The 136562-nt window shown below is 56.9% G+C and overlaps 4 protein-coding genes and 1 non-coding gene across 9 annotated transcripts; 4 read left to right on the top strand and 1 right to left on the bottom strand.

Moving 5' to 3' along the window:
* Positions 1 to 1377: 1377 nt before the first annotated feature.
* On the top strand, positions 1378 to 4054 carry CIAO2A (cytosolic iron-sulfur assembly component 2A). Its single transcript, XM_068203459.1, has 5 exons — positions 1378 to 1537; positions 1817 to 1981; positions 2499 to 2548; positions 2867 to 2912; positions 3613 to 4054. Exons 1-5 carry the CDS (start codon positions 1414 to 1416, stop codon positions 3708 to 3710), a joined length of 483 nt encoding a protein of 160 aa, XP_068059560.1. The 5' UTR covers positions 1378 to 1413; the 3' UTR covers positions 3711 to 4054.
* A 5760-nt stretch (positions 4055 to 9814) lies between these two features.
* ADAMTS7 (ADAM metallopeptidase with thrombospondin type 1 motif 7) lies at positions 9815 to 43960 on the bottom strand. Its single transcript, XM_068203461.1, has 24 exons — positions 43839 to 43960; positions 42447 to 42790; positions 41425 to 41596; positions 39196 to 39392; positions 37834 to 37917; positions 37141 to 37265; positions 35993 to 36142; positions 35250 to 35393; positions 31742 to 31886; positions 30897 to 30989; positions 30202 to 30347; positions 28696 to 28865; positions 28398 to 28531; positions 27855 to 27975; positions 27321 to 27565; positions 25992 to 26133; positions 24521 to 24647; positions 23945 to 24158; positions 20012 to 21955; positions 18684 to 18836; positions 17119 to 17292; positions 16226 to 16372; positions 15993 to 16152; positions 9815 to 9987 (listed from the first exon to the last, which is right to left on the bottom strand). Exons 1-24 carry the CDS (start codon positions 43930 to 43932, stop codon positions 9815 to 9817), a joined length of 5598 nt encoding a protein of 1865 aa, XP_068059562.1. The 5' UTR covers positions 43933 to 43960.
* A 1136-nt stretch (positions 43961 to 45096) lies between these two features.
* Positions 45097 to 45169, top strand: TRNAK-CUU (transfer RNA lysine (anticodon CUU)). Its single transcript has one exon. It is a non-coding gene; the product is annotated as a tRNA-Lys (tRNA).
* A 180-nt stretch (positions 45170 to 45349) lies between these two features.
* Positions 45350 to 60778, top strand: MORF4L1 (mortality factor 4 like 1). The gene is made up of 13 exons (XM_068203462.1): positions 45350 to 45488; positions 47284 to 47330; positions 49325 to 49392; positions 51513 to 51599; positions 51752 to 51832; positions 53513 to 53575; positions 56091 to 56116; positions 56685 to 56773; positions 56878 to 56979; positions 57217 to 57305; positions 58393 to 58565; positions 58864 to 58948; positions 60105 to 60778. The coding sequence occupies exons 1-13, from the start codon at positions 45449 to 45451 to the stop codon at positions 60187 to 60189; spliced, it is 1035 nt and encodes a 344-aa protein (XP_068059563.1). The 5' UTR covers positions 45350 to 45448; the 3' UTR covers positions 60190 to 60778.
* Positions 60779 to 62482: 1704 nt separating this feature from the next.
* UACA (uveal autoantigen with coiled-coil domains and ankyrin repeats) lies at positions 62483 to 105416 on the top strand. Of its 5 annotated transcripts, none has more exons than XM_068203465.1 (19): positions 62483 to 62512; positions 87186 to 87319; positions 87824 to 87912; positions 88715 to 88779; positions 89498 to 89555; positions 90681 to 90751; positions 90858 to 90964; positions 91837 to 92018; positions 92455 to 92492; positions 92641 to 92724; positions 93291 to 93398; positions 94386 to 94418; positions 94924 to 95022; positions 95222 to 95258; positions 96119 to 96171; positions 97806 to 100466; positions 101029 to 101181; positions 103534 to 103599; positions 103683 to 105416. In XM_068203465.1, exons 1-19 carry the CDS (start codon positions 62498 to 62500, stop codon positions 103752 to 103754), a joined length of 4125 nt encoding a protein of 1374 aa, XP_068059566.1. In that variant the 5' UTR covers positions 62483 to 62497; the 3' UTR covers positions 103755 to 105416. The 5 variants fall into 5 exon arrangements, with proteins under 5 accessions (XP_068059566.1, XP_068059564.1, XP_068059565.1 ...); XM_068203463.1 differs by lacking the exon at positions 62483 to 62512 and adding an exon at positions 75894 to 76099; XM_068203464.1 differs by lacking the exons at positions 62483 to 62512; positions 94386 to 94418 and adding an exon at positions 75894 to 76099.
* The last annotated feature ends 31146 nt before the right edge of the window (positions 105417 to 136562 follow it).

Raw genomic sequence — 136562 nt, forward strand, 5'->3', positions numbered from 1 at the left:
TCAGCCTCTCCCGAGGCTGTCCCGGGGGTCTCTGTGTCCCCTCTCCGTGTCCCGGTGTCTGTCTCTCCGTGTCCCAGTGTCCTGGTGTCTCTCCGTGTCCCGGTGTCTGTCCGTGTCCCGGGGTCTGTCTCTCCGTGTCCCGGGGTCTGTCTCTCCGTGTCCCGGGGTCTGTCTCCCCGTGTCTCCCCGTGTCCCGGTGTCTGTCCGTGTCCCGGTGTCTGTCTCTCCGTGGCCGGTGTCTCTCCGTGTCCCGGTGTCTCTCCGTGTCCCAGTGTCCCGGTGTCTGTCCGTGTCCCGGTGTCTCTCCGTATCCGTGTCCCGGTGTCTGTCCGTGTCCCGGTGTCTGTCCGTGTCCCGGTGTCTGTCTCCCCGTGTCCCGGTGTCTGTCTCCTCGTGTCCCGGTGTCTGTCTCCCCGTGTCCCGGTGTCTGTCTCCCCGTGTCCCGGTGTCTGTCTCCCCGTGTCCCGGTGTCTCCCCGTGTCTCCCCGTGTCCCGCTGTCTGTCTCCCCGTGTCCCGGTGTCTCTCCGTGTCCCGGTGTCTGTCTCCCCGTGTCCCGGTGTCTCCCCGTGTCCCGGTGTCTCTCCGTGTCCCGGTGTCTCTCCGTGTCCCGGTGTCTCCCGGTGTTTCCCCGTGTCCCGCTGTCTGTCTCCCCGTGTCCCGGTGTCTCCTCGTGTCCCGGTGTCTGTCTCTCCGTGTCCCGGTGTCTGTCTCCCCGTGTCCCGGTGTCTCCTCGTGTCCCGGTGTCTCCTCGTGTCCCGGTGTCTGTCTGTCCGTGTCCCGGTGTCTCCTCGTGTCCCGGTGTCTGTCCGTGTCCGTGTCCCGGTGTCTGTCTCTCCGTATCCCGGTGTCTCTCCGTGTCCCGGTGTCTCTCCGTGTCCCGGTGTCTCTCCGTGTCCCAGTGTCCCGGTGTCTGTCCGTGTCCCGGTGTCTCTCCGTATCCGTGTCCCGGTGTCTGTCCGTGTCCCGGTGTCTGTCCGTGTCCCGGTGTCTGTCTCTCCGTGTCCCGGTGTCTGTCTGTCCGTGTCCCGCTGTCTCTCCGTGTCCCGGTGTCTGTCCGTGTCCGTGTCCCGGTGTCTGTCTCCCCGTGTCCCGGTGTCTGTCTCCCCGTGTCCCGGTGTCTCTCCGTATCCCGGTGTCTGTCTGTCCGTGTCCCGGTGTCTGTCTCTCCGTCTCCGTGTCCCGGTGTCTGTCTCTCCGTATCCCGGTGTCTGTCCGTCTCCGTGTCCCGGTGTCCCCGCCCCGGCCCCGCCCCGCGGAGGGCCGGAGCCACGCCCCCAGGGGTTGGTGGGCGTCGTTCCCGTTCCTCCCCGCCCATTGGCCGGGCCGGGCCCCGCCCCCGGCCGCCATTGGCCGCCGGCTGCCCCGCGCAGGCGGAAGCGGCGCGGCGCGCGGGCCGATGGCGGAGCGCGGCCATGGCGCTGGCGCTGGCGCTGCTGTGGCAGGCGCTGGGCCGGGCGTGGCGGAGCCCCGCCGGTAGCGCCCGCCATGCGCCCCCGAGCCGCGCCATGGAGCACGACAGGGCCATCGAGGTCTACGGTGACTGCCGGAGGGCGCGGGGGCCGCGGGGGGAGCCCCGGGCGTGGTGCCGGTTCGCCCTCGGCGGGCTGAGGGGCGAACGCGCCGGGTCCTGAGCGGCTCAGAGCGGGGAGGGGGCCCCGAGGGGCTGGGCAGGGACACAGGGCCGTGCTTGGCTCGCTGGGCTCGCTTGTGTGGCTTCCAAAGAGCGGCAACACCAGCAGTGGCGGGAGGGGGGTGCTGGTGAAAATCCCTTTTGTGAAATCCAGGAGGATTCCTGATTGTGCCCGCTTGTCGCAGATATAATCCGGACTATCCGGGACCCGGAGAAGCCCAACACCTTGGAAGAACTGGAAGTGGTGACAGAAAACTGCGTGGAAGTGCAGGAGATAGGGGAGGATGAATATCTGGTCATCATCAGGTTTACACCAACAGTACCTCATTGCTCCTTGGCCACTCTCATCGGTGAGATCCCTTTGACAGATCACAAACAAAGAGCACGGGGCTCCTTCGAGGCTGGCTGGATGCCATCAGTCCCGGTGCAGATTCACTCTTGCCTGGCTGCCTTGGTTTGACCAGGAATTGCAGCTTGAGAACCCAACCACCAACGCAGCCGAACCAAAAACCAAACCGAGCGAAACAGCCCCCAAATCCAGAGAAATGGGGACACCCGTGTGTTTGTGTCTTGTTAGGGAATCCCTTCAAAGAGAACCTCTCAAAACTCTGCTGGGAAGTGCTACAGAATCCCTTCTTTGCATTCTCCAAGTTACTCCACTAATGTTATTCATTGACAACTTGTTGGTTCTTAAATTTAAAAAAAAAAAGACAACTTTCTGCTTGTCCCCTTTCCCTCTGTGGCTTGTGCTGCTCAGAGTACAAAAGGGCATTGTCAGTTACACTGACTGTTAAACATGGATTCTCTGAAAATGCTCCTCAGACCTTGACTTTTACAGAAAATCTCTTTTGTGTTCTCTTTCAACAGGCCTTTGTTTAAGAATCAAACTTCAGAGATGTTTGCCTTTTAGACACAAGGTAAAGTGCCTGGTTCAAAGCCTATTTTAAATTCCATGAATGAATGGCAGCCTCCCTAAATTAAACACAGACCTTTAGAGACTTGACCAATTTAAAGAACGCATGAATTACCTGAGGATCCCTGCAGCTGATTTTTGGGTGGCTGTTCTGGTTTTGTAGCTGCTGGCTGCTCGCTCCCAGCAAAGGCAGCTCTGGGCAGCAGTCCCCTCCCGTGGCAGCAGGGCTGACAGCCCTGTGTGTGTGGGGGACAGGGTTTTCCTCCAGGGGGAAAGTGTTCCACTGCTGTGGTGCCCCTAACACTGCTGATCTCTCCTCCAGCTGGAAATCTACATTTCTGAGGGCACACATTCCACGGAGGAGGACAGTGAGTAGAGCCTGTGCATGCTGCTGCTTCAGCCTCTTGTGCTCTGTCCTCTGCTCCCCTGCCTTCCCAGAAATGAATCCCCTGTCAGAGCCTGGAAACCCAGTGGCACCGAGGTGTTCCCAAGGCTGTGGTGACGCTGTGACCACCTGCTGCTTGCTGGTTTGGTTTTATAACAAACCCCCCCAGTTCTGGCAGGTGTTGGTAACAAAAGTTGGGTAATGGACACGAGGAGCTGCCTCAGCTGTTGGTCCCGCTGTCCTGAGCTCCCCACTCCAGAATTGGACGTTTCTCAGGCAGGTTTTCAGTAAAGCTGCCAGGACCTGGATGTTCTGCCCAGCCAGAGCCAGGCCCTGCCTCAGCAGCCGTGGATTCCCAGCAGTGCCCTGGGCCTGAGCGTTCAGTGCCTGCCAAAAATGGGACATTGTGGTTAAAGAGCTGCAAACTGAGCCTGGGGAACCTGGGCTACTCATTTACCCCGAACTGCACTCTTGATTTTGGGACACGCCACCGGAACACCTTCCATCCTCTTCCTGAGCTAGAAAAGTGACAGAAATTACTGTTTGTTGTGACTGCACTTGCATCTGCCTCGTTCCCCCTTTCCCAGTAATGCCCCTCGAAATGTCCTTTCCTGCTGAGCCCCCTGGTGTCCCTGGCAGCTCCTGAGCCCTGTCCTGGGTGTTTTTCCCGGGGTGTTTTGCAGTCAACAAGCAGATCAACGACAAGGAGAGGGTGGCAGCAGCCATGGAGAACCCCAACCTGCGGGAGATCGTGGAGCAGTGCGTGACTGAGCCCGACTAGGGACCCCAGCCCGGGGACAGCCCTGCTGCAAGCTGAGGAAATAATAGTAACCAAGGCCTTGGGGTTAATACTTGAGTTGTTTTTATCTGCCATGTGTTTTTTTTTAAGAGAAATTGTTTATAAGATAGATTTAAATTATAGGGAATCAGTCTCTAAAGAAAGCCCGGTGTATAGTGCTGGAAGTTTGTCATTTTTGGTGTCCAGAGGAATATTTTGTGATTCAAAGCAGCGCATCTGCATTGCCTTCTGAGAGGCGTTGTGATACAAATTCAGTTTTGCAAGTTGAATTTCTACATTGTTTCAATCACTGCACTGTAAAAATGAAACAGATTCTTGTACTGAAATGCTGCTTTCTGGGTCCTGAATTTGATTTGGTTTTTTTCCTAAGGATCAAGTTTAGATTTCTATTACAGAAATTAATTTCATTCAGCCTCTTCGGTGTTGATAAACATTAAAGCTGAAATTAATTCAGAAAAAGAATTTGGAGCTGAGGGAACGGACTAGAACAAGGAGATTTTTACTGGGACACAATTCCTGCTAAACCCTCGTGCTCCTTTCCCTGTTAATGTCACACATTTCTGATTCTGGAGGCTTTGCTTTATAACCACCCTGAGGGTGAAGTTTCCCTGTGGACCAGAACTTGATCCTGGCTTTTTCTTCCGACTTTCCTGCAGTGTGGGAGGTGACAGCATCCCCCAGCCCCTCCTTCTGCTGGCTGCCACTGTCCTGCTCCTTGTCACTGCTCCCTCACTGACCTACCTGGAGCATCCAGAACATTTCCAGCTGCCTCACCTTTCCCACTGGGGATGTTCCCCAGGGCTCTTCCCAGCAGCTCTGGATCTGAGCATGGATTTACCTTTCCCTGGGAATCAGGCAGTTCCTCCTGCTCCTCCCAGGGCAGGTGTCCGGGATCTGCTGCCGTGGCTCCTGAGGGCTTTGGGGAGCTGCTCCTCCCTGGAGTGCTCCCTGGCTGGTGGCTGGTTCCACGGTGAGAGATCCTTGGGGCACAGTGCAAACATCTGTGGGGATTTCAGGGATTTGTGGCCGCTTTAATAAACCCCATAGAGCTTGCCTGAGGGCATGGAAGCATGGAATGGACTCAGCATCATGAGCAGGGAATGTTCCCTTGGCACACTGCTCCATGGCACCGCAAGGCCCCTCCCCTCAAGTGCCAAATCAGCTGAAAAATTAATTAAAGGGGGAGGAGAACGATCCCCTTTTTTCCACAGGTTGGTGCAGCTGTGAGAAAACACTTCTCAACTCCAGTTACTCAGCTTCAGTTAAATTTCAAAGTCCTCTGTAGCCCCATGGACACAGCACGGGGGACACGTCCTGCGTCCCACCCCACTGCTGGCAGGTCACATCCAGGCAGGTCACCCTGCAGGGATGGACCAAATGCTCCAGGCAGCCCGAGCTGCCATTATCTGCTGGCTTCTTTCCTGGAATTTGCTTTTTTTTTTTTTGCCCTCCAGCAAGGGGTTGGTATTTTCTTTTCAGAATGCAGCTATCTCTGCCAGCAAGGAGGTTCTGTGGGTCCTGGGGCCACGAGATAGCTGCTCCTCTGCCTGGGTGGGCTCCTGGGGCTCTCTGTGCCTGCTGCCCTGCACAGCTCGGTGCCACCACCCAAAGTGCATTCCCAGCTCTGACAAAAGCTTGGAGGACAGGGAATGGTGACCCTAAGGGGACTCTCCTGGCTCCTGCAGTGCCCTGGGGTCCTGAGCCCTGAGGGCTTTGTGCTGGGGCACAGAGGGTGACAGTTCTCCGGAGCAGCAATTCGGGAAAAGGGGCCAGATCCCAAAAGCAGGCCTCTGGAGCAGGAGTGTTCCCAGTTCCTCGGGCAGTGGCTCATTGCTGGGGCACTGGGGGGTGACTCCCAGGAGCTGCTGCACTTCCCAGGCTTTCCATTTTAACTGGGCTTGGGATCTTTGTCCATCCCCACCGCTGCTGCCCCAGGGACCGGGGTGGGCAGAGGCTTTGCTGCCATCGGCCTTTGGGGACACTGAGGTGACAGAGGAACAGCCGGGGAGCAGGAGACACCGGGGAGGGAACGGGGAGTGGGGACAGCTCCAGGGGGATCCCATCGGGCAGGATTTGGGATGCTGGAGCAACACGGGATGTTCCCGGAGGAACTCGGGATGCTCCTCCAAGCCCGGGAAGAAACACACGGGCCACCGCCCTCACCTGGAGCAAGAAGTCCTCAAATTGTTCCTTCGGATTACGAATCCTTCGCATCTACAGCGGGGAGGGACAACTGCAGAGGGCACCAGCGACCCGCGGCACGGCTGTAGCGGGAGGAGCCTCCCGGGGCCCCCGCCCGGCTCCGGGGCAGCCCCGGGGACCCCCCGGCTGCCCCGTGCCCGTCACCAGCTGCACCCCTGCGGCTGCAGAGCCCGCCGGGGCTTTGCTGGAGGAGCGGACAGGGCAGGGGCTGAGCTGAGCAGGGCGGGTTCTGCCCTTTCGGTGCTGTTTTCTGGTCCTGGGCTTACACCTCTGCAGGGGCTCGGAGCAGCCCGGGAGGGACGCGGAGGAGCAGAGAGCTCAGCAAAGCCCCAGACCTCGGAGCTGGGGGGATTCAGCCAGGGCAGCTGCTGGCGGGCACCTTCCCTCCCGTCGGCTCGCTCTCCAAGCTGGAGGGAGCAGCCCGAGCCCCGGCTGAGCCCTGCCTTGGCTCAAACACAGCACAGCAGAGACCCCTCCCCACCTCCGCTGCCCCCAGGCCGAGCCAGCGCCGTCCTGCCGCCCCCTTGCAGGGCCCGACTCGCCGAGCGATTTCCAGCAGCCTCGGGATTCCGGCTGGCCTTTCCAGGTCTGAGATCCCGTTTCCATCCCGGACCTCCAGGCCGGAGGAGGAAGAGGGCCGGGGGCTGCTCCCCTGCCCCAGGGCCGCGCAAAGGGCTCGAGTTTGCACGCGCTTTACTCGGGGTGTAACTTACTCACCGCCGATGGCAGCGGAGCAGTCGCGTGTAGAGACAGAGCTATTTGTATCACACGGGTATTTCTAAATGTTTGACCCGGCTGAGCCTCCCCTCGCTGCGGGCCCGGGGCTGTGTTGGTGGCAGCCCTGCCCTCCCACAGCCCATGTGGAAGAGCTTTACTGAATTTCCAAACCCGGCTGCTCCGGGTGAGCAAACACACCGTGCTTGGGACCAGCTGGGGAGCGGGGCAGCTCCTTTCCCTCCCCTCCTGCCCTTTTCTGAGCCTTATTCCCACCGGGAATGTCCCTCTGCAACGGGCAGTCCCGGATGAGCTGCTGGAGCAGTGGCCGGGGTGCAGCACCCCGAGGTGGGTGGGTGGGTGAGGGCTGTTCCCTCCCGGAGCAGCTGGCAGGGATCAGCTGCCAATTAAAATCCAATCAAAATGATAAACCAGTCACATTTTTCAAATCCTTCCCTTGCTGTCCCGGCTTTGCTGCCCCTCTGTGCTGTGCCTGTGAAGCCTTTCTGTGCAGCACAAGGAGGTTTTAAGAACAAGAGGAAATAAACTCATTTCTTATCATTATCCGGGAAGGACAGGCGGGAACTGAGTCGCTCCTGGTCCCTCCGGCTTCGCTGCCTCCTCACCCTCCCGGGCTGGGACCGTGTCCCTCCCCAGTCCATGGTGAAGGACTGGTGACCCCTCTGGCCCCTTGGGAACGAAAACCCTCCAGCTGAGGTCATCTGGGCTGGACAGAAGCTCTTGGGTGAGGTCTGAGCTGTGACCACAGGTGGTCTGCCAGGACAGCCGGCGCTCCCGGGGCTGCGGAAGCGCTTGGAGCATTCCCGAGGGTCTGAGACACAAACAAGCTCCTCCACCAGCAGCTGCTGCTGCTTCCCAACCAACGAGCTCCTCTTCCTTCCTGTCTCCAGCGTGGAAATGTCGGGAGGTGACCAAGGCAGGCACAAAGGTCTGACTTCTGATCTGAAGCCAAGAGGCTCTCCCGGAGTCTTCCAGGAGATCACAGAATCATGGAGTGCTCTGGGGGGGAAGGGACCTTAAAGCCCATCCAGCTGCTGCCCATGGTGGGGGGTGGGACTGGATGGGCTTTAAGGTCCCTTCCCACCCAAACCATTCCACAACCCTATCCCAAACATCTTTTGATCCACGAGCCCTTTCCTCCTTTCACCCCACTGCAGCAGCTCTGTCTGAATAACATCCTGCTTGTGTTGAGACAATAAAAGCGTCCTTAGAAGAAGAAAGGCATTTCTATATCCCATCCAAGCCTGCCCTCTGTCTGTGGGAAGCCATTCCCCCTTGTGCTGTCACGCCAGGCCCTTGTGAAGAGCCTTCTTCCAGAGACACTCACTGGAGGTGTCTCACTGAAAGGAACTATTGCAGATATTTAAGCCAGATGTGGTTTATTGTCACTGATAATGCAGTTTCTGTGCTGGTGGGAGGCCTGGCTTGTTATGTGGCTAAAAATGGCCTGGTGTCCCACAGGAGGGATGATCCTGTGCCCTCAGCCAGCCACAGCTGGGACCCTGCATGTGGAAAGGCACTGCAGGAGGGGCTCGCCAGATCCTGTACCACAAATAAATTGATTTGCAGAACTGATTTACCCCATCAACCCGGCTCACATTTTAATCAACAAATCCCAGTTGCAAAGGGCAGCTGTGAATGATTTTCAGATGCAAACTGATCGTTCCTTCCTGCTGCCAGTGTCTGAACCATCTCCAATTAACTGAAAACCTTTGGAATTCCCAACGGGGAGGAGAAAATGTGAAAGCCACCTGCTTCCTTCAGTAATTGTTTAATTTAACACTCTTTGTGAGCTGCGGCCATGAGAGCCCAACACAAGGGTCGTCCCTTTGCAGTCTTGGGAGGGTGACAGGGTGTGGGACAGATGGTGCTGGGGACAAGGAAACCAGGACTGGACACAGGTTCTTGGACCATAAAAACTTTACACCACCTTGGAACGGAATAAAGCACAAACGGTGAGGTCATGGCTGGTGTTTTACATACAAATCACACACAGGAATTTCCCCGTTTGGGCTGAGTGCTGCTCCCCGGCAGCTGCACCTGGAGCTCTGCAGCCTGGGCTGGGCTCCAGCCTGACTGCCCAGTGCAGGGAGGATTGCCCTTCGAGGTCTCCCGGTTTTTGGGCATCCTCCACAGCCAGAAGAGTAATAGGGAAAGGAATTCCTACCTAAACGCTCCTGCCCTCCTCCGGAGACCAACCTGGCAGGAATGCTTCCCGAGACAGGGAGGGATATGTTCCCACACTGCTCTGGGAGCAGGCGGTAGGGGCTGTGCCTCAGAGTAAATGGGATATTCTAGTTAAAAATCAGCTAACCTTAACAGAGGAGAATCTAGATAAGCAGGGGGAAAAAAGGGTTCAGCCTGTCAGGCCTCAGAAAAACACCTTAATCAAGCATTACACTGCTACACATACAGAAATGTGGGGACTGAGCACTTGGCTGCCCATGAGGGAGGGGATGTGCCACTCACTGCCAGGGCAGCTTCCCTCTCCTGCCCAAAGGCACACAGAGGAATGGGAATGCCCTGGTGGACTGCGAACCTCGGTGTTTGCTCGGTGTGCCCTCTGCTCCAGAGGGACACAGCAATGGGGAGACAGAGCCCTGCACAGCCCCAGCTGAAGCTGAAACTTTATTCCTCTGCCCTGCCTCCGCTTCTTAAATTAAATCTATTTAGCTTCAGCGCGTAAACATTTTAATGAAAATTACAGGAATGGGTTGCCAGCTTCAAGTCCCTTAAAGGAAAAAAAAAAAAATTAAAATCCCTACCCCAAAGGGTCAGCAGAGCCGGTGGAATGCTGGATGCTCACCTCAGAGATATAAAAATAATAATAAAAGTCAAGGTTTGTGCTGGCCAGCCAACACCTTCGAGAGGCTGCAAATGCCAAACGATAGCACCATAAGCATTTCTGAGAGGTCTTCCCCAAATTATTGCTGCTTTCAGTCCCCCTTGCCCTCTGCTTCCCCGCTGGTGCGGCCGGGCAGGGCAGCATTCCCCGCAGTGTCCGCGGGGAGCAGCGGGAGCCCGGCCCCAGCAGCCCCAGCGATGCTCTGAGCACCGTTCGAGAGCAGCAGGAGTTACAGCGCCCGGGCACCGCCGGCCGGGGCAGAGCCACCGCTCCTGCAGGGCCGGCAGCCTCGGGGACAGCGCTGTCACCTCCGGGACAGCCGCTGGTGGCCGCGGGCGCGGCCGGCCGCTGGCAGCAGCCCGGGCTGGCGGCAGCTGCGGCAGCACTGGCCGCGCACGGTGGCCAGGTGGCACCGGCCCAGCAGCCGCAGCGTCTGGCAGAAGGCGAAGGTCAGGCGGTCGCGCTCGCAGGGGACACCTGGAGGGGAGGCAGGAGCACAGGAGGGTGTCAGTGCCGCTGTCGCCACGGGCACCGCGGGTCCGGTGTGAAAACGAGACGATCGTTAGGGTCCCTCCCAGCCCAAACCGCTGCAGGGTCCGGTGGGAGCCGGCAGCGGCTGGGGAGACGCGGACAGGGCTCCCCCAGGGCACAGCCCCCCGCACCTGGGCACTGGCACCCGGGGCATTGCCCAGCCCCAGCAGAAAGCACAGCTGTGCTGCTGCCGGCAGCTCCAAAGCACCTGCCCAGGGCAGCGAGCCGCCCAGGGCACAGAGCTGAGGTGCAGGGACAAACCCCCCTGGACTGTCACCTCCTGCCAGGCCCCAGCCCCCAGTGCCAGCAGAGCGGCGGAAAGGCCAGAATTCCTATTTCTCTGAATTGTTTCAGTTATTTTGAGAACCTGCATCATCTGGTTTGCTTCCTGCAGGTGTCCTGCAGCCCTCAAACAACTCTGGTGCTGCTCTGAGGATGGGCTTTGTTTTGGGAACGGCTGCTCCAGTGGCAGCCCAGGCCCCACCGGGGCTCAGTCCAGCAGCACAGACCCATCCCCAAATAAACACGATTTGTATGAATACAGAGCTGGTTTGTTTGCATTTTTGATTTCCTCCTTCTCTACCTTATCTCAGAGAAGGGCATGACTCGCTGAGCCTGCAGCTTCTCACCCAGTGGTGTCAGACTCACTTAAATTACAGCAGTTCAAAAACGAGCCTAAGCTTAAAATCTATGAGTGTGTGATTCCAATTTTCCCTCCTGTACAAGGAATCAAAACAGCTGACAGCTTTTCTCTGGAAAAGGGCAGAGCTGATGCACTCTGGGGCCAACCCCCCCATTGCTTCTCCCTGGGCACCCTCCCCAGGACCGTGCAGAGCAGGGACAGAAAAGGGGCAGGGAAATGGGATTTTCTCTTTCTCAGGACACTTCTCTGCAGGGGCAACGCCGTGACCGAGCCAGGGGAGCTCTCGCTGACCACTGCCCCTCGCCCTGTCCCCTCTGGGAACAAAGGCTGTGCCGAGGGAACGGCTGCTGCCCCCATTCCCACGGGAGGAGCCGAGCCCGGCCGAAGCAAGGGACGCGGCAGCTGCAGAGCACAGACTTCTCCCCTGGTTTGGGATTTCAGCCACAGCCCCCTCCCCCAGCCCAGCAGCGAGGAGGTCACTACACTGCTCTAAAATTTCTTTTCTGTTTCTGTTTCAGCTGCCTCCCGACCTGCAGCTCTTTGTGCCCGGCCAGAGTGCTCCTGTGCCCCCAAAAAGCAATTTATCACTGCACTGCTGGACCAACGGCACTGCCAGAGCGGGATGGAGGGGATCCCAGCTTCACGCCACACCTCGGGCTGGGGGCTCGCTCCAGCCCTGCCTGCTGGGACACCAGCAGTGGGTTTTCCCTGCTAAGCGAGCAGAGCAGATGAGAAATCTCTGCAGAGCCCAGGCCAGGAGTGCAGCACATCCCAGAGCTGCTGTGGGAGCACCGGAGCCACTGGAAAAAGGGAAGTGCTTGTTGGTGCTGTGCTCCACGGGGCTGTCAGGATAATATTCCCTGGGAGCATCCCTGTGGCCCCACAAGGCACCCCCTGAACCCCAGCCCTGCCGCACTGGGACATCGGAGCACAGGAATACAGGTACTGGCATTTGCTGCAGGACAGGCATGGCTCAGCAGGGCTCCTAAAACACCTCAGGGGTGTCCCATGAGAGTGGCAGTCAGCCTGGATGCCCACAGATGGGTGGGAATGTCCAGGGCACTGCTGGGGGATGCTCTGCCCCCTCAGGACATTCAGCACTCGCAGCTTCCTAGAAAGTTGTTCGTGGATCATGACCAAGCTGCCTCCTGCCTTCCTTGGAAAGAGCTGTGAAGGCTCACACTGGGACGCTGCTTTCCAGCTTGGAGTGATGGCTCAGCTCTTTCCTGCTCCCTCTCCAGCGGGTCAGCACCCTGGGCCCATCAGGAAATTCCTGTCCCTGCACCGTGCCCAGGCAGCGCTGAGCCCACCCTGCCAGGGCTTACTGCTCTCTGAGCACCTCCTCAGCCACGCAGGGTGGGATCACTGTGCAAAACAGCAGGGATGGGCTTGGGATGGGGGAGAAGAGCCACCACCCTTAGCTGCAGGCTCTGCTGACCTCACAGGAGGCCCCTGCAGCACCCCGGGGGTCCAGAGCCAAATGACCTCACGGATCAGAAAATATCCAGCTTGGAAGAGACCCACAGGGATCATCCAGTCCAAGTCCTGGCCCTGCACAGGACACCCCCACAGTCCCACCCCACGCCTGAGAGCGTTCCCAACGCTCCCTGAACTCCGTGAAGTCACTGGGAGTCGTTGAGGGGTTGAGTTCCCATCGCTTTCCCAGATCCTGCCGCAGTCTCAGGGCGGATGATGCGGGGTCGGGCTCAGGTCTGAAAATCTTGGCTCAGCTTGTGATTCCTCCCTGGAATTTGGTCTTGGGCAAGGGAAGCTGTAATAAGCACTTAATTTGTCAGCTCTTCAGAGAGGGACCTACAGAACCCACCCCATTTTCATTGAATCCTTTTACTGCCATTTCTTTCTATTAACAATTTTTTATATAACCCTTGCACTTCATTTGGAAACATGTTCCATAAGTCCATGCCAAATTTTAGGCTAAAGAAATAGCTTCAAGCAGGGCTTTAAAAATCCAGGCTAAGTCAGCACATTAGAGACTGAAAACCTCCACTTTTTTGGGGGCTGTTTTTTTTAGGTCGGTGTGGAAGTCGCTTTAAATTTCATTTAAGCTTCTGCCAGCCAGACCTAAGCTTTTACTTTTATTCCTGGGAAAAACAAACTTCCTGGAACACGTTTTGTAAAAACAAGGAAAGGTTGAGCTTGGAGCTGAGCTAGCAAATCCAGGGAATTAGGCTGCTGACCTCTGGCCCTCGGGATGCTCTCAGAGCCAGGGCCGAATTTAACAAGTAAATTATCCCAGGCTCCTGCTCTGGGGCTGAGGTGCCTCTCTGTGGTGTCTGGTCAGCATGATGGGGTGCATGGGGTGCATCCCCAGCTGCCAGCCTGGCCTGCACGGGCTGGCACTGAAACTGGGAGGAACCCACAAACCCCACAGTTTTCAGGTGTCAGCCCTGCTGCAGGCAACATTTCTCTCCTACATTTTATCAAAACAGCGAGTCCTTTCTGGAGTATCCCTTTCCCACTGACTCCTGCTGTTAATTAGCAGTTAATTAATTGCTCTCCATGCCTCACTCAGCAGCACCTCCTGGCCTCACCACTTGGTTAGGGACTTACACGCTCAAATGACGGAGAAAATTGGGATTTGCTGCAATTATTTCCCACATGGATCCCTTGTGGACGAACTCCGTGACTTGCAGAACCATGACCAATTTCATTTCCTTGCTCAGAGCAAGCAGGAGCACCGCGTTTAATTGCCAATTAATCGAAATACAGCCAGCCCTGGATGAGCAGCCAGCAGACAGGAGCAGTGGGACAGGGATGGTGTCTGGCCCTGCCCCCGTGTGAGCAGAGCCTTCGCTCCGTGGCCCAGGCACTGCTGCTCCCACAGCCCCAGCACGGTCCCCTGTGCTGGCTGCTCCTGGGACAGGGGCTGGGCTCCATGCTGCTCCCAGAGGAGCTGCACCACCTCATACACACCTGTCCTTCAGCCACTGGAGCCTGCACCTCATCCCTTTGGAATTCCAAGCTGGGACACCTGTGCAACAGCTGTGTTTGCTGCTGGAGCCAAGAACTGGCCCCATCACCTGCCTGGGGCAGATCTGGGGGCTCAGAGACCTCCCTGCTATCGGATCTGGAGGAACGGGCACGAGAGAACTGATTCACTCCATGGCATGGCCGTGATGAGCACCCGGGGCTGCCCTGCTCTGTCCTGGGCAGGGATGTGTCACCCCCACCAGGGTCTGCCGTGTCCAGCACAGCCACCACCCTGCAGTGACCAGCTGAGGGACCAGCTCCATTCACCCCCTGATTCCTCCTCCAGCACACAGCAATTCCCACTCCTCTGGATTAAATCTGTCTGATCTGCTGGATAAACTGCTGCAGGCTTCTCCAGGCTCTCATACAGACCTGGGGCTCAGCTCCTTTCCATGGCACCATAAACAATTCCCAGATAAATGTCCCCAGCCTCTGGAGCATCACACGGAGGCACTGGGGTGCCCACGGCTCTGAAGCTCCCAGGAGCCATCTAAGGACACCCTCACAGCTGGCTGCAGCTGTAAGGCAACAGCCACATTCAAAACTAACCTTGGTGGAATCTTCAATTAATTTATAACCTGGCAACAGCTCAGGATTCTGGTTCTAATTAGTCCCGACCTCCATTAATTGAGGAGCTGATTGCTGTGAGATGTTTGTTTGTGCTTCATCTGTTCCATCTCTGCTCCAAATCCATCTGACAATGGTTTGAACATTTAAACCCTGCTGGGGTTATTGGCACTTTTGTGTCCAGTGAGGACATGACCACTCACAGAGCCAGCCCTGGTTCTGCTGGTGCAGGAGCAGCTAGTGCCAGAGAGAGAGAGGCTCCTGTGCTCCTCACAAAAACATGGATCGCTCCAGCCTGAGCCCATCCTGTGCAGTAAAGATCCCCTGAAGCACAGGAAAGGGCTGGAGTTACATTTATGTCTTTCTGGGAGCCTTTGCCTGTGCATTTACACATCTGGGATTTCCTGCCATGTGAAAGATTTGTTCGCCTTCATGCTTTGGCTGGAAACGTTTGTATTTCCAAAAGGCGTTTCCTGCCCTGGGCTGCAGCCAGAGCATTTATGTCATTTTTGATCCAGGATTCTACCATTTATTTGTGTGCTTCCTACACATCTCAGTGGTTACTCTGGCCCAGCCTTGGCTCCACAGCTCTCATCACCAAGCCTGGCACGGAAATTTTCCCCTGACCAAAACAGCCGGAACCGCACATCGTGTCTTGAGCAGGGCTGACTCATCATTTCCTCAGTGCTGGAGTGCCCCGTGGCCCTGCAAATGCTCCAAAAAAGGAGCAGATTAATGGCTAAAAACATCCCGATGGCCAACAGTGCCGGTGCCCAAATCCCAGTTAACCAAAGCCAACGCTCCTGCCTGCTCTGGAATTGGCGTTGGGAGGAATACGCTGGGCACGGGATAAACAAAAAGGGCTGGAATGGGTGTCCCAGGCTGCAGAGGGCACCTCAGGGATGTGTGGAGCAGCCACGGATCCAGATCCTCCACCCCAGGCACTAGCTACTGCTGCCCCCCTGCCCCATCTCTCAGCCCTCCCTTTGTCCAGTAAACCTCCTGGAGGTCCAACAATACTTTCTGGGCAGCCAAAGAGCTTCTCTTTTGCACAGACACATTAAAGAGATAAAGCTGATAAGGGAGTGACGTGCCTGATATCAGTGACATCTAATCTCTCATTATACTGCTTTCCTGTAAGGGCTGTTAACTCTTGCAGTCCCCACATTTCTGTCTCCCAGGGAACTGCCTGGTGCGTGGGATGTATCCCTGTGAGTGGAAGAGGGAGAAGAAGCCGAGTGCCCGTGGTGTGGCCAAGCACTGTGGCTGCAGCTGGGGCAGGTAAATGACAAACAGGTTGACATGAGGCTGGCTCCCTGGAGCACCTGCTCAGACACACCTGAAGATGCTGGAGAACTGCTCATTTATTCCATCTTCTGATGCTGGGCCCAGCTTGGTTCACAAGTCTCGTGTTCCGGGACTTTACCACTAAGCAGCTTCCCGAGAGCTCCATCACTGGGTATTCCCCTGTGCCCTCCTTTTCCTGACTGCCCTGCTGCCTCTGGATGGGGTCCCTCGGGTGTCCCTGTGCTGGGTGACACTGCTGACCCCAACAAGCACATCCCAGCTCACGTCTGTGCCAGCACAACCCTGCTTGGCCCCTGAGGGACGGACTCTCTGGACATTTGCAGACAGTTACAACATTCCCACTTAATCACCAAGTAGCCAAGTCAGCCTTACACAACCCACGCAGGAAACGCTCGCTCCACCTCCCACACCATCCTCCAGGCTGGCTTTGCCTGCTGCTCACCTGGCTCGGAGCTGTCGCACTCCTGGGGGTTGCACTTCTGGGTGCTCTCTGGCCACGGCTCGTGGTCACACAGGCTGCTGTCCTCCTCGGCCACCCCCGTCCTGGTGTCGATGCACTTCACCTGGCGCCGCTGGATGCCCCCTCCGCAGGGAGCCGAGCACTGCGGGGAGCCGGGGCTCAGGCCGGGGACGGCTCCGGGCGCAGGTCCCCATCCCCTGCGGGTCCCCGCTCACCTGTCCCCAGGAGCCCACCACCCAGGTGGTGCAGGGCTGGCTGTTGCAGGGCCGGGTGCTGTTGGGCCTCAGGGTCTCCTCGCAGCGCCCCGGCTCCGGGCACGTCACCAGCCGGGCCTGCTCGCCGCCGCCACACGGCTCCGAGCACTGCGCGACAAACCCGACGCGGGCTGAGCGCTGCGCAGAGCTGGGCCAGGAGAAGGCTCCAGGCAGAGCTCAGAGCCCTTGCAGGGCCTGAAGGGGCTCCAGGAGAGCTGGAGAGGGACTGGGGACAAGGCACGGAGGGACAGGACCCAGGGAATGGCTCCCACTGCCAGAGGGAAGGGATGGGTGGGATACTGGGAATTAGGAATTGCTCCCTGGCAGGGTGGGGAGGAGCTGGGATGGCGTTCCCAGCAGAGCTATGGCTGCCCCTGGATCCCTGGCAGTGTCCCAGGCCAGCTTGGACACTGGGACTTGGAGCCACCTGGGAGAGCAGCAGCTGTCCCTGCCCTGGCAGGGGACAGGCAGTACCTTGTGGCAGGCACATTCTTCTCTCTCTCAGGATTTTTCATAGAGGAGCACAGAGAGAAGAAAGAGAAAACAATTTCTGTTTCTGCTCCTTGTTTTTCCCATGTGGAATGTGTTTGGAGAATTGTTCACCTGGGGTGATTGCTTGATTGGGTTCTGGTGAGGATGGTTTGAGCTGATGGCCAATCCAACCCACCTGTGGCTGCACTCAGAGAGGGCCACGAGTTGTGAGGAGTTAGATATGGGAGTTAGAACAAGTAGGTTTGCAGTTTTAGTATCTCCTTTAAATGGTGTACTAATGTATTATAGCATAGTTAAAATAAAGAAATCATTCAGCCACCAGCACTTCTTCCCACCGGGTTCACCTGCATTTACAAGAGTACCTCTCTCCAGGAGGACGTGTACCAGGCCAGGCAGGGCGCGCTGTGGCACGGCAGCTGTGCTGGGGGCTGGGGCAGCCCGGCCTGGCAGTGGAACGGCCGCAGCAGCCGCTGGTCCCTGGTGTCAACGCAGTGAACGTCCCGGACCTTCGTGCCCCCGCCGCAGCTCCTGGAGCACTGGGGAGGGACACAGAGACACGGTGGGGACAGACACAGAGACACAGTGGGGACGGACACAGAGACATGGTGGGGAGGGACACAGAGACACGGTGGGGACAGACACAGAGACACAGTGGGGACGGACACAGAGACACGGTGGGGACAGACACAGAGACACGGTGGGGACGGACACAGAGACACGGTGGGGACAGACACAGAGACACGGTGGGGACAGACACAGAGACACAGTGGGGACAGACACAGAGACACGGTGGGGACAGACACAGAGACACAGTGGGGAGGGACACAGAGAAACAGTGGGGACAGACACAGAGACACGGTGGGGACAGACACAGAGACACGGTGGGGACAGACACAGAGACACGGTGGGGACGGACACAGAGACACGGTGGGGAGGGACACAGAGACACGGTGGGGACGGACACAGAGACACGGTGGGGACGGACACAGAGACACGGTGGGGACGGACACAGAGACACGGTGGGGACAGACACAGAGACACAGTGGGGAGGGACACAGAGACACGGTGGGGAGGGACACAGAGAAACGGTGGGGACGGACACAGAGACACAGTGGGGAGGGACACAGAGACACAGTGGGGACAGACACAGAGACACAGTGGGGAGGGACACAGAGACACGGTGGGGATGGCACAGAGACACAGTGGGGACAGACACACAGCCACAGAGGGGAAGGACACACAGCCACAGAGGGGAAGGACACACAGCCCGGCAGGGGGATCCCTGTGGAGATGGGAGGTGACCCCAGGGACACCTCTGCCCTGGGCTGGGTTCAGCTGACACCCCGCCTCCTGTCCCCTCTTGCTCTAGGCCAAGCCAGAGCGCAGTCTGTGCAGCTCATCTGTCACTAGCACCCCTCTGAAACCAGCTGCTTTCCAGCTGGAACGAGAGCAGTCTTTGTGCCTTAAAGAACTGACGATCCCAAGGAACAGCGACCACCCAGAGCCAGGAGTGCTCCCCACCACCAACCGTTCTGAATTCACGCAGCCCAGCTGCAAACAGCCCCTGGCAGGGCAGAGTGGCCAGAACACATGACAAATCATAGAACCACAGAATCTTTGCAGTGGACCTTAAAGACCACCTTGTTCCAAGCCCCTGCCGTGGGATGGCACCCGCTAGACCAGGCTGTCCAGCCCCACCCAACCCGGCCTTCCATCAAATCACTTTGTTTAGCTTCTACAAATCCCTGACTTTTCTACCAGCCCAAGAGCAGGAAAAATGAAAATACTGTGGGATGAGCCGTTTAAACCCTGTGGCAAAGTGTTACCTATGTGAGCCACGGGACAAGAGCCCTCCCCAAGAGCAGGCGTGACCCCGCGCCTTGCCCCGTGGGTTTTGGGGACCCTCCCTCCCCGCATGGCCACGTACCTTGCTCCAGTTGCCCACACGCCAGGCCGAGCAGGGTCTCAGGGAGCACCTCCGGGCGGGCACGGGCCTGTCGGCCGCGGGACAGCCGCCGTCACTGCCGCTGCTGCAGCGCACCGGCCTCCACACCGCGCCCAGGCCGCACGTGGCCGAGCACTGCAACACAGGGAGCGGCTGCAGGGCACCCCAAAAACCCCACAACCTGCCCCCGGCTCTGCAACACAGGGAGCGGCTGCAGGGCACCCCAAAAACCCCACAACCGGCCCCCGGCACTGCAGCAGGGAGAGGCTGCAGGGCACCCCAAAAACCCCACAACCGGCCCCCGGCTCTGTAACACAGGGAGCGGCTGCAGGGCACCCCAAAACCTGCCCCCGGCTCTGTAACACAGGGAGCGGCTGCAGGGCACCCCAAAACCTGCCCCCAGCTCTGTAACACAGGGAGCGGCTGCAGGGCACCCCAAAAACCCCACAACCTGCCCCCGGCGCTGCAACACAGGGAGCGGCTGCAGGGCACCCCAAAAACCCCACAACCTGCCCCCGGCGCTGCAACACAGGGAGCGGCTGCAGGGCACCCCAAAAACCCCACAACCGGCCCCCGGCGCTGCAACACAGGGAGCGGCTGCAGGGCACCCCAAAAAACCCAAAACCTGCCGCCAGCTCTGTAACACAGGGAGCGGCTGCAGGGCACCCCAAAAACCCCAAAACCTGCCCCCGGCTCTGTAACACAGGGAGCGGCTGCAGGGCACCCCAATAACCCCAAAACCTGCCCCCGGCTCTGTAACACAGGGAGCGGCTGCAGGGCACCCCAAAACCTGCCCCGGCTGTGCCGCAGGCAGCTGCAGGTGCCCATGCCCACACCCCGAGCCCAGCCCTGCAGCCTGGCCCAGCAGAGTGCCCCTGGGCACTCAGCTCCTGCCCCGTGCTCGGGCACTGGGCGGTGCTGGGTGAACTGGGGCTGTGGGGTGATGCGGGCACAGCACCTTTCCCCTCTGAGCAATCCCACCTCAGGCAGCGCTCAGGGACGGAAGGAGGAGGAACACGCTCCTCCACAGCCCGTTCCAGGGTTTCTGCTCTGGGTGGGACCAACCCTTACTCGGGGTTTGCTCCCAGGAGGATCCTCACGGCCACGGCTGCCCCCAGCAAGGGGGGAAATGGGGCAGCACCCTGGGGCTGGGGGTGCCTTTAGCTTTTGCTTGCTAGTTGTTTGCTAATTAGCACTAATGACCCCAGTCCCTGACTGCTGCCAAGAGAAACGTCCCAGAGCCAGCCAGGACAGGGACAGGTGTCACATCCATACTGGCCACGTCACTTCGAACGGGATTCGCCACGTACCTCGCTCCAGTTCCCGACCTCCCAGCTGGGCTTGGCAGTGGCCGCTGCGGTGGGCGACGGTGGAGGCAGAGCCTCCTCCTCGTCCTCCTCCAGCCTCTTCTCCCAGAGCGGGGGGGGCAAAGGGGTGGGCTGGGACAATTCCTGCTCCCCGTCACTGGAGGCAGGTGTCCCTGGGGGTGCCCACGGTGAGGGGTCCCTCGTTGGTGTCCCTGGGGGTGCCCACGGTGAGGGGTCCCTCGTTGGTGTCCCTGGGGGTGCCCACGGTGAGGGGTCCCTCGTTGGTGTCCCTGGGGGTGCCCACGGTGAGGGGTCCCTCGTTGATGTCCCTGGGGGTGCCCACGGTGAGGGGTCCCTCGTTGATGTCCCTGGGGGTGCCCACGGTGAGGGGTCCCTCGTTGATGTCCCTGGGGGTGCCCACGGTGAGGGGTCCCTCGGTGCAGGGACGCTGAGTGGGGTCCCATGGGAGGTCAGCTCGGTGTGGGGCGATGCCAGATCCGGGTGCTGGGCCACCCCCTCTGTCCCCCATTCCAGGAGGGACCCTGCTGTTTGGGCAGGTGGGCCAAGAGCTGGGGCTGTGGGCATGGCTGGGGCCAGGGCATCCTGCTGGCTGAGGCCCCTGGAGGCGAGCTGGGCGGCTGGCCCGGGCACGGCAGGGGACAAGGACACTGGAGGGGCCGTTGTGGCCACCCAGGGGGTGGAGGTGGGGGCTGTGGGGGTGTGGAGCTCTGGCTGGTGCCCTCCCTGTCCCACAGGAGCCCCATCAGCACCTGCAGGAGGGGGACTCACGGCAGGATGGGGGCTGCCAGCACTCCCTGCCGCCTCCCAGCCCGGGGCCTGCAGGGTGGGCAAGGCAAGATCTGCCCTCTCCATCCCACGGGATTGCCCTCCTGCCCGCGTGCCCAGCATGCCCTCCGGCATTCCTGCCCACCCGTGCTGCTCGCTGGGCTGTGGGGCTGCACCATTAGTGTCACTGGTGGTGGCCAGAGCCATTTCCCTGGAGTCCCCGTGGCCTCTCCCTGCAGACCGGGCCGGGCCGTGGCCCTGTGTGCCCCCGCTGCCCCGTGCTGCTGGCCCATGGGACACATCCACCCCGGCACTGCCCCAGCCCACCTCGGCTGGCTGGGCAGCCCCGGGAGCAGGGGCACCCTGCCCAAGGCTGCTGCCGCTGGGCACAGCTCCGTGGGGCTCAGCCCAGGGCGGGTGGCCGTGGTTTGCAGAGCTGTGGCTCACGGAGCTCTGGGTGGGCGGGAGGTGCTCCGAGTGGGGCACGGGCACTGCATCCTCCTCCTCCTCACCCAAAAAGCCAGGGGTGGTGTAGCTGGGAGTGGCCGATCCCCCATCCTCGGGGACCATGCTCAGGAGGTCACTCGTGGCTAAATCCCCGGGCTCTGTGTCTCGCCCATGCACAGGGGCAGAAGTGTGTTCCTCCTCGGTGCCTGGCTGCTCCTGGCTCTCTCCTCCCAGCTCGGTGGTGAGCAGGGCCTCAGTGGGCAGCTCCCAGGGCCCCTCCGTGCCATCAGGGCTCAGCTCTGGCTTTGGCTCCTCGCCTTTGGTCTCCTTCTCCGTGAAGGGATAGTAAGACAGATCCTCGTGGAAGTTGATAAAGTTATAATCGTAGTAAAAATCATCAACAAAGACATTTCCTTTCCTGGCTGAGAAGTCCTCCTCGGTGATGACATTGACATCGTTGGACTCCGGGATGTTTGGGACTAAGGGGTTAAATTTAGGAATGTGGTTGCTGGGGATGTAATGGATTTCATTAAATATCTCCCTGCTGGAGGAGCCGCTGCCAGACCAGTCGGTGGTGTCCCATTTCTGGTGGCACTGTGGCAAGGAGCAAACCCTCTCGGGGCTGGGTCTCTGGGCAGGGTCGCACGGGGCGCCGCTGCTGCTGCTGCAGTGGACCGGGCGCCGCTGGGTCCCGTTCCCACAGGTCACGGAGCACTGGGAAGGGAAGAGAGAGGGACAGGTCCGTGGGGCAAGGCCAGGGGTGGTGCCAGTGCTCCCTCCGTGAGGGCTCCACAGGGCTTTGGGCACAGGGCTCCGTGTCACTCTGCCAGCTCCCACCACCCCGGACAGCTCCTGTGCCAGTCCCACCCGCGGGGTACTGCCCGCCCCGGAAAGCAGAGCATCACTGCCCAAATCCCCTCTGGGGCTGCCCCCGTTGGAGACCGTGCCAGAGCAGCGCTGGAGCTGTGGGGACTTTGCTCACGGTGATCCTTGACCTGCTCTCCAGCCAGAAACAGTTGTCCCGGGAGATGGAGGCTGGGAAGGGCAGGGGTGAGATGAGCTAATAGGCCTTTCCTGTGACCTATTGCCATGAATTGCATCTCTTCTTCTAGAAGAGCATTCTTTGAAGCAGGGAATAACAACATGGGTGTTGTCCGAGTAGGGGAAAAGCAAAGGTCAGGAAGGAGCTTTGCTGGGGACACACCATCCCCCCATAATGGGCTCTTTGAGATGGGTCAGTACAAAAGAAGCTGAGAAGCTGGAAAGGAGAACAGCAGCATTTTCTGCTGCATTTGGGGCTTGGAGCAACTTGTGAAAGGTGTCCCTGCCCATGGCAGGGGGTAGAACCAGATGAGCTTTAAGGTCCCTTCCACGCCAGAGCATTCCAGGATTCTCTGGTAACACCACGTGGCCACCACCAGGCGTTTCTGGAGCTGGAATCAAACATTAGCACACACCAACACCTGCGAGAGGGCTGCAAGGAGCCCTGAGGAGCAGCAAACCAGCCTTCTGACTGCACCAGCTCCTTTGGGAACCCCACAAAGCTGGATGTGCAGTGCTTTGGGGCTCTCCTGAGGTACCGAGTCGCGGTGCTGAAGCAGTCGTGGGCCACCCAGACCCCAGAGAGCCCCTGTGGCAGGGCCAGGTGCTCCCGTGCCAGATGGACACACTGCTCCTGCCTGGCCCTGCAGACAGAGCTGCCCCACCCTGCTGGTACTGCTGACAGAAGGACCACGGCTCTGGGAAGCTTCCAAGCCCCTCCGATCCCTCTAATTATAGTGGTGGTGGAAATGGAAAAGAAAGAGGGCTCTCCCTTTAAATTAAAGGACAGAAAAATCGCAGAACCTCAAAATCCCAAACACATTTCTCCAGGGCTCACACACCCACTGGTGCCAACACCACAGAGGCCAGCTGTGAGGGCTGGGGCTGCCCTGCCCAGCACTGACCCACCAACAAGCTGTAATTTTGCCTTTAAATCATTGTATCCATCTTTCTCAGCCCTTAATTGTGGCTTTTGTGGGCCCCTAGAAAAATATTTCCAACTCGCTCTCATCTAGCCTTCAAATCCTCTGTTCACATTTGATTCCATTTGTTCCCTAGCAACAAGCTCTGTTCCCAGGCTCTCTCCTTTCTCTCCTGATATTTGTCTTCACTCTGAACACTTTTGGAATGGCTGTTTAAATTAGGAGTTATCATTTCCTGGTTGAAACCCTCAGCCTGTGGTTAAGTGATTCACAAAAACACAAAAATAAATCAAGCCTACAGAGAGTGTCACCATTAATCACCCCATGGAATCATTTGGGTTGGAAGGGACCTTGAAGATCATCCAGTTCCACCCCCTGCCGTGGCAGGGACACCTTTCACTACACCAGGCTGCTCCAAGCCATGTCCAGATGAAAACCTCATTTCTGCCCTGCCTGTGCCAAGCACGGAGCGTGGCACTCGCCCTGTGTGAGGGAGCTGCAAAACCCAGGGCTGGGGCAGACTTAAACTGCCCAACCCTTCCTCACCCTGAGACCGCCCCAAGCAATGGAATTCCCATCCCAAGCAGGAATTCCCATTCCTGCTGAGCCCACGGGGACACAGCCCATGGATTTCTGGAGCGAGAGCACACCCATTGCTCTGGGGCAGGCTGAGGTGTCCGGGGACCCCTGTCCCCACCCCTTTGCAAGACACTGGGACATCCCCAGTGTGCCCTCTCACCTCAGACCAGTTCCCCACAGCCCACGGGGAGGGACAGGGGACCTCTGGGTGGCAGGGCGCGGTGGCATCCGGCTTGGCGAGGTGCTGGCAGTCTGCTGGCTGCAGGGCCCTCTGCTCGTCCAGCCCCACGCTCTGGATGCACAGCACCGTCCTCTTCATCAGCCCCGCCCGGCCACACGAGGACGAGCACTTCTGCCACTCACCCACCCACCACCTGTGCAGGGGAAAGGGAAAAGGGGGAAAGATCTCAGCCAGAGCAAGCAGCCGTGGCCCAGGATCCATCCCCTTGCCCAGCACGTGAGGCCATGGGGAAAGGACGCTCCCAAATGTGCCAGCCCAAGGCCCGGGAGCTCGGACAGAGGGTCAGGGATGGGACAGTCCCCGAGCTGTGCCGGGGTTGTGTGCACAGAGGCAGAGAGGAGCATCCTGCCAGGATGGGACCTCCCGCGAGGCTCTGCCGGTGGACAGGCAATGCCCTGTGGCGATCAGACAACCCCAGGGACGCTGTCATGGACCAACCCAGGGCCTGGGACCCGTCCCCAGGGCGAGGGAGCGGGGCAGCAGGGCGGCTGGCACCTGGCCGGGCAGGGCTCCTCGCTGCAGGTGCGCTGCTGGTCGTCGGGGCGCGTGAGCGCGTCGCAGAACCGCTCCTCCACGAGGCCCGCCAGCCTCTCCACGCAGTGCACGACCTGCCGCTGCACCCCTGCGGGCGGATGGGCACTGAGGGCACCCCCAGGGCACTGGCAGGCACCCTGGGGGCGCCGGCGCCACACGGGCACCAGCACGGCTTTGGAAAGCGAACCCAGCAGGTGACAGGAGGCCCTTGGTGAGCCTGAGCCACCAGGACAGCAGGGAGAAAATGAAAAGCGCCCCTTGAAGCTGCGAGTTCATTTGTGCTGAGGCTGGGATGCCCTAGCAGAGCCCCCGGCGGCGGGGCAGCTGGGGCAGGGTGGCAGCTGGGGCCGTGCAGCCACAGAGCTGCACTGCCCGGAGCTCGTCCAGCCACCGTGGGCGCTGCGAGGTCTGGGGGCCAAGGGGCAGCACTCGGCTCTTTCGGCAGCCCTGCCCCAGCCCAACCCAGGGACAAAACACTGCCCAAGGCCTCGCGTCCCCAGTCTGCTCACAGGGCTTGTAAGGGTGACCTCAGCACACTGCCTCGCTCCGGCTGCTGTCCCCGCTTCTGTCACACGTACTTGACCTGTGACATGGAGAGCTGTCACCACAGGCTCAGCTGAGACTGACAGAGCCCTGCTGAAGCTGCTGAGCTGGGCTCTGGCTCAAGCACTTGGGAGCTTACAGGGCCTTGGGACTCACCAGAGGCTCACTGTGAGCTCTCCCAAATGCACATCTCATCTCACATCATCACTCAGTGCAGGAAGAGGGGCTCAGCCCTCCTCCAGCTGCTCACCCTCACCCGACTCCTGCCTGATTCACTCCTCTATTTCCCTTCTGTTCTGGAAGCCAAGCACTCGAATCACACAAAGAAAAGCTGGTTTTAAACAAAGCCCATGTGCTGGCACTCTGTGCTACCTAGAAAGCACAAGTGTCCTTGAATTCCCCTTTTTTCCAGTGCCAGCTGCTCTTGAGGAAGTGCTGGCTGCTCGAAGCCTCCCCCAGCAGCGTTCCAGAAATGTCCCTCTGCACCAGCTGCCCCAAAAGCTGCCCTGGGGACCCTGGGGTACCCAGCCAGTGGTGCGGGATGGGGGAAGCAAGTGTCCACACACGGACACTGTGGGACCCCAGTGTAAAACCCTGGATATCCTCCCCCCGTGGGGAGGCCCAGCCAGGCAGGAGACCAGCCCTTCCACACTCCCTGATTTCTCTAAAGCTCTTTTGTCTCCATCCCGTGCCGGGTAACAGGACACCGAGCCGGGAGCACAGCGCTGATAAAGCCCTGGGGTTCCTGCTGAGCACCGCGGGCCGTGACCTCAGCAGATGTCCCTTTCTTCTTCCCCTAAGACCTCGTGAAACCCAAGACCCAGGAATTTTAAAGGCTCCCCAGGGACGCTCCACTGCTCGAAGAGGGTGTCCCGGGGGCTGCACTCACCTGTCCCACAGGTGGCCGTGCAGGTGGTCCAGGAGCCAAAGCGCCACAGGAACTCGGGCTGCTCGATCTCGTTCTCGCTGTCGGCCGGGCGCTGGATCGTGTACTGGTACCTCACGCCGGGGTTGGTCTCCTGGAACAGCAGCTGGGGGACACAGGGGACACAGAGGGGGTGAACAGCAGCTGGGGGACACAGGGGCAGGGCAGGGCAGTGGGGTGGCGTGGCGTGGCACCAGGGGCTTCTCAGGGTGAAGGAGCTGCCCAGCAGGGCCAGGGGACGTGACCCTGTGCCCAGCTCCCCAGCAGAGCTGGATGGGATTTGGAGTAACCCGGTTTGTGGAAGGTGCCCCTGCCCACGGGTGGAATTTCCTAAACTGCCTCCCACTCCAGAGGGGCTCCTGCTGCTCCTGTGGTTGACACAAGCCCTGCTGGAAGCGCCTCCCGCGCCCGCGCTCGCGAGGGCCAGGAGTTCATCCCTGTTTTTCTTAGCCTAAGCACTCCCATTATTGCCAAAGCTTTGTTGTTCTTGGAGCTTTGGCGGGAGCCAGGGCGCCTTTCCAAAACCTCTCCATGAACATCAAAACGTCGTTGTCCGCAGGTTTTAATTAGGTTATGAATCCCAGAAAGTGATTTGTGGGTGCCAGCATTCCCATTAACAGCAGCCCTTGGCAGCAGCAGGATCCTGCTCACATCCCACCCTGAGCTGCTGCTGAAGGAAAGGCAGAAGGAGGTTGTGGAGCTCTGGGCAAGCCCGTGCAAATTCGGGGATGTTCTGGGGAGTGCGTGGGGCTGAGCCACCACTGCCAGGGCAGGGGGATCCTGGGGGTCCATGGGATGCAGCTCCGTGGCCACCACACCTGGCACCACGGGGGATTTCAGCCTGGTGCCAGCTGTGCCATCATGTGTGGGACGATTCCCACTGGTTTCTGCAGAGGAAGGCTTGACCTCACGGTCGCAAGGATATTGACTCCAACAGCTTTGCATGAGCTGGCAGCTCCCTCACTCCTGACTGTCCAGCCCAGCCAGAAGCAGCGGGGGCTCTCTCCCTGCCCGTGATAAGATACGGGAAAGGCCTCAGGAAAGGGCTCTTTCTCCTCACGCTCCCTCTCCTGTGTAAATATTCTGCGGAATGCTGCAAAGGGGATGAGGCTCAGCTGCAAGCGGTGTGGGCTGGAAACACTCCCCGGGCTGGCAGGGTGTGCTTGGCTGCTCCAGCGTTGGCTCCCAGAGAAACACACCCCGAGGAGGGGCAGAGCCCATCCCCTGGGTGCAGGGAGGGCAGTGAGGGACCACGGCAGCTCAGCCCCACAAGGAGGGCGGGATCCATCCTACCTGGATCCACACGGGCTCCACGGTCGGCCCCGGAGAGGTGAGGTTCTCCCAGTTCCCTGTCCTCTTGTAGGTGAAGGTGGTCCCTGCCACCCTGTAGTCCCCGTTCCACTGGATGGTCCAGCCACCATTCAGGAAATACTTCTCCGGGTCCTCGCTCCGCAGCGCCAGGAAATTCCCGGCTTCGGCCACTTCTTCAATCCGGATCTCCCGCGCTCCCACGGGGATAATCCCAATGTCCACGTAGCCTGGGAATGGAACCAAGCGCTGGTCTTGGTGGAGTCAGAGGTGTCCGAGATGATTTGGGTGGGTGCTGTGTCCCCTGGGTGCCAGCACTGTGCCAATCCTTACACCTCTGTAAGGCACCAGTGGGCACCAAGCCCTACCCTGCCTGGAGCCCACCTGAGTTCCCTGCTGTCTTATCCCCAAAAAAAATCAACAAGTTGGAATTAAACTCCCCTTCCAAAGGAGCAGCAGCAGCCCAGCCGTGCTGGAGCAGGCATGGGGTGCCCTGGGGACAGCAGGAGGTGCCCTTACCCAGCCCCTCGCTGTCCTCGAAGGTCTTGTGGACGGTGTGGCAGGTGGAGCCGTCCCCGTGGCAGACCCCGCAGCGATCCTCCACGGCGTGCGAGTCGATCTCGTAGTCACAGCCCACGTTCTGCAAGGGAGCCCCGTCAGCCCCACGCCAGCATCTCCCAGTCCCTCCCAGCACCGCCTGCATCGTCCCCGAGGGATTCACAGCACCCTGGGATGGCTTGGCTTGGAAGGGACGTTAAAGACAATCCAGTTCCAGCCCCCTGCCATGGGCAGGGACACCTTCCCTGACACCAGGTTGCTCCAAGGTTGCCCCAGGTTGCATCCATCCTGGCCTGGGCTGTGCTCTGGCTCCCTGAGGCCAGCACAGAGGCTGACACAGCCCGTACCACTCACCCCACGGGAGCCAGCAACGCTCTCCAAGTGGGGAATGGCAAAAGGAGCCAGCTCAGCATGAGAGGGAGGGGATGCTGAGCGCCCAAGGGTGGGTGCTGCGCCTCGGCTGCTTCCCAGGCCCGGGGTGTCCCTGGGTGCCCCCAGCCCCACCTTGCAGATGCCGTTGATGCAGACGTCGCGGCTGGCGTCGCTGTCGTAGCAGGGCGTCCCGTCCACCACCGCGTCCCGCAGCTTCTCCGCAAAGAACTCGTGCTCGGGCCGGCAGTGCAGCTCGCAGGGGTTAACTGGGAACAGGCACAGACTCAACCCCGGCAGCCCAGGGCGGCGTCAAATACAAAACACAGCACGAGCGGGCTGCAGGCAAGGCTGGGACACCGGCGGCCGGCTCCGGCCGCTCCGGGGCCCTGCCCGAGCCTCTCCAGGTTTGAGGTCTCTGCCCTCCACTCACTGTTGTTGGGCACCGGCGTCCACTTGTAGAGCTTCCCTTTGTAGAGCATGGGGTTGAAGCGGCTGCACTGGACCTGGCGGAAGGAGGGCTTGTCCGCGGGGCAGCGCCGCACGTTGCAGATCCGGAACCGCTTCCGCTCGCCCAGGCAGTACCGGCCCCCGTACTTGGGCCTGGGGAGGGAAACACGAGTCACACGGGCTGAGAGGGCACAGACCTCAGAGTCACAGAGCTGGGCAATGGTTTGGGTCGGAAGGGACCCTTAAGTCCACCCCTGTTCCGCCCCCTGCCATGGGCAGGGACACCTTGCACAGACCAGGCTGCTCCAAGCCCCGTCCAGCCTGGTGCCCCTCCTGCAGCTGCTCTGGAGGAGCTGCTCTCCATCCCACCCAGGGAGTCCTCCTGACTCTGCTCCTCTGCTGCCCCAGGGAATGGCAAAGCGGACACCGGACTTTTCAAAGCAAGAGAGACTTGGCAAGCACAACAGTGCTTTTCTCAGATGCCAGCAGAGCCTCACAACACGGCCACCAGCTCCTGCCACGCTGCCTTTTCCTTTGGTCACACCACTGTCCATGGCCCATGGCACAGTGACCTCACGAGAATTCCTTCTCCTGGGCACACTCTGCTGAAGAGAATGAAGCTCATGATTATTTTAGGGCTGTGTTTACACCCTCTGCCCTGAGGAATGGCTGTGGGAGGGGGGGATGCCCAGAACACATTTTCTCACTTCATCCCAAGGGCAAAGCTGAAGATTTACCTCCAGTGGCCAAAGCAAACAACTGCCCGGGAAATTCCCAGTGTTTGCTCTCCTGCCTGTCCACAGCTGTGTTTGGAACACTCCACAAACCAGCACAGCACCTCTGCCACAGAGTTTATGTCAAACATAAATCCAGGTGCTGATCAGACAGAGCACTTCCCTCAAGAACCCAGCAGCAGGTACCAAAGTCAGCCGAGGAAGAGGACGGGCAGAACACGTCTGGAAGGGTCAGGAGCTCACTCCTGGGGCTGCCAGAGTGCCCCATGCCAAGGAAAAGCAACTCCCCTGGAACATCACTACAAAGCCCTTTTCCTCCCCATCCCAGGCTGCTCTGACACCAGGGCAAGCTGGGGGTTTTGGCTGAATCCAGAGCAACAGGGATTTGGTGACCAAGGGGACATCTGGGGAGCAGATGGGTCAGCAGAAATCCCAGGATGGAGATGGCAGCTCCTCCAGCAGTGCCCGGACACTTCCAGCCGGCACTGGCTGATGGAATGCAGCAGGGTGATAAACTGCAGCAGGATTTTTCAAAACAACTCTGAATCAGGCTCCAAGAATGCCTGGTTTGCTGCTCTGTCACCAAAGGACACTGGGTATGTTTAACATCTCCGAGCTGCAGTCTCTGCCCTTTGTTTGAGTCACTCCAGGGCAGGGGATGGAACCAGTCCCTCCCAACCCAAACCAGCCCAGCATCCTGTGGCTCCTGACGGGCGTCCTGGGGTCCGGGCAGCCCAGGCTCGGGGCTGGCTTACGTGGGGTGGCTGCAGTGCCTCTCAGCACTCTGCACTCCTGCTCCACAGCTGCGGGAGCAGGAGGCCCAGGAGCTCCAGGAGCTCCAGCCGCCGTCGATGGGCTCGGGCCGGAAGCCCACGGGAACACACTCGCCGTTGAAGCACCACTGCAGGGACAGGAGGAGAACACCAGGTTAAGGGTGGGGAGCACTGAGGCCCAGCACACGGATTGTCCCGTGGAAATCCCTGCTTCGCTCGCATGGAAGGGTCAGCTGGGCTCTGCCACAGCCTGGAGCTCCTCAAGCCACGGGAAACTCAGAGGTGCTGGGATGTTTGAGGATTTGAGGGAGGCAACAAACGCAAAGCTCCACGGAGACCCCTCAGCAAAGGGACCCACAGCCCAGTGTCAGCCCAGAGGGACTCAGAGGTGCCTCCCCAGCAGCGGGAAACATCCCAGGGAGGAGCATCCACCGTGGCAGCAGAACCTTGTGCTCTCCTGCCATTAACTGGGTCATTAACTGCGGGTTTCACCTTCCCAGTCATTCAAGTGATCCCAGGTGAGTCACCTTCCCTGAGGGCAGTCCCTGCTGGGGGCAGCGGGTGTCTGGGCAGGGCAAGGGCAGTGGGATGAGCCCAGCCCTGCAGTGACCCTGCAGAGCCCCAGTGTATGCAGGAGCAGGGCTCCTCGAGGCCATGGAGGGGTGTCCCCCCGTTACCTTGCTCTCCCCGCAGGCCGTGCCGTCCACAGCCGCGTCCAGCTTGGAGTGACACGTGTTCCCCACCGTGCACCACAGCGTGCTGCAGACACTCTGTGGGAAGAGAGGGACACGGTTCCTGCCCGGCACAGAGCCCTCCTGGGCCACAGAGCCCTCCCTTGGGCATGGATGAGATCCATCCTTTGGGCACAGATCCATCTCTCAGGCACAGAGCCCTCCCTCGGGCACAGAGCCCTCCCTTGGGGCATGGATCAGATCCATCCCTGGGGCATGGATCAGATCCATCCCTGGGGCACAGATCAGATCCCTCCCTCGGGCACAGATCAGATCCATCCCTGGGGCACAGATCAGATCCATCCCTGGGGCACAGATCAGATCCCTCCCTCGGGCACAGATCAGATCCATCCTTTGGGCACAGATCAGATCCATCCTTTGGGCACAGATCAGATCCATCCCTGGGGCACAGATCAGATCCATCCCTGGGGCACAGATCAGATCCGTCCCTCGGGCACAGATCAGATCCATCCTTTGGGCACAGATCAGATCCATCCCTGGGGCACAGATCAGATCCATCCCTGGGGCACAGATCAGATCCATCCTTTGGGCACAGATCAGATCCATCCCTTGGGCACAGATCCATCCCTCAGGCACAGATCAGATCCCTCCCTCGGGCACAGATCAGATCCATCCTTTGGGCACAGATCAGATCCATCCCTGGGGCACAGATCAGATCCATCCCTGGGGCACAGATCACATCCCTCCCTCGGCCAGGGTGGGCACAGCCCCAGCAAAGCCCCCCCAGACCCCCATTGCCCACAGGCAGTGGGCAATGCCCACGTCCTTACGTCCATGTCGTCGCAGAAGGTGGAGTGGGGGCCGTACTGCAGCCGGCACTGGTGGCTCACGTCGTACAGGACGCCCGGGGGCACCAGGGGAAAGTCCAGCAGCTCCCGGGCTGGGGGGTCATCCAGGCACAGCCCCCAGCCCCGGCTGCAAGAGAAGAGGCCACAGCAGTGTCACCCTGGTGTCCCACACCTCCGGCACGAGCCGGGAGCAGCAGCTGGTGCACGTCCCGGGACGAGCCAGCAGCATCTCCCACTGACACGGCCCCGGCTCTGCGGTCCCTGGAGCTGCTCCGGTGTGGACGGGCACCTCTGGGTACCTTTCTGGGGTGGGAGCCCCCCAGAGTGATCCCCCCATGTCCCCCCGGCGTGGCAGGACATGGGGAAGATGAAGGCACAAAGGCAGAAGGGGCAACAGCCGTAAATGTCCCAGTGGAGCCACAAGCTCCAGAACTGTCCCCGCAGACCTGCTAGCGGGAATAAAGGAATTTCGGAGGAACAAGGGAGATGACCAGCAGCCGGACCCCGCTGCCATGCTCGGAGCAGGCCGGACAGGATGGCTTTGGGGCAGAGGTGGGAGCGGAGGCAGGCGGTGCCCCTCGGCTCCAGCCCTTCTGCTGCGACACCTCCCAGGCGCAGCCGGGACCGTCCCCAGCTCAGCCCGCGGTGTTATTTCAGCAAACTCCTTTCCAGCAAGGCCGAGCCGCTGGCAAGGCTGTGCGGGCGGATCGCATTACTCGGGTTTGCTGTGATTGGGAACGGCTCGGAATTCCCGTGCAATAAGATTCCTTTTCAACCCAAACCAGCAGCACGGAAACGGGGCTGGAAGCAGGAGAGCTGCTGCTCTGGGGGGCTGGCAGTGCCAGGGGTGATGCCCAGCACAGCCAGCACCCCCTCCTGCCTTTCCCATCCCACCACTGAGCTCCACACCGGACACCTGCAGACAGCTCCCTTGGCTGGAGACACCCCCTGAACTCCCATGCATATCCTCACTGGAATATACTTGTATTTCCCTATGGGAAGAACCAGGAAACGGGCTGCTTTCAGCAGCCCAGGGACTCAAAAATCTCAATTTCCAAACTCCCAGCAGCAGGAGCATCCTGCTGCTCCCAGCCCAGCGGGAAGGGCAGGACCCCTGGGGGTGATGTGGGGCTGAGCTGGGATGGATGGGACACGGGTCGGGCAGCTGGACACAGAGTCCTGCTGCAGCCTGTGTCAGGCACACATGCACGCTGCATGGCACCTCCCCACATATTTCCACAGAACCAGGAATGGTTTGGGTTGGGAGGAGCCTTAAAGCTCATCCCATTCTGTACACTTGGAGTGTTTTCTCTAAGAACAGAAGGTGTCCTTACTGGAGAAAGTCCAGGCTCGAGCACTTCAGCCTGGATGAGCCCCAGGTGTGACACTCATGCTCCTTTGGACTCTTCCTCTGCCTGCTTGGGTCCCAGCACGGAACCCCAGAGGTCCCCCCTACACTGTCCCCAGCCTCCTGTTCCTCTGAGCTGCTTGGGGCACTCCCTGCCCTGCCCCAGCTCACAGAGGGCTCTCTGTCCAGCCTGGGGGTGACTGGGATCTGCCTCAGCTTTCCAGCTTTCCCAGAACCTATTTCTTTGTTAAATATTTTACAGTCGTTCTCCTGGTCTGTTCAACTGGCCAAAACACATCTCCAAGCAGGAAAAATTGGCCTGAGTTTCCCTCTGGCTTCCAGGGATCTGCAGTAAATCCCAGTCCACAGGGAAAGATGCAGGGGCCTGCACTGCTCTGCCTGTTCCAGCCCATTCCTTAACAAGCTGGAGGATGGAGTGGATGGAACAATGATTAAATCCCCATCTGTGAGCAGCCTGAGAGGATCTGCAGATACATTTGAGAGCGGGATTAAAATTCCAAAAGCTCCCAGAGAACTGGAGGAAGGGTCCAAAGAAGCCAGGACGGAATTCAACAAAAACAAAGGCAGAGTTTGGAGCTTGGGAAGGATCAGCTGCACAGCCATAGAGCTGGTGGGGCTGGCAGAGGGGTGGCACGGGCAGGGCAAGGGCAGCAGGCCCTGGCAAGAGGAGGATGATGGAAGAAGAGCTCCAGCACTGTGGAAAGAGGCTGAAAATCTGGTTGTCTGATGTAGAGCAAAGACTGAAGGGTCCCTCCAGCACCGGAGCATCAGCAGGCACCCTGTGCCAGCACCCTCCACTGGCCTGAGCCAGGGGACACCTTCCCTGGGGACAGGCTGCCACAGCAGGGACGGGAGCTGTCCCAGTGCCCCGTCATGTCCTGACTGAAGCCCCAGCTGCAGCCAGCACTGACTGCAGTGCCGGGGCCGTGCTGCTGCCCGGAATCCCTTTCAGATGCTCCACCATTCAGCAGTGCTTGTGAAATAATAATTACCTTGTGTAAATAATAATGAGCATCACCCGAGAGTGCGGCTTTGCCGAACGTGAGCTCTGTTCCAAGCACGCCCAGCAAGCCCGGGTCAGCAGGGTCCTGTTTCCTGGCTCCCTCCCTCCCGTTCTCCTGCCAACACCCCGTAACAACACGCTGCTGTCTGTGCTGGCCCTGGGCCGGCCCTGGCCCCGGGGTGTCACAGCCGGTGACAGGCGCCGGCCGGGCCCTGCGCCGCTCCCAAGGAAGAGCTGCTCCTCCTGGGGGAGCAAAGAGACCCAAACCCCAGCAGAGGAGCTTCCAGCTGCTCTGTCTCCCCATCGCAGCTCGCAGCAGCCCGGGGTCATCACAAGCATGAAATTCCTCATCCCCAAGTGAAGGTTAAAAGCAGAGGGCCAAGAGCGCTGCGGATGCGGGAAAGCTCCATTCCTCTGAAAGCCATAAATCAGCAATAATTCCCCCTGCACGGGGCCAGTCCACATGTCCCAGCTGGGATCTGGAAGCGGAGCCTGGCCCTGGCAGCCTCCCCTGGCCCAGCTCTCCCCTCGCTGCTCCTCGCTGCTTCCAAAACTTCCTGCAGCAAGGGGGGAAAATGTTCCTCCAGTGGAAGCCACTGGCTGACAAAGCAAACTCCGGGCTGGGCTCCCTGGAACTTCCCAACAACAGGCTGAAAAATCAGCCACGGGTGCTAAAAATAAACAAAGGCAGGGAAGAATTTGGCTGGATCTGGTTTGCCCGTGACAGGCAGAGAGAACTGAAGAGATTCTGCAGAACCTGCAGAGAGCACTCAGGGAAAACACTCTGGTTTTATCTGTGCAACCACAGCCCCTGTGCCCCCAAAAAAGCTCCTGACCCCCCCTTCACAGCACAGGGAGGATCCATGGAATCGTGGAATGGTTTGGTGGGAAGGAACCTCAAAGCCCATGTCATCCCACCCCCTGCCATGGACAGGGACATCTCCCAGTACCCCAGGCTGCTCCAAGCCTTGGACACTCCCAGGGATGGGGCAGCCACAGCTGCTCCGGGCAAAGACCCCCAACACTCTTAGAGAGATATCTCAGAGATAAGAGCCCCCCCATGGCTGGGCCCCGACCCCCAGCCCCATCAGTGAGGAGGAAGAGGAGGAAGCACTCACTCGAGGAAGCGTGTGATGTACTCGCGGCTGCAGCGGGACCAGGTGAGTGGGGACGTGTCATACAGGAGCTGTGGAGACATGATGAAAGGTCTTTTCCCAACTGGCTCACAGTCATTGCTGCTTCCATCATGCTGAATCCCAAAACTGTGTAAGAGCACAGCCCACGGAGGGGAGGTGAGCCACGACCACCAGAGCCACCACCGCCACCGCTCCCGGCCCCGCTCCCGGCACGGGAGCAGGGACCTGCCCTGGGGACGTGCTACTGACAGCCCTGAGCTTTGTCCCCTGCTTTCACTGCAGCATTCCCACTGAAAACTCAGGAATATTCAACAAGATCACGCTGGTGGGTGTTTTCCCACACTTGGATGTCTATGGGGAACTGCAATGTTCAAGTGATCTTGTCAAAGTCTAACTGAAACTGGGGCAAGCAAAATTCTGTCGCTGATATTACAGACAGATCCTACTTTAAAACTTCTCAGTGGGCAGCCCCTGCTCCAAAACCTTCCCACACCACCCCAGGACAATACACAAGTGCAATTTCTCCAGGTTGCCTTGGATTATGTGGTTCTCATTAAACCTGGGACAACCCAAAACTTAACTCCGCAATGAAACCCTCAGGGAGCAAGGGAGTGTTTGCACCCGTGAGGAACCACCTGGGAACCATCTCCCAACTTCCCCCCGTGCCTTCTCCAGCCCCAGGGTGCACGCAGAGAACAGGAGGAGGAGGAGGAAGAGGATGGTACCTGTGTCCCAGCTCGTGGGCCACGGTGAAGGCGAGGGGCAGCCCCGTGTCCTCGTTGATGTTGCAGCTCCGGTGGGGCTGGCACATCCCGGCCACGTGGGACAGCCCCAAGGTCTCACAGGGCCTGTTCATGGCAGCACAGATGTCCTTCCTTGGCCGAGGGGACGAGGACACACGGACAGACAGACAGACACAGAGCAGAGAGGGCATTGGAAGGCGGCAGGACCCGGCACACGGACAGCGGCCAAACAGGAGCGAGAGCGGAGACATCCGACATCCTTCCACAGGGGAAACATTTCTGACCTTCCCTTTCCCCTTTCCTCTCCCAGTATCCCCAGCTCACTATTCAGCCTGATTAATGGGAGCTGCTGGCCAGGCTGGCTGCGTTTATCCCGTTGTGTAAATAAAGCTGATGCTGGGGATAATCAAGCAATGTTTGGGGGAAGCACATCCCAGAGGTGCCGTGGTTTTCCAGCTCCAGCCACCCAGGAAGAACAGCTCCACTGAAGTACAAGGCCTGAAGTGCCTCATTTCTGCTACAAAGCAACCTCCCAGGGAAGATAAAGCTGCTGTGGGTAGTGAATCATCGCCCAAACCACCACAACATCCAGCTCACGGCAGCCTGAAAGCCTCAGACTTTGACTGCAAGGTACACAAACTTGGCCAGAGGCAGGAATTCCTGCCAGCTCCGTGGGAGGTCAGGGGCTTCCCAGAGGCTCCTCTGCCAAGCCCAACCTCTGAGGGAAAAAGGAGAGTTAATCCTGTGTACAGCTCCTGGATCCAGCCCTTCTGGGGCTTGGCAACAGGGCCACGGTGAAAACCTGGTTTGGAAACCTCAGCTGGGAGCTGCGTCCAGGTTTAAACCTGAGATCTGAGACCAGTCCATGGCATCACAGATTCATGGAATGCTTTGGGTTGGAAGGGATCCTAAAGATCATCTAATTCCATGGGCAGGGACGCCTCCCACAGCAGTTCCAGCCACCGGGAAATATCCCCAGATTTCACATTACAGATCTTACATGCAGGTGTCCAGGCAGGGAGAGAGATTTCAACAGCTCCCAGGAGATGTTCCTTCCCCAGGCTGCCCCCACCCCCAGCCAGGGGAGTTTTTAGCTGCCACAGCCCCAGAGCTGTGTGTGGGCTCCACACCTGGTGAGCAGCACGGCCACGTCGTGGTGCAGGGGGTGGGAGTCTCCCTTCACGTTGATGTTCTTCTGCCACTTGCAGAAGCTTTTCAAGGTGTTGTCTGCATGGTGGGAGATCTTCAGGTCCTCCTGCCAACATAAAGGGAGATTGGCCGGAGCTGTTTGGATTTTGGGATGGGGAAGGGAGAGGTCTGACCCCAGACGCATCAGAGTGGGATCGGGAGTGACTGCCATCCAGATGGAATTGCTCCATGTTTATAGCTTGTAGGCTGGGTGGGAAGACAGCCCTTTTCCTGCTTTCTTTTCATCTGTGATTCAACCAAAACATTAAATCATCTAGTAACAGGGGTTAAGAAGCACTGCAGGAAAACCCCGTGTGCTGGCTGACAGAGAAGGACGTGGCTGTGGAGACCCTGAGTGGCCCCAGGCCCCCCAGAGCCACCAGGGCAGCTTGGACACGACCACCCAGCGACCCAGAGCCCTCTGCCACCACACTGGCACCGTGTTAGCATAAACCAGCCCAAAACCAGGCTCTGCAGCTCCTCTGCCCACACCAGCCAAGACGAGGAGGCAAAGGTGGGCACCTGGATTTCTCCCACACCCACTCGGCCAGGCCACGGGGCCAGCCCAGGAGGGAGCCTGCTTGCCAGCCCAGCTGCCAGCCCAGCTGCCAGCCCAGCCCCAGTGTGGGCCTCACCTCCTCGTGCTCCAGCAGGATCAGCCGCACTATGGCGATGTTGATGGGGTTCCCGATGCTGGCGTGGTGGAACAGCCCCGCCACCTGCAGTGGGACACCACGGGGACATGGCTGGGGACACAGAGCGGCCAGGACAGCGCTGCTGCCGCCTCCAGCTGCAGCAGCTCCTGCAGGCTGTTGACAGCACCTCAGGAGTTCCCCACGTGGGAGACAAGAGCAGACACGGGCTTGGAGGGAGGCCTGCCATGAAATCCATTTACTCTCGATGTGATCTGTGCAGACACTGGAACTCAGCCAGAAAGGCCCGGGGAACGCCTCTGCTCCCACTCCTATTGGATGGGTTTAACATCTCAAAGGAGTTCGGGGCTCTCTGGGTGCCTCCAGCACCCCCAGAAAAACCAGGATGTTACCTGAGGTCCTCTGCCCCATCCCACCCTTTCCTGGCACCAACCACAGCTTTCCTCTGGAACGGCAAGAGGTGCCACCCCGGCCGCAGCAGAGGGACAGACTGAGCCCCCTCCCTGCCTGCTTGTGTGATGGCACCAGCACAGCCCCCAGACTGCCACTGGAGACCCCCACAGCCTGGCTGTCCTTCCCTCAGCCGTCCTGTCCGGCACCTCCAGGGGAGGCCGTGTCCCCTGTCCCCATGGCCCCACGGCAGGTGGCCCTGCCCGTGTTGGGGGCACCTGGATGAGCTCCAGGTGCTCTGCCCAGGTGGCCCTGCCCGTGTCGGGGGGCACCTGAATGAGCTCCGGGTGCCCTGCCCAGGTGGCCCTGCCCGTGTTGGGGGCACCTGGATGAGCTCCAGATGCTCTGGCCAGGTGGCCTTGCCCGTGTCAGGGGCACCTGGATGAGCTCTGGATGCTCTGGCCAGGTGGCCCTGCCCGTGTCAGGGGGCACCTGGATGAGCTCCAGGTGCCCTGCCCAGGTGGCCTTGCCCGTGTCGGGGGCACCTGGATGAGCTCCAGGTGCTCTGCCCAGGTGGCCTTGCCCATTTCGGGGGCACCTGGATGAGCTCCGGGTGCCCTGCCCAGGTGGCCTTGCCCATTTCGGGGGCACCTGGATGAGCTCCGGGTGCCCTGCCCAGGTGGCCTTGCCCATTTCGGGGGCACCTGGATGAGCTCCAGGTGCTCTGCCCAGGTGGCCCTGCCCGTGTCAGGGGCACCTGGATGAGCTCCAGGTGCCCTGCCCAGGTGGCCTTGCCCGTGTTGGGGGCACCTGGATGAGCTCCGGGTGCTCTGGCCAGGTGGCCCTGCCCGTGTCAGGGGCACCTGGATGAGCTCCGGGTGCCTCCCCAGCCCTGGGGAAGCAGCCCAGGGCTCCGTGCTCCCGTGGCCCAGCCCTGCAGGGCCCAGCACTCACCATGTTCATGACGGTCAGCACGTACTTCTCGATGTTGGCGCTGCCGTGGAACTCCACCATCTTGGTGTCTGCCACCACCAGCGTCTCCACCCACTTCTCCCTGCTGATGGAGCGCGGCCTGATCCTTCTCCTCCCGCGCTGCTTCTGCTCCCACCTCTCCCTGCGCCTCTCAGACCGCTCCAGGCTTTCCTCAGACTCTGAGGGATTTAAGGGGAAAAAGGAGTTTTTTTTCCTTGATCAAACGCCTGCAAGTTTAATGTCTTCTTTTTTTAATTCAAAGGAATCACCTTTGATGTGGAGAAGGCTCCCACTTAGAGCCATAACTCAGTAACTCCATGTGTGTTTTGCTGTGCTCTGTTCCAAAGGACTCTGAGCTCAGCCTGCTGCACATGGGCAGGACACAAAAAAAAAAATAAAAAAAAAAAAATAGAGCATTTGAAGGAATTTCTTTGACCAGAACAAGGTTTGCAATATTCCTCAAGGAACAGGGGGCCTCCCAAAGCCAAGTCTTAGCGTTTGTACTGACACAGGAATTTGCAGACAGCACTGCAGAGATGCTTGAGAAGCAACCTGAGAAAAAACCCTGGTGGCTCAACATTTGGGGTCATCCCAAATCCGTGCTTTTCAGGAAGGGACAGTTCCCATCACCATGAACTCTGTGCCCCCAAAGCCGGACTGGAGCCAAAGCCCGGCAGCACCAGAGCCCTGGGCAGGCTGGGACCGAGGAGAGGAGAGGAGAGGAGAGGAGAGGAGAGGAGAGGAGAGGAGAGGAGAGGAGAGGAGAGGAGAGGAGAGGAGAGGAGAGGAGAGGAGAGGAGAGGAGAGGAGAGGAGAGGAGAGGAGAGGAGAGGAGAGGAGAGGAGAGGAGAGGAGAGGAGAGGAGAGGAGAGGAGAGGAGAGGAGAGGAGAGGAGAGGAGAGGAGAGGAGAGGGCTCTGCTCCTTCCCAAGGGAAACAACGGGAATGTTGGCTGGGATCCGGAGGCGGGGGAGAGCTTAGCGCTCCTCACGCACACCAGCCAGTGGGAATTCTGCAGCGGGGACTCTTCCTGTGACACGGCTCCCAGAGCAAGGTCAGGGTCAGCCCCGAGCTGGGTGAAGGCTTTACAACCTCATCCCACACACTGGGAATCGCTTTCATGGCTCCGGAGGGCTCAGCCTGCTTCCCTAACAATGGACTCTACATTTCCTGGACTGCACCGAGCGTGTGCTGTGAAAGGGCGTTTCATCCCCAGCCTGGGAGATCCCAGCACCTCCCGATGAACTGCTAATACCCCTGTGACAGTTTCATCAGCAGCTTCCTTGGAGCTCATTGTGCCCTTGGCCGCTGAGCTCCCAGCCGGGACGGGAGGCTGCTGCAGAGCTGGGGGTGCCTGGGGGGCTCCTGGAACATTTCCCCTTGGATCATCCCTGTCAAACACCACCCAGCTGTGCACACCGGCAGCCCTGGGCATTGACAGGAGCTAAGCAACACCAGCAGCACCTGCCTGTCGTGGGCACAGCAAAGAGCAACACAGCAGAGCTCAGAGAGGGGATGGCAGTCACTGAAATCCTGCAGACTTTGGGACTCCCTTGGGATTCCCCTCCAGGGCATGCCCAGCACGCCCACCCCACTAGCCCTGATTACAGAGGAGACCCCCACGAATTACACACAGGCCATGCTATACCCAGAGAAATTAATTTTCAAGAAGAGACTTCAAAGTCCAGAATGGACTTGAGTCAAGAACAGACTTCAAAGCCTAGAAGAAGCCATTAAGATTATTACCACAGATTAAATAATTAATTTAGATTATCAGAAGAACGCCTGAAGATAACCCTGTTACAGGAGAGAGCCCCAGTTTGTGAAAGCAGAGAGCTCCAGAAAATGTTCAGCACATAATGCACTGCAGCTTCATCAGGGAGCAAAGTGCCCGTGAGCTCCTGGGAATGCACTGAATTCCTCAGCACTTGAAATGCTGGATTTGGGAGTTTATCCAACCCATCTGCTCTGCACTGGGAAGGACCCACATGCACTCTGCCCACAGTGGGAACTCCCGGGCAGCCACCGAGTTCCACTCCCACAGTCCAACGCCCTGGCAGGTCAAAACCAAAGTTTTTGTGGAAATGAAAGCACAAGCTCTGTCTCCACGTCACCCCCCTGCCTGCAGCAGGGCTGGGAGCAGAAGATGAGCCCAGAGGCCTGAGGTGCAGCAGCCGTTGGGTCACTGGTGACACAGAGGAAGGGACAGTACCTCGCACGCCGCAGGACTGCCGCGGGGCCGGGGGCCTCCTGCCCTGCTCAGCCCTGTCCTTGGGCACCTGGCGCTTGTAGATCCTGTGGGGCTGTGCTGCTCCCTCCTCCCGGGGGCTGCTGGACACGGGCTCGATGAAATAGTCCTCGTCCATGAGCTGAAACACGCCTTTCTGCCAGGGAGACACAAAGTGCAACCGTGAGGCCACCGCAGCCCAGCTCACCCTGAGGAACCTGGCACTGGGAGTGATCACGGGACCGTGGAATGGCTGGGGTGGAGAGGGACCCTGAAGGGTCCAGTGCCACCCCTGCCATGGCAGGGACACCTCCCACTGTCCCAGGCTGCTCCCAGCCCCAGAGTCCGGCCTGGCCTGGGACACTGCCAGGGATCCAGGGGCAGCCACAGCTGCTCTGGGAATTCCAGCCCAGCCCCTCCCAGGGAAGGATTCTCCCCAGTATCCCATTTACTCCTGCCCTCTGGCAGTGGGAAGCCATGGAGGATCCCATGGAGTTGTGCTCCCACCAAAGTGCAGGACACGAGCATGAGCACAGCACCACCAGGTACACGGGAACATTTCTGCATGCCCACAGGAGGTTCTGAGCCCTTTCCCCCAAAATGTAACTCCTCCAGGTCACTACTGCCTCAGGAAATACCAGCAGTGGAGCTGAGGCAACAGCGAGCAGCTGCACTGCTGCCCGGGAGCTGTGCTGTCACAACACCCCCAGCGCCCAGCCCCTGGCTCCCAGGTGTGCTCCTCACAATCCCATTCGTGTAGCAGCAGGCAGAGAATTGCTCTTTTTGGGAATTTGGACACAAACAAGTAAACCCAGCCCCGGAGAGTTCCCAAACCTCTGCCATCCATGGGAAATTTACAGTCAGCTCGTCCATGGCTGCACCAGACCTGCGTGAGGAGATGCTGACTCTGCTGCTGGGAATTTTGGTGTCACTTTTGGCAGGAAAAAGGGTTCCACCCAGCTGTTCCCTCACGGATTAGGGCTCCGTGAGGAGGGGGCTGTACTCACCAGGCCATCGCAGGTGCTGAGGGCAGCCAGCCCGCCCTGCGGCGCCCGGCCCCGCACCTCCCCGATCATATGGCACGAGTTGTAGGAGCGAGGCTGGATCTTGGCGCCGGCGATGCCCCCGAAACGCCTCTCGCTGACAAACCCCGGAGCCAGGAGGTGCCTGTTGAGGCTCAGGTTGAATTTCAGGGGCTGCCCTCGGTACTGCAGCTCGTAGAATGCGGGAAGCTTGCTCCTGGAGGCCGGAGACCTCCGGTGAAGGGCCCGGTGGGACAAGTCGTAGGACAGGAAGGATCCGCGCTCGTCGACCTTGATGGGATGGACGATGTCGCTGCCGGAGCGCGGCTCTGGGGAGAGGGGGTGCAGTGGTTACCTGCGGGGTTCTTCACCTTTCCTCTCACACCCCTTCCCCCCGCTGGACTCCCGCGGCGCGGGGACCGGGACACCAGCTGGATGTGCCCGCTGGGACGGCACGGAGCAGGGACAGCAGGGACTGCGCCCGCCCCTCTGCCCTCGGGGCCAGCGCTGGGGCTTGCGGGGGACAGCGTTAAGGTCAGGGTTGGGGCCGGCTGGGCGAGGGGGAGTCAGGCAGCTGCGGAGCCCGGCCCTGCCCCGGCTTGCCTCTGTTAACTCCCGCTGGAAGTAGAAAAAAAAAAACACCGAACAAACAACGAAAATCTCCCAAAACACGGAATCCCCGCTTTGAGGCGGTGTTGGGACACGCCGTTTCTAGGGCACGGAGCGCCCCGGAGCCTCCCCAGGCGGGCTCAGCGCGGGCAGCCGGGAGGGGACCGGGGCTGCCGGCTTCGACCGTGCCCAGCCCGGGGGGCGAGCGCGGCAGCGGCGGGGCACCGGGCTGTCCGGCGGGGGCACCGGGCTGTCCGGCTCGGCCCCGCCGAGCGCCCCGCTCATCCCCGCCGACAACCCCGCGGACACCCGGCGCTCCTCCCGCTCATCCCCGCGGACAACCCCGCGGACACCCGGCGCTCATCCCGCTCATCCCCGCGGACAACCCCGCGGACACCCGGCGCTCCTCCCGCTCATCCCCGCGGACAACCCCGCGGACACCCGGCGCTCCTCCCGCTCATCCCCGCGGACAACCCCGCGGACACCCGGCGCTCCTCCCGCTCATCCCCGCGGACAACCCCGCGGACACCCGGCGCTCCTCCCGCTCATCCCCGCGGACAACCCCGCGGACACCCGGCGCTCATCCCCGCGGACAACCCCGCGGACACCCGGCGCTCATTCTCGCGGACAACCCCGCGGACACCCGGCGCTCATCCCCGCGGACAACCCCGCGGACACCCGGCGCTCCACGGACATCCCGCCCTCATCCCGCGGACCCCCCGCGCGCCCCTCCCGCCGTGCTGTCCCCGCCGTGCTGTCGCCCCGGACCTGTCCCCGCGGTGCCCCCGCCCGCGGCCAGCGCCAGCGCGGCGGCGACGGGGACGAGGGGCAGGAGCGGGCGCAGCGCGGCCGGGGCCGCCATGGCTGCGGGGGCTGGGGGCTCCGCCGGGGCGGGGCTATGCACAACAGGGGGCGGGGCTATGCACATCAGATGGGTGGTGTTACGCGTTAGGGGCGGGGTTATGCACAGCAGATGGGAGGGGTTATGTAGCTCAGTGGGCGGGGTTATGTACATCGGGGGCGGGGCTATACTGATACCCTAAATTTCAGCTTTCCTATTTTCCAGATTCTGTGCTGCGTTAGTGTGTAACTCTGAGCTTCATACAGAGTGTGAGCAGTTCTCACAGCTCAGCCACACAGAACAATCCTTCTCCAGCCCAGAAACAAGCTTCAGCCCCAAAAAGCGCAAACAGCAGGGAATGGAGGAGAGCAATCTGGCAGGATGGGACTGCACAACCCGGAGCTGCAATTGGACAATGAACCCCAATATGGAAAGGCACCAAGACTTATAAAAGTGTGAAAACTCCTGACTTGGAGTCCAACTCGGGTGTAGCCACGGCCGGGCTCTTGCACCGGCCAAGCTGTACCCGAGCAGGGATTCAATAACGCCCTGCTTCATTCCTTTAGCTCTGCCCAGCTCTGCTCCAGGGATCGAGGCACACCGGATGGGCGGGGTTATGCACATTAGGGGCGGGGATATGCACATTAGGGGCGGGGTTTATCGTACGCGTTGCCGGCGTGGCCCATGGCGCCCCCTGGCGCTCCCTTGCTGTTTTGCCTCGTCCGCCCCGCCGTGAAGACTGCGATTACAAAAAAAAAAAAAAAAATCACAAAAATTCAGAGAATTTTCGGTCAGAAATGAAAAACGGTCCTTGGCTAATGCCGCCATGTTCCCCCTCTCCTCAGCCGGGGCTGCCCGTCGCTGCCTCCTTTTATTTTCTCTCAGGTGGAAGCGCACCGGGAGCAAACACCCGGGATCACTCGTCTCTATTAATTACCCCCTCGGGGGCTGCTCGCGGCTCCGGCATCCCACAGCTTTCCGGGGACGGCCGCATCTCCGGCCGCTGCGCCCCTGCCGGGCCGATGGGATAACGTTTGGGACGGTGTTTAATTAGGCGATAACTGTGTTAATTAGCGTTAACTACGCCAATCAGCCGGGGCGCGCGCCCTCTGGCGGCCGGAGCAGGAACGCTCACAGCCGGCGGGCCAGTGCCGACACCCGCGGCCGCCGCCGGATGAGTGTAGTGCCCGGCTAGCTCAGTCGGTAGAGCATGGGACTCTTAATCCCAGGGTCGTGGGTTCGAGCCCCACGTTGGGCGCATCAATTTTTTTTCCTTTTTTTTGTTGGTTTTTATTAATTTTTTCCTCCCCCGCCCCAGTCCGGCTCCCCAGGGCGCGGGCAGCCAGCGCTCGGCAGCCAAGCCGGCCCCGCACGCCCAGCGGAGCGCGGCGGAGCGGGCGGGGAGCCCGCGGACTCCATGTCCCGGCATGCCCGAGCCGCGGCTGCGCGGCGGGGCCGGGCCGGGCAGCGCCGGGGCCGGGCCGGGCAGCGCCGGGGCCCCGCGGGGAGCGGCCGGAGGAGGGACCGGCCCTTATAAATGGCGCCCAAGCAGGACCCCAAGCCCAAGTTCCAGGAGGGTGAGTGCGGGCAGGGCTCGGCGCTGCGGGCAGGGCGGGCCCGGGGGCTGCGGGGGCTGCGGGCCGCGCCCGGCGCGGGGGGCTCGCCCCTGGCCCCGGCGCTCGGGGGAATTTGGCTCGCAGCGCTGCCTGCTCAGCCCCGACCAGGTGGGAATGGGTGGGAAAGCTGGGTTCCGCAGGCTTTGTCTCTTGCCGGCCCTCCTCTGTCCCCCCGGCGGCACGCGGGCCCTTCCCACCCCGTTCTTGCAGATATCCCTCATTCTGCTGCGCGGGCGTTCCTTGGCATTAAAAGTGCTGAAATCCCTCTGGTTTCTCGGGGGTTTCGTTTTAGTGCGTTTGGGAAATGGTGGTTGTTTGCTGATTGTCCCCCGGAAGGGAGCCCAGTGCGGGAGGATTCATGGAGGCAGCGGAGGATTCCAGCACAGCTGGAATCCACATCTGCCGCAGAGCACCGGGGTTTAGGTGAATGAGGATGAATCCGGCTTTTTAGGAGGATTTTTGTGCGTATATTTTGATTGTTAGGTAATGGTCGAGGTTGAGATTAATAAAGTAAGATAAATGAAAATAGCAGTGCAGTGTAAGATGGATGCCCCTGGATCCCTGGAATGTCCCGGGCCAGGCTGGATAGGGCTGGGAGCAGCCTGGGACAGGGGAAGGTGTCCCTGCCCATGGCAGGGGTGGGCTGGGATGAGCTTTGGTGTGAGGAGCAGTGTGTGGGTCCAGGGAACAGCCCTTGTGTGAGGGAGCAGGAGCCTGCCGGGTTATCATGGAGACAAAGAACCCTTTCTGCAGATCATCCGTGTGTTCTTTAAACATGAGTGTTCCTCAGTAACTGTGGGCATCTCTCCTGGGAAGCACTGCACAGCTCTGAGGCAGAGGTGTGTCTGCCACCAGCACTGTGAGCACCGTGACAGTGGGGGTGGTAATGTCACCTCTGATTGTCGGCCCCGTCTGTAGGGACATTTTTAAATAAATAAAAGTACCGACTGTGTGATGTATCGGTGTGGGCACTTCGGGCAGAACCCTTCGGAGCCCTTTTCTTTGTTGAGACACAGAAGCATTTCACAGTTCTGCAGCTCATCTCCCCAAATCCGGGAGGCACTGCAGCTTCCAGGAGGAGATGTGCCCTCAGATCTCCTGTGTTAAGTACCCTGCAGCTCCCACAGTGGAACCACACCGTGAGGCTTGGCCACGAGGAGATAAAACCAGGCTGAGGGACAATCTCCTCCTGCTCCAAAGCCCAGAGTGAGGGGGTTCTGCTGCTGCCCAGCCCTGTCCCACAGGCTGGGTGGGGAAGCAGCATGGGGGTTTCTCTTCCTGACTCCGCTGAGCTGGGAATGCCACGTGCTGCCCTTCCTGCAAGGAAAGCACACGGGTGACAGTGGCTTTCAGGTGTCAGGAGCTTCAGGTGCAGAGGTGGGGTGTTAGGAGAGTGCCCTGGATCAGTAACCCCTCGGAGGGGCAGCTCTGCCTGCCTGTGGCTGAGCCCAGCCTGCTGTGGGGGCTGCAGCCTGAGCTGAGGCTGGGGAGGGGATCTGGGAATGCCAGGGAGGGCCAGGAGTGTGGGGTTTGCTGCCAGGTGCTGCCAAAGTCACCAGCACTGTGACTGCGCTGTGTGTGTGCGGCTGCTCCTGGGCTCTCGGGGATCTCTGCTCTGACCCCCTTGGTGGGACAGAGAATTTGATCTCGGGGCAGTTCCTGCCTGGGAGCTGCCCCCGGGCTGCTCTGTGCTGCTCCTGGCGGCACAGGCTGTGGGCATGGCCCTCTGAGCTGTTTCTCTGTGCTTCCCTTGCAGGTGAGCGGGTGCTTTGTTTCCATGGACCTCTCCTTTATGAAGCCAAGGTGGGTGTGGGTGGCTGCAGGTGGCTCCTGCTGCTGCCCAGGAAAACAAGGACATGTGTCTGTCTGCTGTGCCTCTAGATGGGACCAAGGGCTGGAACTAAAATTAACAAAAAGCTGTCTGAAATCAATTTCAAACCCTGGGGCTCTATTCCAGAACAATTTCCGGGAGCCCAGTGGCACCGTGCATCTATTCTGGGAAGCTCCCGAAGGCTGTTAGAACATCCCCGAACACTGGAAATATCCCAGAGCACTTTGTGCTGCAGGATTTGGTGCCTGAGCTGCTCAGGGGGAGGGGGCTGAGCACAGCCCGTGGTCTTCCACAGCAGCAGTGCCCAGGAGGAGCTGCACTGCAGTGACAAAGGAAGTGGCAGTCCCAGTTCTGGCTCTTCAACCACAGGAGCCTGCACTGCAGATTTGTGCCCCCACTCCCTCTGCAAGGGGAGGAAAGGGCTCTTGGAGCTGTGTGGGTTGGAAGGTGTGCAGAAATTCCTGGGGCACCTCAGGCAGGGATTTAAATGCTTTAGGGTTTGGTGTCAGTGAATGCTAACACAGGGAGGCAGGAGAAACACTCAGCTTCTCTCTTCAGGAGAAAGAGTTGTTGTAGTGCCAAAATCTCACCAGAGCACTGAGAGGGTTTGGGCTGCTCCAAACCATTCCCACCCTAGGGCTCCTGCTCTGCTCTTTCCTGCCTCTGGAACAGGAGGATGAGGTTGTGGGAGTGTGGGACAATTCCCACCTTTTGCTGGGAATGTGTGCTCAGGGATGTTGTGCCAGTGCCTGCAGAGAGGAGGCTGATGGAGGCCTCTGGTTTTGAGGAAATAACCTTGTGCCACTGGGACAGCCCGAGCTGGACAGCAGCTGTGCTTGCCCTCCTCTTGCCCCAGTGGAATGAGTGCTGCAGGAGCAGGCTGTGCCAGCTGGGTGCTGCAAGGGATTTCCCAGCTCACAAGTGGGTTTTGGCTGGCTCTTTGTACTGAGTGGATCCTTCTGAGTTCCTGCACTGGCAGAATGATCTTGGAGTTTAATTTTAAAAAGGTTTGACTTGTTTGTTTTAAGGGGTTTAATTTTAAAAGCTGCTTTGTCAGTAGTAATGAATAACAACCTTGTCTTTCTTGCTGCTCCTTTGATCTGTTTTTCTCCTGTGGTTGGTTCTCAGCCCAGCAGTTGCTTTGTTCCTGACCACATCCTTGGTGTCCCACAGCAAGGTGGTCAGAGCAGCTCTTTGTGAGGGCTCGTGGCATGTTTGTGCATCTCTGCCATGCAGAGTTAAAGCAGATTCACTTCAGGCCCTTCTAACCCCCAGCAGGGAAAATATTTTGCTACAGAGCTGTATTTGAGTCATCTTTTGCTTGGTGCTCAGCCCCTTTATTCTCCAGAACAAGCAGAGGCAGGCACAGGCTGTGTGTGGCTGGGTTTAGCTCCAGGCTGTCAGAACAAGCACTGCTGCAGCAGAGGAGCCAGCAGCAGCAGGAGAACCTTGGTCCTGGCTGCAGGTTCACGTGAGCCTGGGTTTAAGTTCCATGTGTGGCATTTTGCAGATGTCTCCTGAAACAGGAGGTTCCTCTCTGGCAATATTTTGTAGCTGAAGTGGGTACAGCACAAGTGTGCTCTTGAGAAAATGTTGTATAGCCAAAGGTTCTGCCCTCTCAAACACTTGGAGGTGGCTCTGCATGCCAGGAAAATACCAGTTATAATCTTGGGAGCAGTTTTTACTTCAATGGAAGAAAACCCCCTTTTTAAAAAAGACTCAAATCTGGAGCCCTGCAGGTTTTACAGCAGCCTCGTTCTGTCGCTGCTCAGGGGGGCACTGGCAGCTGAATCTCAGCACCTCCAGAGCAGGACTTGAACTTCCTGGAGGAAGTGTTGAGTTGCTGGATTTGATTTGTACAGCCAAGAAGTTCAGGGGCAGGGAAAACTCTGCAAGCTAAAGCAGAAAATTTCCCGAGATCTCCTTGTTTTCCCTGGGACTGACTGACCTTTCTTCTTTGTTCCAGTGCGTAAAGGTTGCCATAAAGGACAAGCAAGTGAAATACTTTATCCATTACAGTGGCTGGAATAAAAAGTAAGTAGTGCATGCAATAAAAGCAAGATTTCTCTTTCCTTTCCAGAGAGATGTTTTGTCTGAGTGTGGGCTGCGTGCAGCAGCACTGCCATGTCCCTGCTGGGATCCTCTGGGATTGACCAGAATGATTTAATACCTGAGCTGCTGATTCAATACCTGATTTATGGAACACTGAGAACATTGCCAAACTGGCCATTTCCTGCAGAGCTGGCAGGAGGCTGCTGGGAATGCTCTGGGACATTCTGGTTGTTCAGGGTGGGAAACACTGGAGTTCCTCCCTGGCAGAAACCTCTGCTATGAAAACTTCCTTGTTATGCCTTGGGAGGAAGGGCAGCTCCTACTGAGGTGGGGCAAAACCTCTCAGATCCCCTGCCCTTGCCTCTTACCCCGGGTATTCAGGGGATTTTGGAGCACAGCTTGCTGAAGGCTGGCTTCAGGCTGGCTTGGCAGCAGGTGCAGCCGGTGTTTCAGCTGCAGCCCCTCAGATTAAAGTAAACTTACAGATGCTTTTCCCTCCTGCAAAACTGGCAGGGTTCCAGGTGGGAGATGGCTGAGGGTTACAGGCACCTCTGTGGGATAAATGTTGAGCCCATTAAAGGTGACAGCTTCCATGAGGTTGTTACAATGATGTACTTTTCTCCCTTTGTTTGAGTTGTTTTCTACCCCTCGGATTGAATTTAGGAGATGGAGGTTTTTTCCAGGTGATTAAAAACCTCAGCTCTTCAGACCCAGAAGTGTCAGAGGGCAGTTTCCTGTTTGGTTTGGTTTCATTTCAATGCTGAGGACTCTTAGTCACAGCAGTCTTGATCTCTGTGATGTGACTAAAAGCTGAACCTCGTGTTTTAGATGTGACTTTTAATTGCATCCGCTCTCCCTGCTGCCAGAGGGCCAGGGGATGGCTCAGTGTAAACACAACACTTACAGGGGCACAATCCCTTTGTGTGGTGGCTCCTCTTAACGAGGCAGCATCAGTGTGGCCCTTCCTTCCCTTGTTTGTGCCATGGAGGGGGCAGAGGTGGTGTCCTGATCCCGCTTTTCTTGCTTGCGCTCTTTGAGTTTTCATTTTTGCCTTCAAGCTCCAATTAAGGACATTAAAAGTGGCGTTGCTGTGAGAGCCAGGGCAGCACAGCCCTCACCTGCAGCTGTCAGGGCCTGACTTGGAATTATTTTGCCACTACCAACAGTCAGGATACCAGAAAGCTTTGTCACCGTGGGGCACAGAGGTGTCACCTGGGCACACAGCACTTCTGGAAGGTTCTCTTGCAGCTGGACAGGCAGGAGTGGGATAAGTGGCTTAGACAGCTGAGCAGAGCACTGCCCAAACCCCAGAGTCCTTGGGCACAGCTGCAGGTGTCTCTCTGCAGTCTGCAGGTGCTGCCCTTGCCTTCTCTCCACCCTCTGAAGTCCTGGTGCTCCTGCAGCAATATTGGTTTGGCCACGTGCTGCTCCAAGACTGGCAGCTGCTGAAAAATGGCACAGAGCTCTTCATGAAGAGCTTTAACTGATGTACTTGAGAATGGCCACTTTTAATGTGTTTTATTTGAGATAAGTTGTCAGATTGCTCAGCTGAGGCACTCTGTGTTGAAGTGGAATTCCTGCTGTAATGGCAGTTTCCCCAACACCTGTTCTCTTAAATCGTTCACTTCAGATTCTGCAAATATTCATGCCATCTTGGTTTCCTTCACAGACAGAAATCAGAGCTCTTCTCCTTACAGTAAGACCCTATTGCTGAATTTGTTAACCTATAAAATGTTGGAATAGATAAAGGAAACTTTCTCAGTAATACACTATGGCTACAGATATCCCATAATTTTGTAAGCATATTTTTTTTCTTTCCTGTGGTGCTTTTTTTGAATTAAAGACTGTTCTCTCCCTCCTAAATTGCCCCTCCTTTAAGTTTGGGAAGCTGGAAATGCCAGAGGGTTACACTTCCCTGGATAAATCCTTCCAGCTGCAGGCAGTGGGGAGCGTTTGGTAACTTGAGTTGTGCCAGTCCATGACTTGACACCAAGCAGAGTTTAGTCCCGAATTCTGTGAAGTTTTTAATTGACTGTTGTGTGTAGAAGGCAATCATGGGATGGTTTTGAGTGCTGATTTATTTGTCTCTGGGTTTTTTCCAGCTGGGATGAATGGGTTCCAGAAAGCAGAGTGCTCAAATACGTGGATACCAACCTGCAGAAACAAAAAGAACTCCAGAAGGCCAACCAGTGAGTAGAGGGGAAGAAGGGGTTGTCAGGGAATATTTGTTTAACAGAGCTCCAATGCACAGTTATCAGGGGAAGTTACTGAGTTTCAAACCAAAGTCAAAGAAGCTTCTTTCCCCACCAAAATCTTATTTCTGAATACGCTCTGTTTAAAGGGAACAATATGCAGAGGGGAAGATGAGAGGAGCTGCTCCAGGCAAGAAGACTTCTGGTCTGCAGCAGAAGAATGTTGAAGTGTAAGATTCTTCTTGTTTAAAAATAAAAAATCCCAACAAGTCAAACCACCCCCAGACCCTGCCCAAACGCCCTCCCAAACTGTGGCTTGTCAGTTTTAATGGCTCTGCAGCTCAGCTCCATTTCTTGTGGCACAGCCTGTGCAAAAGCAGTTTAATGGCACCAAAAAGGCCTTTGTTAAAGTATTTCATTTAAAATGCCTTTTAGATGGTGCACAGTTAAAGTTGAATTGAGGTGCTGAGCAGACACACTCTACATTTTTTTGCAGTCTATTGTTGGTGACCTGACACTCAAAAAGTGGTGATTCCTCATAAGTCTTGTATACCTCAGTAAAATCAGTTTCTCTGTAGAATTTCCCAGCTCTTCCAGCACTTTGGAATAAATCCTCACAATGCCTTGCCTTCTGCCATGGTGCAGTTGTCAAAACTGCATTTAAAGAGCCTTTCTTTGGCTGGTTTTGACAAAACTAAACCAATAAATACGCAATTAAAAATGGGTTTGCATCCTAAGAGACCAGAAGCAAGCTCAGGCATCTACTAGAAAAGTTAATTTGAGCTGTGACTGTCAGATTTCCTTCACTCCATCCTTTTGGTGTTTCAGGAGACGTTTCATGGTAGATTTTCAATCAGTCCAGCTCTGCTCATTTGCCATGTTCTCTTTGGGCAGGGTTTCACTTAATGATGAACATGGCCCTTACTAATGGGATGTTTTGACTCTCTAATTTCATTTGTGGTTCTGGCTGTCACGAGGAAGCTGCAGTTCTTCAGAAGTGGATTGGCAGCAGCCTCAGGTCGCAGGGCTCGCTCAGGGGCAGGTTTGCTGTGGAATGTGAATCTTGGCTTTGAGGAGTGCAGCACGGGTGGGGACAGGGAATTGGGGTTTGCTCTGCATCCTGGGGCAGTTTCACTTTGGGACTGGCCAAAGCCTGGCCAGGGCTGTAGCTGGCTCCTGGTCTGGGGAAAGGGGAGCCAGTGGGACCTGCTGGATCCCCGCTGGATCCCCCCAGATCTGCTGGAGCCTGGTGCTGGCTGGGTGCTCCCCTGTGCTCAGGTGCTGCCGGCAGAGCTCCAGCTCAGGAGCAGCCACTCACTGCTGTCCTCAAGTGGGGCCAGACAAAACCCAGCCCAACTCTGCGTGGGCAGCTGATAAGGAGTGTCATTAAAATCTAATTAAAACAGGTCTGAATGATGAGCAGCACTGATTTGGCTGCTTAAAGGGCTGTTCCAGCTGAGTGTCTCCCATGTGAGTGCTGGGAGGGAGCTGATGGTGGCTGTGGGTTTGACTCAGCTGCGAGTGTGTGTTGTTTGCCCTACAGAGTAATGCTTCCCAAAATACACTTCCAAAACCCAGCCTCTGGGTCGTTCCCTGGGCTCACTGCAGGCACACGAAGTACTGGTGGTGAGGAGGGGAGAAACTGTTCACGCAGCTGTTCTAAAAGGGTAACACTGTCCACCTCTGTGGGCCTCAGAATGCCCCTTCTGTGGCACTCCTGGAGGCTCTGAGGGAAAGGTGGTCGATACTCTAGAACTTGCCCTTCAGCTGAGCAGGCGGCAGCGGCGCTAGTGCAAGCACAGCTTGTCCCCGGGAATGCTCACGGGGATGAGCTGCCAGGAGGGCAGGTGCTGGCCTGCTGGGCTGTGTGAGGGAGGGCTGCCCACGAGCTGCGTGTGCCCTGTCCCCAGGTTCTTCCGGCGGGATGGAGCCCACACCGTTTGCTGCCTGGAGACCCCGGCCATCTCCACACGGTGAGTGGGGCCTGGGCCACACGGGGCTGCCAGCCCGGGGCCACCTGGTTCTCCCCGGCTTCTCCCCTGGGCTCTGGGCAGGCCCTGGGTTCTCCCCTGGGTTCTCCCCTGGGTTCTCCCCTGGGTTCTCCCCTGGGTTCTGGCAGGCCCTAGAAGCCCTCAGCTCCCCTGGGTTCTCCCCTGGGTTCTCTCCTGGGTTCTGGGTTCTCTCCTGGGTTCTCTCCTGGGTTCTCTCCTGGGTTCTCTCCTGGGTTCTGGGCAGGCCCTGGGTGCCCTCAGCTCCCCTGGGTTCTCTCCTGGGTTCTCCCCGGGGTTCTGGGCAGGCCCTGGGTTCTCTCCTGGGTTCTGGGCAGGCCCTGGGTTCTCCCCTGGGTTCTCCCCTGGGTTCTCCCCGGGGTTCTGGGCAGGCCCTGGGTTCTCCCCTGGGTTCTGGCAGGCCCTGGGTTCTCTCCTGGGTTCTCCCCTGGGTTCTCCCCGGGGTTCTGGCAGGCCCTGGGTTCTCTCCTGGGTTCTGGGCAGGCCCTGGGTTCTCTCCTGGGTTCTCCCCTGGGTTCTGGCAGGCCCTGGGTTCTCCCCGGGGTTCTGGCAGGCCCTGGGTTCTCTCCTGGGTTCTCCCCGGGGTTCTGGCAGGCCCTGGGTTCTCTCCTGGGTTCTCCCCTGGGTTCTCCCCGGGGTTCTGGCAGGCCCTGGGTTCTCTCCTGGGTTCTCCCCTGGGTTCTGGCAGGCCCTGGGTTCTCCCCTGGGTTCTCCCCTGGGTTCTGGCAGGCCCTGGGTTCTCCCCTGGGTTCTCCCCTGGGTTCTCCCCTGGGTTCTGGCAGGCCCTGGGTTCTCCCCTGGGTTCTCCCCTGGGTTCTCCCCTGGGTTCTGGCAGGCCCTGGGTTCTCTCCTGGGTTCTCCCCTGGGTTCTCCCCGGGGTTCTGGCAGGCCCAGGGGGCCCTCGGCTGCCCTGGGGTGCTTTGGCAGCAGGGCCTTGTCTGGGGTTGTTGGAAGCCCCTTGGCAGCTCCGCTGCCCTGCACCTTTGTGGCCGGGCTGGCGGCAGTGGCAGGACTCTCCCTGTGTGCAGCTGACTCCAGGCTTTCAGCCCTGGATCCTTCTAGAGGCTGCTTCCTGCAGCCTGGAGCTCCTGGAAGGCAGCGCCAAGGAGTTTTCCTTGGGAGCAGTGTTGGTGTCGGGAGGCAGAGCTCACAACCTGCTCCTTGCGCTGTGCTTTTGTTTGAGTCTGCTCAGGGTAACTGTTCTGCAAACTGCAGCAACTGGTTCCAAAAGCTGTGAAGCAATCTGAGATCAAATAGAAATATGTATGAAATGCAGGTTGGGGTTTAAAATAATTACTCATCCTCTGATAACTGGAAGCTGTAGCAGAAAAAATGTGTAGTTAAAACAGGCTTTATGGCTGCCTATGCAACACCTTCTGACTCTGTTAAATGTAGCTCTGCTGAATTCCAGCTTCCAAGAGATTATTCTACATTTCATGGGCCTAAAAATCAGGAAACAGTCAGAGTTAACGGGTGCTTGAAAAATAGGAAGGGTAACCAAGTGTTCTGGAGGGAAGATATGGCACTGAGTAACAAATTAGGGAATAACATCTGGTTGTAAATATCTAAATGCAGTTTTAAAAAAACTCTGCTTCTGTTTTAATTGTTAACCTGATTTTTATCTTGTGAACTAATCCTGGGAAGGGCTCCCTCTTCCTGTTGGCTTTGGGTTTGGAAGAAAAGCCTTTCTCTTCAGTGCACCAGCCCACTGTTAGTGCCTTACCCTGGGACTTGCTCCCTCTGAGGGACGAGCTTTATCCTGCCCACAGTCAGCCTCACTTCAGCTGCTTTGCCTTTAAACAAACCCTTTACTCTCCTCTCTCCAGCCCTTCCTCAGACCTCTGCCTGTTCCCTGGCCCTGATAAACCCAGTCCAGAGCCTGAAAACAAGAGTCACTTGAGGGAGTGCTGAATTTCTGAGGCGTCAGTGTTGGCCTGGTAGAGTTTTATCCACCCAGTGCCCAGTTTTTGAGCAGTGGATCCAGGCTGCTGTTGGCAGGGAGCAAACTGAGGAGGAGTCATGGTACTCCAACTAAAACTTCCCAAAAATGGGTAGTAAATAGACAAAGTGCTCCTGCATCTTCCCTCTGCTGCTGCACTGGTAAAGCTGGAGGGGTTTTTTCAGTCTTGTACTGGAAGTTAATTCAGTTGAGTGAGATTTTTCTGGGAATTCCCAGCACTTCTGTTTGCTTGTGCCATATTCTGTCTGAAATACAACAGCCACAAACCTCGTGTAGCTTTCCAAGAGCACGTGGGAAGGACAAAACTCCCCAAAAATTGTGAATTCTGACCTGTTCCACGAAGAATCTCATGGTGCCATAGCTCTGAAGCCAAGCTGTAGCTTGTATTTCCTCTGTGTGTCCTTAGCTAAACACTGCCCAGACCCCTGAGGATCTGTTCCCTGTGCTTGAACCATTTTCTGGCTTTCTGCTTTAGTATCACTCTCTTGACATGTGCACTGATTTGTGTTCTTCTTGCAGGAAAACAAAAAAGAACAAGCAGAAAAGTAAGTGTGTTTTATTTTGCATCTGAGTGGGTCTCTCTAGTGAAGGATGTATAGCTGAAATAAGACCTTCAACCTGCCCCAATAATTCACTGACCCCTTGTGCTGTCCCTCCTGGACTCCTGGGGCTCTCCCTGCTCAGGAAGGGGAAGGTTCACACTTTTCTGCTTGGTACAAAATCTCCTTGTTCCAGTCTGTCAGGATTTTGGGCTCTTGCAATGGAAAAGTGAAGCTGATCTGCTGAAATAATATCCCACGTCAAACTTAGGTTTTCTTACTGAGATGGAGATGTGACACGGCTGCAGAGCTGAGCTGCTGGGTCCAAAAATTCTCCCCCAAAAATATGACGGACTGGTGTGGTTCTAGTGCAGAAACCTCCCTCAGATAAGTGCCAGTGCAGCAGTTTAAACTGGCACAAACAGGGGGACTCCCAGAACAGAAGTAATAGTTTAAAAAAAAACCACCCCAACAGGTGCAAAGGTGACCTGAGAAAAATCTGAGCCTTGCTTTGAAATCCTTCCCCTAAATGTTCCTTGCTGTTTTTTCCTGCTGCTGTGTGTGCTGTGCACAGCTCCAGGCATTGGGGAGGGGAGCAGCAGCAGTGAGACTCCCCAGCCTCCCAGGAAGAAGAGGGCTCGGGTGGATCCAACAGTTGAAAGTGTGAGTATTTTCCATTCCCTCCCAGGGATTTTGGGTGGAAAACAGAGGGTGCTGTGCTCCCAATTAGTACCTGAGAGTAATTATTCTGGCTTGGCTGTTCTCAGGAGGAGACGTTTATGAACAGAGTTGAAGTGAAGGTGAAGATCCCTGAAGAGCTGAAGCCATGGCTGGTGGATGACTGGGACTTGATCACCAGGCAGAAACAGGTGAAAATCCTGCCCAGCTCTGGGGGACAGCTTCCACTGTCCCAGGCTGCCCAGCTTGGTTGGGTTTCTGTAATGCCCAACTAAACTCTTGGAGCAGTCCTTTCCTAACCTCTATCATCTTAACCTGCTGATTTCGTCCTAGAAATGTCCCGGTGAGAAAGGGTTTCAGTTCAGCTTCCAGGTATAAATGCCTGCAAGAATGAGACAAACTTGTATGTGTTCTGTTTTCATTTGTAGCTCTTCTACCTCCCTGCCAAGAAGAACGTGGACTCCATTTTAGAGGATTATGCAAACTACAAAAAATCCCGAGGAAATACTGATAACAAGTGAGTAGTGCTCACTGCCAGCCTTAAACACCTCCTTGGCTGTTGTTGGACTTGGATTCCATGGAAAACGGAATAAGGTTGTGAAACCTGACCCAGCCCCACGTCCTATGCCCTGTTCCAAGCCCAAGGTGATGGTAGTGTTCAGAAATCCTGAGGGAGTGATGCCAAACTGCACGTCTGCTTTCTGGATATGATTTCTGCTCCCCCACTTGGCCTAGGCCTTTTCCTGAAGGAAGCTGATAGAAACTTCCCAGAGAAGCTGTGTGGGGTGAGCTCAGTGCCCCTGGGCTCCCTCACAGAGCCAGGGGCCAGGGAGGTGCACGAGGACTTGTAAATACTCAGATGGGCAAAGCCAATTACTGTTTGTAATTACCCCAGCAATCAGCCGTGAGCAAAACAAGGTGTGTTTACTCTGCAGGAAACTTTCCTGTTTGAAAGGGAGAACAGAAAGGGGAAGTAATTTTCTTCCATTCAAGAGGAAGCAGATCATTGACTTGTCAGGGTGTTTTAACCTGCTCTGATGTAATTGTCCTGATGCCTGTTCTAAATTTGTTGGCAGGGCGGGGTGAGGGTTGTGCTCCTCTGTCACTGCCAGGTCCTGTACAGGCAGGGTGAGGTTGGAGGCCTGCAGGAATCTGGCAGGAGAGGCCTGGGAGGAAGGGAGCAGGTGCGTGAAATACTAGGGGTCTGTTCCCCTGCTCAGTGTAATTAATTCAGTGTTGTCCTTTGAACGTGGTGTGAGCTGGGATGAGCTTTGGGTGACAGAGAAAGCTGCTGAATGTCCCCAGTGCTGCCTGTGCCTTCAGAAGGGCTGCTCCAAGTCCATCTCTTGGAGAGGATGACTGAGCACTGCTGCTCTTGGTTTGCCTAAATCCTGGCTCCGTTCAGTACAGCCCATTTTCCAGGGAGGTCTGGAATTGCATCCCTCCCTGTGGCTGTAGATTTTAAGGTCTCCAGACAAATTTCCTTGCAAGATGTGAATGCCTGTGAAGGACCCTCCCAATTTTGGTGGTCTCCCCGAGCCAAGCCTTGCCCTGGAGCAGTCCTTGGTGCTTGGAGCAGGCCTTGCAGAGCTCTCTGTCCCCAGGGAATACGCTGTCAACGAGGTGGTGGCTGGGATCAAGGAGTATTTCAATGTCATGCTGGGCACCCAGCTGCTGTACAAGTTCGAGAGGCCCCAGTACGCCGAGATCCTGGCGGATCACCCCGACGCTCCCATGTCCCAGGTCTATGGGGCCCCACACCTCCTGAGGCTCTTTGGTGAGTGCCACCTGGGCAGGGGGGTGAAGAGCCCTGGGAAGGATTCAAGTGCTTTTGCCCCTCTCGAGCCTGTGACGGGCAGCTCTGAAGGGTGGGTTCATTCCCTGTCCGTGTACCCAAAAGGCTCAGGGCCAATGCAGGGTTTGGATGGAAATGAATTTTTAAAGTCTGGTTGGTTTGGGTGAAATTGTCTATGTTGGAATAGATTGCTGGGCTGCTTTCCTGTGCTGCTGTAAGGTTGTGGACTGACACAGCGACGTGAAGCAGTGTTTGTGACAAGTGTCCTTCCTTTGGGCAGTGCGCATCGGAGCCATGCTGGCCTACACGCCCCTGGATGAGAAGAGTCTGGCTTTGCTCTTGAACTACTTGCATGACTTCCTAAAGTGAGTACTTGTGAGGTCTTCCAGCAAGAAAGAGAGAGGTCAGGGAGCTCAGGCTGCTGTGAGGCTGTCCCTTTGCAGTGAATTGTTGTGTAACTGGGGCCTGTGTGTGGGATCTTCCCCACGGCTGCAGTGAAGCCTCCCAGACTCCACTTCTCTGGTTCTGTTAATCTGCACTCCTACCCTGTCCCATCTGCTCCTTGTTGCAAAATAAATGCTTCAACATTTATTTATAGCTGCTAAAAAGAGCAGATGATAATTCCAGCAAGCTATTAAATTACACAACAGTTACTCAACAACAATTGAGCAAATGTTTAAAAAGTGATGAACTTCAGGAATGTTATTTCTGGGACAGACTGTCACTAGGGCTTTAGTGTGCTATGGTACCCTGTAGCCGTGGGATGTTCAGGAGGAAAACATCCTGATAATAATAAAACACTTCAGTGTGAAATGAGGTGAGCTGTAAGGTCCCTTCCAACCCAAATCATTCCGTGATCCTATGATTAGGAGCTATTGGAAGCTGAAAGAAAAGCCTCAGTTTATCCAGGACAGCTCTGCAGCAGGGCGTGACAGGAGTCAGCCTGGTAGCCAGGGAAAGCCTGCCCTGGGATAGCCCTGGTCCTTTGGGGCAGTCTGAGGTGAATGCAGGTGCTGAAGAGCTCTGGCTGTGAGGTAGAACTGTGAACCCAGTGAACAGAAATCCTGAACCCATTCCATGAGAATTAATGGCACACAGCCTTTACCTTTGGCCATTCCTTGTTTTGCCATCCTTCACTCAGCCCTCGAGGGTCCCTGTTTGTGCAGACAGAGCTTCCTGGTGTCCTGTTCTGTCCCTGCTCCTGTGAGTAGAGCACTACCAGATCGATTCTTGGTACAGCAGCTGCCTGAACCTCAAATACCAACAGCTTCATCCTGTTAGTCCTGAGCTGCTGGAGCTCACCTGGAGCCGGAGGTGCTTGGCAGCTCGTTTGGAATGGATTTTTGGGCTGAGCTGTCAGATCTGTAAGCGCTTGGCAGAGCTGATGGGAGCAGCTACTGTGGGACTGGCTGGTGCTTCTCAGACCTTGTTGTGTGTCTAGGCAAACACCTGATTGACAGGTTCACCGAACAGCAGAGGATTCGGGCAAGAAGCAATGTAATGTTTTTGTTGTTTTTGTAGATATTTAGCAAAGAATTCCTCTGCGCTGTTCAGTGCCAGTGACTATGAGGTGGCCCCTCCGGAGTACCACCGGAAAGCAGTGTAATCCCCTGGAGCAAGGCTTGGATCCTGCACCACTGTCCACTTCTGCATCCTGTCCTTCACCTCCCCGTCACACAGCTCCTGTAAACATAGAGTGATTAAAGTTGTGTGTGTGAAGTGCAACTGCCACGTCAGTCTGGAAGATTCCTTGTTCTGCAATGGAATTTCTTGTCCCAAAGTGGAAGGTCGGAGCTCCCGGGAGCTCCGTGGTGTTTCTGGCTCGGTGTGCGCACCTGGGATGTAAAGGAACGTGTTCTGGTGTGTCATTGTCTGAACTCAGTGCTCGTAGGGCTGCTCTCCCCAGAGGCTCGGCCTCACTAACCCGCTTTATTCCATAGTAATGACAGACCACGAGGGCTGTGTCACCTGTCTTGGTGCTATTGACTGTCTCACTCACCCCAGTGACTTTTTGGTGTTGAAAGTTCAATGTTGGGTTCATAAATGTCTGCTTTTCATGGGGTAGTTGAAGGACTGTGACTTTTTTTTATATTCTAATGATAGGAAAATGGCATTCTCATCTCGTAGTGTTTGGAAACGTTGGTCTTTCGCAGAGCTGTTTTACAGATCTGCAAATAAACTTTTTTAATTTCAAATGTGGTTTCTGATGTTTGTGTTTGCATCAGTCGCTGCCGTGTGAGTGTCCTGGCCAGGCTGAGCAAGGGAATGAGGGGTTTGGATCTCTTAAAGGCATTGCATGACTTGGCTCTGAGTAGCTGCTCTTTGCAGGCAAAATACCAGGTTTTAATCACAGATGTTACTGCAGGAAGCCACAGGGGCCAGGGAGCTGGGAGCCATCCTGTCCCAGGGCTGCTCTGGGGTGGGACTGAGCCTTTCCTGAGGGGCAGGAGGGTCCCACACGTGTCCCCAGCATGGGTGTGCCCTCCCAGCACCTGCCGGGGGCTGAGGGAAGGTGTGAGCACACTCTCTGGACAGGAGTCCAGCAGGGTTGTGTCCCACCCTGCCCTGGTGCTCTCCTGTGCTGAGCACGGCCCCCAGTGGTGCTGGGGCTGGGATGGTCTGCTTGGATAAGGAGCTGTTTGAAAAAGCAGCAGGATCTGCTGTTACATGGAAAAAGAACGCTATTGAGCAATGGGGTGAGGGGAAGTTGCCATGGAAACTGAGGCAGGGCTGGGAGCAGCTGTGGCACTTCCAGGGCGGGTTCCTACTCGGAATTCTGTTCTGGGCAGGCAGGGAGTAGGGAAGGGGCACTGCGGCTTCCCTGCCCAGGGCTGGGCTGGAGCCATGTGGGAAGGTGGGTGCTCCTCTGGCTCCTGCTGCTGTTCCAATCACTGCCTGCTCGCCTCAGCGTTGTTAATTAGCCACTTCTCATTATTTATCCTGGCCATTACCCGGAGCCAGGATCATGTTCCAGTCTGAACAATGGATTTATCCTTTGCCAACCACTCCAAGAGTGAAAATGGCCTTTTGCTGTCAGTGCTCATGCTCTCAGAGCTGTGTTTGTACCAAGGCCTGTTGGGATCTTCTGGTCATTCTGTTTTATGTGGGAAGGTCCCTGGGCTCCTGCTGGCCAGCCAAGGTTCCCAGGGAGAGGACACCTGGTGCTTTGTTGCCCCTCTGAGCTGGGAGCCTCTGTTCCTTCCAGCTCTTCCCGGGAAGGGTGAGCTCTTCCGGGCTGGCCTGAGGCAGGAATGGTTGGCTTCCTTGGTGCCCTTGGCCCCCATGGAGGCTGGGTGTGCTCGTGGCTGTGGTTCCTCAGGCAGGGCTGTACCCCCTGGAGAAGCTGAGGAGTTTGTAGAGCAGGAAATGAAATCTTTGCAAGGATGCACTGCTGGAGGCCAAGCCCCATGTTCAGGAAGGGAGGCTCTTGGAAGTGTAGTCCCTGTGACAGAGCCTGGGAAAGGTGCTTTTACACATGGGAAATGATGGTTTGAGGAAGTCGTGGGGAGCAGTGATGAACTGGCCTTGTCAGGGAGACCTCGGTGGGAGGGCGGTGTTCCAGCCCTGCCGTTCCCGGTGTTCCAGCCCTGCCGTTCCCGGTGTTCAGCCGTGCCGTTCCCGGTGTTTTAGCCGTGCCGTTGCCCGTGTTCCAGCTGTGCATCCTGCCCCATGTGCTGTGTTGCCTTTTTCCTTCCTTTGCCCCGCTGTGAGGGTGGTTTCCTGTGCCGCGGGTGCGGAGGGCTGGGTCCCTCCTCTCCCTGTTTTCCTGCTGCCCTTTCGAGCCTGGCCGGCCAGCAGCGCCTGAGCCAGATGCGATCCCAGCGCTGCTCCATCCTGGGGCTGCTCTGCCTCGGGACGGAGAGGACACAGAGGAGGGAGCAGGGTGGTCCCTGTGGCGCTGCCCCAGCTCAGCCATGGCATCCGCACAGGTGAGTGTCCCCGTAACCACAGTGTCCCGGTGTCCTCCTGGCTGTGTCCTGCACGTGCTGTGTCCGTGTGCCTCGGGGTGGGCTGGGAGCTGTGCCCTGCCCAGGGTCTGTGCTGGAGGGGGCACACATCACACGGTGGCACTGCGTGTGACCGTGGGGCTGGCTCAGGGTGAGCGGGTTTGGCCCTGACACAGCCGCGGCTGTCGGGGGGCTGTCGGAGCTGCTGGGGGTTCTGGAGCTCTCTGTGAGGGACAAGGAGCTTATTGCAGGGGATAAGGAGCTAACGGGTCCCAAAGCCCATTAAGGCTCCATGGGGCTCCCTGTACCTGCAATAGGCACGTGCTCACCGGGCTTTTCACACGCTCTAATGCCACACTGGGATTATGCCAAGGCTTTGCCCTACTCCCTCCTGTTAATTATTAACTGGAATTAATGACATGAAGGGTGGAAAGATGCAGGGAGCACCGCAGAGGATGTTCCTCTGCCCCATCACCCCAAGGACCCGCTGGTGCCCCCGGCGCAAAGGCAGCACCAGAGCCTGCAGCCCCAGTGTGGGTTCTGCTGCCTGTGTGGCCTTCCTGGGTGTCAGGGAGCTGTAATCGGCTTCTCTGGAGTAAAGCAGCTTTCTGCAGCTGCCCTGGGCCATGAGCAGGGGCTGCCAGGAGCCCTGTGTCCCCCTGGGGACCCTGCTGCTGGGTGACACTATTAGGTTTCCATTCCCATGGCTTCACCAGCTGCTGGAGGTTCTGGAAGGCCTTGGCTGGGCAGCACCCCCTGGCAATATGAGTGGGTGGGAGGGTGGGAGTCCCACGGGATCCAGTCCGTGTCCTTGGCAGGAGCAGCCAGGGCAGCAGGGCCAGGGAGCAGCTCTGGCTCAGCCGCTGCTCTCACCTGTAATTGGCACTGAGAGGTTGCTAAATGCAGCAGTGAAGGCTGCTGGCTAATTAGTTTATTCTCTAAAACAGCCTTTCAGGAGCAGCTCGGTGATCTGGGAAAGGCCAGGGTTGGACAGGGGTGTCATTATCTCGTTAGGCCAGCTAATGGAGCTGGGAAACACAAACCTGTGTACACTCCACTGTGGCACAGCAGCTTTGGGTCCGTGAGTCCCTGGTGTGGTACAGGCGCCCCTGAACCTGGGAAACTTTCCCGGGAAACAGCGCCGAGCAGCTGCCCTGGCTCCCGGCCGTGCGACAGCCCGCGGACACACCCGAGGACAGGGAAGTGGCTTTTCCAGAGGCCATGCGGGTGTGAGCTGGCTCGGGACGCCCTCCCTGCGGAGCTGCGGGTGCGCTATCAGCCGGACCGGACGCTCCCGCTGCCACAATCGCTGCTTTTGTTTCTGAACTGGGTGGGGAGTGGAAACCCGGCGTCCCTTCCCGTATAAAACAACAGGGATTCGTTATCCAGGGCCCCAGTGCTCGGAATGGCACCGATGGAGCCCCACCGCTCTCCATCTCCTCTGATCTCTATGGAGCTCTCCATGGAAACGGGATCGGCATCGTCCCCGCGAGTCCCACAGCCATGCTGGCGTTATCAGGGCTGGGGCTCCGAGCTGGCACCAGAACAGCTGTGCCCTCCCCGGCCCGAGAGGATGCCCCGATCCCTGTGCCCTCCCCGGCCCGGGAGGATGCCCCGATCCCTGTGCCCTCCCCGGCCCGAGAGGATGCCCCGATCCCTGTGCCCTCCCCGGCCCGGGAGGATGCCCCGATCCCTGTGCCCTCCCCGGCCCGAGAGGATGCCCCGATCCCTGTGCTCCCCCCAGACAGAGAGGATGCTCCGTGCTTTACGGACGGGTTGGCCCTTCCCTTCCCAGGACCTGCGGTTCCATACAGCAGCAGAGCGGGTTCCTGTGCCCGCTGACATCCGAGGGACAGCGGCAGAACAGCAGAGCTGCACGGCAGCGACTGGGCTGTGCCGATTTTCCCTGTTCCTCCCTGGGTTGCTCAGTGCATGAGTGATGCCGGGAGCGAGGAATGCAGGGCTGGCCGAGCTCCTCCTGCCGCTGGCAGCCCCGACACTCCGGTCCTGCTGGCAGCCCAGCCCAGGGCAGGTATCGCCACCACACCCAGACCTGTGCGGGGAGCCCTGACCCCGACACCCCCAAGCCTGCGCTTGATCCCGGTTGCAGGTGGAGGTGATGCTCCGAGGAGGAGGAGGAGGAGGGATAATTACTGGCCCGGGCCATCCTTGCGTGCTTCGTGGTCCAGCGGCTCAGCAATTAGCGCTAGGGAGCGGCCGGGGAGGAGCTCCTCGTGATCCTTTGTGTCTCGGAGTTTCCCAGCAGAAGCTGTTCCCCTTGATTTGCTCTGAAGTGTCGCTGCCCCAGCTGAACCCGTGCGGCAGCTGCTGCCTCACCTGCCCGCGGGCCTGGGCAAAGAGAACGCTGGTCCCTCCATGAAGTCAACATCACAGTAGGCTCTGATTGTATCTTGCAAACAGATGCAGTCACACATATCGATGATATTTTTTTCACCCATGGAGAATTAATGATAGAGAAAAATTAATTTTGATTAACAACTGGTGTGTCACCAAACAGGATTTTTTTTTTTTTAATGAGGGGAAAAACAGTTATGCCAGAATAATCCCAAACTGGTGCCTCAGGCAGTCCTCTGAGGAGAGGGGATCAGTACTCCAGGAGCAGGGAAAACCGAGGCAGACGGAGGTGAGGGTTGGTGGAGCGGGCTGGTGCTGGAAGGAGAAGGTGCAGCAGGACAGAGAGCTGTCAGTGGTTGGCTTGTCACCTGTCACCTCTGCTCCACGCTCAGCCCCTGCATCCCCGAGCCCGGGGCAGTGCCGGAGGCTGCAGGAGTGCTGGGTCAGCTGGAGCTGGGGCGGGAGCACGGCCGGTCTGCCCGGCACAGCCGGCCGTGACACCGGTGACTGAAGTTTCAGTGGGTGACCTGCAGAGTGTGGGCACCTTGTGTGCCACCCCAGCACCTCCTGCCCTCGTGTGTGGCAGCCGGGAGCTGTCCCCAGCAGAGCCTGTAACCAAAGCTGGGAGGTGCCCCGAGTGCTGTCTGGTATGTTCCTGTGGCCCGAGTGGGGAGCGGTGGGATGAGAGCCCTGCATCCATTGGCATGTTTCTACTTTTAACACGTTAAGGATGGTGTCTGTAACCTGCCCTAATTTTAGGCATTGGTCTCTGGCGCTGAATCCGGCAGGGAAGAATGAGTGCAGGTGTAAAATTAGCCGGATTATTCTGGGCTGGCGGTTACCAGTACTCCACCAGGGAAACTTCCCGCTCAGCAATCTTGTTATCCACCTGGAGGTTTGGAGGGAAAGGACACCATTCCTGCATTTAGGAACTGATCCGTGTTAGGGGCAACCAACCCTTTCAGTCCCAGTGGTTTGGCTGGGAAGAGTTTTGGGCAGCAGAGACTGAACAAGGAAAAATGGTGCATTTCTAGGCTCTGCCACAGCTGGAGAAGAGATTATGTGAAATAACTAACATGGAAATGTTAATCAGCATTAGCTGTAGCCCAAATTCCATTAGAGGAATGCTAAACAAAGAGAAGGAAAAGTCTGGGATTAGGGTGGTGTGGCAACAGGCTGTCCTCCCCAAAGTTTGGGTCTCATGCTCCAGGATTTAAGCTGTTATTTAAAATACAAGTCATCTTCTTTCCCTCCTCGGTGCAAACACCAGAATGTCCAAGTGCAGAGCAGCTGGAACTGGCACATGGAGTGTGCAGCAGCCTGGAATGCTCCGCTGAGGACACAGCAAAGCAGCAGCTCCTTATGTGAGCACAAGCGTCCCTGCCCAGGCTGCTCCTGGCACTGCACTGCCAGGGACCGGGGTCACGGAGAGGCGGTGACCGAGGGGGCTGCAGGGGGCACGGCCAGCCTGGGCAGCTGAGGGGACTCTCAAAGGACATTCTTGGGGTTTTGGTTTTTCATGCCTGGACACGATCTCCTGAGATTTTGGGGTTTTAACACTTCACGTTACCTTGTGTTTGACTGTTCACTCCCTGGTTTCAGTACCTTTCCCTGATTGCTTTGTCCTGGCCCTTTTTTACCAAGTTTTCAGAGTTAATATTTCTGAAGTAACTCAGGTTCCTCCTGTTCTTCCTCTAAGAAGCCAGGCTGGGAGAGCTGGGGGGGGTTCAGCCTGGAGAAGAGAAGGCTCCAGGAAGATTTCAGAGCCCCTTCCAGTGCCTAAAGGGGCTCCAAGAGATCTGGAGGGGGACTTTGAACAAAGGCCTGCAGGTACATGACAAGGGGGAATGACTTCACACAGCTTTAGGGTCCCTTCCAACCCAAACCAGTCTGGGATTCTGTGATCCTGTGTTCTCATTTGAGCTGGAAACGCAGGAAGACGTGGAGCTGTGGAGTCTGACACAGGGGAAAGCCCTAGGGCAGAGTTCACCCCAGTCCAGCAGAACTGGAAAGGGTTTGGATTTAGCTGTGCCTCTTCCCCCACTTGCACACTCCTGGAGGGCTGCCGGGCCCCGCAGGGGATGCAGAGGGAGTGAAGCTGTGCAGTCACACACGCTGTGATCTCTGCGCACAGCTGATTGTTCAAGAGGCTCTTGTGGCAGAGGCCACTCTGGAATGCATCCCAGGCTGCATGTGAGGTGGAATTTGAGCGTGGAAGCTGCCCTGTAGCAGGACAGAAGTTATTTTCTCCGTGGAGCTTGCAGATTGCTCACTGCACTTGAGAGACTGAGCAGACAAGTGTGTTCAAACAACAGAATCCAAGAGCGATGGGCACTGGCACTGCTTAGCAGGGCTGAGTCTCACCAGCTAAAAGAAGCCCTGAACTGAGGAGCAGGAGTTGCCCCCGCAGCCAGGGAAGCATTCCCAGGTGGGATGCCCCGCGGCAGGCGCCATCCCGGCGCGCTGGAGGGGCTGATGTCGGGACAGTGCCTGGTGTCTGCTCCAGGCACTCACCACACCAAAAGGGCACGGCACAGCACTCCCGGACAGGTTCCCAGGCTGTTTGGGTGCTCTGCCCACGGGTATTTTTTCCTTCTCTTGAAATGACAAGACTTTGAGAAAAGCCATCCTTGAATAGCTCGGCAGCGCAGATCGGCCGGGAGCCGGCTCAGGTTTCCCAGCTGCCGAACCCATCCAGCAGGTATTTCGGGCAGCCTCGCGGCTTTGTCCAGCAAGCTGTGGGGTGCCGCTGGAATTAGGACACAGTGTGCCTGCCCCTTCTTCCAGGACTGCTCCAAGGGCTGAGGCCTCTGCTCCACCACGAGATCGGCTCCAGGATTTGCACACAGATTGCTGCCTAGCAGGAGCCGAAGCTCCTTTCCAGAATGAATCCTATTCACAGGAAATTCAGCCCCCGTTTGCCATCGGCCAGCATCCAAGAGAGAGCAGTACCAGCAGACACAGGATTTATTTCGAGTACCATGAACTCGGGGGTGCAGTAACTGCTGTGAGTGACAGCTGTGTGCCAGCCCCAGGTCACCCTGCTCTCCTGTGCCACCCCGGGGGTTGTTCATGCCCCAGCCTCTCTCTGTTCTGTGAGCCCAGGCTGGTTTGGCTGCTGCAGGTTCAGCTGCTCCCTAGAGCAGGCAGGAGTTCAAACCCCGCTGGTTTCCCAGTGCTCAGAGCAGATGGAGAGCAGGGAAGGCATGGCCAAGATAATGGAGCTAATTTGCGAGGCTCGGGGAGCTGTGTGGGGTTTCTCTGGCTTCAGGAGATGCTGCTGGTTGGGATTACTGTGGGAGACACTGGGGTTGCTATTATTACACTGCAAATCCTGCGTGCCTGGATGGTTGCTAACCTGGGACGCTGCTTGCTTTGCTCCTCATCACCCTAAAAATGAATCCAGGATCTCTCCGGTGCTGACAGGAGTTCCCAAGAAGAGACAGAGGGTGAGGGAGCTACTGAAGGTCACGAGGCTCCAGTTTCACTGTTGATCCATTTGAGCTTAAACAAGGCTCCGAGCTGCTGATGGTCCAACCCCAGACATCACACACACGAGGATAAGCAGCTTAGGAAGAGCTTTGCCTTTGCTACTGACTCTAAAGCTTTGGAAAGTGCGCCGTGGTTGCCTGGGAGCGCAGCCGGCCAGCCCATCCGTGAGGATGGAGAAGATGTGCTGATGACAGCAGCTATTTGAGATGTTTTTTCCCTGAGCTGGGCTGGCTCCCCACAGATAGAGCATTGTCTCCCTGAAGATCTGTCTGCAGCTCTGCCAGGGCTCTGATGGATTTGCACTGTTGCCACAGAGGCCCGTTTTTCTCTCTCTTTTGCTGCAAATGAAAGAGTAAAACTGCAGCATGGTCACTCCCTGGCCAGACTGCTCTGTGCAGGAAAGCATTCGGCTTTGGTTAAGTTCCTTTTGATCTTTACATTCCTTTGGCTCCTTATCACTTCTCCTTATGCCTGCTGTTTGTCTGTCCTCCCATTTACCATAGTCCTGCTAAGGCTTTATCTCCAGGATCAAACGAGTCCAGGGGAGATCAGGGTTTCTCCTGACATTGCTCTGTCCCCTGATGCAGCCCCAGGAGCCCTGGTCTGAGGTCCCTTTTGCCTCTGCTCCCCTTGCATAATCCCGTGTGCTGATAAATCAGGGCAGCAGCAAACCCCACTTCTGTTTCAGGTGAGGGGAACCAGAACCTATTGGCAACAATATCCTAATGAGAACCTGAGAAGCTTTTGCTATGTCCCTTGCACCCACTTCTGTTTCTAATTCTACTTCCCACCCTCGGGTGTGACCAGAGCACCGTGACACAGTTCAGCCTTGTGTGGGACACGCTGCCTTTGATTCACTTGGGAACTCAGCTCCCTTACACTTGCTGGAATGTGCTGCTTAATTACACCATTTGTCACACAGACACTGCCACCGCAGTGAACACGGGCTTGCTGGCTGTCTCTCTGTGCCTCAGCACAACGATTCCACTTCTCTGAGAGTGAATTTGCTTTCTCTCAGCAGCTGAGGTGCTCAGCAAGGCTTGGAGCCCCAAGAAAAGATGCCTTCACTGCACACCTTCCCCAATGAAATTCCAAAACTTTCTCCTGGCATCTGGAACAAGAGTTTACTGCAGTCCAGAAAATTAAATTCAACACTCCCCTGAAAGTGCGTGTGAGTGGGAAAAAACCGAGGAGCTGTTTTCAGTCTTCATACACAACCTGAACATTACCCTCTTCTGCTGCCAAAACAGATTCCCCTCCTTTGGGGCATTTTCTTCTTTTGGGATGTGTTTTAAGCCGTCATGAATCCGCGGGACAGTCTGTTCTGCTGGCTCTCTGGGCGGCAGGCAGCAGCCCTGGTTTCTACACCCACTTGTGACCTGACGTACAGCTTTGGAAAGCCGCTCCCCACCTGTTCCTGTTCCCAGCGCGGCCCTGCTGGCTGCGCACCGCACTTCTCCAGGAGCTCCTGCCAGGCACGGTTTGTACACACGCTGGCTCTGGGCAGGGTGAGCGCTCCCTGTGCCTGTCGGGCACTGCTCTGGAGCAGCTGCGAGGAGAGAGGGAGAGCCGAGAGGTTGGCACACGCTTTGTTTTTCCCGAGCTCGGCCTCAGGCCAGGCGGGCTCAGAGCTCAGAGTGCAAACACTGCTGAGCGCAGGTTGCCGTCTAAACATGTGTCTAAACATGTTCCCTTCCTCCTCCCTTTCTGGGAACCCAGGACAAGATGGGGGTGAAAGGAGCAAGAAGAAAGGAGGTTGTGGTGATGAGGCGTCGGGCTCTTCTCCCAGGGAACAACCCACAGGATAAGAAAAAACAGCCTCAGGTTGTGCCACCAGAGGTTTAGGTTGGATATTAAGAAAAATGTCTTCACTGAAAGGGCTATCAAGCTTTGGAAGAGGCTGCCCAGGGAAGTGGTGCAGTCATCATCCCTGGAAGTGTTCAAAAAACCACTTGGATATGACCTTCAAGGACGAGGTTTAGTGCTGAGCATGGTGGTGTTCCATGGTTGACAACAGGACTGATGAACTTAGAGGTCTTTTCCAGCCTTAACAATTCTACAATTCCATGGTTCTCTAGAGCTTGGACACTGGTTTGCTTCGGCTACGTGTTCTTAAACCGTCCCACTGCTTGTCCGTACATCCCTGGGGCTGTGTCCCCTCCCATCCAGCAGTGCAGCTGTGTGCACACCTGGCTGGCACTCCTGGATGCAACACCTGGGGATGGGCAGGAGCTGCCCTGGGGAAGGTGGGAGCCAGCCAGGCTCCAGGGGCCTGGCAGTGGCTGTGTGTGTGCTCCTGCCCGCATGGTCATTGCTGCTCCCAGGACATCCCTGGTGTGACCCTGGGACCCGGGTCCTAGGGACACTGTCGCCCTGTTCTTTTGAGAGTTTTAAAGTTCTTCTAAAAGTTTTCCATGCCTTCTGATGTTTACGTATTTCTACTGAATTTTCTCTCATTGTTCATGAAAATAATAATTGTTTTGCATTCTTCTTTGTGGGTGGAGAGAATGGATGGACTGTTGGTTTGACCAGTGTGGTTGGAGAGGTGGCAATTTCATCCTCCAATCCACTGTCACTTTTGATATTCTATATATAGTGGGGTCAGAAAATAAAACCTCTTTAGGTTCTTTTCTTTCCCCTTTCACATCTAGCGTCTGTGTGTGAGTTATTTTGTGTTGTAGTGAGACAGGACACCAGACAGACGTGTGTCCTGCTGGGGACACTACACCCAGAGGGGTGCAGACACCCCACAGCAACAAGGCCCCACTCTATCCTTGCAGTGGAGACGGGGATTCTTCCCGGGCTCAAGAGCAAAGGGAGATAAAATTATATTCTCCTCTCTGTGTGTGCCTGGCGTGGGGATTCATTTATCCGCATGATTAAGGCAGCAAATGATGCAGGAGGTGGCTGGGTAATTTAATGACCCAGGTGGAAATAGAAAGCCAGGAGCATGTTTCCCTTTCAGTCGTGCTGGGGTTTGATTTTTATGTCCTGTTACAAATGGATTGATAAATGAACCCCCTGGAGAAGTGGAATATATTCACACTGATCTGCTTCTCTGTTGCACGAAACTGCTGAGAACCAGAGCTCGCTGAGTCTCTTTTTGGGGACAGATGTTGCCATGGCTTCTGCAGAGGGGGCTCCCCAGCTCCTGTGTGGCTGCAGGAAGGTGTCACTGAGCACAGGTGGAGTCCCGGAGTCACATCCCTACGGATATGGGCCTCACCCGCTCAGACAGTCGGTACCACCTCATTTTGTGGAGTGTGTGACCACCTAGCTCTGTGCTTTTGTGACCGATTCAAAAGCTCTCTGGGTTCTGACTGGGGTAAGAGAATGGCACAAATGCTCTTCCACTGGAGCAGAAACACAGGCTCTGGCACTGCAACTCTGGAAATCCCACCGTGCTGCAGCAATTCCTTCCTCCTGCCTCGCTGTACAGTTTGGCTCCAATTAGTTGGTCTCGACTCCTACATGTGCAGGCCAGCACCGCTTCTATTTCAGGGGGACTTGCCAGAGATTAATTAGATCCCAGGCCTGCAGAGGACCAGCCAGCACATTTTGTGTGCCATTAACTCTGCACTTATCAGGCAAACATTGTCGGGATAAATCTCCCCTTTGTTGTGCTGCTGTAAGCGAAGGTTGTCACAAAGATGAGCCGTTTGCGCAGACACAGGGTGATGGTTTGGGAGCTGCATAAGCGGCTCGCCCAGCTCAGGTGCCAGCCCCGGTGACTGGGATGGCACCAAGTGTGTGCCAGCCCAGGCAGCCGTGCTCCAGCAGCCCTGCGGACACGGCTCCCCTGCTCACGGACCTGCCGAGGCACAGCATCCACCAGCCCTGAGTCAGTGTCCGGAGATGTGCAGTGTCAGCCACTGCTCCAAGGAAACCTGCGCTCCGCAGGGTGAAATCACAGACGGAGAAGTCATGGAGCTGGGGAGAGTGGGGAACACATCTCCAGCAGGAGCTCCAGATTTCTGTTTGGAAAGCATGAGGTGACCTTATCTCACCAGCCTCAGGTTGTGCTCTGCTCTTGGTGCCCACGCACTGGGAACACAAACCACAGCGGGCTGGCTTGTCCTGGCTCGTCTCCCTTCCAAGAGAGCTGGCAGAATGTCTGGCCAGACAATGAGGGACAGGAGCCAAGAACCAGGAATGGAGTGATGGCAAGAACGAGACAATCAGGGATCAGAAACAAAAAAAGAGGCTTCGAGCAACCTGGTCTGTGGAAGCTGTCCCAGCCCATGGCAGGGGCTGGAACTGGATGGTCTTTAAGGTCCTTTCCAACCCAAAGCACTCCAGAATTTTATGATTCCGTGATAAATCATCTACCTAATCATCTAGAGGGGATGGGATATGCAGAGGGGTGACGTAGTGGGAGCTACATGCCAAGAATCTTAACAGCAGCAGCCTGAATTAATTTGAAGAGCAGAGTGAGAAATCTGGAGAAAAAGCCTGCAGAAGTGTCCAGAATGAGGGAATAGACCTGGCAGCATGGTCAGAGAAGGGCCAGATGTGGAATCTGCCCGGACTGCACTGGAACAGCCCAGCCTGGCCTGGGACTGTGAGGTGAGGCTGGTTAGCTGGGCTCCCGGGGCTGCCACTCACACCGACAAGTCAGGCTCCAGAAATTCAACGTGAAACATCTTGTTCTGGCGCTGACACATCGGGCTGGGAGATGGTGCTCAGATAGGGAACTTCCTGCTTTGACAGCAGGGGAAAACCGGGAAGGTTCTGCTCTGGCTGAAGGCTCTACCCTGCACCGAGCTGGCCAGCGAGAACCGCGCTGTGCCCAGGACACGCTTCCCTGGGATGGGCTTCACCGGGACGCAGCTGGATCCCAAGGCTGGTGCCATCCTCTCAGTGCCATCCTGTCAGTGCCATCCTCTCAATGCCATCCTCTCAGTGCCATCCTCTCAATGCCATCCTCTCAATGACATCCTCTCAGTGCCATCCTCTCAGTGCCATCCTCCCAGTGCCATCCTCTCAATGCCATCCTCTCAATGACATCCTCTCAGTGCAGCACTGACTGAACCCAAGGCTGGTGCCATCCTCTCAGTGCCATCCTCTCAATGCCATCCTCTCAGTGCCATCCTCTCAATGCCATCCTCTCAATGCCATCCTCTCAGTGCCATCCTCTCAGTGCCATCCTCTCAATGCCATCCTCTCAATGCCATCCTCTCAGTGCCATCCTCTCAATGCCATCCTCTCAATGCCATCCTCTCAGTGCCATCCTCCCAGTGCCATCCTCTCAGTGCCATCCTCTCAGTGCAGCACTGACTGAACCCAAGGCTGGGTGCCATCCTCTCAGTGCCATCCTCTCAATGCCATCCTCTCAGTGCCATCCTCCCAGTGCCATCCTCTCAGTGCCATCCTCTCAGTGCAGCACTGGCTGAGCCCAAGGCTGGTGCCATCCTCCCAGTGCCATCCTCCCAGTGCCATCCTCTCAGTGCCATCCTCCCAGTGCCATCCTCTCAGTGCCATCCTCTCAATGCCATCCTCTCAGTGCCATCCTCTCAGTGCCATCCTCTCAGTGCCATCCTCCCAGTGCCATCCTCTCAGTGCCATCCTCTCAGTGCCATCCTCTCAGTGCAGCTCTGGCTGAGCCCAAGGCTGGTGCCATCCTCTCAGTGCCATCCTCTCAATGCCATCCTCTCAATGCAGCTCTGGCTGAGCCCAAGGCTGGTGCCATCCTCCCAGTGCCATCCTCCCAGTGCCATCCTCCCAGTGCCATCCTCTCAATGCCATCCTCTCAGTGCCATGCTCTCAATGACATCCTCTCAATGACATCCTCTCAGTGCCATCCTCCCAGTGCCATCCTCCCAGTGCCATCCTCTCAGTGCCATCCTCTCAATGCCATCCTCTCAATGCAGCTCTGGCTGAGCCCAAGGCTGGTGCCATCCTCCCAGTGCCATCCTCCCAGTGCCATCCTCTCAGTGCCATCCTCCCAGTGCCATCCTCCCAGTGCCATCCTCTCAGTGCCATCCTCCCAGTGCCATCCTCCCAGTGCCATCCTCTCAATGCCATCCTCTCAGTGCCATGCTCTCAATGACATCCTCTCAATGACATCCTCTCAGTGCAGCTCTGGCTGAGCCCAAGGCTGGGTGCCATCCTCTCAGTGCCATCCTCCCAGTGCTGAGCCCTCAGCACAGCCACGGCTCCGCTGGCTGGGGCAGTGCGTGGATGTGTGTGATTATCGGGGACAGGGAACGGCGCTGGAATCGGCCGAGCACTTGGAACTGCTCCGGGCAGCTTCTCGGCACTGACTCGAGAGCAAGGAGTTATTTTTAAGATTCTGCTTTCCCTCGTACTGGAATGACTCAGAAGGAGCTTCCTTTAAACAGCACAGATTTGGTGGGAAAAGGGAAAGCTGCTGGTGTTAGCTTGGTCCTGAGAATGTGACAGTATTTTTGTAAAGCTGAAACTTTTGGTAAACTTTTGGTGAGAGGCATCCAGAGCTGTGGCTTCTGCTCCAGGACATGCTGCAGTTCTGTTGGTGAAAGGAGAGATGCTGCTGAAACACGGCTCTTCAGGGAGAAAAACAGCACAAAATTTAAACGGCGTTTGGGGCATACACAGTGCGTCTCCAGAGCGCCCAAATCTGGGATTAATCCGTGCTGGACGAGGGGGCAGAGTGCCCAGGGGAAGGTTTCCGTTCCGGAGCTCACGGGACTCCCCAGCCACCCTGCTGTGCACAAAATGAGTTCATATTTAACTGCACCATCCTCTTTCCTTCTGAACAGGCCACCTATAGAGTAACCCAAGTGTTTGAACAGGGTTTGGCCACATTGATCAAAAGGCAGTGACATTTACCTCCAGCCTTGCTTATATTAGAGATCCATTGATCAAACAGCCCCCTTCCAGCTCTAATAAGCAAGGTCTTAAACCCAACCCATGGGCTGTAATTAAATAAATCTCAAATAAGCTTTAAATCCTTCTATCATCAGTGCAGTGCAATGGGGCTGCGAAGAAAATGGGGTGAGAAGGGGACAGTAAATAAGACTTGGGACGAGCAGAACGGAACTCAAACTCGGACATGCTCACGCCGAGGCTGGAGTTAAGTGTGTTGTTCAAACCGCGGCCTGTGCCCAGCTCGGGCCTCAGCTGCGTGACCTCCTCACTCCTTTGTGCGCACACGTCGTGTTTGTTACAGCGGCGATTTGCACGGCCGCCGTCGGCTGCTATCGCCCGCTCCACGTGAGCGGGAGGGCTCCGAGCTCCCTTCGCAGCCACCGGGAGCCCTGTACTTGGAGGGACGGAAGCGGTGCCCCCCCGGCAGCACGTACACCTGTCCCGGTGCTCTTCCCGGTGCTTTTCCCGGTGCTTTTCCCGGTGTTTCACCCGGCGCCCCAGCAGCCGCAGCCGCGCCCTCTCTGTGGTGCCCTGAGGGGCCGCCCCGGGCCAGAGCGCCGCCCCGCCCGCAGCGCGCTGCCCCGCCCGCAGCGCGCCCCCTGCCGGCCGGGCGGCTCCGCGCCGCGCAGCGCCCCTCCAGCGCGAGGAAGTCCCTCCCCTCCGCCCCGCTCGCTGATTGGCCGCGGCGCCCGCGAGGCCGGGCGGCCATTGGCTGCGGCGCGGGTGGGCGGGGCGGGGCAGGGCGGGCGCGTCCCGGCCGTGGCGGCGGCGGGAGCGCGACGGGGCCGGTGCGCGCCCCCCGCCCGCGGCCGCGCCATGAAGAGCCTCAAGTCCCGGCTCAAGAAGCACGAAGCGGTCATCGGGGGCAGCGCGGTGGGTGCCGGGGCGCGGCCCCCGCCTGGCTGGGGGGTGGTCCTGGGGTGCGGCGGAGCACGGGGATCCCGGCTCCTGGCGGGGCAGAGCACGGCCAGGTCCCGTTTCCTGGGGTGGGGCAGGGCGCGGGGGTCCCGGCGTTCGGAGGGGCGGAGAACGGAGGGTCCGGCTCTTGGGGGCGCAGAGCTGGGGGGTGCCGGAGCGCGGGGGATTCCGGCTCCGCGGGGAACGGGGACTTGGCTGGGAGCAGAGGGCGAGGGGAGCCGCGGTACCGCGGGGCGAGGAGAGCCCGGGCTCCGCGGGAAGGAGCCGTGCTGGGCTGGGCTGGGCTGGGCTGGGCTGGAGGAGCGGGGCTGAGCGGTCCCCGAGCCGCCCCTGGCCTCTCGCTCCAGCTGCCACCCGGCAGGTTCCCTGTGCCCGGCTGCTGGTTCCCGGCTCCAGCACAAACGAAGCCCTTTCTTCCCCGAGGAAATTCCCCTTTTTTTCCCCGGGAGCCGGTGCGGAGCCGCGGCCGGCAGCCGCCCCGGGGCTCGCTCGGTCGGTGCGCGGGGCACGGGCAGGAGCGGGTCCTGCGCTGGGAACGGCTGGGGCGACATCGGGGCGCTCCCGATGGAGGATTTGCTTGGCAGGTGGGCAGAGAGCTCGGCGAGGGTGCTGTGACTGCTGATCATCCCGTCTGGAATGCGGAGCTGGGGGAGGCGGGAGCTCCGCAAACGCACCTTTGTGACGGTGCAGCTGTCTGTGCCTTCTTGTCCGGCTCCCAAAATTTTGGCTGGTTTTAGCTGGCTTTAACTGGCTTTCTTGGCATTTATTTTCACTTCATTCATCGCTGCGGATGACTTTCGTGGAGGGAGGAGGTCTTTGTAAGTGGAGAAAGCTGCGTTTGGAACTTGCCCGCGCGGTAAATCATCTTTATTGTGCCTGCTCGGTAAACGCTTCCCCGGCAGTCCGTCCTGAGCGTATGCCTGTGCTCCTGTGCTGAGCTCGCCGCTGGCTACGAGGACCAGCGGGCCAGGCAGGTGAATGCGAGACGCTGGGTGTTGTCAGCCCTCCTTTGAGATCCCGGCTGTCTCTGAGACGCTGCTGGCCCCGGAGATGTTACCTGCCGGTCGCAGCTCGCGGGGAGGAGCTGGAGCTGCTCGGAGGGGCTGAGCGAGCCCTGGCGGGTGACAGCTCCCGTGCCCCGGGATCCACGGAGCTCAGCAGTGACTCATGAGGCTGTTATGAGGATTTGTCATGCGTGGGCTGGCACTGCTCTGCGTTCATTAGCTGTCCTGTGCTTTAGAGCTGTTTGTTATTCTCAAATTAGCCCAGTAATTGCATTCAAACAAACACTGGCGGCACCTCTGGTTTTGAATAGCCATGGAGATTTTTCACTTCCAACAAACCTTCTCTTCAGAGGAGGCTTGAGCAGTCTTAATACCTTTGAGAGCTGAAGTTACTCTAAAATACGTGAAGGGAAATTGCTTTCAGCAAGATCCTGTGAAAACAGGGATTTTTGTCCATAGGAAACTTATTTCCCCTGTCTATTACATAGTTTGGTTATGCGATCACTGCACCATCTCATCAAATAGCAACTTTAATCCTCTCTGCGGGGGACGAGCCCATCCCGGTGGGTGGGTGGGTGTTCGCAGGGGGGCTGATGGGATGAAGCTGGTCTCTGTTCTGCTGGGAGGGAGGGGAATGGGTGGAACCCTGCCAGCAGCAGCCTTAGAGGTCCTGCCTGAAAGGAGCGGACAAGAGCTGCCTGTTCGGGAAACCTCATCCCGCTCTCCTCTCCCCACCCAGTGCTGTTTCCTGGGGGGGGAGAGAAACCTAATCCAGCCTGCTTCTGGAAGTTTTCCTCCAGGTGAAGGTAGTAGTTACGTGCCTTCTGTTGGGAATGGCTTTGTTACTGGTTTGTGATGGAGGGAAGCCATGAAAAGCAGCAGAAAGTAAAAACCATGTTCGTTATTACCGATTCCACGGTTATCCAGGACCTGAAAGTGGAATCACCTGGTTTTGCCAACTCCAGCTGGCTGATGGTACTTGGAAAATCATCTGAGCAGCCTGCTCAGTGCTCTGCATGGTGAGACAAATGCCTGTCATTAGCAGGAGGGCAGGCTGGAAAGTTGGATGTGAGCTTCCGTGGGGCACGGAGGTCAGAGGAGGTGCCTCATCCACCAGCATTTACAGGAAAGATCTTAATTAATGTTCTCAATCCCACTGGGACTGCAGCAGCTCCCGCTGCCCGTGCCTCTGAGATTCCAGAATACATCCTGACACACTAAATGTGTGTTAGGGACCTGGACTGGGATAAGGAAGTGTGTTCTTCAGCAGAGTTGGAAGTTGTGTCTGTACCCGTGAGATGCTCACTGGTTGGTCTCTCTTGAGAAGACGACTGGGGAAGGGTTGGTTTGTTGTTCTGCAGAACAAACCTCTTCTCTCTGCTCAGACCTTTGCAAATGGACTTCCAGTGGTGAGTCCTGACTGTGGTCTGCAGGGGAAAAGGCACCTGCCCATTGCTGTAACTCTGGGGGAGCAGCTGGGGAGGGCTCTGCTCAGTCCCCTCAGCTGGGATAAAACCCTGCTGTCCCTTGTGACGAGGCCTGGAGTTTAGGGAAGGGGCACCTGGAGTTCCTGGGAAACACGGGGTTCCTGGTGGTGCTTTGGGCAGAGCTGGAGCTGCAGCCCGAGGAGTGGGATCCCCACAGTTCAGGGGGCACCTGCAGGAGGTGGGAATGGGCAGGTACAAAAACATGTGAAAACTCCTACCAATCCTTTCTCCTCTGGGAAAAGTGGTGCTGGGTTTTGTTTAATTAAGAGGAACCAAACCTGCCATATAATTAGCGGAAACCATTGTGCAAGGAACAAAGGGCCACCTGAGCACTTGCCCTGGTATAATAAGCTGTGATTATTAAATGAATATCTGAACAAGCTCTGGAGTTAGTGACAGCTGAGCTTGTTCAAGGTTGTGTCAACACTTCTTTCCCTGTAGATGCTGCCCAGCTCTGTTAAGTGGATGAGTTTTCCTCTGGGAAGGGAGGAGTGGAGCTTGGTGGGGTGACCCAATGCACCATTCACCATCTGCTCCTGCCCTGTCAGCAGCAGAGAGAGCAGGTACCACCTCCTGCTCGGGGCTGACCCCTTTTGTCGTGGGAGTGGAGGGTGCTGCTAGAATTTGCTAATGCATCAGCAGCACCTTCTTGTTGGATGTGCAGCAGCATAAATGTCAGCAGTGATTTGTAGCCCCAGTGTGCTGTCAAATGCACATTAGTAACTGAAGGGGTGAAGTGAAAACCAGGTGTTTGATAACCTAATTTTAACCCTTTAAAGGTTCAAGATCATTTCCAGAAGAAGAACCTGGTGCTGCTGCGGGCACACGAGGGTTTGTACACGAGCAAGGCTTTTGTGGCACCTTGTCCTGCCTGTGCCCTGTGCAAGGACACAGACCAGTTTGTCAGCCAGGCTGATCCCAGTGCTCAGAGCAGAGTTTTCCCAGTGTTGCTGCTGCTGGCTGGAGCAGATCTGTGCTGTCCCCCCTCCCTGGGGTGACTTTGCCATGGCATCCTCAGGCCCTGCAGCCAAGCACCCACAGCACTGTAATATTCCAATGCCATTCCTGGCCTGGCTGGGGTTGTTCCTTGGAGCAAGTTTGGTTCCAGGAAGCTTTATTCAGGCTCGTGTTAATGTGTTTGTTCTTGGAAAAACCCTCTGTGTGATTCATTTGCATTTAGTTAGCTGGAATTAGAGGTTGTTTGTGTGATGTTTGGGGTGAAGCTGAAGGAACACAACGGGCAATTTGTGGTGCAGCAGAAGCCTTGTGGTGCAGCCTGTTTACAGGTGCATTGTAATTTTCAGGCTCCGTAGAAAGGAGAGTTAATGCTTTATCGCTTTGGAATGTAGCAATTAAAGATATTTAAAAGAGTGGAGGTTCAGTGCAGGCCTGGGAGTTCAGTATCCTGAGCCGATGTGCAGACATAATTACACAGATAAGCTCTGTGCTTATCTATTTGGAGTTCGTATGACCTTTTTGTGTAGAAGCAACTTCTGGAGCACTTTGTCAGTATTTAAGTATTAATATTAGCAAGCACATGCTTGAACATCTGAGGCTGATCCTGTTTGCATCACTTACTGGTGGCTGAGCACGGCTGGGATTTGTTGCTCCCTTCCCCGTGTGCTCGGGGCTGGTCCCTGTGTGCTGGATGCCAGAGTCACGTCAGGATTCATCACCCCTGACACTTCCTGATGCTGTAATGCATGGAAGTGCACAAATCAATGGGGCCTTGCCTGAGAGCTCAGAAATTCCAGCTGATGCTGTGCCTGGAGTCCTGGGAAGGCAGGAGCTGTGCTGCTCCCTCTGGCAGCTGGACTCTGACCCTGCTGCTGTTTGTCCTGTTTGCTCCCGGCTGCAGGGGGGTGTGATGTTCTTGGTGTGTGATGTTCTTGGTGTGTGATGTGAGTCTGGCCCCAGGTACCACGGAGTGTCCTCAGCAGCGTTTGGAAATGCAGCTGCAGAGCCCCAGCAGCTCTGATCCCTTCTCTTGGTGTCCAGTCAGGCTGTGCCTCAAGGCTGGCAGGCTGTTTTATCAGTAAAGTGCTCCGGAGTTTTGTGTTGGCCATGAGATACGAGAAAGTTGTTTCAGAACAAAACTGGGACTGTTTGTAGTTCTTTGAGCCGGCTGTGGCTCCTGCAGGGGTTGCAGGCAGGATCCTTTGGCACTTCCAGTGTAGCCTCTGAGCTCTTGTGGCTGGTGCTGGTGGATTTTCCCCTGACAGCCTGGAAGAGAGAACCTGGCACTGCTGCGAGGGACCTCTCACTCCTCGCAGTGGGAAGTGTTGATTTTGAGAGGATTTTTGGACACGTAACAGAGCTAGAAGTCAGTCTGAATTTTCTTGATTCTTAAATTGAACTTGACGGGATATGCTGACTCGGGAGGAAACTACCTTCAGAGCAGGGTAAAATCAGGAATGTTGATGAGGAGATGTAGTTGCCTGCTTTAAGCGGTTTGTTAGGACACTGTTACCTGCATTAATGACAGGCTGCAGTTGCATTTAAACCCAGCAGGCACAGCACAGCTGTTCAGGTGAGGTTTTGACAGGAGTGTTTTCAGCACGAAACCAAACCAGAGCAGGCCTAAGGGAGCTGCTGGCTTTTATCCCGTTTTGGGCTAAGCCTTGCCCACTTTGTGGCATTCAATGGCTTTTTTATTCTGGAGGATTTTTGGTGAATGAGGTGGTAACACAAAGTGCTGCCTGTGGGAAGGTGCTGGGTGGAACAAGAACCCTGTGTTCAGGCTGTGTCAGCTTTTCCCTTGCACAGACTGACCCCCCCATGACACTCCAAAGCATTTACACGTGGAGACAGACGTGTCCTGGGAAGTAAGATATGCTTGTAAAACACAAAATTGCCATTTCTGCTCGCCCCAGTGGGGTTTGACCCAGTATGTGCAGTGTTTTTTCAGACAGGTAAGCCAAATTCTTCAGGAGAGATGGGTGTAGTGAAGTGCCCTTGCACTGCAGGGGAAGCTGCACCTGGGGACCATTTTTAAAAACCAGCTTTCTAATCTAACTTACCCTTTCATTCCGTCTGGGCGGTTTTAAAACGAATCAAAGCACTTCAGAAGCGTTTGTCACTTTGTGCCATTGAAAGGGCAGGGTGTGTCTGTCCACAGGCTGCTTCTGGTGACAAATGTACTCTGCCCTCTGGAGAAAGAGCAGGGACTCCAAGTGTGGGGCCTGGTGGACGTGTGAGCCTGGTCCTGGCTCTGAAAGAGGTGGTTTGGGTTGGATTGTGGGAGGAAATTCCTCCCTGTGAGGGGGTGAGGCCCTGCCACAGGTGCCCAGAGCAGCTGTGGCTGCCCCTGGATCCCTGGAATGTCCCAGGCCAGGCTGGACCGGGCTGGGAGCACCTGGGACAGTGGCAGGTGTCCCTGCCATGGCAGGGGTGGCACTGGGTGGGCTTTAAATCCCTTCCAGGTGCTCCTGGGGTTCTGTGAAGGGCCACTGAGAGTGTGTGAGCTGTGCTGTGCTGGTGCTGGCAGTGTCACCAGAGCTCTCTGCTCTCCTGTGTGCTTATGTCAGCCGCTAATGGCATTGCAGGGGCTGTGTCCCCGCTGGGCTTTGCTGGGGACAGGATCAGCCCGGCCCTGTGCTGGCAGGAGCTGGGCTCACTTTCACAGCTTTATCCCAGCTCGCTGTGAAGGGCTTAGGAGCTGCCTTGAGTTACAGCTGGTATTTCTGAGCTGGGTTAGGTGACCTTAGAGCCTGTCCAGTGCCACCCCCTGCCATGGCAGGGACACCTCCCACTGTCCCAGGTGCTCCCAGCCCTGTCCAGCCTGGCCCTGGGCACTGCCAGGGATCCAGGGGCAGCCACAGCTGCTCTGGGCACCCTGTGCCAGGGCCTGCTCACCCTCAGAGGGAGGATTTTCCTCCAAACCGACCTAAAGCTCCTCTCTTCCTGTGGGAAGCCATTGCCCCTTGTCCTGTCCCTCCGTACTCTGAAGTTGTACGGTTTCTTAGCAGAGGGTGTGGAGGATGCTCAAAGCTCACCTGGACTCGAGAAGCACCTGGGGAAATCAGTTCTTTCAGCACAGGAGGTTTGTCACTGGCTGAGAGCCGGGAGGGCGCGTGGAGCAGGGGGTCTGTGTTCTGTCTGCAGGAAACAGGCTGCTGGCAACCAGGCTGCTTCTGATCCTGGCCCAGCACGGAGCTGGGCTGCTCCTTGTCCTTGGAAACCAGGAGCTGGGCAGGAGTCCTGGCAGGCTGAGTTTGAACAGCTCTGTGTTAACACAGGACGGGCAATCTCAGCCTTGGCCAGGTGTCTGTGGTGTGGAGGGTGGTGTAGCACCTCCAGAGATCTGCACTGCTGGGCTCTGATGATGTTCCTGGTCTTAATTTTGGGGGGAAGAAAGTCTGAATTAGGCTGTGCACTTCAGGCACTCTAAAGAGCATGTTTGAGTCGGTGCCTTTGAGCTGTCTGGATTGAGCTGCCTTGGAGAAGGTTCAATCCCTGGGGTTTGTAGCTGGGCTGTGTTTCCTGAAGCTCCTCAGTGCTGATGGAGCCATGGGAGCTGCTCTGTGCCTGCTGGAGCTGGGCAGGGCTGGGGAATGTGGTTTAGCAATCCTAAATCCTGTGGTCAGGGCTGTGTCAGGAGGGTCTACAGCACAGAGGGGCTGCAGGATGGGTGCAGCTCAGGAGACACGGGGAATGTCTGCAGGCAGATGAGGTGGAGACAAGGAAAACCTCCGGGATGGATCCTCTGGAGAGCACCTGGAAACCACAGTCTTACCTACATTTCTCACCAAACTGATTTGGTGAAGTGGGGCTTTTCTGTCACTGCCACTTGGGAGGTGTATTTATTCTCCCCCCACAAAAAAATACCCATTTTTAGCTTGAGGAGACAGACTTGGCTGTGGCCAGAAGACAGCACAGTCGCTGCGCTTTTTTGGAGTGGCTTTGTCACACGGATGCTAATTGCAGAGAGGTCTTGGAACACTCTCTGGGGGATGTTGGTGCTGTGGGGCAAAGGCTGGTGCTCGCACAGGGGATGAGGGGTTAGTTCAGAACTTACTGGGGAAGAGAGAATTTACCCAAATCTGAGCGATTGATTTTAAAATTCTCTGCTGAGGAGATCCATTTATTAGGTTATCTGCAGCCTCTGCTGTGTGTCCTCCAGGGTGAGCCTAAGTGGTTTTCCTGGCCCCGGACCAGGTTTCTCTCCTGCAGACAAAACAGTGCATTGCTTGTCCTGTTGACCTACTCCTCTAAATATGGCACTTGGGAGATCTCCATTTAAATTTAAAACTTGTGAAAGGGGATTCTCCATCTCCCTCCTGTTAATCATTGTGCTGTCTGTTTAATGTTTTCACAGCCTCTGTGACTCCTCTCGTTTCACATGTTGGGAGACAGACTGGCAGCAGCAGTAAGCTGAAACCAGGTTTTATTCAGAAAGGGTTTCAGTGCTGTAAAAGGAGAATTTTTTTAAAGCAGAGGCATGTGTGTTTTCTAATTTAAAATGGGTTACATTTCTGTCAAAATAGGATCGTGCATTCCATCTGCTCGGCAGTTGTAGCTGTCTGAAGTCTGAGCCCGAGTCTGGTTACGGCTTTGCGGCGCGGCGGAGCGGGGAAGGAATGACTGCTGGGAGTATTTCAGTCCTCGTGTGTTATTAGCGGTGCCGAGTCCTCCGTGTGGGAGCCCGGTGACCCTCAGGAGCGTGTTTGTCATTTTCCAAGAGCGTTTGCCTGTCTGCAGGGCCCGGCAGCGGGGCTGGGGACGTGCCTGTCCCCTGAGCTCACTCGCACACCGTGACTCAGGGCACGGGCACGCCGGGAATGTATTAATGGCTATTGCTTTCTATCGCCTGCCTATCAAGTAGTGCCTTATCAGAAAATAGATCGGGCTGATGAGGCTGGCTGCAGATTGTTCACCGGAGCATTTCCTGGGAGCGCTGTCCGGCACCGACCGCGGCTCCGGCCGGGCTCCGGGCAGCGCGGCCGCGCCTTCCTCCGGCCAGCGGCGCTTCCCAGAGTTATGAAGGCTGAAGATGATGCTGAGGATGGGGAGAGCACCCTCGAGGAGCCGAGCTAAGTGAAGATGGAGCAGGAGGGGCAGAGCAGCAGTTCCTCGCTGATGTGACGGAGCTGGTGGCTCCTGGCAGCCGAGCTCAGCATGATTTGTTGGCTCTCTTGTGCAGCCAAGGACGCAGTAGGTATCTCGGAGCCCTGGCTGGGCTTTCGTATCCTGGCAGGAGTTTACAGCTGCAAAAATGTGAAAGCTTGGGTTGTACAAATGGGGTGTAGTACTTCTGTTGAATTAACGAGTGTTGGATCTCCTTAGCAACTCCTCCTGCGAGGAATCTTCCTTAAGTGTGAAACGCGTTTGTTAAATACGTAATGATTTAATCATGAATGGTTTGGGTTGGAAGGGATCTTAAAGCTCATCCCATTCCACAGCCTGCCATGGGCAGGGACACCTGCCACTATCCCAGGCTGCCCGTCCAGCCTGGCCTTGGGCACTGCCAGGGATGCAGGGGCAGCCACAGCTGCTCTGGGCACCTGTGCCAGGGCCTGCCCACCCTCACAGGCAGAATTCCTTCCTGATACCCCATCCATCCCTGCCCTCTGGCAGTGGGAATGATTCCCTGTGTCCTGTCCCTCCACCCCCTTTTAAACTTAGTACACCATGGGCCGTGGATACGAAAGACTGAAGTGTTGGTTCTTTTAAAGTAATGCTTCTGTTAATCAGAACGTTTATGAGATGGGAGCAGGGACTGGCCGGGGAGGATTTGGGAGGTTTTTCTGTCCATTTGGGTGAGTTGTGCTGGCAGGTACCAGCTGCAGAGGTACAACCCAGCAATCCCACCCCAGCGTGAGCGCCCGAGGTGAGATCTCTGTCCTGTAGGGATGGGAAGGCACCAGGAGAATTTAGGGAGCACAGAGCTTGATGCTGTGTGTGCACGGTCTCTAAGGTATTTGAGGTGAAAAGCTCAGCCTTGCACGAGGAGGTGGCTTTGCAGGGAGCCTGTCCAAGCTGGGGAGGGACATGGCACTGGTGCTGACTTCTCAGCCAGGCTGCCTTGGCTTTCAGGCTAATGGATGTGTTAATTGATTGATGAGTCAGTGCTGCACCTCAGCCGGGCAGCACTGGTGCTAATTTCATTAGTGCTCTATTTTTATTGCTCCTGTCACTTCTGGCAGGGCTGGACTGGGTTAGCTGCTGCTAAGCCTTCATGATTACAGTAATCTTGTTTATTGTGGGAAAGCAGAGCAAAGATTATCACCCGGGGTCATTAGGGCTGGAAGGGCCCCCTGGAGCTCCTCCAGGCCAGCCCCCTGCACAGGCAGGCTCAGGCTCACCTGGAGCAGGTGACACAGAACGTGTCCAGGTGGGGCGGGGATGTCCCCAGAGAGGGAGAATCCAGCGGCTCCAGGGCTCTGCCCCTTCCGTGGAAAGAGGTTCTTCCTCATCTTGAGGTGGAAATTCTTGTGTTTTAGTTTCTGGCCATTGCTTCTTGTCCTGGGTACCACTGAACAGTGTGGAATCGTCCTCTGACACCCCTCAGAAATATTTATAGGGATTGATGGGATCCCCTCTGTCTCCTCTGATCATGAGGGCAGCTCCTTTTCCAAATCACTGCAGCTGCAGTTGGTGACAGTGGTTTTTTGGGGTTGCTCTTTTTTGTGTACCCTCTTTTACTTAAACAAACCCTGGGCTGGGGTCACCTGGTTTAGTGTTCTTCATGTTGTGAGGAATTTCTGACCCACAGTGAAAAGTCACTTTGTGCACCCACAGGCTGCTTGTGTCTCGCCCTTACCAGCAAATTCTTCTGCTGTGCAGAGTTAGATTTAAATTTCATACTCCTGTTTTGATTAAAATACTCCTTTGGAAGCTGTTCTTCCCTTAAAAGCTCCTTCAATATCCAGTCATCAGTGTCCAGCTCGGATGTGAGGTTTCTGTCACAGAGCAGTTTCCTGAAGAGCCCCGAGCCATTCACAGGGATGGTTTGGCAGGGAAGAGAACAAGCTCTACATTTTGGGATGGGAGGCTTGGCCTGGGGCCTGAAAGTCTAAGTTTGAAGGAAACAAGAGAGGAGTGGGGGTGAGGCTGTCTGGGGCTGAATGGTGGTGGTCTATTTAAACTGACTGGGGCTTTCTCTGCCCTCCGCAGTGCTTTGGGAACTGCAGGCAGTTCAAAACTAGCAGCTTTGAATTTCTTTCTTCTGCAGCTCAGTAGCTGTCCTTCCCTTGAATATCACACTTAGCTAATTTATGACCCCCTGAACAGCCTGGCACAGCCAGGAAAAGCCATGTCCCGGAGTGTATTTTTAGTGCATCCATTTGTTGTCGGAATATGAGATTGAGCAAAGGCAAACTGAAACAGAATGAGGAAAACCAAAGAAATTTGATCCTAAAAGTCTCCTTTAGGACCAAAGAGGCCTAACCAGGCTGTCCCAGAGCTCTGCACATTCAGTGCCTACAGCAGTGCGACAGGGACGACTCCAGACATCCTGCTGGTGCAGCACCGTTTGCAGAGGCAGCTGGGTTTTGTTGTGGCTCAGCCCCTGGTGCTCCGTGAGCTCACATCTCTGCTTCTGTCTCCCAGCTGAACCCAGACTGGAGCAAGTACGATGACAGGTTGATGAAGGCGGCTGAGAGGGGCGATGTGGACAAGGTTTCATCCATCCTGGCCAAGAAGGGGGTCAGTCCTACAAAGCTGGACGTGGAAGGGAGATCCGCGTAAGTGACTCCCCGAGCTCGGCAGTGGTGGTGGGAGGCTGCTGGAAACCCTGCTCCTGCTGCCCCAGAAGCCCTTTTGAGTACAGAAATCTGTGTAATACCTCATCTAAATCTAGCTTCACTAAGCTGGAACCCAGCTGGCTGGAAAGGGAAACTCCCAGACAATCTTCACGTCCAAGTGATCAGTGTTTAAAGACTTGCTCTTGCCAGGTTTGACTATTAAAGAGAAACTGAAACCCCATTGGTATTTCACCTGGTTCACTCATCCAGGTAAACAATGATGGTTTCTCAGGAAATTTGCCTTGTTCCTTGAAGTAATGTTTGCAGAACCCTTAACTCTGGATGCTGTCCAGAGCTGGCCCCTGTAACACTTCCCTTACACAGCTGCTGGCTTTGTCTTTCCTGGCCAATATTGCCATTTTTGTGTACATACCAGCTGTGCCTAAGCAAGGTCTTTTCTCTCTCTTTTTTTTTTTTTTTTTTTTTTTTTTTTTTTTTTTTCAGATTCCATGTTGTAGCATCAAAGGGGAACCTGGACTGTTTGAACACCATCCTGGTGCACGGGGTTGATATCACAGCCACTGATGCTGCAGGTGGGTTTCCTCACCCTGAGAGGGCAGCCTGGAAATGCTCTCAGCTGGGTTTCACTCTGCAATAAAGTTAAGCTGGACCACAGGATAGCTCTTCCTTCTTTCTGTAGCGGGCAAAAACCAAATTATTTGTGTGACCTGTTGCTGGTCCCGAGGGAACTGGCCTGTCATGGAATTCATGAACGCAGCAGAAGTTAGGGAATGTGGGTTTGTGCTGCTGTCATTGTGTTTATAATGTGCTCCAGACTCCCTGGTGAGATCAGCATTTCTGAGTGAGGGCAGGGTAAGAACGGTTTTAAATGAACTCCAGGTGAGGATTCCAGTGGAATGTCGTGGGAGGTGTTTGTGTGCCCAGCTGAGCCTCGGGAGCTCAGAGTTCATCTGAACCTTCCAGATTTCCTTGTGTGGTAGCAGAGTTTGTGGAAGGCCTTGTGGAAGAGACAGCTGAAAACAGGTGCTAATTTCCAGGTTGTTACCTCAGAATTTAATAGGTTTAATACGAAGCTGAGAACAAGAAAATGTACAGAGATAATTTGGCCTCCTCCTCTTATGGGAGAGTTGATTCTTTTAAATCCTTGTGTGGAGTCAGATGCAGTATTTTGAGATTAATTTCACAAATGAACTCTCATCCTTGGTTGAAGATTGCCTGGAGTAGGAAAAGGCTGTGACAAAGTGAGGTGTAGAGAGGAGATGTCAGCACAGATCTGCAGGGACTGGCACACAGGAGCTGCTGTATCTAAAATGCTGGGAATGTTCATCAGAAATTCACTGAGCCAAACCCTGAGCTGCTGTTCTCTGTTTTTAGGCAGAAACGCCCTGCACCTGGCTGCAAAGTATGGCCATGCTTTGTGCTTGCAGAAGCTCTTGCAGGTACTGAAAATACAGCTTGTCTCTTCCAGCTCGTAGATTGAGGGGGACAAGGTGGCTTTGCATACACTGTTCAGAAGTGGGACGTGTGATTTCTTTCTTAACCATCAGATTGTTTTTTAAGAGTCACGGGGAAAACCTTTTCATGTTAAATACCAGGTTGGGACTGAAAGAGGGCTAAAATAAAGAAAATAAACTTTTTTTTTTTTATTATTTTCTTAGACTGTCAAATCAAGTTGTAGTTTGTGGTTCTTGAAGAAAATGGGGCTGAGTGTCTTTTTAAAGACTGCTGTTCCCTGTTGGGATGCAGTTTAGGAACAGCAACACTGGCTGCTCCAGAGTGGTGTTTGCCTCAAAAACTGGGCATTTATAGCCACAAACTCTCATTCATGAAACTGTGTTGGAGGGTTGTCTTTTGTGTGATGTTAATTTTTTCTTCATTTATTCCTGGTCAGTATATGCTCATTTTGTTTTGGGTTTTTTTTCTTTTTTTTTTTTTTTTTTTGTTATTTTGAATGGGTTCTTTTAAACTTTTAATTGATGCATGTCTCCATGCAGGTATAGAGGCTCATTATCTGTGAAAAGTCTAATGAATTGTGCAATTCCTGTGCATATTTTTTACTTAAATCACGTTTTATTGCTTTAATTTAAAGCTCAAACACCTGATGTTGTAAAGGCAGTCTGGGTTCTGGTTGATAACTGGGATTATTTATTTTAACAGTACAATTGTCCAACAGAGAACGTGGATCTCCAGGGAAGAACTGCTCTTCATGATGCAGGTGAAGGGGTTTGCTTTGCTGGTAACTGTATGGAAATTAAGATTTAATTAATGGACTTACTTCCAGATGGGCCAAATTCTTCTCTTTTAATTTTGGTGGCTGTAGTAGGAGAGAGTATTTTATATTGTCATGGCATTTGTCCTCAACAATGAACTGAACAGTCTTTTGGAGCTTGGAGGTCTGAGGTGAAGGTGGGTAAAATCTCCAGGTGTCAGTGTGGGAGCCCAGGGCAGGGGGAATATCCCCCTGCCTGCCCTGGGGTGCTCTGACTCCCAGGAAAACACTGACTTTGACCTCATTCATGGAGAAGCCTCCAGAGCCTCAAAGTAAACCAGAAACCACAAAAGTGTGAAATAGATTGTAGAGAGTAGTGTAGTGTGTCACATGGGTGAGGAATTTAGGGGTTTTAGCATATTGTAGATGGGTACAAGATGGAGGGTACAGGGTGTTGTCTCGAGTTCTTCTTCCTTCTTCTTCCTTCTTCTTCTTGGGTTTGGGTGATATCTTGTAATTGGGTAGAAAAATCCTCACTGTGGGTCTTTAGGGGTCAGTTGTTGCGTTAGAAAGGGAAATACTCTAGGTGTCACTTCTTAATTGGGTAGCTTAGTTTTTGGTCAGACCTGAAAAGGCCTTGCAGCACGAGGCCGTTGGCCATTTTTGTGCGGTTTTCCTGCATGCAAGGTCTGGGTGCAGACAGTGTGCTGAAGCCTTGGTAAGATAACAATAAAACAAGAACCTGAAGACCGAAAATGTGCTGTGCATCCGCTTTTCCTGGCACAGAGCTGCTCCAGGAGGGTTCCCCCTGCCAGGGGAGCCCTCGGGGAGTTGCCCAGCGTGGGGCCCACAAACTTGCATATCAGGAGCAGAGTTTTGGGGCAGTGCTGAGAGCAGGTGAAGACCTTTTGCTCTGGGTTTCCTGCAGCCTCCTCGTGCTGGCCCAGCAGTGTTTGATGCTTTTGGGTGGTGTGAGAGCCGAGCCCTGCAGCCGTGTCAGGCTTCAGCTCGGCTCTGGGGATTTTGGTGAAACACACACTCCCAGGGCTGTGCCTGGGGCCTCCCCAGGCTGCTGTCAGAGCACGAGCTCCTCTCCCTGGCCTGTGTCACCTCTCCCTGCTCTGTCCCCAGCCATGTCCGACTGCTCTGCCAGCATCCAGCTGCTCTGCGACCACGGCGCCGCCGTCAACTCCAAGGACGGGGTAAGGGGCTGCCTCCCCCTCCTCCTGCCCCTCCCTGCTGCACAGAGGGAGCTGCTGGCTCCCCCTGCCTCCTCCCCTGCCCTCACGCTGTCCCCCTGTCCCCCAGGACGGGAGGACACCGCTGGTGCTGGCCACCCAGATGTGCCGCCCCGCGCTCTGCCAGCTGCTCATAGACAGGGGGGCCGATGTCAATGCCAGGGACAAGCAGAGCAGGTGAGGCCGGGGCGGGCTGCCGGGGGGCTGCCGGGGGTCCTGCTGGCACGGCAGGGAGCGCTGCCCCTTGGCACAATGCCTGTGCTCGGGCTGGGGGAGGAGAACCTGGCAGCTGGTTCAGAAGCGGATCTGCCAGTTCAGCACCGCAGAGGAACCCGGCCTTTGCTCCTGCTCCTGCTGGCACCCAGAATATTCCCAGGCTCGTTCTTGCCAGCAGGGAACCTGCACTTGGCTGTTTGAAGGGTTTTTCTGTCCCAAGCAGCCTTTGGGATCCATGTGCACAATGGGCCGTGGCAGAAGTGGTGCTCTGGCAAGAAGTCCCCAGTGCACTGGAGCTCCCAAGGGACCTCGAGCTGGTTCTTCCTGGGGCCAGGGGAGGGGGGTTCTGTTTCTAGCTGCTGCTTTTGCCAGTTTTTTCCTGGAGAATTCCTGAGGCTGCCGTGGGACAAAGCCTGGCTACCCACATTGCACGTCCTGCAGCTGGGGAGTGTTTGGGGAAGCTCTGCCCGGGCTCCCAGGCACCCCCCTCTCCAAACCTTGTCTGAACTCCTTGCCTGGAGTTCGTTGTGTCTGTTGAGACTTGTATCTTGGTAGAGGAAACCAAAGTCATGGGAGCTCTCCAAACACTGGGCGACTTTCAAAGGCAGCGAGTCTCTGCTGCTTCTGTGGAAATACTGTTATTTTGGTGGGTTTGTTTGCTTTTCCACAAATATTTAAACATTGCCCCGGTGACTTTGGAAAGCTGTTTCCTCTGTGGACAGAGGGAGGGTGCCTTGGCTGAGGTTTCTGTGGTCAGACACCAGGGTTGGCTCTGTGGGTGATGCTCTGTGGGCTCCCCGGAACTCTCAACCCCATCTCTCTCCCCATGCCAGGACTGCCCTCATGTTAGGCTGTGAATACGGCTGCAAGGATGCCGTGGAGGTGTTGCTCAGGAATGGTGCTGATGTTGGTTTGACTGATGGCCTTGGGCATGACTGTGCTTACTATGCCAGGATTGGGGACAATATTGACATTTTGGCTTTAATAAAAGCTGCCGTGGAGGACTCCAGCAGAGGTAGGAGGAACCTTCAGCACCTTCCTTTGGGTGGGATTGTGTCCCTAGTCGTGTGGCTCCAGGAGCTGTTTTGGAGGGCAGCTGTGGTCCTTTGACCACAGAGGACATGAGCTGCCTGTTTGGGAGGGGAAGGACAGTTCTTGGGGTTGTGTGGTTTTAGCAAAGCTTTTAAGAGGGTTGCAGGCTCTGATGCCTCAAGGGCTTTAAGAGTATTGATCATGGGAGTTATTTACCCTTATTTCTAGAAATAGCCTTTATTTTATAGGAAGCCTTCTGGATGTTTCCATGTTTGATTAGCTGGGGGCGTGGTGAGCTGTTTTCTGGAATGCCCTCCCAGGGTGGAAGGGGATGGAATTAGCTGGATGTGTCGCGCTGTTTCGTGAACCTGAAGGAAATGCCTTTTGTAACTCCCCGGTTTTATGGTGCTTTTTTTTAGGAAGAGACAGCATGAAGAGGGGGCAGGCTGAGCAAAAGGTACTTGCTGAGGCCGTCTGTCACTGAGGTGTTGAGAGGGGATCGCGTGCGTGGGGCTGAGGTCGGGGGTGACCCCCGTCCCAGCGGGAGCTGGGGAGGCTGGGATGGTGCAGGGATCTCAAGGAATGCTCTCCTGCTGCACTGACAGGTCACCAGCATGTCCCAGAGGTGGGGCCGGGGCTGTGGGGCCCAGGAGGAGCTCCAGCTGTCCCAGAAGGAGCTCAGCACTCAGGTGGGTGGGGAGCATCCTGTGGGTTCCCACAGGGATCAGGGGCCACGGGCACTAAAGGCAGGCTGGGCTGCTGAAGCGAGCACGCACGATCCCATCTGCAAAGGGCATGCATTGCTGTTTGCTTAAAACCTAACTGCATGATGTGCACTGTGGCAATTATGCAGATGGGCTGTAAACTTTTTTCAGGAAAAAACTGCACTTTTTCAGCTAATAAATAGTTGGAAGTGTCCCTCTCTTAACCTTTCCTACCTCTTAACCTCCTGCCTCTGCAGTAAAATCAGTCACAAATGAGGAAGATTTACTTTTTTAACATTCTCAAGAGATGTATGTGTGTCATACTAAAAATAATCTGTGTCATAATTGTTCTACTAAACAGCAGTAATTTTCCCATCTCATTCCCATGTCATTGCAGTTTTCAAAAGGCTAGGCAGGGCTTGGAGTCCTCGGTAAATCTGAAGATTTAAATCTGTTAAATCTGTTGGCTCAGAGTCTTTACCTTTCCCAGTGTGTGTGTAGTGTGGGGAGCTGTTCATTTTCTTTTTTAAGTGTCATATTTCACTTTTAAGGACTTGGAGCTGGAAAACCAAGATTTGAAAGACCGAATGAGAGAAGTGCAGGAGGAGCAGAGGATGCTGCTGGACAGAATCAGTGGGCTGCAGCTGCAGCTCAGCGAGGTAAACCAAGGCTTGGGGTGCCTGGCTGGGAACCTGGGACAACCAGCTGGTGCTGACAGGGAGGCCCATGGAGTTAGGATGTGGTGTCCACAGCTTTCCTGGGAATTACCGCAGTGTGTGTCACTCACTGCTGGAAAAGCCCGTGGTCTTGTCGTTACACTGGCATTGTGAGGAGGCTGATGCAATGCCCTTCCCTGACACCCAGAAATTTGGGCAACAGCATTGGTGGCTCTGCCCCCCAGTGCAGCTGAGCCATGGGCTGCTCTGGAGTGCTGGGATTTGGAGACTGAACTTCGTCTCTGCATTAAGTGGAGGTGGTGTGTGGCAGGGCTTTGTCATCAGCTGATTTTCCAGCTGTTACTGGAAGTGGAAGCGCAGAGGAAAAAAAAAGAAATCTTCAATTGGCAAGAACACAAAGCCAAAGGTTTTCAACAGAAGTTTCTCACCCAAATTTGAAATGTTGATTTTTTTTTAAATTTCCCTCTTTTTGGAGGTCTAAGTGTGACTTGTAGAAAGAAAACATAAAGAGGATTTTTTTGTTGTCTTTTTGCTTTGTGGAGGCTGTCTCTTTGCTCTGTTTTTGTAGAGGTTCATTTATGCAGCTTCTCCTAGATGTAGCCCATGGATAGAAAGAATATTTCTTAGTGCAGTCACTGGCTTGTCTGAACTCCTGTTTCAAGCATTGCCTTTATAAAAATAAACTTCTTAATAGAAACTTCCCCAAATCAGCAAACTTCTTCTGGAAAGCTGTACTCGGCTGCCTCAGTAGTGTCTGAGCTGGAAAACAGCAGATATTCCAGTTCCAGAGACATTTCACTGTCAGGCATCCTGGCTAGAGAAATAGGAAACAGAGCAATAAAGCTGGATGGAAGTTGGAAGGGGAGCATTGGAAGCTGGGGTGGATTTGTCAGCTGATGAACTGTGTGAGAGCCCCTTAAACATCATTGAGAAAATTATTTGGGGGGGATTTTTTTGTCATTTTTGCAGGAACAAATGTTTGCAGATGATCTTGAGAATGAGGTAGGATGTGTCACCTGTAACAGCACTGGGAGTAGGGGAAGCAGCTTTCTCTTTTATTTCCTCTGCAGTTTTAAGTACATTACTTAAAAGCTACCTAAAAATGCCAAATGAAGCATCTGCTGCTCTGGTTCAATTAATGCAGCTCCACAGCATTTCTGTTACTGCAAATAATTGCCATTCCCCTGGCTCCTTTAAAGCACACTTTGGATATGAAGCACACTGATAATATTAAGCATCTCTGTAGTGACTTCCAGTGATGCAAGACTAACCAGTGTGAATTAATTAAACAGTGGCAGGTTATGTGGGTGCATACTCTTGACTCCTTCTTCAAGACTCCTCCTGTAGAGGAGCGGTCTTGAAGGACAATTCCAGAAGCAAAAATTAGGGATTCTTTCGGTGCTGATCTTGGTTGAAGTTCTGTCTAAACCCTTCAAAAAGTTCCTTGAGGTCTTACAAACCTGTCCATTCTTGTGGCTTTGGCTATGTGGCAATCCTTCTCTTTCAGAAAGATGAGTTGAAGAAAATCCTGACTACCAAGGAAAAGCAGCAGGAAGAAAGTTTAAGGACTATTGAAGCTCTCAAAGCTAAACTCAAGTATTATGAAGTATGTTGAGTGATTTGAAATGGGATATAGCAGTTGATATTTACAGTAGGAAGTACTTCAGCATTTTAAATTGCTGAAAATGCTGAATGGTTATCTCATTGCAAAAGCTTTCCCTGCCCTCTCACCCCTAGTTTAACGTAGAGCAGAAATTTGCAATGAATTTTCAGCTTCACTTTTGTTTCTTGCCCTTTGATTTTAGGGCGACGCTGCGGGGTCTGGAGGTAACTTTGGAAGCAGTAAGTACAGTTAGTTGTTAAGGCTTGCTGTGCATGGTGGGGTGTTAGAGTACAGGGATAAAAGGGGCTTTTTGGTCATCTCTTCCTGTTGCTGGTCTGAAATGCAGCCAGGCCTCGTGTCCAGCCCTGTGAGCTGAGCTGTGTTTGTAGGAGCTGCCAGGGCACCACTGATGCATCTCCCAGGAGTGCCTGGCCTTGGCAAATGTGCCTGGGGACTCTGCTGTGTCCTCTGCTCACCTGAACAGCGAGCTGAGCAGATCCATGCTCCCAGTGGAGCAGCCCTTTCCATCCTTGCAGGCTGAGCAATGCCCTGCCTGGCTGGGGGGCTGCAGCTGTGTCAGTGTCAGAGCTGGAGTGGAGCAGCTTTGGCTTCAGCACAGCACCAGAGCTCCCACCGGTGAGGAGTGAACCCATTCCCAGGAGCTGGAGCCTCCTGCATCCAGCCCAGCTGCAGACCTGCCTTGCACTTGTGTAACACAAGGGCTCTTGACAGATTAAATGGTATTTTGAGTGTTTGGCTGCCTGGCAGGAGGAGTCACGGGTGTGGAGTGCGGGGGATGCTTTCCCTGCTGAGGTCACTGCAGACATGAGCTGGGCAAGCTGCCAGCTCTGACCCTTCTGCAGGACCAGAACCCAGCCTGGCAAACCACTGCTCTCCTCCTCCTTAGGAGGACTTTGGCCAGGCTTCCTGTGGGGATTAATTAAGTAGAAGTTGTTTTAATAACAAGTACTTGAACACCAGCCTTCAGCCTAGTGTGACCCCAGTGACCAGAATAAAGCTGGGCAGGAAAATCAGTGTTCTTGTGATTGTGTTCCTGTTTTTAACCAGAGCCTAAACACTGTTTGCTTTGAAAATCCAGGAAAAGAAGATTTATTACTTAAACAAGGCCAAGCGTTCGCAGTGGAATCCCAGGTAATAAATATTTTACCACTGGAAGGAACACTGAGATAGTCGTGCTGGGAAAGCTAAACGTGCTTCTAAAAGTGTGTTTATTGAGCATTGCTTCTGAGCACACAGTTTTGGGGAATTCTTGCTTTTCCGTGATTCTTTTTTACTGTGGGTGCCCTCTAGAGTCCTGTCTGCAACAGGGCTGTAAATGCTGGGAGCTGCTGGGTCTGTCCTGAGCTCTCCTAGACGTGTTTTACACAGTCACTCTGGAAACTGGGGATTCATCGCCATCATGTTTTTCTAATTTAATAATATAGTATAATTTTAATATAATATTATAATAAAATAATATACTGATTATTTCATTTTCCTGCCTGCTATATAAGAATTCCCTGACTATTCTGTTTGATAGCTATCAACCTTTTAAAGCAACAATTTGGGTATAAACAAGGTCCAGCAGAGCCTTGGGGGTGGAATGAGATGGTGTTTAAGGTCCCTTCCAACACAGACCCTTCTAGAATTCCACATGACTGCATTCCTCAGTCTTCTCAGCAAGAAGGGTCTGTTAGCCATGGCATTCTCTGCTCTGATTCCTTATAAAATTATTTTCACACACTTGAGGGATGGGAGCAATAGCTTAATAAATTAAATTTGTTCTAGCAGATGAGTGATTAAATATGAATGCAGAACAAGGGAAGTGGAATTAATGCATTATACCTGCCCCTCTAGGTTTAGATGGGATACTGGGAAGGGATGGTTCCCTGAGAGGGTGGGGAGGAGCTGGAATGGAATTCCCAGAGAAGCTGTGGCTGCCCCTGGAAGTGTCCACGGCTGGGTTGGATGGGGCTTGGAGCAGCCTGGGAGAGTGGGAGGTGTCCCTGCCATGGCAGGGGTGGCACTGGATGGCCTTTAAGGTCCCTTCCAACCCAAACCATTCCATGCCTGGGAAGCAGTAATGCAGAGCTGTATTTGAGATTGTTGCTGTTAAAAGCTGAAATACCTGTTCTCTAGTAGGGGAAAGAATCACATACTGTAAAAAAAAAAAAGAAAAATAAACAAAAACAAACCAAAAAAACCAAGAGAAATCTCTTGTACTAGTGATGCTCAGATCAACTGGAGTTTAGGCAGTTCCCATGTTAAGTACTGGCAGTTCCTGTGGCAGGCACATTCTTCTCTCTCTCAGGATTTTTCATAGAGGAGCACAGAGAGAAGAAAGAGAAAACAATTTCTGTTTCTGCTCCTGGTTTTTCCCATGTGGAATGTGTTTGGAGAATTGTTCACCTGGGGTGATTGCTTGGTTGGGTTCTGGTGAGGATTGTTTGAGCTGATGGCCAATCCAACCCACCTGTGGCTGGACTCAGAGAGGGTCACGAGTTGTGAGGAGTTAGATATGGGAGTTAGAACAAGTAGGTTTGTAGTTTTAGTATCTCCTTTAAATGGTGTATTAATGTATTATAGCATAGTTAAAATAAAGAAATCATTCAGCCTTCTGGACTGGAGTCACACACCAGCATTTCTTCCCACTGGCTTCACCTGCATTTACAATAAGTTCCCATATTAAATAACAGCAGTTCCCATATCAAATAATAAGCAACAAACACGTGTGCATGACCTGTCAGAGTTGTGAACTTTCATTTTTTGTGCCAATTTCCCTCCAGTCCAGGTCTATGCTGAGGCCCCTGGAGCTCTCCCTGCCTACCCAGGCACCCAGCTCCGAGAAGGAGGCTTTGAAGAAAGAGCTGGAGAGCCTGCGGAGCTGCTTTGGTGCAGCCAAGGAGGAGATCAGCAAGCTGCAGAGGGAGCTGGCCCTGAAGGGCTCGGAGTGCAGAGCTCTGGCCTCGGAGTGCGAGAGGAGCAAGGCAGAGTCTGACAGCCAGGTCAGGCAGCTGGAGGACGCCCTGAGGGACGTGCAGAAGAGGATGTTCGACTCTGAGGGCAAAGTGAAGCAGATGCAGAGCCACTTCCTCGCCCTCAAGGAGCACCTGGCCAACGAGGTGGCCTCGGGGAGCACCAAGGTGACGGAGGAGCTCAAGGAGCAGCTCCGGGAGATGAAAGCCAAGTACGAGGGAGCCTCTGCTGAGGTGGGGAAACTGAGGAACCAGATCAAGCAGAACGAATTGCTGGTGGCAGAGTTCCAGAGGGACGAGGGAAGGCTTGTGGAGGAAAACAAAAGGTTGCAGAAGGAGCTTGTGAAGGTGGAGATGGAGCGAGATAAAAGGGGCAGGAATGTCACGGAGTTGGAAGGGCAGCTCAGAGAGACCGCGGCCAAACTGGCCCAGTCTGTGAGCGCAGAGCAGTTTGAGAACATGAAGGGTTTGCTGGCAGACGAGGTGAATGAGAAAGCAAGCAGGCTGGCAGAGGTGGAAGGGGAGCGGGAGAAGCTGCAGGCAGAGGTTGTGCTGTTACAGAGGGAGTGTGAGAGTCAGAGAGCTCAGCTGGCACGGCACGTGAAGGCAGAGGAGCACGAGCAAATGAGGAGTGGGTTTGAGCAGAGGGAAGAGGAGCTGGGGAAGGCAATTTCTGAGCTATCACACAAGAATGACACTCTGCAGAAGGAACTTGAAAGATTGCAGGCTGATAACAAGGTGCTGAAGCAGCAAGTCCAAATGCTAAAAACTGAAATTAAAAGCCAGAATGTGCCTTTAAAAATTCATGAGGAGTTGAAGAAAGCAAACGATCTGGCTGTGGGTGACCTGACAAAAAAGCTTTTTGAAATAACGAAGAAGTACAGTGAAAGCAAAGCAGAGGCTGAGAAGTTGCTGGCAGAGAAGAACAACTTAAATGAGAATATCAGCCGCTTGCAAGCTGTGTACCTGTCTCCAGAGCAGCACAAGAAAGAGGTGGAAGCTTTAAAATCGAATGGGATTGAGCTTGAAAAGCAGCTTGCTGAGCTTCAGAAGAAATATGATGAGGAGCAAGCAAAAGTGGGCAAACTGGTGACGGAGATCACTGGCCTGAGGGAGACCCTGAGGGATCAGTACGTGCCGGCCACCACGCATGAGGAGGTCAAAACTGTCCTGAACAGCACCCTGGAAAAGACCAACGGGGAGCTGGCAGATCTGAAGGGCAAAATTGGAGAGATAAAGCAAGAGTTCCTGAGGGTAAACGAAGAAAACGGAGCTTTAAAAAACAAGGTGAAACTCTTACAGAACCAATTAAAGACGGATTATATCAGCTTAAAAGATCACGAAGCCACGGTAAATACTTTAAATAAAAGCGTGCAAGAGCTGCAGGAGAGCAACGCTGCCATTAGGGCTGAGCACCAGAGGGGGCAAGATGAAATCTCACAGCTGCATGCAGAAATCGAAGCCCAGAAGAAGGAACTGGACACAATTCAAGAGTGCATCAAGTCCAAATACGCCCCGGTGGCCTCCTCTGAGGACAGAGAGCAGAGCTTGGAAGGCACCGTGAGGGAGCTGAGGGCACAGCTGCAGGAGCAGGAGCAGAGGCGCAGAGGCAGCGAGGAGGAGGCGCAGAGGTGCAGAGAGGAGAACGAGAGGCTCAGGAGCGGCGTCCTGTCCATCCAGAACGACCTGCAGCAGAACTACGTCCTGGCAGAGAAATCCCACCGGCTGGAGAGGCTGTGTGCCAGCAGCATGGAGGAGCTCAGCCAGCGGCTGAGGGCTCTGCTGAGGAAGCACACGGGGCAGGAGGGGCAGCAGGACGGGGCCGTGGCTCCGCAGCTCCCGGCAGAGCACCTGGAGGCGCTGAGGGCGGCTCTGGGCCGCACTGTGGAGGAGCTGCAGGAGGCCCTGAGCAGGAAGGAGGAGCGTTACCACAGGGAAACGCTGCGAGTCGGGGAGCTGCAGCAGCAGCTGGCTGAGCTGAAGGAGTCCTCGGTGCCTCTGGCGGAGTATACCCAGCTGAAGGAAGGGCTGGAGGGAGAAATCGCGGCCGTCAGGCGCAGCCTGAAGGAACGGGAGGCAGAAACCCAGGCCAAGAGCGAGGAGGTGCTGAGGCTGCAGGCGGAGCTGCAGCTGAGCCAGCAGGCCTTGGCAGAGCTGCAGAGCCAGGAGGTGGTGGCCATGGCGGAGTACAGCTCCATGAAGGGTGCCCTGGAGGCCCAGGTGAGCAGCATGGCTGGCCACTTGGCCAGCATGAGCCAGAAGTACGAGCAGGCCTGTGAGGAGGCCCTGCAGGCCAGGAGGAGCGAGCTGTCCCTCAAGGACGAGAAGGAGCTGCTCCAGCTGAGGAGCTGCAGCATCGAGCAGGAGATCAAGGACCAGAAGGAAAGGTGTGACAAGTCGCTGACAACCATTATTGACCTGCAGAAGAGGATCCAGGAGTCTGCAAAGCAGGTGGAAGCCAAGGACAACAAGGTGAGATCTGGGCATCTGGGCTTCGTGCTCCCGGTGCTCTCAGCTCAGCATTCGGGGACTGGGCTGCAGCTCCTGAGCTGCTCCAGCACCACTTTGTGCTGAGCATTAGGAGCCCAGGGCTGGCCCAAAGCAGCTCAAGTCCTGATTTTACATCATGCAAAGTTTTTCCAGTCCCTTATATGTTCTGGACATTGTGTAGTGTTTAAATTCTGTCAAAGCTTCAGACTTCTGGGGCTATCAGCTCCTGCTTCCTCTGCAGCTGTGCATCTGCTGGGCATCTCTGACTTGCCTTCTAAAGGTTCACTGTTCCTCCTAGAAGTTAGACCTGGAATATCCTCAGGTCCTCCCTTTTTTCAGTCCCTGCAGGGTCTGTACCTGACACCCCCCAGTGCCAGGGAGCACAGTGGGAACCAGCATGTCAAGAAAGCAAAGTCCTCTCTTAGCAAGCTGGCACAAAGACCCTTCAGTGCTTGCTGGGCTTCATCAGACTCAAAAGAATGTTAAAGAGCAATTTGCAGTGAGACATCCTTAAATGGTGTTTTCTGTGGTTTTTTTTTTAAAGATAACAGAGCTGCTGAACGACGTGGAGCGGTTGAAGCAGGCTCTCAACGGCTTGTCCCAGCTGACATACACCACTGGGATCCCCTCCAAGAGGCACAACCAGCAGGTGGAACTGCTCCAGAGCCAAGTGAAAACACTCCAGCAGCAGCTGGCTGTAAGTGCTCACACAAGGTGTTGTCTGACGTGCAGTAGCATTGCCTAATTCCCTGTATAAACAGGGAAATGTGGATGTGCCCGCTGGAGCAGGGGGTGGGACTGCAGCCTCACGCTTCACAGTACACTATCCACTCTTTGCTTGGGCTTTTTCCCCTCAGTTCTGCTTCTCTGTTGGGTTTTTTTCTGCTTTCCCCTTTGGTTTGAGTTGTAACACTTGACAACTTTTCCAGACAAAAAAGACATAAGCAAAGTGGGAGAATTTGTGCTGATGGGATACTCTGCTATAATCCTGCCAAGACCATTCCTGAAGGCTCAGCTTTAGTCATTTCTTACAACCATGTATTTTTTCCTCACCTTGGAAGGGTGAGGTGGTAATTTCTTAATGGCTTTCAGTTGTGTTCCTCTGCCTGCAAGCCCGGGGTGTGCTGTTTGCCATGAAGCACTGACAGAGCAGGGGGCATGTCCTGAGTGCTGGGATTTTGTGCACACTTCTGTGGCTTCAGTGAAGCTCATTACCAAAGCTGTGTCTGAGCAAAGTGAGTTCTGCTCCTGCTCAGATTCACAAACACATCTACCAGAGTATCTGCAGGGCTGATTCTTATGAGGCAAAGTGTTCTAAAATGGGTGTTTTTAACCAAACAGCTGATGCTGGTGATGAAGCCAGTGTGCGGGGCTGTTGCTATTGTATTGAGGATGGTGGAGGAAGCGACATGACTCTTGTGTTTTTGGAAGGTGAAAGCTGAGTTTATTAGCCTCACATTCTTTTTATAGTTAGTTCTGAGAAGGTTGGACCTGATTGATCTTCAGCTAATAGTCCTTACACTATTGGTTCATTAGGAACAACACTTTCCTTGTAAACATCTTACAAGTAATAACAAGTTCAAAATACTAGTTGTGGGATTGTTTTAACTCCTTTTCTGAGTTTTCTCAAAACTTCCCAGAGGAATGCCTGGGAGAGTTTATCTTACTTCCTTTCCGACCAGGCTCCCAACCACCACAACGGGCCAGGAGCTGGGCTCTGGTCCTCTCCAGCTCGGGGTGCTCTGTGGTTCTGTGATCCCAGCTCCTGGCTGGCTCTGGTCCTCTCCAGCTCGGGGTGCTCTGCGGTTCTGTGATCCCAGCTCCTGGCTGGCTCTGGTCCTCTCCAGCTCGGGGTGCTCTGCGGTTCTGTGATCCCAGCTCCTGGCTGGCTCTGGTCCTCTCCAGCTCGGGGTGCTCTGTGGTTCTGTGATCCCAGCTCCTGGCTGGCTCTGGTCCTCTCCAGCTCGGGGTGCTCTGTGGTTCTGTGATCCCAGCTCCTGGCTGGCTCTGGTCCTCTCCAGCTCGGGATGCTCTGTGGTTCTGTGATCCCAGCTCCTGGCTGGCTCTGGTCCTCTCCAGCTCGGGGTGCTCTGTGGTTCTGTGATCCCAGCTCCTGGCTGGCTCTGGTCCTCTCCAGCTCGGGGTGCTCTGCGGTTCTGTGATCCCAGCTCCTGGCTGGCTCTGGTCCTCTCCAGCTCGGGGTGCTCTGCGGTTCTGTGATCCCAGCTCCTGGCTGGCTCTGGTCCTCTCCAGCTCGGGGTGCTCTGTGGTTCTGTGATCCCAGCTCCTGGCTGGCTCTGGTCCTCTCCAGCTCGGGGTGCTCTGTGGTTCTGTGATCCCAGCTCCTGGCTGGCTCTGGTCCTCTCCAGCTCGGGGTGCTCTGTGGTTCTGTGATCCCAGCTCCTGGCTGGCTCTGGTCCTCTCCAGCTCGGGGTGCTCTGTGGTTCTGTGATCCCAGCTCCTGGCTGGCTCTGGTCCTCTCCAGCTCGGGGTGCTCTGCGGTTCTGTGATCCCAGCTCCTGGCTGGCTCTGGTCCTCTCCAGCTCGGGGTGCTCTGTGGTTCTGTGATCCCAGCTCCTGGCTGGCTCTGGTCCTCTCCAGCTTGGGGTGCTCTGTGGTTCTGTGATCCCAGCTCCTGGCTGGCTCTGGTCCTCTCCAGCTCGGGGTGCTCTGTGGTTCTGTGATCCCAGCTCCTGGCTGGCTCTGGTCCTCTCCAGCTCGGGGTGCTCTGTGGTTCTGTGATCCCAGCTCCTGGCTGGCTCTGGTCCTCTCCAGCTCGGGGTGCTCTGTGGTTCTGTGATCCCAGCTCCTGGCTGGCTCTGGTCCTCTCCAGCTCGGGGTGCTCTGTGGTTCTGTGATCCCAGCTCCTGGCTGGCTCTGGCAGCCTCCCAGCGAAAGAGCAGTCACTTTTTTTTCCTTGATTAGTGGAAGGGATTAAACCTGGAAATGCAGCTTTGCTTGGTCGGGCAGTGGCCAGACCCAGGGGCACAGGGCTGGCAGGGGTTGGAGGTGTGGGGAGCTCACCTGGTGTCCCTGTCGTGTCCCGCAGGACGCCGCGCGGCAGCACCAGGAGGTGGTGGCAGTGTACAGGACACACCTGCTCAGCGCTGTCCAGGTGAGGCTGCAGGGTCCCCTGGGGGCGGGTGGGGGATGCTCAGAGGGGTTCCCAGCGTTTGTGACGGGTGTTTGCTCCTCCAGGGTCACATGGATGAAGACGTGCAGGCTGCCCTGCTGCAGATCATCCGCATGAGGCAGGGCCTGGTGTGCTGAGGTGCTGCTGGGTCTGGGGCCGTGCTCGTGGCACCGAGAACCTCCAGGGGCTTCGTGCTGCTATCAAACTAGTGATGGTGACAGAGCTGCAGCACAGCCTCCCAGTACCAAACAGCTCCCAAAGCTGAAGCATTTTCTCCTCATCAGACACTAAACCAGGGCTGTGGCGTTTCAGGCCTGGCACTTTTTTCATGAGACGGATAAAAAGTATAGAGCATCTTTTAAAACTGTCAAAATGATGACATAGAGGTTAAATTATTTTAATGTCTGATTGACCACTTATTAAAGCAGGACCTATACCCAGAAGCTCCAGTTGATCCTTGAACTTGAACTCTCATGGGATGGTTAAAAATAAACTGTGCAGAGCAGTGTGGCTGAGTGGATGTCCCTTAATGATTAAGAGAAAGTGGCTCATTTGTCACACTGCCTGAGCAGGATGGGCTGTGACACACACAGGAAGGTGTCTTGCTGTCTCTTGTAACTTGGCTGGCCAAGTTACAGCCTTTATTTAATATATAAGCTTAAGATTTAGTGCCTTTGCTTCTACAAGACTTAAAAAAAAAAAATCAGGTTTTCCATCCAAACACTAACACTCCCTGCCCTCCCTGCCCCCAGAGTGTTCCTGAATGCTTCAATCCTGACTCCTGCAGGCTGGGGAGTGGGGCTGGAGTGGCCTGGTTTGGGGAGCAGCAGCTGGATCCCAGTGCCATGGTCCTGCTGCTGCACAACTCCACTCCTCGTCAGGGTGGGACTGAGCAGCTCAGTGAGGCAGTTCAGGTGCTGGATTTTCAAACACCAGCTCATGGAAGTCTGAGCTGTAAATGATGTGCTTTAATCTTATTTATGGGGGAAGATGTGAGTAGTGAGGATTAATGGAAGGAGAATTTTTAATTGCTGGAATCTCCCCGTGAAACAAGGCTTCATTTTTAACTGAAGGATGGTTTCCATAAGGAAGTTTTATGGAAAAAAAAAACCCAAACCGTGAAATTTGTTACTGTTTGAGGGAAGTCTTTGAAAAACGAGCCTGTTAAGGAATGGAGCTGTTTAAATTGAGCACCAGCGAGTGCTGACCTCAGTCTGCTTTTTAAAAGCCTTTGCTGATAACCTCCAAGGGGGAATGTGGCATCCTGATGCAGAAAAGCCAAACTTCCTCTCCATATTCCTGAAAAATGAGGGCTGAAGTCAGAGTTCCCTGCTTTGTGTTGTTTGGGCTCCCCCAGCTGCCCCTCCAGGCCTTGGGCTCCTTTTTCTACAGTAGAATTGTGTTTGTCTCCTTTTTTTTTTTTTCCTCCCTTTTTGGGCAGAGTCTTGTGGGATTGAAGAGGCCACGTGGAGGCTCCAGACAGTGATGGATGTGCAGGGCAGTTTTTATATAGAAAAACCCTTAATATATTTACTAAATACGTGTCTGTAGTAAAACAGATCTGCTGCTGCTTTCCTTTAGTTTCTTAGAGGAGTATTACAGAAAACATCTCAGAGTAAAGAGTTACTTTTTAGCCAAATTCTTTTATGATTGCATTACTTGAAACTTATTGGAGAGGATTTGTTTTGTTGTACTAACTGGCCTGTTTTGATACTGTGTTTCCTTATCCAGGGAGTTCTAGCTATGTTTTTCTAAATCTCTCCCATATTACAACATCAATAAAATGGTTTCTTCTTTTTTTTGTATTGTAGTGGTCAATTCTTTTTAAGGTACAGAAATACCAGTGGAGTTTTGAGCTTTAATAGGTGTGGGTTGTATAAATCCTGGGAAAATGGGGGTGTCTCCAGGCTCGTGGAATGAACCAGTCCAAGCAGCGCGCTGTCCCCTCCCTGGGGAAGGTTCCACATCCGTGGCCAGGAGCGAGAGGAGGAAATGGGAGGTCACCAGAATGTCAGCTGCCACCAGAGAGGCCCCAGGGTCCCCTGGAGCAGCAGTGCCACATTAACGAGGTAATGGAGCCTGGAGCTGGTGCTGGCACGAGGTTCTCTTGTCTAACAGCTCCCTGGCAAGGGAAATTTGCCTTTTTGTCTCGAGGAGCTGGCTTGGCCATGGCTGGGAATGCTGGGAGGTTGGGGTTTACTGCTTTTGTCATCTCGTGCCTGCGTTGCTCTGCCAGCTCAGAAAATTGCCTTTTAATAGGAAGGCCATACACGTAATTGTCACAGCCATTAGGTCAGATGGATTTTACAGGAAGAGAAAAAGATGTTGAGCATTTAAGGGCCATTAAATTGTGCAGGTTTTCATTGGTGGGCTGCAGCCTCCGAGGCAGCACGACGCTGGGAGGGATATTTATTTCCACATTTGCAGAGCAGGGGAGGGAATACGTTGCAATGGAAAATAGGACACGAAAATGGGCTGGTTTTCCACTTGGTGAGCAGCTAGTTTTATTTCATAATAATTAGTTTTACACTTCATTAAGTGATGGGGGTTTTGCTTATATACTTTCAAGAATACAGTGGAGAAGATTTAAAAATTCTCAGCAGGGCATCGAGTTACAGTTTTATAATGTAATGAGGAATTTCAGAGGGAGATGGGATCTGTCTAAGGAGGATCAGGACTGGGATAATAATTAATGTGAGTTCAGAGACACTTCTGGTTGCCCTGGTCTCACTGTACAACTTGCTGGGGTTTGGAAGGTTTTGACTTCTGTCCCTGTGGACAAACAAGTGAGAAGTGCTGCAGGATCTCAGATCCTGCTGGGAGGAGGGACAGAAGTTGGACATTCAGGAGTGATTTCTCCTGCTGGTGTGGGGAAGAGCTGCAGCCCAGCCCAGGCAGCACCTCTGGGTGCTGGGGGGAGCAGTGGGGGATTGGAGGCCCTGGCTGGGGATTGCAGGGAAGGGTTTGGCTGCGGAGTTAAAGTGCAGCAGGTCCTGCAGGGCCTTCAAGAGCTGATTTCACAGGAGCCAGGAGTTCCAGCATGGACTGTGGAGTTCCCAGGGGTGACACCTGTGTTCTCCTTGCCTGGAGGGGAATGACCCCATCTCCTCTCCTGAGCTGCAGCTCCCTGGAGCTGTCAAATTCCCAAAAGCCCGGGTAAAAGGCAGCTGTGTGTGTGGGTCTCAGCTCATCAGGCTGGCACCCTCGAGCTGCTGGAGGATGTGGAGGTGCTGTGCTGAATCCTCCACACTGACACCGCGTGGGAGGGTGCACTGGGACCTTGGCTGTTCCTGTGTGGTCCTGACAAGAAACCACAGAAATCCTGTGCCCCTGCTCCCGTGTCTCCTCCAACCGCAGGCTGTGATGTCTCTCACATCCCACTCCTGCTAAAGGTGGAAAAGGAGAGAAATGAGTGGGCTCTGGAGCAGGGACTCGCTGGGATGAGAGGGAGCTCCTTGGCAAGCAGCAGAGCCTTGCAGGAGGGTGTGGGGAGGCAGAGCAGGGCCTGAGGAAAGGCTGGCAGGATTCTCCTGGGGCTTCAGCTTCACCTGGAGAGAGGGCAGGACACAAAAATGCAATCATCTGGGCAGCTTTGAAGGATTCTGGCAGTCTGTTTTCTTTTCTTTTTCCTCTGCTGAGTGAGGACATAAACAGACCTGAGGAAGAGAATGCAGGGAGAGGGCTCTGGCCCTGGGAGTGCATCCACAGGGAAAAAAATCCACACCCACAGGGGAATCCACAACCAGTGTGGGGCAGGGACACAGCAAGGGGTGCCAGTGCCAGAGGGCAGGGTTAGATGGGATCGTGGAAGGAACAAAACCTTCCCCAGTCACCTTTGCAGCATCTCCAGTGCAATGGATGGGCATCCAGGGCCAAATTTGGAGGTAAATTACACGGAACAAATAAAGCAATCTGTTCCTAAAGCACTCCTGTGCCTTTGAAAAGCCCTGCCCTCACTGACTGCTGGGGGTTTTAGGGGCATTTTTATCCATTCTAATCCAGTTGTTGCCTTTCTTTTTTTAAGGTCAACCGAACAAACCCCACCCAGCACTGGGGGCTGCTTGGGAGAGCCTGTGCTCAATCCCTGGGGAAATCCTCCTGGGATTCCAAATCCTCCTTGGAAAAGGCTCTGGTGCCCCCAAATCTGAGCTCTGCTGGCAGCTGGAGCGGGGCCCTGTCCCTGGTCCAGAGCAAGCAAGGAAAACTCACTTTGGAGCCACTTTGGGCAGTTGTCCCCTGCTCCAGTCACCACCCAGCCTGGCCTGGGGCACTGCCAGGGATCCAGGGGCAGCCCCAGCTGCTCTGGGCACCTGTGCCAGGGCCTGCCCACCCTCCCAGGGAACAACTCCTAATTCCCAGTATCCCATCCAGCCCTGCCCTCTGGCAGTGGGAGCCGTTCCCTGGGTCCTGTCCCTCCATCCTTGTCCCCAGTCCCTCTCCAGCTCTCCTGGAGCCCCTTTAGGGCACTGGCAGGGGCTCTGAGCTCTCCTGGAGCCTTCTCCTCGCCAGGCTGAACAACTTCTCCTGTTTGTCCCAGTGTGCCTTGTCCTGTTCCTGCCTCCTGGGCTTGGGCAGAGCCCCCAGCCAGGGCTGGGTTTAGGGGCTGTGTTCCTGGTGCATCTGGGGCCGCGTTCCCCATGTGTTTTGGGTTTTGGGGCCGTGTTCCCGCTGGGTTTTGGGTTTTGGGGCCGTGTTCCCGCTGTGTTTTGGGTTTTGGGGCTGTGTTCCCGCTGTGTTTTGGGTTTTGGGGCTGTGTTCCCGCTGGGTTTTGGGTTTTGGGGCCGTGTTCCCGCTGTGTTTCGGGGGCATGTTCCCCGTGTGTTTGAGGCCGTGTTCAAGTGTGTTTTGGGGCCATGTTCCAGGTATTTCTGGCTCTGGTTCGGGATCACTGACACCGTTCCCCTGTGCCATGGGATCACCTGGGTTCAAACCCCTCTGCCTCCAGCGGGATCCCGTTGGTGCCTTTCTGGGAGCAGCTGGAAGGGGCAGTGCCCGTGGGGGCAGAAGAGGTCCCTGCTGGGCTGGAGCAGGCTGAGGACAGAGGTCACTGGCCTGGCACGGGCCCTGCCAGGGCAAAGTTGATGTGCCAGCCCTCGGGAATGTGCTTGACCTGGCTCAGGGAGTTTGACTGATCAGCACTTCCATCCTGGATCAGACACCTCACAGCAGGAAGATGATGAAACACTGCAGTGGGGGCTCCAGGCTCGTCCCTCTCTGGCTCTCGTGTCACCAACTGCTTTGATTTCTGCTCTCAGCCCTTTGAGGTGACATTTCTGTGTGGGTTTGGGGTATTCAGGTGTCCGTTGTCTCCAGTTCCTTTCTGGGGCCGGGAGGGCTCTGTGGTCTCGTAGGAAAGATCAAAACTAGAGGGGGCTAGACCTGGCCTCTTCCAGCAGTGCCTGCCGGGCTGCGTGGGGAGGAGGATGTCACGGCAGCTCCTGTCACATCCCCCTGGAAGCTGCAGTTCCCGGAGTGGTGCTTTCAGAGGCACTGAATTGCCATGCTCTCCCCGGCTCCTGCCTGCAGGCTCTGCCAGAGCTGCTCTGTGCCCCGCGGCCCCAGCTCTGCCAGCTGCCTTCCCCGAGTGCCAGAGCTCGCTCCGCAGCGAGGCAGGAACCAGGGCAGGGCCGGGAGCGCCGGGCTCAGCTCTGCCCCCAGAACGCTCCCCAGGAATGTGCTTATCTGCGCCGTTCCCAGCTCGGGCAGGAGCCTCGTGTTCCTGATGAAATCGAGCTGCTCAGGAGAGGTTACAAACCTGCTCTGGGAGTTTCCTTGCGCTACAGGAAGGTGTCACCTTACCTGTGTCAGCTGGATGCCTCCGGGGGCAAAGTGTGGAGCATTGAGTGCCAGGACACGGGAATGGCTTCCCAGTGCCAGAGGGCAGGGCCGGACGGGAGAGGGAATTAGGAACTGTTCCCTGGGAGGGTGGGCAGGCCCCGGGTGCCCAGAGCAGCTGGGGCTGCCCCTGGATCCCTGGCAGTGCCCAAGGCCAGGCTGGGTGGACTCGGAGCAGCCGCACCTCTCGGTGCCTTCCTGCTGTCCAGTCTAACCCCCTCTCCTCCAGCTCGAGGCCATGCCCTCGTCCCGCACCTCGTGCACGTCTAATGCCTCACGGTGGGCACGGAAGGGGTTTCATGTGAAAACCTCTCCTTAGCCCTCAGCACACCTGGGCTCTGGAATCTGCCCTGGACTGCGGGAGCAGCAGCTGGTTCTGTGCTCCCTGCCAGCACCGCCAGGCAGCAACCGCGTCAGGCTGCTCAACAAGCCGCAGAAAAGGATCTTTTACCCCAGCCCTGCCTCCCCCCGGCCGTGGTTTGTCGGATCCCTCGGCAGCTCTGCCGTGCCGGGTTCAGCCCCGATTGGAAACACCACCGCGGCTCCATTACAAGCTCCGCGGCTTCCCCTGCACTTAACATTCCCTACAAATTGTTTGCTCAACTCTGGCATCTCGCCTCGGAGGAATTGTTGTCATTTGGAGGTTTAAGTCAGCTCTTTGAGCCCTCACAACTGTAAATAAGAGGCTCTTTGGAGGAGAGCTGCTCCACTTTTTTCCCAGCCTCTCCCAGGGATGGAAGTGCTGGAATCCCTGTCACGCTCGTGTTAAAGAAACCCCAAACCCTGCCCTGGGAAAACTCATTTATAGAAACCAGTGAAATGAGCCGCTGTTTTTAGCCACATGTTCCTCATTTTGCTTTTATTGCTTGAACATGTCTGCACTGGAGCAGTGCCCCGGGAGGCTGGGGGTGCCAGCTGCACACCTGGCTCGGGCCGGGCAGAACCAGGGCTGCCCTTTCATCTCCAGCTCTCTGCTCTGATTGGAACCACGGCTTGGCCGCAGATCAGACACAGGGAGCTGAAAACCATCCTCGGAGCTGGCTCCTGCAGGAAGCCTTGTGAGGCTGGGGGGGGTAGGGGAGGTTTTATTTTTCCTTTTTGGAGCTGTTGTATCGAGTTTATGTCCTGGCAGAGGCAGGAAACCATCGTGTGCAATGTGGCAACCAGAGCTCGCAGGCGGCCCGGCCAAGGGCTATAAATTATGGCTTTAATTTCTTGGTTTATGGGCTCTTGTTGACTGCAGATCAATAGGAAAAAGGTGCACGGAGCCACCTCTTTTAATTAAAATGCTGCTGGGACTGGGCCGCAGTGAGGGAGGGGAGCAGTGAGAGGAGGTGGTGCCTGGAGCAGCTGCCGGTTCCCAGTGCAGGGTTTGTGTTCCTCCCTTGGCTGCTCCTGGGTTCCAGAGGCCAATTCCTCGAGGACAATCAACCTCAGAGACTCATGGAACACCCTGAGCTGGAAGGGACCCACAGGGATCATTGATCCAAGCCCTGGCCCTGCACAGACACCCCAAAATCCCACCCCGTGCCTCGGGGTGTTGTCCAAGCGCTCCTGGAGCTCTGGCAGCCTCGGGAACGTGCCCAGTTCCCGGAGCTGGCTCCAGCCTGGGCTGTGTTTGCCTCCTCACATCCCGAGCCAGCTCACCTTGTTTTCCAGAGAACAGAACTGCAGTGCTGTTTTAAAACAGTTCCAATTCCCCTTCACCCCAAACTCGGGATGCTTTCCCCGGGGCAGGATTTTGCCCCGAACAGGTGCAGCAATATTTTTCTTTTGGAAGAATTTCCAGAGCACATGTCCCATCTGTGCCAGAGGCTCTTTTCCTGCTCATCGGCCTCTGACACGGCCCTAATCAAAGGCAGATATTGAAGCCAAGCCCAGTTTATGTCCCGTCATTCCTGGGAGAAGACCCATCGCGTGAGACTGTTTGAAGTCTTAGTTAACCTTTAATCACTTGAGGCTGAGTCTGGCTTTGATTTTGCTGCAAGAAAAAAAAAAAAAAAAAGAAAAAGGATATTTTGCAAATTCTTCAGGAAGGAAACATGCCAATGCTGAGGCATCTCTCATCGTGCTGGGAATGCTGTGTTTGGAATCTCCTCGGTGATAAAGTCTGTGGAATGAAGGCTTTTTCCATTTCCTTGCTTGGGTTCCGTCTGTTCTGTCCGAGGTACCCGGCACCAGTGCTGCCAAAGATAATTCCTGCCTCCACCGGTGTGTGCTGGAGACTCTGGGTGAGAGGGATGGCTCAGGGTGAGTCTCAGGTCTGGGATCTCCTCCGAGCTAAGCTCTGCTGAGCAGATACCTGAGGAACCACTTCCAGGTGTTCAGAGCAGCAGAGCGAGGATCATCCAATCCCCAGCACGTTCCACAATAAATCTGGAGCCAAAAGCTCCTCAGCAGCTCCCTGCTTGTTTGTTTTCCCCCATGGGAGGTGCTGGCTGGCTGACAAGGGCTGGGAGAGCACCAGCTCCGGTGCCAGGGAGCCAGCGCAAGAATTCCCTGCTCCCACCCGGAGCGTGGAATGGGAGCTGGGCCTGGCTCCGCTGGCTGTGAACAATCCCACAGAGGGCTTGGATCAGTGCCTGCAGCTGGGAGTCCTTGGGCTGTTCCTGCTCCTGCTCGGTGGGCTGGGAGCCGCGTGCCCTCCTCAGCCCAGCACCTCCTCCCGAAATCCCAGCCCTGCAGCACTCCCGACCTCCCCTACCCTTCAGCCCCGTGCTGGCAGCTCCTTTTCACCACAATTCCTTCCCCACAGCTCTCCCAGCTGTTTCCTCCTCCAAAGAAAGAGAAATAAACTCCCTGAGCTCTGGCCAGGACCTGAGCACTGCTGGAAGTGCTGTCAGCAGGGGCTGCGACAGGCGAGGGGGGCAGGGAGGGGAAGGTGCTTCCCACCTGCTTCAGCCAGCCCTGGGAACTCATCCCTTGTTCCTGGGAGAGGCTGAGCCCTTCACCTGCGCCTGCAGGTGAGGCTGTGGGGCTGGGGACAGCTGGAGTGTGGGATGTGCTCAGGGCCGGGTGCTGCCCGGAGCCCTGACCCAGGATGTGCAGCTGGGGCTCAGAGTGGGCATGTTCTCTCTGAAATCAATCCTTTCCCTTTCCTTTCCCTTCCCTTCCCTTGGCTTGCTCACCTGCAGTTTGGACGCGGGAGCTGGGTGGTACTGGGAGAACCACACGGGGCTGGGTTTGGAGCTGAGGCTCTGGCAGCTCCCTCCTGGCGTGGACTGAAGCTTGCAGAGATCTCCCAGCAGTGCCCTGATCGCAGGCTTTGCTGTGACCATTGCTGCTGGGAGCTGTGCGGGCTCAGATCCCCCTCCCGGGCGGCTCCTGCGCCTCCCCTTCCCTCGGGAGCTTTCAGGGCCTTTATTCCCTCCCGGCTGACAGAGCTGCAGGGGCTCTCTTGCTTCTCTCTCAACAAAGGGCTGGTTTCTCTTGGGAAGCTGAGAGGGAGATTTCTGCCGGGCTGCAGGCGGGGTTTGGGCTGGTCCCCACGGCTCTCTGGGCTCGGGGTCTGTGCCTGTGAGCCCAGCTGGGGCTCTGCAGGAGGATGAACGGGGGAATTGTGGAACGTGGGCTGGGATGGGGATTTGGGCTGGCTCAGGCTGAGGGAGAGCTCTGTGCCGACACCCCCGAGCACCCACTGCCCCTTCCAGGGATCGGGCTTGGCTTCGTTTTGCCCTGGAGGAGCCGCGGGGGCTCGCACTGACTGCAGGGACCGTTCCCGGGGAAGGCTGGGCTGGGAGGGCTCAGCCGAGCGGGAATTCTGGGCTGGAAGATCCTTCTGCTCCCCTCCGTGCTGCGGGAGGGAACTGCGCTGCGCCTGCAGATGGTGCCAGAGACGGGGACAAAGCTCGGCACGGCTGCAGAGCTGCTGCTCGGGGGTAAAGCCGGGAAATGAGGGGAAATGAGGAGGAAATGTGTCCCGAGGGTGGTCCAGGGGGTTCACCCCAGATCGCTTTTCCGTCCTGTCTCTGTAGCTCGGAGCGGGGACCCCACGGGCCGCCCCTTCCCACCTGAGCCCTTCAGTGCTTCTGTGCTCTGGCTGTTCCGTGAGCGTCTCCCCTGGCTGGGAACATCCTTGCAGACACTTCCATTCATCTCTCCGTGCTCCACACGGGCTAGAACCCCCCAAGGACAGCGGGAGGCTGTGGCATTGTCCTTTCCCGGAGCCGGCAGGGCTGTCGGGGAGCAGCAGTGCCGTGCGGTTCACAGCCAGCCAGGCTGGGCTGCTCATCTCCCCATCCCCGGAGGTGTCACACCGGCTCTTTGTGCTCCTGTCACAAGCACTTGCAGCTGCTCACAGCTGGGGTCAGCTCCAATTTCTGATAAAAGCAGCCCCCGCTCCCTCCAGCCTGAGCCTGGTGCGAGGGCTGTGCCCGCGCTGGCACCAGCGCCCCGGCTCCGCCGGGCACGGCCTCCGGGGAGGCGCTAATTGGCATCTTTAATTGGGATTGCTGGGCTGAACCTCGCTCTTGCGTACCTTCTGTGCTTTATCTCCTGCCGTGTCCCACGGGAGCAGCCCCTGGTTTGGCACTGGGGGAACTGGTCCAGGCTGGGAGCCCCCCGAGCCCCGGGCCGTGCTGCTGCCAGGTGTGGGGGGCTGGAGGCAGGGCTGGCTCTGCCCCGCAGCAGCTGTGGATGGGATTTATCCTCCGTGGCTGACCCAGCTGGTTCCCAAACGGGGCAGCTCGCGGGGATGGCATTCCCCTTTTCAAGTTCGGGCTCTGTTTCTGGGGAGGTGAGAACTTTACAGAGGAGAGTAATGAGCACATGTGGCCGAGCCACTGCTGGGAGCCCATCTGGGCCTGCCCTGCTCCTCGGGAACAGCTGGGGAGCAAAGGCAGCAGAGGGAGCTGCCCCAGCAGAAGTGGAGCAGCTTGACCCTTTTTCCCCCTGACAGGGCTGTTACCTTTTAGGATCAAAGCTTTTCACATTTGGTCGCTGTTCTTGAAGAAGCTCAAGTGTTTCCACTGCAGCCCTGAGTGATTCTGGCTCTGCTCCTGCCACCCAGCCCCGCTCTGCTCTGTGAGCAGCTCCTTGAAACTGGAGTTTACAAAAATAAAACCCAGATTAAAGCCAGTGCAGCTGCCCTGAGGTTTAAATCGATGCTGGTATGATGTGCTGCCAAAGAGAGAATTACTCAGGAGTGTGGATTAGAGCTGTTTGTCTCCAGGAAGACCTGGTCTTCAAAGCCAGGGAATTTTCCCAGCTCTAGCTGGTGCATCTTCAGACACGGGGCTCTGGTGCCCTGCTCCGTGGGCACCAGCCTGTCCGCGATCTCGTTTTTATCTCAGCTGCTTCATCTCCTTTCTTCTTCTTCATCTCTTTCTTCCTGTCTGCTTTGGTATTCTCCCATGCTCCTGCTTTGGCTGGAATTCGCTGGCCAGGGCTGCCCTCCAGCCCTCCCGGTGCTGCCTCTCACCAGCTGTAAAAACTTCAAGGCTTTCAAAAATATTTTTCTTCCTGTTGGGAGAGAGGTTCCATTCTTTTTTTTTTTTTTTCTTTTTTTTTTTTTTTTTTTTTTTGTCATGTTTGCTCGTTCTAAACAGCCCAGCTCTCCTGAGGGTCCATCCACAGGGGAAGGTTTGGAGAGGGCAGGTTTGGGCTGAGCTCTGGCAGGAGGGGTCTGTGCCACGTCCCAGAGCAGCAGGGCTCCTGTGCCATGGGGAAGGGTGAGGAGCAAAGGGCTCAGGGCAAGGCTGGGGCTCAGCAAAGCACCTGGGGCCGAGCTCTGCCCGGCCAGGGCTGCAGCAAATGGGGCCTGGTGCCTCTGGCAGCCGTGAGCAGCCCTGGGGTCCCGGCCCGTGACAGGTTGTGCCCATTCCATGGTTCCGTGGTGCTGCTGCTTTCCCTGAGCTGCGTTCCCAGCAGCACGGAGCCTGCTGGCCTTGTCCCTGGGTTCAGAGTGGCCAGGGAGCCCTCAGGCAGGAGGGAAGCACAGCCGCGAGCTGCCAGCCCCGGCAGAAGCGAGGAGAGAGGGACTCTGCCCAGGGACAGCCGTCCCTGCCGCGCTGTGACCCTGGGCCAAGGGCACAGCAAGGGATGTCCCAGGTCTGCAGGGGGTGCCCGCTCTTGTCTGGCTCCTGGAGCCAGCACTGAACCCCGTGGGGAGGTCTGGGGTCCAGCTCTCAGCCCGCTCTGGAGCCCCGTTGGGCCCCATCCGAAGGGAACTTGGGATTTCTGGGGGCAGGCAGGCGAGGGCTGAGGGTGGCATCTCCACCCTGAGTGAGTCCTGCTCCTTCCCAGCTCCCAGCCCAAAGCCTGCCTGTCTCAGGGCATTGCTTGTCCTCCAGGGACTCTGAAATCCCAGCCAAACCTCCCCAGCTGGGATTGCTGCCTGTGGAGCGAGCTAAGCCGTGCCTGGGTGGGCTTAGGCCGAGCTTTGGAGCTCTGGCCGTGGCTCAGCAGTGCTGCCGTGGGGTGTCCCCACCCTCGGGGGGCTCTCAGGACAAGGGGGGACAATAAACCCGGAGGGCCCTGGGGGCTCTGAGAGAGCCGGGGCCGTGTGGGCTGGGATTCAAGGGGAGGGAGGGAAGAGGGGAAGGTGCTGGGGAACACCGAGTGCTTCTGCAGGGCTGATGGAGGCGGCCGGGGATGGTTTGATGGATTCAGGCTTTATTTATTAATGTTCCATTTCTGGCTTGTTTGTCCATCTCCTTAACAAGGTCATGGCTGTAAAACAAAAATAGCATCCACGAGGGATCTCAGCCTTCCCTGTTAAACCTCCTGAAAAGAAACACGGGCTGGATCTTTAAAAATAAAAATCCAGCTTGGCACAGGAGAAGGGTGAGCCAACAGATTCCCCTCTGAAGAGCAAATTTCTTCCAAAAAATGAGGACCTGCTTCTTTATGTGTCGAGACCCCAGGATGGTTTAATTTCGGTGTCAGTGCTAATTGATTGGAAGCAACAATTTTGCCAGACAAAGCTGTAAATTAGTTTCAAATGGGGAAACCGGGCCACCCACTGCCCAACTATCGAATTGCAGTAACAACATAAAACATGGAGCAAACCATAACCCAGGGAAGGAAAACCCAAGTGAAACCAGATTTCCACTCATTGCCTTTCCCCGGCAAAGTGGAACCAGATGGTTTGTGGCTTTGATAATAAGTGAGGCTGATTCTTTCAGATGCAGCTTAGGCCGAGTATCGCACAAAGGGATGGGCTGAGAGGCAAACCCTCCCAGGCAGGAGTTCTGCCTCCGGAGACCACCGGCATGTAAACCCCTCCCAATCAAAACATTACCCAAATTGGCTTCCTAATTGCAGCCGAGCCTCTCTCGCTGGGACGGCCCCTCTCATCGCCTCCCGCGAAATTCCAGCGCCGCTCCTACAGCTTTCAGCCGCAGATGCAAATCCCTCCCGGTTCTCCCGCAAATCCCTCCCGGTTCTCCCGCGGGGCCGGGTCCACCCTGCCCGGAGCGGGGTCAGGGTCGGGGTCTGGGTCTGGGGGAGGTGAGGGATGCTCCCCAGAGGCAGCCAGGTCATTCCGGGGATCCCAGGCTGGAAAATCCCTCCCAGACCATCCAGCCCAAGCTGTGCCCCATCCCCACCTTGTGCCCAGCCTAGAGCCCCGAGTGCCACCTCCAGCCCTGCCCTGGACCCCTCCAGGGATGGGCACTCCCAACGTCCCCTGGCAAGGCCTGACCACCCTTTCCATGGGGAAATTGCTCCTGGTGCCCAGCCTGAAGCGAGAGGGTCTGTGAGGTGAACGTGCTGAGAGCTCTGAGGTTGCTGAGCAGTTCTGAGGTTGCCCTCAGCTCGTGGTGGGGCTGGAGCTGGCTCAGATCTGCCCCGAGTGGGAGCTCTGCTGCCTCGGGGCCCTGTCCCGTGCTGGGTGCCGGCCCTGGCTCTGTGTGAGCAGCCCCGGGCACACGATGGGCTCAGGGCCCTCAGCCACCGAGCTCCAGCCCAAGTTTGTGCTCTGGCTGTGTTGCACGGGGAGCTTTTTCCATCTCCTGTTTGTGTCACCTCCAGGGCTGGCTGGAAACAATCTGCAGGTGTTTCCAGAGGCCAGGTGGAGTTGAGCATCAGCCCCCAAACCTGTATTTGGTCTGGGTCTTGATGTTCAGGAGGTGAAATCTGTTCTGGGTCTGGATCTCTCATGGCTTCGTGTTCCCATGCAGCAGAAGGAAGGAACCCTTTGTGGGGAGACCCTCGTGCCAAAGACAGCCCTGCCTGTGCTGGGTCTGTATTTATGGCTGGACTGGGTGATCTGAGAGGTATTTTCACAGCCTAACCACTCTGTGACTCCATTTCCTGCCCTGGCAGGGACAGCCCAAACGCTGCAGTCCTGTGAGGAAAGTCCCCACAGGGACATGGAGCCCCAGGCCTGATCCAAGCTCCCAGCAATTCCCTGTGTTCCACTCAATGCCCTGCTCCTGGGGAGCACACAGGGGTGCTGGGGACACGGGAACTCGGGGCTCTGCGTGGAAAAGCTGGTGGAAATTCCTTCTGACTCCAGGGAGGCCGGTTCTGGGCACAGAAGGGTTCATCCCTGCAGGGAAAGCTCCTGGCTCTGGGCTGGGGTCTCCTCATGGCCACAGCAGCTCTGGAGTGTGGAGGGGGGCTGAGGGAAAAGTTTTCTGCCTTTCTCCCTTTAAGGTTGTGAAATATTACTTTTTTCCAAGCCAAGGCTTCCCACAGCCGCCCTGGGAATTGCCTTGGCAGGGGAGCTTCCCCTGGCTGGGAGAGGCAGGTCGGTGGGGAAGCACGAACAAGGAGCTCCTGTGGCAGCGTCTGGGAAGCGATGGCTTCGGGGGAGCTGCCCGCGCAGCGTGCTCGCATGAGGGCTCCGAAAAACCATCAGCAAATAATTGCAATTTCCTCTCGGCCTTGTGGTGGGGCGGGCTGGGAGCTGCGAAACCGCGGGAAGGGCTGAGCCCAGCCCCGGGCCGGCGGAGCTCGGAGCGATCCCTCCCGGGTGCCGCAGCCGCGGGTCTGGCTCCGAGCTCCGGCAGGAGCGGGCGGGGGGCGCCGCCCACCCCCGGGAGCTGCTGATCACCCCCGGGAGCTGCTGATCACCCCCTGATCACCCCCGGGAGCTGCTGCTCACCCCCGGGAGCTACTGATCACCCCCGGGAGCTGCCGATCACCCCCGGGAGCTGCCGATCACCCCCGGGAGCTGCTGCCCACCCCCGGGAGCTGCCGATCACCCCCGGGAGCTGCTGCTCACCCCCGGGAGCTGCTGCCCACCCCCGGGAGCTGCTGATCACCCCCTGATCACCCCCGGGAGCTGCTGCCCACCCCCGGGAGCTGCTGATCACCCCCGGGAGCTGCTGATCACCCCCGGGAACTGCCGATCACCCCCGGGAGCTGCTGATCACCCCCGGGAGCTACTGATCACCCCCGGGAGCTGCTGCCCACCCCCGGGAGCTGCTGATCACCCCCGGGAGCTGCTGATCACCCCCGGGAACTGCCGATCACCCCCGGGAGCTACTGATCACCCCCGGGAGCTGCTGCCCACCCGCGGGAGCTGCTGCTCACCCCCGGGAGCTGCTGCCCACCCCCGGGAGCTGCTGCCCACCCCCGGGAGCTGCCGATCACCCCCTGATCACCCCCGGGAGCTGCCGATCACCCCCGGGAGCTGCTGCCCACCCCCGGGAGCTGCTGCCCACCCCCGGGAGCTGCCGATCACCCCCTGATCACCCCCGGGAGCTGCTGCCCACCCCCGGGAGCTGCTGCTCACCCCCGGGAGCTGCTGCCCACCCCCGGGAGCTGCTGCTCACCCCCTGATCACCCCCGGGAGCTGCTGCCCACCCCCGGGAGCTGCCGATCACCCCCGGGAGCTGCTGCCCACCCCCGGGAGCTGCTGATCACCCCCTGATCACCCCCGGGAGCTACTGATCACCCCCGGGAGCTGCTGCCCACCCCCGGGAGCTGCTGCTCACCCCCGGGAGCTGCTGATCACCCCCTGAACACCCCCGGGAGCTGCTGCCCACCCCCGGGAGCTGCTGCCCACCCCCGGGAGCTACTGATCACCCCCGGGAGCTGTTGCTCACCCCGCGGGAGCTGCTGCCCACCCCCGGGAGCTGCTGCTCACCCCCGGGAGCTGCTGCCCACCCCCGGGAGCTGCTGCCCACCCCGCGGGAGCTGCTGCCCACCCCGGCCGTGCCCGCGCTGCTGCTCGGGGAGGACTCTTCTCTCTCTACCGCTCCCCCGCCATCAGAGAGCTGCTCCTGCCCCGATCTGCCGGGCCCCGGCCGGGCTGGAGCCTGCCTGCGGCTGGGTGGGGACGGACTCGGTGCTGTTGGGCTCTGCCCTGGCTCTGCTCCTGCGCAAGCTCTGCTTGGGTCACGCGTGGGGACAAGCAGGACACGGCTTCAGTGGCTTCGTGAGCCCTAAGGGAGGTTGGCCTGCCAGCCGTGCCAGGGAAAGTTTGGGGAAAATCCCCTCACTGAAAGGAAGGAAGGAACATTGGAACAGGCTGCCCAGGGCAGTGCTGGAGTCCCCGTCCCTGTGGGGATTTAACAGCCCTGTGGATGTGACACTTGGGGACATGGATCAGTGGTGGCCTTGGCAGTGCTGGGGGGACGGCTGGATTTGCCCTTAGTGGGTCAATGATTCTAAAAAGGGGCAGGGCTGTCCAGGTGAAGCCTCCCGGCCTCTCCCCAGAGCTTTGTCCCCCACAGGGGACAGCTCAGGGTCCCCTGCATGCCACCTGGATGGCGTCCTGGGAGCAGCCAGGGACGAGCGCTGCGTGCCCCGGGCAGCAGCGCCTGAGAGCCGCAGAGCCGCTCCCCCGCTCCCGCGGCTGAGGGCTTGTGAAACACGGCGTGACACCGCCGCGGAGACGCGCAGGAAATTCCCATCAGGAGCGGAGAACACCCCGCGGTCCTCGAGCTTGTGAGGACTCGCAGCTCTCATTATGCATGCGGCATCTTCCCCCCTGGGTGCCGGTGGAATTACAATGCCGGGTTCTCCCGGGCTAATCGCTGTTTTGAACAACAAGATTGATTGCTTTCTCCTTTAATTATTTGCAGATCACTGAGACTTTGCAGAATGCTCTAGGTGACATAAACCGCAGTTTAGTGTGTTGGCATTTGCCCATCTCGGGGATTTTTGCAGCTCAGCCACCAGCCGGGCTGTGGGAAAGGAGGAGTGCAAACATCCCTGTCCTCTGATGACCCGCCTGGCACACAGGCATTAATTCTGCCTTAATGGGGCGCTCTGGGGAGCAGACGGGGTGTCTCGTCCCCGTCCCCATCCCTTTCTGATTAACCTGCTTCAATTGAAGCACTTAACACTTTCTGACTGCTAATTTGCAGCTCAAAACCGTCGGCGGCGAACCCGGGCGGTGCCAAATCCGTGTGACAGCGACAACCCGGACCGGGGCTGCTCCAGGGGCGGCTGCCCGGGGGCGGCTCCTGCAGCACGGCGTGCCCGGCCGGCCGGGGGGGTCACGGAGCTGCTCCGGCTCCGCTGACCTGGAAACGCTCGCGTTGGAGCCGGGCGGTGCCCGGGAGCGCCGCCGTGCGCGGTGCGAACCTCCGCGATCTCTGCCTTCTCCAAAGGTCACAATATCCGCAGCGACTTTTACAGCTCGGGCTGCTGCAGGGCTGGGGGAGATCTCCTGCTTGTCGGGTCTCATCGGGGAGAGCAGAGCCGAGCTGTTGGCGGCGTCACACCGAAATAGCTCTTCCCGTTCGGGGAGGGCTTCTCCAGCTGACCGAGTCCCCGCCAGCATCTCCCATCCGTCCCCGCCTGGGCGGGGCCTGGGCTGTCCTCAGCCCCCGTCACACCTGTCCCAGGCCACGTACGAGGATGCCGAGAGCCACCTTGGGCACTGGACTGAGCACCTTCTTGTGCTGAGGAGACAAACGAGCTGTAGAGAAATGCACGTCTGCTCCATAATTCCAATTAAAGCACAGCTTGGTGCTGATTAGATCTAGAAGTAACATCAAGAAAAGGAAAAAAATGTAAATAAGCAGTATTATTTCCCCCCCCACCCCCATCCTTTCGACAGATGGAGCCGCGCTGATTAGCTTATCTGATCTCTTGTGAGAGAACAAATTGTTGGTGGGAAGCGCTTTGTGGGTTCTGACTCCGCTCGGGCTGGGGGATGGCGGCGATGATGCGGGTTTGTTCCCGCATGCTGAGCCGCTTCCTCCGGCCCCGCGGGCAGCTGGGGCAGCCTGGCCCCTGTCCCCACTGTCCTGTCCCTTTGTCCACCATCCCCATCCCCATCCCCATCCCCGTCCCTGTCCTGTCCCCATCCCTGTCCTGTCCCCATCCCTGTCCTGTCCCCACACTGTCCTGTCCTCATTCCCATCCCTGTCCTGTCCCCACACTGTCCTGTCCCCATCCCTGTCCTGTCCCCACACTGTCCTGTCCTCATCCCCATCCTTGTCCTGTCCCCACACTGTCCTGTCCCCATCCCTGTCCTGTCCCCATCCCTGTCCTGTCCCCACACTGTCCTGTCCCCATCCCCATCCCTGTCCTGTCCCCACACTGTCCTGTCCCCATCCCCATCCCTGTCCTGTCCCCACACTGTCCTGTCCTCATCCCCATCCCTGTCCTGTCCCCACACTGTCCTGTCCTCATCCCCATCCCTGTCCTGTCCCCATCCCTGTCCTGTCCCCACACTGTCCTGTCCCCATCCCCATCCCTGTCCTGTCCCCACACTGTCCTGTCCCCATCCCCATCCCTGTTCTGTCCCCACACTGTCCTGTCCCCATCCCCATCCCTGTTCTGTCCCCACACTGTCCTGTCCCCATCCCCATCCCTGTCCTGTCCCCACACTGTCCTGTCTCCATCCCCATCCTGTCCCCTGACCACCATCCCCCTCCTGTCCCCATGCCCGTCCTGTCCCCACCCCGGTGACAGCCACCACCGGCCGTTCCTGCTGGTGCCGGGCTGGCTCTGTCTGCTGTCGGGAATAAGGTTTTTCTTAAATGAAATCACTTCCTCGGAGTAATTACATCAGCTAATTAGGGACCTAATTGGCTAATTAGAGCGAAGTGACAGTTTCTCCCCTGCACGGGGAAGGAACACGGTGTGACTGCAGAGCTCCCGGTGCCGGGGACAGGGGGTGACAGGGCCAGCTCTGCCCTTCCTCAGCCCTCTGCAGGGGCTGGGGCTGCAGGGGCTGCCCTGCCAGCACGGGCAGTGTGGGAACGGGCTCTTGGATCCGTGCTGGAAGTCTTGTGGGAAGCAGGAGATCCGTGCCAACAACCTCCAAAGGCTTCTGCCTGCAGCAGGGCACAGGGCTGGGGCTGGAGCCCAGGGAGTCGTGGAATGGTTCAGGTGGAAAGGGACCTCAAAGCCCCTCCAGTGCCACCCCTGCCATGGCAGGGACACCTCCCACTGTCCCAGGCTGCTCCAAGCCCCATCCAACCTGGCCTTGGACACTTCCAGGGGTGGTGAATCCACAAAACCTCATCCTCCCTTTCCTCTGGGCTTGGCTCTGCTGGAGTGTCTTGTTGGGAGAAAGGTTTGGGAGGGATCAGAGGGAAAGGATGGGTTTTACTTTCCCCAGCTCTTTGTTTGCCGCAGACAAAGGGAGCTGAGAGCGCTGCCCGGGTCTGCGGTTGGGTTTGGCTCCTCTCCGGGAGCCCTTGGATGTGGTTTGTGTGTCGAGGGCCCGGGCTGGGAGCTCAGCCCTGGATGCTGTTCCCTGCTCTGGCACTGCTTTGGGGTGGCCTCGAGCAAATTTCTCCTCAACCCTGGGCTGCTTTTCCTCTTCTCTGCCAGCCTTGCCTTATAAGTGACCTCCTTGGAGCAAAACCACGTCTGTGTATCCATAACAGGCCTGGATCCTGCTGGGAGCCACGTAGGCTCCGTCCCAAAACAACTTGGGCATCTAAATCTGGCCCTGCCATTCCTGTGAGCACCCAGATGGGAAATGCAAGCCCTCACCCACGTGGGATCTCACCCTCCACGTGTTCAGCAGCTGGACTCTGCCTCCACGTCGGGGTGCAGGGCTGGGTGTCCCTCAGCTGCCAGCTCCAGATCCACGGGGGCCAGAGCAGCCTCTGGAGCAGCTTCCAGGAGAGCTGAAGGTCCCTTCTTACCAAAAGGGGCTGGAACACAGCCCTGGAGCAGCTGGAGCCTGGATGTGCCATCCTGAGCGGGGATGGACCCCAGGGGTCGCTGGGCCACCTGGGGGTGCCTCAGTGTCCTGCCTGGAGAGGTTTCCCTTTGCAGTGACCCCTCACAGGACGGTCACACTGTGGGGTACAACCCCACGGGTTTCTCACCGTGGAGCTCTACACAAACCAGAATCTGGCCCAGCCGGAGCCAGAGGTGTTCCCAAAGCCCATCCTCCAGCCCTCTCCCTTCCCACAGGCACCCCCAGCTCTGTGTCCCTGCCAGCTCTGGCTGAGCTGGGGACAGGTGGCACTGGGGTCACAGCTCTGGCTCTGCCCCTTCCCACAGGCCCAAAGCCCCGCCAAAGGTGCCTGCAGTGGCTGAATTCCAGGAGAAAACTCTGCACAGCGCAATTCCTCCCGTCTTCCCCCGCAATGAAACCCCCTGGCTGAGCTGGCTCTCAGATCCAGCCTGAGCTGGGAGCTTTGGGAGGCTTTGAACATTTCACCAGGCTGGAACACAGAGCTGCTCTTCTGGAAGCTGCTCGTTGCAGTTGAAATTGCAGCACTGGATACTCCCTGGGACGCCGCCACGGGCTCCCCAGCCTTCCCTTGGCTTTCCAGATGTGCCAGGAGGTGCCACGGAGCGAGGCCATGGCCTCCCGGGGCACAGTCCAACCTGTTCCCCCACGTTTGAGCAGCTGGGAGGAAAAGGCCTCGTAGCACTTAGGGATAAAGTGGTTTCAAAGTGGTTTTGTAGCGCAGAAAAGAATATTTCATGTGCAGAGAGAAGAAAACAGGCAGGGAAAGGATGTTAAATTCCTCCGGTTGATTGCTCAGGGAATTTTTGCTGGACTCAGATTTTACCGGAGGGAAAATCCTGCAGTGGTGGTGACGTTGAGTGCCAAGGAAATGAGCCAAGGTGACAAGTGGCACAGCGGGGACTGCGGGAGGGGAGGGGCTCTCCAGGCAGGGCACCTGGAGCTCAGGTGATGCCTCAATCCCTGCAGAGCCCTGGGGACATGGGGACAATCCCAGGCCCCTCGCTGAGCTTTCCTTGTGGGATGAATCCGCCCAGGAACCAGCATCTTCCTGTCAGGTCTTCTTTAAATGAAAAAACCCCTTGAAACAGGTTGTTCCCAGAATTTGGCTTTCCTGGGGCATGTGTTCAGCAAACCTGGGAGGAACCAGCTCTGAACAAGCCTTTCTTGTCTCTCTTACTTGAAATAGAATTTTGGTTTCTGAAGTAAAACAACAAGAAAAAATCCGTTTCAAATCAACGTTTTGACTTGAAATGTCATTTTGTTTTTAATTGAAGAACCAGAATGAAATGACATTTTAAGTCAAAATGTTAATGTTTTGTTTAGATGTCTCCCATGGGAAAATTTAAATGTTTCGGCAGAGCTGACATTTGCTTGTGGAAGATCCCCAAAACTGCGGGGTTTCTCCAAGCTGGGGTGAGGAGGGTTTCCAGGGTGGTGTGTGGAGAGGCTCTGCAGGTGATGTGGGGTGTCGAGGGACATCCCTGGGGGTGCTGGTGGCCAGACCCGCTCCAGCTGCTCCAGCTGCTCCATGGTGGAGCTGAGCCAGTCCCAGGGTGATGCTGAGCCACTGAGCTGCTGCATCTCCAAATCCTCTGCATGGGAAACAAGGAGCTCTGCTAATTCCGGGTGTTTCACACGCCCTTGCTGGGATGGGGAGCTCCTGCCTCTCCTGCAGGCCAAGCGCTCCTGCCCGGGGCCTGGGGATCCCTGGCTCCATCTCAGGGAAATGCTCGGGTGAGCAGAGCGTGGGAGAGCTTTGGTGCAGGGCAGCTGGGCCGGACAGGGCAGCTGTGCAGGACAGGACAGGGCAGCTGTGCAGGACAGGACAGGGCAGCTGTGCAGTGCAGGACAGAGCAGCTGGGCAGTGCAGGACAGCTGGGCAGAGCAGGGCAGCTGTGCAGGACAGAGCAGCTGGGCAGTGCAGGACAGAGCAGCTGTGCAGGGCAGAGCAGCTGTGCAGGACAGAGCAGCTGGGCAGTGCAGGACAGCGGTGCAGTGCAGAGCAGCTGTGCAGTGCAGGACAGAGCAGCTGTGCAGGACAGGGCAGCTGGGCAGTGCAGGACAGCGGTGCAGTGCAGAGCACCGGTGCAGCGCAGGCTGTCCCTCCAGCCGGGCTCTGTGGCCGTTCCAGGCAGGGAGCAGGAGGGTTTCTCTCCCGTGCGAGGCTCCCTCGCCTCGCCCCCCGCGCTCCCGTTTGCTCCAGGGCCGCGGCTGAGGCTGAGCGGCTGTGACGGGCAGGAGCAGGTCCTGGCAGGGCGATGAGATGGGACTGACACCTCCCGGCAGCGCGGGGCGGGGGCCCTCCCCCTGCTCGGGGTCCCGGCAGCGCTGGGGGGGCTCTGTCCCTTGGCCACCTGCCTCTCCGTGCAGCAGATCGGAGCAGGAGCAGGAGCTTCCCAGAGATCCGTGCCTGCTCCTTGGTGTCCCTGCCCTGAGGGGTCCTGCTGGACCTGGACCACAGCCCCACCCGCTCCTCTGCTGCTGGATGGAGGCAGCTCCAAGCTGGACAGCAGTGAGGGGCAGCAGCGTTGCCTGGGGAGGCTGAAAGAGATTTTGGCAAAGTAAACCCTCTCCGTGGCAAGGGCAGTGAGCTGGAAGTGTCCGAGGGCAGGAGAGGGCAGAAATGCTCTTGGGGAAGGGGGTGTGCTCCGGGATCCAGAGCTGCCTCTGTGGGACCGGGCTGCTCCAGGCATGGCTGGCGGCAGCGAAGGGCAAGGGTGAGACAGCAGCAGTGCCCACGTCCAGCAGCACTTGCTGGTCCCTCAGTCAGTGCCAGATCCCACTGACAGCTTTGTGCAGGTGAGGGGCCCCGTGGGAGCCAGCCAAGGGCCCCCCAGGAGAGCAGGGATGTGTGAGAGTTATATTCCCTTCAAACAACCCCCCTGCGTGGGGCCTGCCCGGTGCCTCCAGCTGGGCACCTGCTGCTCTGTTCTCTCTGCCAAGTGAAGCCAAAGGGGCCCTTGCCCAAAGCAGAGCCAAAGGGGCCCTTTCCCTGCTTTTCTCTCCAGCTGAACTGGGGGAAATGCTGGGACACCAAGTGCCGGCTCCAGCAGTGCAGCAGCAGGTGACAGCTCTGTCCAGCCCCCTGGAAGTGCAGGTGACACAGCTCTGTCCAGTCCCCTGGAAGTGCCCGGTGCTGCCTGGCCCGGGTGGCTCTGGCTGCTCCACGCCCAGCACAGGGGAGCAGCTCCCGGGAGCCAGGACGGAGCTGAGCCTCTCGCAGGAAGTTTGAACACATCCATTCTCCTTCCAGACAGCTCGCCTGGGGGTTAACACCGGCTCTGCTCCTCTCCCCTGAACCCCAGAGAAAATCCTTTCAGAAAGCTTTGGTGTGTGCTGTGTGCTGGCAAACTGCTGGGAGGGATGGGATGGGATGGGATGGGATGGGATGGGATGGGATGGGATGGGATGGGATGGGATGGGATGGGATGGGATGGGATGGGATGGGATGGGAGCTTGGCACCTCCCTGCCTCCTCCTGGCTGCAACCTGGCACGGGGAGCAGAGAGACACGGGGATGGGGGGCCAAGGCATGGCTTCAGGGCCTGTCTTCTGCACAGCCCACACCTGCAGCCTCTCAAAGAGCTCCAGTTTGGAGCTGATGCCAGCACAGGCCCCCACATCCCACGTGTGCTCTCCAGCCTTGCCCTCCCGTGCTGGGTTTGGGGCTTTGCCGCTCCCCGGGAGTGGCAGCGCCGTGGCTCTCTGCCTTTCCCAGGACTCGGGTGTGCCGTGTGGCGGTGTGGTGTGACAAAGATCCCTGCGGGAATGCAGAGCTCCGCAGGAGATCCCTGCAGGTGCAATCCCAGCCCGAGGAGCACCCGCCCGCCAGGGCCACGGGGCTGCAGGGCCACGGGGCTGCGCTGGGGCCGCCCTGTTTGGTTTGGAGGTGTCTGCAAACACCCGAATTATCTGTAATTATCGCTGGAAGCCACCCAGCAGCCTCTCCCGGGTTAACCAGCGCCGTGTGCCCGGGCTGCCCGGGGAGCCAGGGCAGCTCCAGAGCCCCGCCGGGGCCACCGCGGGGAGGCTTCGGCCGCTCTCCTGTGGGTAGCCCGGCTGAGCTCCGGCTGTGGCTGCTCTCCAGGGTTTGCCCCCTTGCCCGCCCCTGCCGGAGCGGGAGGGATGTGCGGGTCAGAGGCGGGGCCGGAGCAGGCGGTGATTCTGGGGGCAGGCAGCCCCTGATTCCGGCGGCGTGCCCAGGCTGGGCTGTGCCCCTGCCCGGAGCACCCCGCGGAGCGTCCTGCCCTGCCCGGCACCTTTCCCAGCTCCTGCTGGACATGCCGAGTTCCCACTGCCCCGAGAAACCACAGACCCGTCTGTGCTCGGGTTTAATTGCTGCTTTTCTGGAACACTTCAAAGAATGTTTCTAACCGCAGTATGTGGCACATATTATTAGATTTGTTTTTGGAATATAATGATAAACTGTTGCCATTATGGAGGTAGACGTAATTATCTGAAATCTATTTTAATCTATTCTGCCTTTTAAATATTCTATGTTCCCTTTTAATAAGAGGTAGCATCCAGCCTTTGATGTTGCAGCGGAGGTGTAGAAAGCTCTCCTCTCCTTGCTGCAAATGTTAATTGAATAGCCTCCCTTTCTCTTCATTAGCCGCATTAGCTTGCATTAACACCTTTTAATATCTCTTTAAAATCTTGTTCAATTTACTTTCTTTAATCTTTTCCTTTCCCAGAGTGTTGCATCACTTTGATCCTCATCTTCTCCTTTTCTTTGATGACAACTTGGAGTTTAATTTGTATTTGAATTGAAATGGAAATTTCCTAATTCCCCAGAATTCAGCAGGCATTTTACAAGGGTTTGGCATCTGCATTAGCATTTGGGGCCGCCCGTGCTGGGGAGGGATCCTGGGGCTCTCTGGATTCTCAGCTCCCCTCGGGTGCCCGCTGCTGGCAGAGGCCTCCAGGCACCCAGACAGGGTGATGAGGGCTTGTGCAGCGCCTGCCTCTGGGCCTGATCCCAGATCCTGGGTGTTCCTGGCTGTGCCAAGGGCTCAGCAGCACGTGGGGAGCTCCAGAGGTGCAGCAACAATCCCTGCATCCCTCCCTGCCAGCCGGGCAGCGCTCACAGGAGCCCCCGCGCTGCTGGGAATCGATCCTGCAATGGGATGGGATCCTTAAATCCCACCCCTGCCGTGGCAGGGACACCCCCCACTGTCCCAGGCTGCTCCCAGCCCCATCCAGCCTGGCCTTGGGCACTGCCAGGGATCCAGGGCAGCCACAGCTGCTCTGGGCACCTGTGCCAGGGCCTGCCCATGGCCTCCTCCGGACTCTCTGACTGTGGACTGTGAGGATTAAAATGTAAGAAATCAGCTCTCCTTTGAAAGAAATACTAATTTTTTTACAGGTCTTTATTCCCGATGCTCTTCCTCGGAGCACTTGGTATTTGTCAAAAGCACCTTGGTGTGGATTTTAACAATAACACCACAGATGAATCACTGTTTTTTTCTGAGTGCTTTGAATGGCACTCGGTGAGCCCAAAAGAAGAGGCTGTTGATTGATACATTATTCCCAGGCTTGCATTCTTGATTTCTGTAAATCCTTTGCTCCCCTGCAGAGCAGTGAGTGGGATATGGGGCAGCCCATTCCTGCTGGACCACGGCTTGGGCTTGTTTTGCAGAATGCAAAATCGGTGAGGGGCAGAGAGGCCCCTGCTAACCCCCAGCATCAGGGTGGCTTGTGCAGTGTCCAGGTGACGCTTCCCCGCGTCCCCCATCCCTGAGCCTGCCCTTGGGTGTCATCCCTCAGCTGTGACAGGAGCCAGAGCTCAGCTCGGGGCTGGATGTGCTCCAGCCCCTCCCAGCAGCTCGTCCCGGCCCCTCCAGCCTCTCCAGCCCCCCATCCCTGTTCCCGAGGGGCTCCACACGCCCTCGGTGCCCGGGCAGGGCTGAGCGGGGCCGTGGTGAGCGCCCTCGGCAGCTCCAGAGGGATCCGGGAATTTGGGATGAGGCCGATGCTGTCCCTCCTAAGGCTCTCAAAGAATCCCTGACCCCTGGCTCCAGTGTGGGAATAGATGGATCTCCAGGCTCCAGGGAGGTGTTCCAGAGCAGGGAATGTGCTGGGAATGGATGGATCTCCAGGCTCCAGGGGAGGTATTCCAGGGGAGGGAATGTGCTGTGCTGGGAATGGATGGATCTCCAGGCTCCAGGGAGGTGTTCCAGAGCAGGGAATGTGCTGTGCTGGGAATGGATGGATCTCCAGGCTCCAGGGGAGGTGTTCCAGAGCAGGGAATGTGCTGTGCTGGGAATGGATGGATCTCCAGGCTCCAGGGAGGTGTTCCAGGGGAGGGAATGTGCTGTGCTGGGAATGGATGGATCTCCAGGCTCCAGGGAGGTGTTCCAGAGCAGGGAATGTGCTGGGAATGGATGGATCTCCAGGCTCCAGGGAGGTGTTCCAGGGGAGGGAATGTGCTGTGCTGGGAATGGATGGATCTCCAGGCTCCAGGGAGGTGTTCCAGAGCAGGGAATGTGCTGTGCTGGGAATGGATGGATCTCCAGGCTCCAGGGGAGGTGTTCCAGGGGAGGGAATGTGCTGTGCTGCTTTGTCAGGCGACTGTGCTCTCACCTCCACAGCCCTGCCTGCACAGAGGGGAATTCACGGTGTGCTTTGCATCTTTTCCCTTTTAAATGCCTGTAAAGGAAGCTCTGATTTTTGAAGCGTTGCTCTTTTCCTTCTCTTCCTTTTCAGGGAAGAGGAGCTGTGCTGGGAGGCTGGTGCTTCGCGGATGCTCCTGGGGAAATGAGAGCTTTGTCACTTCCCCGCCGCTGCCTCTCCTCCTGCGCCTCTGATCCTCCATTTAAACCAGAGGCAGCAGCTCAAAGCACCTCCCAGGCTGGCAGGGAAGAGCTGTGTAAGATGGAAGGATACAGGGAATGTCTTCAAGGGATCACAGCTGATCAGGGAGAATAATGAACTCCCGGCCGGGGAGGTGCCTTGATGCGGGTTACGGAGCACGACCTTCCCCCAGGCTCCCTGGCAGAGCAGCAGCACGTGCTGGACGGGATCGGGAAGCAGCGAGACAAAGAGTGTCAGAGGGGCAGAGCTGGCAGTGTTCTGCGTCCTTCCTCAGCCACACTCCTCCTCCTCCTCGCCACAGCTGGGAGGTGTGTCCTGCTGGACACGCTCCAGGCACGGCACGTGTGGCCTCCGGGATCAAAGTGTGACATTGTCCCCCTGTCAGGAGAGGTCTTCTCTCCTCTGGTGTTATTTGTGGGCTGAAAGGAGCCCGGGGCTGTGGCCTGGGTGTCTCTAAGGGCTCTCTTTGGGACAACCAGCAGGGACGTGCCATCACACTGAACCTGGGGCCTCGCTGTGTCCCCTCGCCCAGGTCTGGGGGCACGAGGACCTGCGCCAGTGCCACCGCCAGCAGGTCGGGCTCAGCTCGGTCCCACTAGCCCAGGGGTGCAGGGTGAGGAGCTGGAGGCTTCACTGATTGAGGCAAAGTGCTGTTCCCATCCCAAATTCCCAGGGCACCTGGTGAGTGCAGCGCTGCTCCGGCTGGCCGTGGTCCTCTCCATTGCTCCAGATCCTGGGAGAGAAAAACAGCCTGGAGCACTGTTGGTTTTCCTCCCTTCTCACGTCCTGGGAGAGATTTGTCTGTACACTGCGCTTGATTGAAGTGGACTTTTATCTTCCTGCTTATTTTCCTGTCTCCAACCCCCTTGGTAAACCTCACGCTCTGGTGAAAACCTCGAGCCGTGAAACCCCAAGTGGAGCCCCGCCCCGGTGCCTGGCTGGCACTGGGGGGGCACAGGGATGCCTGGGGTTAGGAGCAGCCTGGCAGCCCCTCCGTGGGTGCCCGGGGCACCTCGGGCTGCCCTTCCCACAGCCCCACAGCGAGGGGTGCAGGGTGGCCCCTCCGGACAGAGCCTCACGCCCGGCGGTGCCGCTTGCGCAAGGCGCGTAACAAACTGCAGCAGCTCCAGAGCCTCCCGCCCCAAACACATCCAAACACGTGTTCCTGCCCGATCCTGCCCGCTCCTGTGGGGGCCTGGCATGGACGAGGCTGTGTCATTCCAGCCGTTTCACTGGCAGTGTTGGGGAAGGGCCTGACGGGCGTGAGAAGCTGCCCGTGGATGTTTGCGTGGCTGCTGAGGCTCTGCCTCCTGCTGCTGCACTCGGGGCTGTTTCTCTCCTGATTTACAGCATGGAAAAAAAAGGCAGAGGATGTGAAACCCGGCCTCGGTCGGGTTTAATTAGGTTATAGATTAGAAGAACAAAGAGCTTGGGGGTGCTGAGGGCTGTGGCAGATCCAAACCTTGCTGGCTGTGGCAGTGGTGGTGGGGTGGGACGTGCCCGGGGTGCGCTTTGCCTGCTCTGCTGGGTATTTGCACAGTGCCCTCCTGCAGCGGCTGCCAGGTGTCCCCAGACCCCTCATTCCTGGTTTTTGACTGAAAACTGGGGTAGGATCCTGCTGTGTCCGTGGGCTGCCCGGTGGGATTTGGGATGCTGGCAGAGCCAAGGGCTGGGCTGCGCTGGGAAGCTTCTGGGAGAGACTGGCTTGGGGAGCTCTTGGAAAAAGGCTGCAACAAAGCAGCTCCTCGGTAATTTTGAGACTCTGAGGGAAGGAGATTTAAATACTGCCAGGAGGCTGTGCCCACATGAAGGGGAAGCAAAGCCAGTTTTCCATGTGCTTTGGTCCAAAGAGCACCGAGCATCCAGCACAGACCCCCTTTGCTGGAGAAGGACGTCTTCGACGAGGGTGGTTTGACTTCAGAGGCGTACGCACAAGAATGAGGAATATTTCCCATTATTAAATCCAGTTTTATTTGCTTATAACTTTACAGTTAGCTCGGGGGGGAAAAGCTTTCTGTGGCCAGCGTCTGCTTTAGGTTGAAACTTTGTATTTGGGAAGTTTTGGCGCAAACAATCCGACCACATCTGAGAGCGCTGGGAGGGAAGCAGTCTGCTTTGACATGTTGGAAAAGCCAAATAAAAGGCACGCAAGAGCCCCCTGGCACGCTGGGCGGCACGGACGGGGTGGCACGGATGGAGCTGGCATCCCAGAGCTCCAACCCTCTGGCCCCATGTTTGCTGCTCCTGGGGCAGGACAGATCCTGAGCTGGGCATCCCCAGCCAGGTGTGGCATCGCCCTCAGCGCTCCCGGGCGGGGAGGAAGAGCCAGGGTTTGTCTGTGCCCCACGGGGGGGCTCTGGGTCACGTTCCCGTGTGGGTATCGGGGGTGCTGGCCCTGCCCTGCCACCCCTGTGCAGGGCACGGAGGGGTTGGCATGGGCTGTGCCATGGGAGGAGGGCAGAGGGCGGCTGGGCCTTGCCGGGGGGCTGTTTGTGCTGGCCCCTTGCTGCGTCCCACTGGGCAGGGGTGGAAAAGGGGATTTCTTGGGCTGTGGGGCACCTCCCTCCCACCCGGGTACAGCTGCATGGCCCACCAGGAGCTTCAGCTGCAGCACCCTGGGGCCAGGGGCACCGGGGGCACCAGAGCCAGCTGAGCTCAGACAGCCTGGGAAGGAGCAGAGCCCCCAGGGCAGGAGAAGAGCCCCCGGGGCAGGAGTGGGAGCAGAGCCCCCGGGGCAGGGGTTTGGGATCAGCAGGGCTGAGGAGCAGCAGCAGGGCCCAGCCTCTCCCAGCACTGCTGCTCCTCTGCCGGCCAGGTCTAAAGGGTTTTAGTGCCTTCCTTCCATCCTTTGCCCTGGGGGGCCTTGGGGATGCTGCCACAGCCTCTTGTGAGCTGGGGAAGCTCGGGGCAGCTTTGCTGATGTGGTGCATCCCTGCTGGCCTCGGCCCCAGATCCCTGGGAATGAATCCCTGGGAATGAATCCCTGGGGTGCTGTGGCCAAGGGATGCAGGGATCTGCAGGGGCTGCACTTGCAGCTGCAAATACCTGGGTGGGGATGCTTGGGCTGCATCTCAACGTGAGCACATCACTGATACTGGATTCATTTCATCAGTGCCAAATTCCCCTTCCTCCCTCTGTTGCAGGAAAAAATAATTCTCCCATGAAAGCTGGGCTGGGTCCTCCCGGGCTGCGTCCGAGATGTGGCACCGGTGTCCACCTGAAGGGCTCCTGGAACCAGCGCCCATTTCTGTGCAGATGTTGGCATGGAAATCCAGCAGGGTTATTAGGCAGAGAGCAGTGAATTCATTCTGGTCATTTATTATTGATAGGTAACATGACACTATTTTAATAATGTTCTCTGATCCTGCTGCAGCTCAGCAGGGAGGGGCTGGAGCAAGCTCGGGGGAAACCAAATCCCCTTCCCATGTTTCTGCAACGTGCTGGATCAGCTGAGAGCCTGGCTGAGCCCTGGTGCCCCCTCAGCTGCCCAGCCTGGCCTGGATCATGGGGTGAGCGGGGGGCAGCTGGCACAGAGGGTGCTGGACACGGAATCAGAAAATCCTGGAATGGTTTGGGTGGGAAAGAACCTGAAATCCCCCCCTGTTCCACCCCCTGTCCCTGGGCAGGGACACCTTCCTCTCTCCCAGGTTGCTCCCAGCCCTGTCCAACCTGGCCTTGTCACTTGGAGAAGGAAATGATCCCCAGCCCATCCCAGGAACTCCTGGATCCCTTGTGCCCCCTGGCAGATCCCGGGGTGCTGAAGCCCCCGTGGGGGCCGGGGTTGTGGAACGCCCCTTCCCTGTCCCCGAGGGGCTGCGGGCACCGAGCGTGACCCCGGGGCTCTGCGGGGGCTTCCTGGAGCCAGCCTTGGCACAGCCGAGCCGGGCTTTGTTGGGAAGAGCCGGAAAAGCCCCGCCGGGGTCTCGCTTGGGCGAGGGCGCAGCAAGGAGGAGGTGCCGGGGCTGCTCCCGCACAAAGCCCGGCTTTGCCGGGAGCCCGGCCCTGCCCGAGCTGCACTAATCTACTCCTTAATCCTCGTCGGGACAATCAGAGCCTGCCCGGAAAGGGACCCCTGGCCCTTGCAGAGCTCGGGGCCGGGCTTGGCTGCCCAGCCGGGCATCCCTGCGGGCAGCGGGCCCCGGCTCCAGCAGCTCCTGCGGCCGGCGCGGGCAGGGGCCGGGCTCTGGCAGGGGCCGGGCTCTGGCAGCATCCCAGCGAGGCCCCGCTTGTCCCTCGGGCTGGCCTCTGCTCCCTCTCGGTGGCTGCTCTGCCACCGTCCCTGTGAATGAGGCACGGCCCGGGAGCAGCATCTGCTGCCCATCCCCTTCCCCGGGCTCCCTGCCGGGCGGGACCCTGCTGCTGCGGGGGACCCGAGATCCCGATGTCTGTCTGTCTGTCTGTCTGTCTGTCACAGCCGGGTGGCACCAGCCCTGGGGCTGCAGGGGGTCCCTTTGGGGTGTAGGGGGTCCTAGTGGGATGTAGATGATCCTGTTGGGGTTCAGGTGATCCTGTTGGGATGCAGATGATCCTGTTGGGGTTCAGGTGATCCTGTTGGGATGCAGATGATCCTGTTGGGGTTCAGGTTGAGATGTAGATGATCCTGTTGGGGTTCAGGTGATCCTGTTGGGATGCAGATGATCCTGTTGGGCTTCAGGTTGAGATGTAGATGATCCTGTTGGGGTTCAGGTGATCCTGTTGGGATGCAGATGATCCTGTTGGGGTTCAGGTGATCCTGTTGGGATGCAGATGATCCTGTTGGGGTTCAGGTTGAGATGTAGATGATCCTGTTGGGGTTCAGGTGATCCTGCTGGGATGCAGATGACCGTGTGTGGGTGCAGTGGTCCTGTCAGGGTCCAGGTGGTCCTGTTGGGGTGCAGAGGCTCGCTGCAGGCACAGGGAGCTCCGACACCCACAGATCATCACCCCAGCCTCTGCCCCATCAGCCCTGCCAGAGCCCAGCCCTGGCTCCCTGCAGCCCAGCCCTGCCAGCCTGGCCAGGTGCCCCACAGGTGTGTGCTTTGGGGGCAAACTCCTCTGGGGATGAGCGGGGACCCCCCAGGACTCTCCTCGCTGTCTCTCCCGGCCTGGGGCCGCAGCAATGCCGGGCAGCTCCCGCGGAGTTTGCTCAGGGTTGTGATGTACAGAGGGCTGGAAATGAAAGGGAATTTTGTGCCTTTGAAAAGGAGAGGAATCGTGTCTGCTGTGTTAAATTCAGAGACCTGGATGTGGAAAAAAAAATGTGTGTGGGTGTGATGAAAAGCTTCCCAGGAGTTCATCCCATGCAATTGGGCTGGGAGCGAAATCACAGAGCTGGGCACGGAGGGGACGCACGGGAGGAGGGACACAAGTGACACAGCCCGGGCTGGTGTTTGAACAGCGCCTGCAAGTCCCAGAACGGGCCATTAGGAATTAAAGAGATGCTGTTAATCCGGGTTGGAAATAAAGCAGGACACACACGAGCTCGCCGGGTTGGTCTGGCCTGCTGCTGGTGTCAGCTTCAATTGGAATAAACAAGTGTTGCTGGGCTGCTGCAGCTCCTGGAAGGCAGAGCAGGGCTGGGAGCGCCGCTCCCACACGAGAACCACTTGCCCAATTCCTGCTCATTTTTAAAGACAGGCGGTTGTGAAAGCGAGAGGGTACTCAGGGGTGCTCATTACCACTTCTGCCTTGCAAGAGTTTTCCTCCAGCGCCCATAAAAACCCTGCTCGCTCTCACCAGAGATTCCACATCAAATATTCACGGCAGATTACACCCAGAGCCACACAGGAGGAGGGGGGAGGGAAAAAAAAAAACAAACCTCTAAACTGTTCAGTTGCTTTAATAAAGGAGCCAAAAAGGTTAAGAAAGAGAAAGGCAGGCGGGAGGGAGGGGAGAGACTCCGTGTTGGTCCCGGGGCAGCGCTGCTGGCGGCGAATGCCAGCCCGGCCCAGCCCGCGTTTTGAAGTGGGTGCTGCTCCTGCGGAGCCAACTCGGCTCAGGTTGGATCACCTGAGCCAGGAGCAAAACCCTCGGCAGGGAGAGCTGCACGTGGCTGCTCCAGCAGCTCCAGCAGCTCCGGCAGCGCTGCTGGCGTGGAGCAGCTCGGGGTGGGCGCTCGGCATTCCTGCCCCGGAGTTGGCTTGGTTTGCTCTGGGCCTGCACGGAGGGAGCTCGGCTGCTCCCGCTGCTGCTGGGGGCAGGTTTTGGGTGGAAAAAGGCTGGATGTGAGTGTCTGTGAAAGGGCTGGGAGTGTC

The sequence above is a fragment of the Anomalospiza imberbis genome, chromosome 13 (assembly GCF_031753505.1).
Source record: "Anomalospiza imberbis isolate Cuckoo-Finch-1a 21T00152 chromosome 13, ASM3175350v1, whole genome shotgun sequence".
NCBI lineage: Eukaryota > Metazoa > Chordata > Aves > Passeriformes > Viduidae > Anomalospiza > Anomalospiza imberbis.

Bases quoted from the DNA above. Each gene is read 5' to 3' on its own strand.
- ADAMTS7 (XM_068203461.1), bottom strand. From the start codon at position 43,932: ATGGCGGCCCCGGCCGCGCTGCGCCCGCTCCTGCCCCTCGTCCCCGTC. The intron at 31,887-35,249 runs GTGAGTGCTTCC...CTTCTCTTGCAG, and splicing joins TACATCACACGCTTCCTCGA to CCGGGGCTGGGGGCTGTGCC. The intron at 17,293-18,683 runs GTACGTGGCCAT...GTCCCTCCCCAG, and splicing joins GTGTGGGCAACTGGAGCAAG to TGCTCCAGGAGCTGCGGCGG.
- UACA (XM_068203463.1), top strand. From the start codon at position 76,043: ATGAAGAGCCTCAAGTCCCGGCTCAAGAAGCACGAAGCGGTCATCGGG. The intron at 94,419-94,923 runs GTAGGATGTGTC...CTTCTCTTTCAG, and splicing joins CAGATGATCTTGAGAATGAG to AAAGATGAGTTGAAGAAAAT. The intron at 96,172-97,805 runs GTAATAAATATT...ATTTCCCTCCAG, and splicing joins CGTTCGCAGTGGAATCCCAG to TCCAGGTCTATGCTGAGGCC.
- CIAO2A (XM_068203459.1), top strand. From the start codon at position 1,414: ATGGCGCTGGCGCTGGCGCTGCTGTGGCAGGCGCTGGGCCGGGCGTGG. The intron at 1,538-1,816 runs GTGACTGCCGGA...CGCTTGTCGCAG, and splicing joins CAGGGCCATCGAGGTCTACG to ATATAATCCGGACTATCCGG. The intron at 1,982-2,498 runs GTGAGATCCCTT...CTCTTTCAACAG, and splicing joins CTCCTTGGCCACTCTCATCG to GCCTTTGTTTAAGAATCAAA.
- MORF4L1 (XM_068203462.1), top strand. From the start codon at position 45,449: ATGGCGCCCAAGCAGGACCCCAAGCCCAAGTTCCAGGAGG. The intron at 47,331-49,324 runs GTGGGTGTGGGT...TCTTTGTTCCAG, and splicing joins CTCTCCTTTATGAAGCCAAG to TGCGTAAAGGTTGCCATAAA. The intron at 56,117-56,684 runs GTAAGTGTGTTT...TGCTGTGCACAG, and splicing joins AAAAAAGAACAAGCAGAAAA to CTCCAGGCATTGGGGAGGGG.